The following is a 138431-nucleotide window of genomic DNA, read 5'->3' as shown; positions in this document are numbered from 1 at the left end:
TTTATGTGTTTTTGGTAAACCATTATGTATGACTGTAAATAAAGTCGATTGGTGTTTGTGTGTGTTCCTTGTGTATGTGTGTGTTGGGACCTCGTTTTTGAGTATGTTAATTAATTCCAAATGTTGATGTCTATGCCGGGGACCCAGTGTGAGTGCTGTGGTGTGAGTGTGACAGTGTGTGTGTGTGTGTTTTGGGGAACACCACTGTGTCTGCCTGTAAGAAAAGTCGATGGGTGTTTGTGTGTGTTTCTTGTGTATGTGTGCTTCGGGACCACGTATGTGAGTGTGTCAGGGCAGTTCCAAGTGTTGATGGCTCTGCTGCAGACACAGTGTGAGTGCTGTGTTGTGAGTGTGACAGTGTGTGTGTGTGTTTTGGGGAACACCACTGTGTCTGCCTGTTTGAAAAGTCGATGGATGTTTGTGAATCTTTCTTGTGTATGTGTGTGTCGGGCCCACATTTGTGTGTATATAAGGGTAGTTCCAAGTCATTCTGAGCGTTGTGTTGTGAGTGTGATTGTTTATGTGTGTGTTTATGTGTTTGTGGTTAACCATTGTGTATGACTGTAAATAAAGTTGATGGGTATTTTTGTGTGTTTCTTGTGTATGTGTGTGTTGGGACCTCGTTTTTGAGTATGTTAGGGAATTCCAAATCCTGATGTCTATGCGGTGGACCCAGTGTGAGTGCTGTGTTGTGAGTGTGATAGTGTGTCTGTGTGTTTGCGGGAAACCATTTTGTATGCCTGTAAGAAAAAGTCGATGGGTGTTTCTGTGTGTTTCTTGTGTATGTGTGTCTCGGGACAACGTTTTTGGGTATGTCAGGGCAGTTCCAAGTGGTGATGGCTCTGCAAGGAACAGTGTGAGTGCTGTGTTGTGAGTGTGACAGTGTGTGTGTGTGTGTTTGGGGGAACCCCACTGTGTCTGCCTGTAAGAAAATGTCGATGGGTGTTTGTGTGTGTTTCTCGTGTATGTGTGTGTCGGGACCACATTTGTGTGTACATAAGGGTAGTTCCAAGTCATTCTGAGAGTTGTGTTGTGAGTGTGGTAGTTTATGTGTGTGTTTATGTGTTTGTGGTAAACCATTATGTATGCCTGTAAATAAAGTCTAAGGGTGTTTTGGTGTGTTTCTTGTGTATGTGTGTGTTGGGACCTCGTTTTTGAATATGTTAGGGAATTCCAAATTTTGATGTCTATGCCGGGGACCCAGTGTGAGTGTGTGTTCACAGTGTGATAGTGTGTGTGTGTGTGTGTGTGTGTGTGCGTGTTTGCTGGAAACAATTTTGTATGCCTGTATGAAAAAGTCGATGGGTGTTTGTGTGTGTTTCTTGTGTATGTGTGTGTCAGGACAACATTTACTGGTATGTCAGGGCAGTTCCAAGTGTTGATGGCTCTGCAAGGAACAGTGTGAGTGCTGTGTTGTGAGTGTGACAGTGTGTGTGTGTGTGTTTTGGGGAACCCCACTGTGTCTGCCTATAAGAAAATGTCGATGGGTGTTTGAGTGTGTTTCTTGTGTATACGTGTGTTGGGACCACGTTTGTTTGTATGTTAGGGCAGATTCAAGTGCCCGTGTGAGTGCTGTTTTCTGAGTGTGATAGTGTTTGTGTGTCTGTGTGTGTTTGCGGGAAACCGTTGAGTACGCCTGTATGAAAAAGTCGATGGGTGTTCATGTGTGTTTCTTCTGTATGTGTGTTTCGGGACCACGTATGTGAGTGTGTCAGGGCAGTTCCAAGTATTGGTGGCTCTGTTGCAGACCCAGTGTGAGTGCTGTGTTGTGAGTGTGACAGTGTGTGTGTGTGTTTTGGGGAACAATACTGTGTCTGCCTCTAAGAAAAGTCGATGGATGTTTGTGTATGTTTCTTGTGTATGTGTGTGTCGGGACCACATTTGTGTGTATATAAGGGTAGTTTCAAGTCATTCTCAGAGTTGTGTTGTGAGTGTGATAGTTTATGTGTGTGTTTATGTGTTTGTGGTAAACCATTATGTATGACTGTAAATAAAGTCGAAGGGTGTTTTGGTGTGTTTCTTGTGTATGTGTGTGTTGGGACCTCGTTTTTGAGTATGTTAGGGAATTCCCAATGTTGATGTCTATGCCGGGGACCCAGTGTGAGTGCTGTGTTGTGAGTGTGACCATGTGTGTGTGTGTGTTGTTGGGAACCCCACTGTGTCTGCCTATAAGAAAATGTCGATGGGTGTTTGAGTGTGTTTCTTGTGTATACGTGTGTCAGGATCACGTTTGTTTGTATGTTAGGGCAGATTCAAGTGCCCGTGTGAGTGCTGTGTTCTGAGTGTGATAGTGTTTGTGTGTCTGTGTGTGTTTGCGGGAAACCGTTGAGTACGCCTGTATGAAAAAGTCGATGGGTGTTCATGTGTGTTTCTTCTGTATGTGTGTTTCGGGACCACGTATGTGAGTGTGTCAGGGCAGTTCGAAGTATTGGTGGCTCTGCTGCAGACCCAGTGTGAGTGCTGTTTTGTGTGTGTGACAGTGTGTGTGTGTGTTTTGGGGAACAATACTGTGTCTGCCTCTAAGAAAAGTCGATGGATGTTTGTGTATGTTTCTTGTGTATGTGTGTGTCGGGACCACATTTGTGTGTATATAAGGGTAGTTTCAATTCATTCTGAGAGTTGTGTTGTGAGTGTGATAGTTTATGTGTTTGTGGTAAACCATTATGTATGACTGTAAATAAAGTCGAAGGGTGTTTTGGTGTGTTTCTTGTGTATGTGTGTGTTGGGACCTCGTTTTTGAGTATGTTAGGGAATTCCCAATGTTGATGTCTATGCCGGGAACCCAGTGTGAGTGCTGTGTTGTGAGTGTGACAGTGTGTGTGTGTGTGTTGTTGGGAACACCACTGTGTCTGCCTGTAAGAAACGTCGATGGGTGTTTGTGTGTTTTTTTGTATGTGTGTGTCGGGAACACGTTTGTGTGTATATAAGGATAGTTCCAAGTCATTCTGAGATTTGTGTTGTGAGTGTGATAGTTTATGTGTGTGTTTCTGTGTTTGTGTTAAACCATTATGTATGCGTGTAAATAAAGTCGATGGGTGTTTTTGTGTGTTTCCTGTGTATGTGTGTGTTGGGACCTTGTTTTTGAGTATGTTAGGGAATTCCAAATGTTGATGTCTATGCCGGGGACCCAGTGTGAGTGCTGTGTTGTGAGTGTGATAGTGTGTGTGTGTGTGTGTGTGTGTGTGTGTGTTTGCGGGAAACCAATTTTTATGCCTGTAAGAAAAAAGTCGATGGGTGTTTGTGTGTGTTTCTTGTGTATGTGTGTGTCGGGACCTCGTTTTTGACTATGTTAGGGAATTCCAAATGTTGATGTCTGTGCCGGGGACCCAGTGTGAGTGCTGTGTTGTGAGTGTGACAGTGTGTGTGTGTGTGTTTTGGGGAACACCACTGTGTCTGCCTGTAAGAAAATGTCGATGGGTGTTTGTGTGTGTTTCTTGTGTATGTTCATGTCGGAACCACATTTGTGTGTATGTTAGGGCAGATTCAAGTGCCCGTGTGAGTGCTGTGTTCTGAGTGTCATAGTGTGTGTGTGTCTGTGTGTGTTTGCGGGAAACCATTGTGTACGCAAGTATGAAATAGTCGATGGGTGTTTATGTGTGTTTCTTGTGTATGTGTGTTTCGGGACCACGTATGTGAGTGTGTCAGGGCAGTTCCAAGTGTTGAAGGCTCTCCTGCAGACCCAGTGTGAGTACTGTGTTGTGAGTGTGACAGTGTGTGTGTGTGTGTTTTGGGGAACACCACTCTGTCTGCCTGTAAGAAAGGTCGATGTATGTTTGTGTGTGTTTCTTGTGTATGTGTGTGTCGGGACCATGTTTCTGTGTATATAAGGGTAGTTCCAAGTCATTCTAAGAGTTGTGTTGTGAGTGTGATAGTTTAAGTGTGTGTTTATGTGTTTTTGGTAAACCATTATGTATGACTGTAAATAAAGTCGATTGGTGTTTGTGTGTGTTCCTTGTGTATGTGTGTGTTGGGACCTCGTTTTTGAGTATGTTAATTAATTCCAAATGTTGATGTCTATGCCGGGGACCCAGTGTGAGTGCTGTGGTGTGAGTGTGACAGTGTGTGTGTGTGTGTTTTGGGGAACACCACTGTGTCTGCCTGTAAGAAAAGTCGATGGGTGTTTGTGTGTGTTTCTTGTGTATGTGTGTTTCGGGACCACGTATGTGAGTGTGTCAGGGCAGTTCCAAGTGTTGATGGCTCTGCTGCAGACACAGTGTGAGTGCTGTGTTGTGAGTGTGACAGTGTGTGTGTGTGTTTTGGGGAACACCACTGTGTCTGCCTGTTTGAAAAGTCGATGGATGTTTGTGAATCTTTCTTGTGTATGTGTGTGTCGGGCCCACATTTGTGTGTATATAAGGGTAGTTCCAAGTCATTCTGAGCGTTGTGTTGTGAGTGTGATTGTTTATGTGTGTGTTTATGTGTTTGTGGTTAACCATTGTGTATGACTGTAAATAAAGTTGATGGGTATTTTTGTGTGTTTCTTGTGTATGTGTGTGTTGGGACCTCGTTTTTGAGTATGTTAGGGAATTCCAAATCCTGATGTCTATGCGGTGGACCCAGTGTGAGTGCTGTGTTGTGAGTGTGATAGTGTGTCTGTGTGTTTGCGGGAAACCATTTTGTATGCCTGTAAGAAAAAGTCGATGGGTGTTTCTGTGTGTTTCTTGTGTATGTGTGTCTCGGGACAACGTTTTTGGGTATGTCAGGGCAGTTCCAAGTGGTGATGGCTCTGCAAGGAACAGTGTGAGTGCTGTGTTGTGAGTGTGACAGTGTGTGTGTGTGTGTTTGGGGGAACCCCACTGTGTCTGCCTGTAAGAAAATGTCGATGGGTGTTTGTGTGTGTTTCTCGTGTATGTGTGTGTCGGGACCACATTTGTGTGTACATAAGGGTAGTTCCAAGTCATTCTGAGAGTTGTGTTGTGAGTGTGGTAGTTTATGTGTGTGTTTATGTGTTTGTGGTAAACCATTATGTATGCCTGTAAATAAAGTCTAAGGGTGTTTTGGTGTGTTTCTTGTGTATGTGTGTGTTGGGACCTCGTTTTTGAATATGTTAGGGAATTCCAAATTTTGATGTCTATGCCGGGGACCCAGTGTGAGTGTGTGTTCACAGTGTGATAGTGTGTGTGTGTGTGTGTGTGTGTGTGCGTGTTTGCTGGAAACAATTTTGTATGCCTGTATGAAAAAGTCGATGGGTGTTTGTGTGTGTTTCTTGTGTATGTGTGTGTCAGGACAACATTTACTGGTATGTCAGGGCAGTTCCAAGTGTTGATGGCTCTGCAAGGAACAGTGTGAGTGCTGTGTTGTGAGTGTGACAGTGTGTGTGTGTGTGTTTTGGGGAACCCCACTGTGTCTGCCTATAAGAAAATGTCGATGGGTGTTTGAGTGTGTTTCTTGTGTATACGTGTGTTGGGACCACGTTTGTTTGTATGTTAGGGCAGATTCAAGTGCCCGTGTGAGTGCTGTTTTCTGAGTGTGATAGTGTATGTGTGTCTGTGTGTGTTTGCGGGAAACCGTTGAGTACGCCTGTATGAAAAAGTCGATGGGTGTTCATGTGTGTTTCTTCTGTATGTGTGTTTCGGGACCACGTATGTGAGTGTGTCAGGGCAGTTCCAAGTATTGGTGGCTCTGTTGCAGACCCAGTGTGAGTGCTGTGTTGTGAGTGTGACAGTGTGTGTGTGTGTTTTGGGGAACAATACTGTGTCTGCCTCTAAGAAAAGTCGATGGATGTTTGTGTATGTTTCTTGTGTATGTGTGTGTCGGGACCACATTTGTGTGTATATAAGGGTAGTTTCAATTCATTCTGAGAGTTGTGTTGTGAGTGTGATAGTTTATGTGTTTGTGGTAAACCATTATGTATGACTGTAAATAAAGTCGAAGGGTGTTTTGGTGTGTTTCTTGTGTATGTGTGTGTTGGGACCTCGTTTTTGAGTATGTTAGGGAATTCCCAATGTTGATGTCTATGCCGGGAACCCAGTGTGAGTGCTGTGTTGTGAGTGTGACAGTGTGTGTGTGTGTGTGTTGTTGGGAACACCACTGTGTCTGCCTGTAAGAAACGTCGATGGGTGTTTGTGTGTTTTTTTGTATGTGTGTGTCGGGAACACGTTTGTGTGTATATAAGGATAGTTCCAAGTCATTCTGAGATTTGTGTTGTGAGTGTGATAGTTTATGTGTGTGTTTCTGTGTTTGTGGTAAACCATTATGTATGCGTGTAAATAAAGTCGATGGGTGTTTTTGTGTGTTTCCTGTGTATGTGTGTGTTGGGACCTTGTTTTTGAGTATGTTAGGGAATTCCAAATGTTGATGTCTATGCCGGGGACCCAGTGTGAGTGCTGTGTTGTGAGTGTGATAGTGTGTGTGTGTGTGTGTGTGTGTGTTTGCGGGAAACCAATTTTTATGCCTGTAAGAAAAAAGTCGATGGGTGTTTGTGTGTGTTTCTTGTGTATGTGTGTGTCGGGACCTCGTTTTTGACTATGTTAGGGAATTCCAAATGTTGATGTCTGTGCCGGGGACCCAGTGTGAGTGCTGTGTTGTGAGTGTGACAGTGTGTGTGTGTGTGTTTTGGGGAACACCACTGTGTCTGCCTGTAAGAAAATGTCGATGGGTGTTTGTGTGTGTTTCTTGTGTATGTTCATGTCGGAACCACATTTGTGTGTATGTTAGGGCAGATTCAAGTGCCCGTGTGAGTGCTGTGTTCTGAGTGTCATAGTGTGTGTGTGTCTGTGTGTGTTTGCGGGAAACCATTGTGTACGCAAGTATGAAATAGTCGATGGGTGTTTATGTGTGTTTCTTGTGTATGTGTGTTTCGGGACCACGTATGTGAGTGTGTCAGGGCAGTTCCAAGTGTTGAAGGCTCTCCTGCAGACCCAGTGTGAGTACTGTGTTGTGAGTGTGACAGTGTGTGTGTGTGTGTTTTGGGGAACACCACTCTGTCTGCCTGTAAGAAAGGTCGATGTATGTTTGTGTGTGTTTCTTGTGTATGTGTGTGTCGGGACCATGTTTCTGTGTATATAAGGGTAGTTCCAAGTCATTCTAAGAGTTGTGTTGTGAGTGTGATAGTTTAAGTGTGTGTTTATGTGTTTTTGGTAAACCATTATGTATGACTGTAAATAAAGTCGATTGGTGTTTGTGTGTGTTCCTTGTGTATGTGTGTGTTGGGACCTCGTTTTTGAGTATGTTAATTAATTCCAAATGTTGATGTCTATGCCGGGGACCCAGTGTGAGTGCTGTGGTGTGAGTGTGACAGTGTGTGTGTGTGTGTTTTGGGGAACACCACTGTGTCTGCCTGTAAGAAAAGTCGATGGGTGTTTGTGTGTGTTTCTTGTGTATGTGTGTTTCGGGACCACGTATGTGAGTGTGTCAGGGCAGTTCCAAGTGTTGATGGCTCTGCTGCAGACACAGTGTGAGTGCTGTGTTGTGAGTGTGACAGTGTGTGTGTGTGTTTTGGGGAACACCACTGTGTCTGCCTGTTTGAAAAGTCGATGGATGTTTGTGAATCTTTCTTGTGTATGTGTGTGTCGGGCCCACATTTGTGTGTATATAAGGGTAGTTCCAAGTCATTCTGAGCGTTGTGTTGTGAGTGTGATTGTTTATGTGTGTGTTTATGTGTTTGTGGTTAACCATTGTGTATGACTGTAAATAAAGTTGATGGGTATTTTTGTGTGTTTCTTGTGTATGTGTGTGTTGGGACCTCGTTTTTGAGTATGTTAGGGAATTCCAAATCCTGATGTCTATGCGGTGGACCCAGTGTGAGTGCTGTGTTGTGAGTGTGATAGTGTGTCTGTGTGTTTGCGGGAAACCATTTTGTATGCCTGTAAGAAAAAGTCGATGGGTGTTTCTGTGTGTTTCTTGTGTATGTGTGTCTCGGGACAACGTTTTTGGGTATGTCAGGGCAGTTCCAAGTGGTGATGGCTCTGCAAGGAACAGTGTGAGTGCTGTGTTGTGAGTGTGACAGTGTGTGTGTGTGTGTTTGGGGGAACCCCACTGTGTCTGCCTGTAAGAAAATGTCGATGGGTGTTTGTGTGTGTTTCTCGTGTATGTGTGTGTCGGGACCACATTTGTGTGTACATAAGGGTAGTTCCAAGTCATTCTGAGAGTTGTGTTGTGAGTGTGGTAGTTTATGTGTGTGTTTATGTGTTTGTGGTAAACCATTATGTATGCCTGTAAATAAAGTCTAAGGGTGTTTTGGTGTGTTTCTTGTGTATGTGTGTGTTGGGACCTCGTTTTTGAATATGTTAGGGAATTCCAAATTTTGATGTCTATGCCGGGGACCCAGTGTGAGTGTGTGTTCACAGTGTGATAGTGTGTGTGTGTGTGTGTGTGTGTGCGTGTTTGCTGGAAACAATTTTGTATGCCTGTATGAAAAAGTCGATGGGTGTTTGTGTGTGTTTCTTGTGTATGTGTGTGTCAGGACAACATTTACTGGTATGTCAGGGCAGTTCCAAGTGTTGATGGCTCTGCAAGGAACAGTGTGAGTGCTGTGTTGTGAGTGTGACAGTGTGTGTGTGTGTGTTTTGGGGAACCCCACTGTGTCTGCCTATAAGAAAATGTCGATGGGTGTTTGAGTGTGTTTCTTGTGTATACGTGTGTTGGGACCACGTTTGTTTGTATGTTAGGGCAGATTCAAGTGCCCGTGTGAGTGCTGTTTTCTGAGTGTGATAGTGTTTGTGTGTCTGTGTGTGTTTGCGGGAAACCGTTGAGTACGCCTGTATGAAAAAGTCGATGGGTGTTCATGTGTGTTTCTTCTGTATGTGTGTTTCGGGACCACGTATGTGAGTGTGTCAGGGCAGTTCCAAGTATTGGTGGCTCTGTTGCAGACCCAGTGTGAGTGCTGTGTTGTGAGTGTGACAGTGTGTGTGTGTGTTTTGGGGAACAATACTGTGTCTGCCTCTAAGAAAAGTCGATGGATGTTTGTGTATGTTTCTTGTGTATGTGTGTGTCGGGACCACATTTGTGTGTATATAAGGGTAGTTTCAAGTCATTCTCAGAGTTGTGTTGTGAGTGTGATAGTTTATGTGTGTGTTTATGTGTTTGTGGTAAACCATTATGTATGACTGTAAATAAAGTCGAAGGGTGTTTTGGTGTGTTTCTTGTGTATGTGTGTGTTGGGACCTCGTTTTTGAGTATGTTAGGGAATTCCCAATGTTGATGTCTATGCCGGGGACCCAGTGTGAGTGCTGTGTTGTGAGTGTGACCATGTGTGTGTGTGTGTTGTTGGGAACCCCACTGTGTCTGCCTATAAGAAAATGTCGATGGGTGTTTGAGTGTGTTTCTTGTGTATACGTGTGTCAGGATCACGTTTGTTTGTATGTTAGGGCAGATTCAAGTGCCCGTGTGAGTGCTGTGTTCTGAGTGTGATAGTGTTTGTGTGTCTGTGTGTGTTTGCGGGAAACCGTTGAGTACGCCTGTATGAAAAAGTCGATGGGTGTTCATGTGTGTTTCTTCTGTATGTGTGTTTCGGGACCACGTATGTGAGTGTGTCAGGGCAGTTCGAAGTATTGGTGGCTCTGCTGCAGACCCAGTGTGAGTGCTGTTTTGTGTGTGTGACAGTGTGTGTGTGTGTTTTGGGGAACAATACTGTGTCTGCCTCTAAGAAAAGTCGATGGATGTTTGTGTATGTTTCTTGTGTATGTGTGTGTCGGGACCACATTTGTGTGTATATAAGGGTAGTTTCAATTCATTCTGAGAGTTGTGTTGTGAGTGTGATAGTTTATGTGTTTGTGGTAAACCATTATGTATGACTGTAAATAAAGTCGAAGGGTGTTTTGGTGTGTTTCTTGTGTATGTGTGTGTTGGGACCTCGTTTTTGAGTATGTTAGGGAATTCCCAATGTTGATGTCTATGCCGGGAACCCAGTGTGAGTGCTGTGTTGTGAGTGTGACAGTGTGTGTGTGTGTGTTGTTGGGAACACCACTGTGTCTGCCTGTAAGAAACGTCGATGGGTGTTTGTGTGTTTTTTTGTATGTGTGTGTCGGGAACACGTTTGTGTGTATATAAGGATAGTTCCAAGTCATTCTGAGATTTGTGTTGTGAGTGTGATAGTTTATGTGTGTGTTTCTGTGTTTGTGGTAAACCATTATGTATGCGTGTAAATAAAGTCGATGGGTGTTTTTGTGTGTTTCCTGTGTATGTGTGTGTTGGGACCTTGTTTTTGAGTATGTTAGGGAATTCCAAATGTTGATGTCTATGCCGGGGACCCAGTGTGAGTGCTGTGTTGTGAGTGTGATAGTGTGTGTGTGTGTGTGTGTGTGTGTTTGCGGGAAACCAATTTTTATGCCTGTAAGAAAAAAGTCGATGGGTGTTTGTGTGTGTTTCTTGTGTATGTGTGTGTCGGGACCTCGTTTTTGACTATGTTAGGGAATTCCAAATGTTGATGTCTGTGCCGGGGACCCAGTGTGAGTGCTGTGTTGTGAGTGTGACAGTGTGTGTGTGTGTGTTTTGGGGAACACCACTGTGTCTGCCTGTAAGAAAATGTCGATGGGTGTTTGTGTGTGTTTCTTGTGTATGTTCATGTCGGAACCACATTTGTGTGTATGTTAGGGCAGATTCAAGTGCCCGTGTGAGTGCTGTGTTCTGAGTGTCATAGTGTGTGTGTGTCTGTGTGTGTTTGCGGGAAACCATTGTGTACGCAAGTATGAAATAGTCGATGGGTGTTTATGTGTGTTTCTTGTGTATGTGTGTTTCGGGACCACGTATGTGAGTGTGTCAGGGCATTTCCAAGTGTTGAAGGCTCTCCTGCAGACCCAGTGTGAGTACTGTGTTGTGAGTGTGACAGTGTGTGTGTGTGTGTTTTGGGGAACACCACTCTGTCTGCCTGTAAGAAAGGTCGATGTATGTTTGTGTGTGTTTCTTGTGTATGTGTGTGTCGGGACCATGTTTCTGTGTATATAAGGGTAGTTCCAAGTCATTCTAAGAGTTGTGTTGTGAGTGTGATAGTTTAAGTGTGTGTTTATGTGTTTTTGGTAAACCATTATGTATGACTGTAAATAAAGTCGATTGGTGTTTGTGTGTGTTCCTTGTGTATGTGTGTGTTGGGACCTCGTTTTTGAGTATGTTAATTAATTCCAAATGTTGATGTCTATGCCGGGGACCCAGTGTGAGTGCTGTGGTGTGAGTGTGACAGTGTGTGTGTGTGTGTTTTGGGGAACACCACTGTGTCTGCCTGTAAGAAAAGTCGATGGGTGTTTGTGTGTGTTTCTTGTGTATGTGTGTTTCGGGACCACGTATGTGAGTGTGTCAGGGCAGTTCCAAGTGTTGATGGCTCTGCTGCAGACACAGTGTGAGTGCTGTGTTGTGAGTGTGACAGTGTGTGTGTGTGTTTTGGGGAACACCACTGTGTCTGCCTGTTTGAAAAGTCGATGGATGTTTGTGAATCTTTCTTGTGTATGTGTGTGTCGGGCCCACATTTGTGTGTATATAAGGGTAGTTCCAAGTCATTCTGAGCGTTGTGTTGTGAGTGTGATTGTTTATGTGTGTGTTTATGTGTTTGTGGTTAACCATTGTGTATGACTGTAAATAAAGTTGATGGGTATTTTTGTGTGTTTCTTGTGTATGTGTGTGTTGGGACCTCGTTTTTGAGTATGTTAGGGAATTCCAAATCCTGATGTCTATGCGGTGGACCCAGTGTGAGTGCTGTGTTGTGAGTGTGATAGTGTGTCTGTGTGTTTGCGGGAAACCATTTTGTATGCCTGTAAGAAAAAGTCGATGGGTGTTTCTGTGTGTTTCTTGTGTATGTGTGTCTCGGGACAACGTTTTTGGGTATGTCAGGGCAGTTCCAAGTGGTGATGGCTCTGCAAGGAACAGTGTGAGTGCTGTGTTGTGAGTGTGACAGTGTGTGTGTGTGTGTTTGGGGGAACCCCACTGTGTCTGCCTGTAAGAAAATGTCGATGGGTGTTTGTGTGTGTTTCTCGTGTATGTGTGTGTCGGGACCACATTTGTGTGTACATAAGGGTAGTTCCAAGTCATTCTGAGAGTTGTGTTGTGAGTGTGGTAGTTTATGTGTGTGTTTATGTGTTTGTGGTAAACCATTATGTATGCCTGTAAATAAAGTCTAAGGGTGTTTTGGTGTGTTTCTTGTGTATGTGTGTGTTGGGACCTCGTTTTTGAATATGTTAGGGAATTCCAAATTTTGATGTCTATGCCGGGGACCCAGTGTGAGTGTGTGTTCACAGTGTGATAGTGTGTGTGTGTGTGTGTGTGTGTGTGCGTGTTTGCTGGAAACAATTTTGTATGCCTGTATGAAAAAGTCGATGGGTGTTTGTGTGTGTTTCTTGTGTATGTGTGTGTCAGGACAACATTTACTGGTATGTCAGGGCAGTTCCAAGTGTTGATGGCTCTGCAAGGAACAGTGTGAGTGCTGTGTTGTGAGTGTGACAGTGTGTGTGTGTGTGTTTTGGGGAACCCCACTGTGTCTGCCTATAAGAAAATGTCGATGGGTGTTTGAGTGTGTTTCTTGTGTATACGTGTGTTGGGACCACGTTTGTTTGTATGTTAGGGCAGATTCAAGTGCCCGTGTGAGTGCTGTTTTCTGAGTGTGATAGTGTTTGTGTGTCTGTGTGTGTTTGCGGGAAACCGTTGAGTACGCCTGTATGAAAAAGTCGATGGGTGTTCATGTGTGTTTCTTCTGTATGTGTGTTTCGGGACCACGTATGTGAGTGTGTCAGGGCAGTTCCAAGTATTGGTGGCTCTGTTGCAGACCCAGTGTGAGTGCTGTGTTGTGAGTGTGACAGTGTGTGTGTGTGTTTTGGGGAACAATACTGTGTCTGCCTCTAAGAAAAGTCGATGGATGTTTGTGTATGTTTCTTGTGTATGTGTGTGTCGGGACCACATTTGTGTGTATATAAGGGTAGTTTCAAGTCATTCTCAGAGTTGTGTTGTGAGTGTGATAGTTTATGTGTGTGTTTATGTGTTTGTGGTAAACCATTATGTATGACTGTAAATAAAGTCGAAGGGTGTTTTGGTGTGTTTCTTGTGTATGTGTGTGTTGGGACCTCGTTTTTGAGTATGTTAGGGAATTCCCAATGTTGATGTCTATGCCGGGGACCCAGTGTGAGTGCTGTGTTGTGAGTGTGACCATGTGTGTGTGTGTGTTGTTGGGAACACCACTGTGTCTGCCTGTAAGAAAAGTCGATGGGTGTTTGTGTGTTTCTTTTGTATGTGTGTGTCGGGAACACGTTTGTGTGTATATAAGGATAGTTCCAAGTCATTCTGAGCGTTGTGTTGTGAGTGTGATAGTTTATGTGTGTGTTTATGTGTTTGTGGTAAACCATTATGTATGCGTGTAAATAAAGTCGATGGGTGTTTTTGTGTGTTTCCTGTGTATGTGTGTGTTGGGACCTTGTTTTTGAGTATGTTAGGGAATTCCAAATGTTGATGTCTATGCCGGGGACCCAGTGTGAGTGCTTTGTTGTGAGTGTGATAGTGTGTGTGTTTGTGTGTGTGTGTGTTTGCGGGAAACCAATTTTTATGCCTGTAAGAAAAAAGTCGATGGGTGTTTGTGTGTGTTTCTTGTGTATGTGTGTGTCGGGACCTCGTTTTTGACTATGTTAGGGAATTCCAAATGTTGATGTCTGTGCCGGGGACCCAGTGTGAGTGCTGTGTTGTGAGTGTGACAGTGTGTGTGTGTGTGTTTTGGGGAACACCACTGTGTCTGCCTGTAAGAAAATGTCGATGGGTGTTTGTGTGTGTTTCTTGTGTATGTTCATGTCGGAACCACATTTGTGTGTATGTTAGGGCAGATTCAAGTGCCCGTGTGAGTGCTGTGTTCTGAGTGTCATAGTGTGTGTGTGTCTGTGTGTGTTTGCGGGAAACCATTGTGTACGCAAGTATGAAAAAGTCGATGGGTGTTTATGTGTGTTTCTTGTGTATGTGTGTTTCGGGACCACGTATGTGAGTGTGTCAGGGCAGTTCCAAGTGTTGATGGCTCTCCTGCAGACCCAGTGTGAGTGCTGTGTTGTGAGTGTGACAGTGTGTGTGTGTGTGTGTGTTTTGGGGAACACCACTGTGTCTGCCTGTAAGAAAGGTCGATGGATGTTTGTGTGTGTTTCTTGTGTATGTGTGTGTGGGGACCATGTTTCTGTGTATATAAGGGTAGTTCCAAGTCATTCTAAGAGTTGTGTTGTGAGTGTGATAGTTTAAGTGTGTGTTTATGTGTTTGTGGTAAACCATTATGTATGACTGTAAATAAAGTCGATGGGTGTTTTTGTGTGTTCCTTGTGTATGTGTGTGTTGGGACCTCGTTTTTGAGTATGGTAATTAATTCCAAATGTTGATGTCTATGCCGGGGACCCAGTGTGAGTGCTGTGGTGTGAGTGTGACAGTGTGTGTGTGTGTGTTTTGGGGAACACCACTGTGTCTGCCTGTAAGAAAAGTCGATGGGTGTTTGTGTGTGTTTCTTGTGTATGTGTGTTTCGGGACCACGTATGTGAGTGTGTCAGGGCAGTTCCAAGTGTTGATGGCTCTGCTGCAGACACAGTGTGAGTGCTGTGTTGTGAGTGTGACAGTGTGTGTGTGTGTTTTGGGGAACACCACTGTGTCTGCCTGTTTGAAAAGTCGATGGATGTTTGTGAATGTTTCTTGTGTATGTGTGTGTCGGGCCCCATTTGTGTGTATATAAGGGTAGTTCCAAGTCATTCTGAGCGTTGTGTTGTGAGTGTGATAGTTTATGTGTGTGTTTATGTGTTTGTGGTTAACCATTGTGTATGACTGTAAATAAAGTTGATGGGTATTTTTGTGTGTTTCTTGTGTATGTGTGTGTTGGGACCTCGTTTATGAGTATGTTAGGGAATTCCAAATCCTGATGTCTATGCGGTGGACCCAGTGTGAGTGCTGTGTTGTGAGTGTGATAGTGTGTCTGTGTGTTTGCGCGAAACCATTTTGTATGCCTGTAAGAAAAAGTCGATGGGTGTTTCTGTGTGTTTCTTGTGTATGTGTGTCTCGGGACAACGTTTTTGGGTATGTCAGGGCAGTTCCAAGTGGTGATGGCTCTGCAAGGAACAGTGTGAGTGCTGTGTTGTGAGTGTGACAGTGTGTGTGTGTGTGTTTGGGGGAACCCCACCGTGTCTGCCTGTAAGGAAATGTCGATGGGTGTTTGTGTGTGTTTCTTGTGTATCTGTGTTTCGGGAGCACGTATGTGAGTGTGTCAGGGCTGTTCCAAGTGTTCATGGCTCTGCTGGAGATCCAGTGTGAGTGCTGTGTTGTGAGGGTGACATTGTGTGTGCGTGTGTATGTGTTGCGGGAAACCATTTGTATCCCTGTAAGAAAAAGTCGATGGGTGTTTGTGTGTGTTTCTTCTGTATGTGTGTTTCGGGACCACGTTTGTGAATATGTTAGGTCAGTTCCAAGTGTTGATGGCTCTGCTGGAGACCCAGTGTGAGTGCTGTGTTGTGAGTGTGACAGTGTGTGTGTGTGTGTCTGTGTGTGTTTCGAAACCCCACTGTGTATGCCTTTACGAAAAAGTCGATGGGTGTTTGGTTGTGTTTCTTGCGTATGTGTGTGTCGGGACCACGTTTTTGAGTATGTTAGGGCAGTTCGAAGTGTTGATGGTTATGCCGGAGACCCAATGTGAGTGCTGTGTTGTGAGTGTGACAGTTTGTGTGTGTGTGTCTGTGTGTGTGTTTCAGGGAAACCATTGTGTATGACTGTAAGAAAAAGTCGATGGGTGTTTGTGTGTTACTTGTATATGTGTGTGTCGGGCCACGTTTGAGAGTATGTTAGGGCAGTTTCAAGTGTTGAGGGTTCTGCGAGAGACCCAGTGTGAGTGCCGTGTTGTGAGTGTCATAGTGTGTGTGTGTGTCTGTGTGTGTGTGTTTTGGGAACACCACTGTGTCTGCCTGTAAGAAAAGTCGATGGGTGTTTGTGTGTGTTTCTGTGTATGTGTGTCTCGCGACCACGTTTGTGTGTATATAAGGGTAGTTCTAAGTCATTCTGAGAGTTGTGTTGTGAGTGTGATAGTTTATGTGTGTGTTTATGTGTTTGTGGTAAATCATTATGTATGCCTGTAAATAAAGACGATGGGTGTTTTTGTGTGTTTCTTGTGTATGTGTGTGTTGGGACCTCGTATTTGAGTATGTTAGGGAATTCCAAATGCTGATGTCTATGCCGGGGACCCATGTGAGTGCTGTGTTGTGAGTGCGATAGTGTATGTGTGTGTGTGTGTGTGTGTGTGTGTGTGTTTGAGGGAAACCATTTTGTATGCCTGTAAGAAAAATTCGATGGGTGTTTCTGTGTGTTTCTTGTGTATGTGTGTCTCAGGACAACGTTTTTGGGTATGTCAGGGCAGTTCCAAGTGGTGATGGCTCTGCAAGGAACAGTGTGAGTGCTGTGTTGTGAGTGTGACAGTGTGTGTGTGTGTGTTTGGGGGAACCCCACTGTGTCTGCCTGTAAGAAAATGTCAATGGGTGTTTGTGTGTGTTTCTTGTGTATGTGTGTTTGGGACCACGTATGTGAGTGTGTCAGGGCAGTTCCAAGTGTTCATGGCTCTGCTGGAGATCCAGTGTGAGTGCTGTGTTGTGAGGGTGACATTGTGTGTGTGTGTGCATGTGTGTGTGTATGTGTTGCGGGAAACTATTTGTATGTCTGTAAGAAAGTGTCGATGGGTGTTTGGTTGTGTTTCTTGTGTATGTGTGTGTCGGGACCACGTTTGTGTGTATATAAGGGTAGTTCCAAGTCATTCTGAGAGTTGTGTTGTGAGTGTGATAGTTTATGTGTGTGTTTATGTGTTTGTGGTAAACCATTATGCATGCCTGTACATAAAGCGGATGGGTGTTTTTGTGTGTTTCTTGTGTATGTGTGTGTTGGGACCTCGTTTTTGAGTATGTTAGGGAATTCCAAATGTTGATGTCTATGCCGGGGAACCAGTGTGAGTGCTGTGTTGTGAGTGTGATAGTGTGTGTGTGTGTGTGTCTTTGAAGGAAACCATTTTGTATGCCTGTAAGAAAAAGTCGATGGGTGTTTCTGTGTGTTTCTTCTGTATGTGTGTCTCGGGACAACGTTTTTGGGTATGTCAGGGCAATTCCAAGTGGTGATGGCTCCGCAAGGAACAGTGTGAGTGCTCTGTTGTGAGTGTGACAGTGTGTGTGTGTGTTTGGGGGAACCCCACTGTGTCTACCTGTAAGGAAAGGTCGATGGGTGTTTGTGTGTGTTTCTTGTGTATCTGTGTTTCGGGAGCACGTATGTGAGTGTGTCAGGGCTGTTCCAAGTGTTCATGGCTCTGCTGGAGATCCAGTGTGAGTGCTGTGTTGTGAGGGTGACATTGTGTGTGTGTGTATGTGTGTGTGTGTTGCGGGAAACCATTTGTATGCGTGTAAGAAAAAGTCGAGAGGTGTTTGTGTGTGTTTCTTCTGTATGTGTGTTTCGGGACCACGTTTGTGAATATGTTAGGTCAGTTCCAAGTGTTGATGGCTCTGCTGGAGACCCAGTGTAAGTGCTGTGTTGTGAGTGTGACAGTGTGTGTGTGTGTGTCTGTGTGTGTTTCGAAACCCCACTGTGTATGCCTTTACGAAAAAGTCGATGGGTGTTTGGTTGTGTTTCTTGCGTATGTGTGTGTCGGGACCACGTTTGTGTGTATATAAGGGTAGTTCCAAGTCATTCTGAGAGTTGTGTTGTGAGTGTGATAGTTTATGTGTGTGTTTATGTGTTTGTGGTAAATCATTATGTATGCCTGTAAATAAAGTCGATGGGTGTTTTTGTGTGTTTCTTGTGTATGTGTGTGTTGGGACCTCGTTTTTGAGTATGTTAGGGAATTCCAAATGCTGATGTCTATGCCGGGGACCCAGTGTGAGTGCTGTGTGTGAGTGTGATAGTGTGTGTGTGTGTGTGTGTGTGTTTGCGGGAAACCATTGTGTATGCCTGTAAGAAAAAGTCGATGGGTCTTTCTGTGTGTTTCTTGTGTATGTGTGTCTCGGGACAATGTATTTGGGTATGTCGGGCAGTTCCAAGTGGTGATGGCTCTGCAAGGAACAGTGTGGAGTGCTGTGTTGTGAGTGTGACAGTGTGTGTGTGTGTGTTTGGGGGAACCCCACCGTGTCTGCCTGTAAGGAAATGTCGATGGGTGTTTGTGTGTGTTTCTTGTGTATCTGTGTTTTGGGAGCACGTATGTGAGTGTGTCAGGGCTGTTCCAAGTGTTCATGGCTCTGCTGGAGATCCAGTGTGAGTGCTCTGTTGTGAGGGTGACATTGTGTGGGTGTGTGTGTGTGTGTGTTGCGGGAAACCATTTGTATGCCTGTAAGAAAAAGTCGATGGGTGTTTGTGTGTGTTTCTTCTGTATGTGTGTTTCGGGACCACGTTTGTGAATATGTTAGGTCAGTTCCAAGTGTTGATGGCTCTGCTGGAGACCCAGTGTGAGTGCTGTGTTGTGAGGGTGACATTGTGTGTGTGTGTGTCTGTGTGTGTTTCGAAACCCCACTGTGTATGCCTTTACGGAAAAGTCGATGGGTGTTTGGTTGTGTTTCTTGCGTATGTGTGTGTCAGGACCACGTTTTTGAGTATGTTAAGGCAGTTCGAACTGTTGATCGTTATGCCGGAGACCCAATGTGAGTGCTGTGTTGTGAGTGTGACAGTTTGTGTGTGTGTCTCTGTGTGTGTGTTTCAGGGAAACCATTGTGTATGACTGTAAGACAAAGTCGATGGGTGTTTCTGTGTGTTTCTTGTGTATGTGTGTCTCGGGACAATGTATTTGGGTATGTCAGGGCAGTTCCAAGTGGTGATGGCTCTGCAAGGAACAGTGTGAGTGCTGTGTTGTGAGTGTGACAGTGTGTGTGTGTGTTTGGGGGAACCCCATTGTGTCTACCTGTAAGGAAAGGTCGATGGGTGTTTGTGTGTGTTTCTTGTGTATCTGTGTTTCGGGAGCACGTCTGTGAGTGTGTCAGGGCTGTTCCAAGTGTTCATGACTCTGCTGGATATCCTGTGTGAGTGCTGTGTTGTGAGGGTGACAATGTGTGTGTGTGTGTGTGTGTGTTGCGGGAAACCATTTGTATGCGTGTAAGAAAAAGTCGAGGGGTGTTTGTGTGTGTTTCTTCTGTATGTGTGTTTCGGGACCACGTTTGTGAATATGTTAGGTCAGTTCCAAGTGTTGATGGCTCTGCTGGAGACCCAGTGTGAGTGCTGTGTTGTGAGTGTGACAGTGTGTGTGTGTGTGTGTGTTTGTGTGTGTTTCGAAACCCCACTGTGTATGCCTTTACGAAAAAGTCGATGGGTGTTTGGTTGTGTTTCTTGCGTATGTGTGTGTCGGGACCACGTTTTTCAGTATGTTAGGGCAGTTCGAAATGTTGATGGTTATGCCGGAGACACAATGTGAGTGCTGTGTTGTGAGTGTGACAGTTTGTGTGTGTGTGTCTGTGTTTGTGTTTCAGGGAAACCATTGTGTATGACTGTAAGACACAGTCGATGGGTGTTTGTGTGTTACTTGTATATGTGTGTGTCGGGCCACGTTTGAGTGTATGTTAGGGAAGTTTCAAGTGTTGAGGGTTCTGCGGGAGACCCAGTGTGAGTGCTGTGTTGTGAGTGTCATAGTGTGTGTGTGTGTCTGTGCGTGTGTGTTTTGGGAACACCACTGTGTCTGCCTCTAAGAAAAGTCAATGGGTGTTTGTGTGTGTTTCTGTGTATGTGTGTGTCGGGACCACGTTGGTGTGTATATAAGGGTAGTTCTAAGTCATTCTGAGAGTTGTGTTGTGAGTGTGATAGTTTATGTGTGTGTTTATGTGTTTGTGGTAAATCATTATGTATGCCTGTAAATAAAGTTGATGGGTGTTTTTGTGTGTTTCTTGTGTATGTGTGTGTTGGGACCTCGTTTTTGAGTATGTTAGGGAATTCCAAATGCTGATGTCTATGCCGGGGACCCAGTGTGAGTGCTGTGTTGTGAGTGTGATAGTGTATGTGTGTGTGTGTGTGTGTGTGTGTGTGTTTGAGGGAAACCATTTTGTATGCCTGTAAGAAAAAGTCGATGGGTGTTTCTGTGTGTTTCTTGTGTATGTGTGTCTCGGGACAACGTTTTTGGGTATGTCAGGGCAGTTCCAAGTGGTGATGGCTCTGCAAGGAACAGTGTGAGTGCTGTGTTGTGAGTGTGACAGTGTGTGTGTGTGTGTTTCGGGGAACCCCACTGTGTCTGCCTGTAAGAAAATGTCAATGGGTGTTTGTGTGTGTTTCTTGTGTATGTGTGTTTGGGACCACGTATGTGAGTGTGTCAGGGCAGTTCCAAGTGTTCATGGCTCTGCTGGAGATCCAGTGTGAGTGCTGTGTTGTGAGGGTGACATTGTGTGTGTGTGTGCATGTGTGTGTGTATGTGTTGCGGGAAACTATTTGTATGTGTGTAAGAAAGTATCGATGGGTGTTTGGTTGTGTTTCTTGTGTATGTGTGTGACGGGACCACGTTTGTGTGTATATAAGGGTAGTTCCAAGTCATTCTGAGAGTTGTGTTGTGAGTGTGATAGTTTATGTGTGTGTTTATGTGTTTGTGGTAAACCATTATGCATGCCTGTAAATAAAGTGGATGGGTGTTTTTGTGTGTTTCTTGTGTATGTGTGTGTTGGGACCTCGTTTTTGAGTATGTTAGGGAATTCCAAATGTTGATGTCTATGCCGGGGACCCAGTGTGAGTGCTGTGTTGTGAGTGTGATAGTGTGTGTGTGTGTGTGTGTCTTTGAAGGAAACCATTTTGTATGCCTGTAAGAAAAAGTCGATGGGTGTTTCTGTGTGTTTCTTGTGTATGTGTGTCTCGGGACAACGTATTTGGGTATGTCAGGGCAGTTCCAAGTGGTGATGGCTCTGCAAGGAACAGTGTGAGTGCTGTGTTGTGAGTGTGACAGTATGTGTGTGTGTGTTTGGGGGAACCCCACTGGGTCTGCCTGTAAGGAAATGTCGATGGGTGTTTGTGTGTGTTTCTTGTGTATCTGTGTTTCGGGAGCACGTATGTGAGTGTGTCAGGGCTGTTCCAAGTGTTCATGGCTCTGCTGGAGATCCAGTGTGAGTGCTGTGTTGTGAGGGTGACATTGTGTGTGTGTGTGTGTTTGTGTTGCGGGAAACCATTTGTATGCCTGTAAGAAAAAGTCGATGGGTGTTTGTGTGTGTTTCTTCCGTATGTGTGTTTCGGGACCACGTTTGTGAATATGTTAGGTCAGTTCCAAGTGTTGATGGCTCTGCTGGAGACCCAGTGTGAGTGCTGTGTTGTGAGTGTGACATTGTGTGTGTGTGTGTCTGTGTGTGTTTCGAAATCCCACTGTGTATGCCTTTACAGAAAAGTAGATGGGTGTTTGGTTGTGTTTCTTGCGTATGTGTGTGTCGGGACCACGTTTTTGAGTATGTTAAGGCAGTTCGAAGTGTTGATGGTTATGCCGGAGACCCAATGTGAGTGCAGTGTTGTGAGTGTGACAGTTTGTGTGTGTGTGTCTGTGTGTGTGTTTCAGGGAAACCATTGTGTATGACTGTAAGACAAAGTCGATGGGTGTTTGTGTGTTACTTGTATATGTGTGTGTCGGGCCACGTTTGAGTGTATGTTAGGGCAGTTTCAAGTGTTGAGGGTTCTGCGGGAGACCCAGTGTGAGTGCTGTGTTGTGTGTCATAGTGTGTGTGTGTGTGTGTCTGTGTGTGTGTGTTTTGGGAACACCACTGTGTCTGCCTGTAAGAAAAGTCGATGGGTGTTTGTGTGTGTTTCTGTGTATGTGTGTGTCGGGACCACGTTTGTGTGTATATAAGGGTAGTTCTAAGTCATTCTGAGAGTTGTGTTGTGAGTGTGATAGTTTATGTGTGTGTTTATGTGTTTGTGGTAAATCATTACGTATGCCTCTAAATAAAGTCGATGGGTGTATTTGTGTGTTTCTTGTGTATGTGTGTGTTGGGATCTCGTTTTTGAGTATGTTAGTGAATTCCAAATGCTGATGTCTATGCCGGGGACCCAGTGTGAGTGCTGTGTTGTGAGTGTGATAGTGTATGTGTGTGTGTGTGTGTGTGTGTTTGAGGGAAACCATTTTGTATGCCTGTAAGAAAAAGTCGATGGGTGTTTCTGTGTGTTTCTTGTGTATGCGTGTCTCGGGACAACGTTTTTGGGTATGTCAGGGCAGTTCCAAGTGGTGATGGCTCTGCAAGGAACAGTGTGAGTGCTGTGTTGTGAGTGTGACAGTGTGTGTGTGTGTGTGTTTGGGGGAACCCCACTGTGTCTGCCTGTAAGAAAATGTCAATGGGTGTTTCTGTGTGTTTCTGGTGTATGTGCGTTTTGGACCACGTATGTGAGTGTGTCAGGGTAGTTCCAAGTGTTCATGGCTCTGCTGGAGATCCAGTGTGAGTGCTGTGTTGTGAGGGTGACATTGTGTGTGTGTGTGCATGTGTGTGTGTATGTGTTGCGGGAAACTATTTGTATGTCTGTAAGAAAGTGTCGATGGGTGTTTGGTTGTGTTTCTTGTGTATGTGTGTGTCGGGACCACGTTTGTGTGTATATAAGGGTAGTTCCAAGTCATTCTGAGAGTTGTGTTGTGAGTGTGATAGTTTATGTGTGTGTTTATGTGTTTGTGGTAAACCATTATGCATGCCTGTAAATAAAGTGGATGGGTGTTTTTGTGTGTTTCTTGTGTATGTGTGTGTTGGGACCTCGTTTTTGAGTATGTTAGGGAATTCCAAATGCTGATGTCTATGCCGGGGACCCAGTGTGAGTGCTGTGTTGTGAGTGTGATAGTGTGTGTGTGTGTGTGTCTTTGAAGGAAACCATTTTGTATGCCTGTAAGAAAAAGTCGATGGGTGTTTCTGTGTGTTTCTTGTGTATGTGTGGCTCGGGACATCGTATTTGGGTATGTCAGGGCAGTTCCAAGTGGTGATGGCTCTGCAAGGAACAGTGTGAGTGCTGTGTTGTGAGTGTGACAGTGTGTGTGTGTGTGTTTGGGGGAACCCCACTGGGTCTGCCTGTAAGGAAATGTCGATGGGTGTTTGTGTGTGTTTCTTGTGTATCTGTGTTTCGGGAGCACGTATGTGAGTGTGTCACGGCAGTTCCAAGTGTTCATGGCTCTGCTGGAGATCCAGTGTGAGTGCTGTGTTGTGAGGGTGACATTGTGTGTGTGTGTGTGTGTGTGTGTGTGTTGCGGGAAACCATTTGTATGCCTGTAAGAAAAAGTCGATGGGTGTTTGTGTGTGTTTCTTCTGTATGTGTGTTTCGGGACCTCGTTTGTGAATATGTTAGGTCAGTTCCAAGTGTTGATGGCTCTGCTGGAGACCCAGTGTGAGTGCTGTGTTGTGAGTGTGACATTGTGTGTGTGTGTGTCTGTGTGTGTTTCGAAACCCCACTGTGTATGCCTTTACGGAAAAGTAGATGGGTGTTTGGTTGTGTTTCTTGCGTATGTGTGTGTCGGGACCACGTTTTTGAGTATGTTAAGGCAGTTCGAAGTGTTGATGGTTATGCCGGAGACCCAATGTGAGTGCTGTGTTGTGAGTGTGACAGTTTGTGTGTGTGTGTCTGTGTGTGTGTTTCAGGGAAACCATTGTGTATGACTGTAAGAAAAAGTCGATGGGTGTTTGTGTGTTACTTGTATATGTGTGTGTCGGGCCACGTTTGAGTGTATGTTAGGGCAGTTTCAAGTGTTGAGGTTTCTGCGGGAGACCCAGTGTGAGTGCTGTGTTGTGAGTGTCATAGTGTGTGTGTGTGTGTGTGTCTGTGTGTGTGTGTTTTGGGAACACCACTGTGTCTGCCTGTAAGAAAAGTCGATGGGTGTTTGTGTGTGTTTCTGTATATGTGTGTGTCGGGACCACGTTTGTGTGTATATAAGGGTAGTTCTAAGTCATTCTGAGAGTTGTGTTGTGAGTGTGATAGTTTATGTGTGTGTTTATGTGTTTGTGGTAAATCATTATGTATGCCTGTAAATAAAGTCTATGGGTGTTTTTGTGTGTTTCTTGTGTATCTGTGTGTTGGGACCTCGTTTTTGAGTATGTTAGGGAATTCCAAATGCTGATGTCTATGCCGGGGACCCAGTGTGAGTGCTGTATTGTGAGTGTGATAGTGTGTGTGTGTGTGTGTGTGTGTTTGCGGGAAACCATTGTGTATGCCTGTAAGAAAAAGTCGATGGGTGTTTCTGTGTGTTTCTTGTGTATGTGTGTCTCGGGACAATGTATTTGGGTATGTCAGGGCAGTTCCAAGTGGTGATGGCTCTGCAAGGAACAGTGTGAGTGCTGTGTTGTGAGTGTGACAGTGTGTGTGTGTGTTTGGGGGAACCCCACTGGGTCTACCTGTAAGGAAAGGTCGATGGGTGTTTGTGTGTGTTTCTTGTGTATCTGTGTTTCGGGAGCACGTATGTGAGTGTGTCAGGGCTGTTCCAAGTGTTCATGGCTCTGCTGGAGATCCAGTGTGAGTGCTGTGTTGTGAGGGTGACATTGTGTGTGTGTGTGTGTGTTGCGGGAAACCATTTGTATGCGTGTAAGAAAAAGTCGAGGGGTGTTTGTGTGTGTTTCTTCTGTATGTGTGTTTCGGGACCACGTTTGTGAATATGTTAGGTCAGTTCCAAGTGTTGATGGCTCTGCTGGAGACCCAGTGTGAGTGCTGTGTTGTGAGTGTGACAGTGTGTGTGTGTGTGTGTGTCTGTGTGTGTTTCGAAACCCCACTGTGTATGCCTTTACGAAAAAGTCGATGGGTCTTTGATTGTGTTTCTTGCGTATGTGTGTGTCGGGACCACGTTTTTGAGTATGTTAGGGCAGTTCGAAATGTTGATGGTTATGCCGGAGACCCAATGTGAGTGCTGTGTTGTGAGTGTGACAGTTTGTGTGTGTGTGTCTGTGTGTGTGTTTCAGGGAAACCATTGTGTATGACTGTAAGACACAGTCGATGGGTGTTTGTGTGTTACTTGTATATGTGTGTGTCGGGCCACGTTTGAGTGTATGTTAGGGCAGTTTCAAGTGTTGAGGGTTCTGCGGGAGACCCAGTGTGAGTGCTGTGTTGTGAGTGTCATAGTGTGTGTGTGTGTCTGTGTGTGTGTGTTTTGGGAACACCACTGTGTCTGCCTGTAAGAAAAGTTGATGGGTGTTTGTGTGTGTTTCTGTGTATGTGTGTGTCGGGACCACGTTTGTGTGTATATAAGGGTAGTTCTAAGTCATTCTGAGAGTTGTGTTGTGAGTGTGATAGTTTATGTGTGTGTTTATGTGTTTGTGGTAAATCATTATGTATGCCTGTAAATAAAGACGATGGGTGTTTTTGTGTGTTTCTTGTGTATGTGTGTGTTGGGACTTGACACCACCAGCCTTACCTTCTTCAAGTGGTTGTGCGACCCCAGCTGCCCAGGGTCGAACAAGATCGCCGAGGTGGGGCCGCTGAGGCCTGCTTTAGCCTTGGTGATGGCAATGGGGGCAGCCTGGGAATGGGGCCTGGGCCCCGTGCTCACCTGGGCGGTTTCCCCTACCAGATCATCATTGAGGACCTGTGGCCCAATCCCCTGCGGTACTACCTGCGGCAGGGAGGCAGCCGAAGGCAATGAGCAGAGAGGTGGACCTGTCGGTGAGTGGCCGGGTCACTGCTTCCTGAAATATGTGTGGGAAGTGCCAGGGCACTGTCGGGTTTGGGGACCAGTTTGGAAACTGAGGCTCAGAGGACCCTGAGAGCAGGGACCCTGGCGAGGGAACTCAGGGCACACACCCAGGGCAGGGTGTCCACTGGGGCAAGTTCATCCGGTGAGCCAGGTGTGAGCCAGAAAGTCTCAGGTCGTTCGGGGGAAGCAAGGCTCCTCCACCCCATTTCTCTGAACACTCACCCATGGCCGTCCGCCGGGTCCTCAGTTCTCCACCTAGCTTTTCAGGTGGGGACAGTCTGCCAAATTTTGGGAGTGGGGCTGCCTTGTCCCGAGACGCTCCGACGTCCCTCCGTGTTACGGACCACCCCGTGGCCTCCCACAGCCACACGGCCATTCTTGGCAATGGTACTAGGCCATCTGGAGGAGGGTGGTGAAGCCCTAGAGGAGGAGGAAGCGGGATCCCACAAGGACAGGGCCCTCGGTCACCGCCGCCTTAGCGATCCTCGGCATGAGGCAGTGTCACGAACACCTCCCTTGTGCGTCCGTGTGCCGTGTGTTTGTGCGTGTGTGTCGCGGGCACGGCAGCTGTGCGGACGTGGACACCGCAGAGCATCAGAGTTGGACCGACGAGAAGCAGTGGAGGAGGCGTCCAGCGTTGTGAGAGACGGGTGGACGAGTCTACGTGGTGCTCTGCCCGCACAGGACAGACGTGGGGGAACAGATCTTCAGGGCCAGCTCTAGAGAGTGTCCAGCACCCAGATCGCCAGGGATGGCGGGCGAGTCATAAACAAGTTAAGAAGCCCTATGTGTCTGTGCGTGGATGTGTATGGGGGACCCAGCACACGGCCAGTAGGAGATCAGCCCTGGCCTGTGGGATTCCGTGTGTGCGGGGGATGTAAGGCACGGGGGCAGGGCAGGGCAGGGCTTGTTTGTGGAGAGACCACCGCTCTTGCTCGGCAGGTCAGGGAGGAGGACGGGAAAGGGCACACCTCTCTACATGGGAGCCCTGTTCTTCAGGGCAGGGGAAGGGCCGTGCCGAGCGGGGCACTCGTGGCCCGGTGGCTCTGCTACCGCCCCGTTCACCCCGCTTGGAGAGCTTCTCCCTGTACCCTTGCTCCTGGAAGCGTGCCCCGCATTGCTGTGATGCCGTCCCGTGCATGCTTCCTCTAGTCAGGATCACCGCAAAACCACATGTCCCTGGAGGACCACGGAGGAGGCGTTTCCTCAGGGTCCCTCACGGTCCCTCCAGACCCACGTCCTGTCCCTCTGCACCACCCACCCACAGGCGACAGCTCCAAGAACGTGTGAGGGAAATCCGGTGTGAGTTGTGGGCACTGCGGCTGTGTGAGCGGGCTGTGTGTAACGGAGCATGTATGACCAGGTCTGCATGCAGGTGTGTGTGTGTTTGTGTTGTGTGTGTGTTCATGTGGGCGGGCACGTGCGGCCAGCCGACCATGCCTCTGAGCCGGACCACGTGTGCTTGTGTAGTGTGTGTGTTTGCATGTGCACTTGTGTGTGGGAGTGTGTGCTTGTGTGTGTGCAGGGACCACGTGAGCTAATCCGTATTGCGTGTGTGTGTCTGCATACGCCCGTATGTGTGTATGTGTGTGGCCAAGTGTGTGTGCCTGGGTGCCAGAGACTGTGTGTGCTTGCCTGTGTTGTGCATGAGTGTGTGTCTCTCCCGTGGGCACGTACGTGTGTGTTGTGGCACATTTACATGCAGGCGTACCGGACGGTGTCTGTTGGTGTGTGTTTCCTGAGTGTGTGTTTGCACAGGCACGGGTGTGTGTGTTGGCTCGGCCAGGTGCACAAGCCTCTGTTGGGGTACCAGTGTGTGTTGCGTGTGTGTGTTTCCACATGCACGTATTTGTGAGTTTCCATTTGGTTACCGAGATCCGCTCACCTGTATGGATAGTGCATGTGTGTATAGGGTCTGTGTGTCTTTGTAGGCGCACCTTGGCTGGTGATTTTCTGTGGGGCTACTCACCTATGGCTCTGTGCCAGAAACCATGAGTGCGCGTTGGCGTGTAAGTGTGCTTGATTCTGCATGGTTGTCAGCTGCTCGTCTGTGTGTTTGCGAGCCGACGGGGGAGTGTGTGGGCACGCGCGGGTGTGCGTGTATGCATACCCACCTGTGTGTGCCTCTGGTTGGGGACCGTGTGTGTAAGGTGTGTTTCTCATTTTACACAAGCACATGTGCATGTATAGGGGTGCTGGAGGGTGCATACCCCTGTGCCTGCCCACGTCTGTGCCAGTGTGTGTTTTGTCTCTGTGTGTTTTTGCATGCATGGATACATGTGTGTGTGTGTGTTTGTCTGTGTGTCTCTGTCAGCCTGATGGTGCAGGGATAATTGTGAATGCTTCTGTGCAGAAGACCATGTATGTTCGTTGTGTGTGTTCTCCTGCGTGCGTGTGTGTGTGTGTGTGTGTATGTTTGCGTGGCTCGAGGGTCAGCTGTGCATGGTTGTGAGGCCGAGAGCTTTGGTGAGAGCTTCCACGTGCTCTAAAACAAACATGCTTTCATGCGTGTTTCCAGGGCCACGGAGCATGCCTGTGTGCGGAGATCTTGTGGGGGGGTATCAGCACGTGCTTGCGGCACTGGGTTTGTGTGTGTGTGTGTGGGGGTGTGGGTGTGGGTGTGGGTGTGGGTGCGTGTTTGAGTGGCCAAGTGTCATTCATTGATTGTGGAGCATGTGTGTTTTTGTTTGTGTGTGTCCTCTGGTGTGTGTGTGTGTGTGTGTGTGTGTGTGTGTGCCATTGTCTATGCCTGTAAGTAAAGACCATGGGTGTTGGTGTGTTTGTTGTGTATGTGTGTGTTGTCGGGACGACGTTTGTGAGTTTGATAGGGCGGGTCCAAGTGTGGATGTCTCTGCTAGAGCCCTTGTGTGAGTGCTGTGTGTGTGTGTGTGTGTATGTCTGTTTGCGCAGCCAACAGTGCATGCCTGCGTGCAGGTCCACGTGTGTGCGTGTGGTGTGATTTGCGTGTGTGCATGTGCGTATGCGAGTGTGTGTGTGTGTGTCTATGCGACAATCTGCATGCCAGTGTGCCAGATAACGTGTCTGTGCGTGTTGTGTGTCCCGTGTGTTTGCATGGACATGTGTGTATGTGTGTGTGTGCTGTGTGTGTGTGTGCAGCCATCTCATGCCTGTGGGCCGGAGACCGTGTATAGGTGTGTGAGTTGCCGGTCTGCGTGGGTCCACATGGGCACCTCTGTGTGTGTGCGTGCAGCCATCTCCATGCCAGAGAGACGGAATCCGTGTCCATGTGGGTCTTGTGCATGCTTGCATGAGCACACGTGAGTGCTCGTGTCTCCCAGTTTGCAGCAAATGCATGAGAGGGGTGTGTGTGTGGCCACCTTGCATGCCTGTGTGTCAAGAGTGTGTGTCTGTGTGTGTTGCATGTTCAAGTGTCTGCATGAGCACACACGTGTCTCAGTGTGCTTGTAGGCCCTGTTCGATGAAGGAGAGGGAATGCGGGGTTTCTAGCTCTGCTGACTAAGGAGAAAGGGGCCACTGGCAGAGTGCAGCCACGTCCCTCCTGACACACAGCCGTCGTGGGCATTCCTTGGGTATTCAGGGGTGTGTCTGCCCCTGGATGCAACACGCAGAGGGGCCAAGGGAAGCAGGGAGGGGTGGGAGCTGGCGGGCGTGTGTCAGGCGACCTCCCATCTGTGCTGCTGGCACGGCTGGTCCCAGCTGTGGGAAACACTGTGAGGTTTCAGCATGTGCTACAGAGGGGCTAAGAACTTGTGCCCCGATTTGCGCTGTCGGCCAAGGGTCCCAAAGAGTAAGTAAGTACCCACGGCAGTACGTTACTGCAGAGGAAAGGGTCCTGAGGGGAGTATTCCTCCTGGCCGAAGGGCCGTCCTGGTGTCCGATGAGCTCCAGGTTGGGGCGGTCATCTCTGCCTCCTGCGGACCAGGTGGAGAAGAGGGAAGGGAGAGGAGGTGGACCCTCAAGGCCCGTGTTCCCTGCCTCACCGAGGGCCACCTAGCTTGCTGCCCCTGAGCCCACAGGGGCTTCCCAAATCAACACCTCTCACCACCCCTGAGCTCACCCCCACCACCAGCATGCCCCCAAGGACGCACTCCCCCAGGTGACTTTCCCCACTACCTCTGCCACAACTGGACCTTGCAGCGTGGTCCCAGCTCTGTCCTCCTGTTGCCCATCAATGGTCCCTGTGTGAGACTCCCAGCAGCCCCTGGGCTGTCATGCTGACAGCTCAGCCTGTTTGGACTCTTGGCCTCACGTCCTTGGGGAACTCTGTTCCTTCCTGCCTGTCGGAGCAGCTAGCGGTAGGTAGGGGAGGGTTTTGGCCTTCGGGCTCAGGAAACCCTGCTGAGCCCATGGTCCCTGCCCGGAACAGCACTAGGTGGCACCACTGTGCGGCAGTGTTGGGGATCTGAAGCCCGATGCACCCCTCAGGAACAGCTTAGGGTGTTGGAGAGCCGCAATGCCGTGGGCACAGGGAGCTTCCCTTGAGCCACTGGAAAGGCTCTTCCCTCAGACATGTCTTCCCAGCTCCTTGACTCTTAAGCTGCAGGGCAGCCTGGCAGCTCCCACAGTCCGGTCCCTAGGAATTCTTATGTCCGCAGGGTGGAGGTGAAGTCCCATGGACCCTTGTGGTCTCAGGGGATCGGCCAGCATGCCTCAGGCCCCAGAAGTCCCCAGAAAGGGCCAGCCCACCATGCCTGTTTTCCCTGGAAACTTCTGGGCTTCCTCTGGGCTTTCGGGAAGGACCTCCCTGCTCTAAAGGGGAGAGGAAAGGCTGGATGGTAGCTACGTGCCCTGTGCCACCAGAGCAAGGCGCCGTGCTGCCTCGGCCACGTGGAAGTCCTGCCTGCCGTGGAATGAGGTGGGGCGATTGGACGCATGCATCAGCTGCCAGGGAGTAAGTCTTACGTTGCCACGCCATCCCCAGGGCATGGCTCGTGCGGCACTTTGCCGGCTCCGAGGACTAAGTGGGTGTGTGGAGGAAGGCCCGACCTTTCAGTCATGCCTGGAGAGACTGGCTTGCATTGGCACCAAACCAACTGCCCCAAGCCTACTGTGCTGGCTTACAAGCACACTTTGTGTGTCCTCTCACCACGACTGCGAGCCCGCCGCGGGGCCGTGGTGGCCCGGCCTGATATTCCGCTCACGGTCTGACCCGGGTGGCCTGGACGGGCCAAGGCTAGGAAGGGTACGTTCTCTTCTGCAGGCCAGGTGAGCCGGGAACCCATTCCCACGGCATTCGCGGTGTTGGCAGAATGCAACGCAAGACGTTCTGTGTCTAGCAGGAAAGGCACGTGCATTCCTGCTACGTGTGTCCTGGGTGCCGTCCTCAGCTCCTTGCCGCCTGGCCTCCCTAACAGCAGACAGAGAGGTGGCTCCAGGCCAGCAGACGGCATCACCTGCCACCCTCTTAACAGGGTTCACCCAGACATCCTCTTCAGGGTCCCCTTTGCTCTATGCTCGTGGCTCCTCTAAGGGTCAGTTCGTCTGTCCTCCAGGGCAAACACACTGCGTGTCTGCTTGCGTGGTTGTTGGGTGAGTGTGCTGCTGTGGGTACCCCGCTTGGGACCTTTTCCAGGGTCACCTGACTGGGTGCCAGTCACAGAGGGGGACAGGGCTTTTATGTCCAGGGAAAAGAGCTGCTCAGAGAGGCGTCTGCATCTTCCATCCTGAAGTCCTTCTCCCCTAGAGACCGTGTGGCCAGCGAGGGGCCGGAGAAAGAGCACCTGAACCCAAAGACTTAGAGGAAGACGGAGAGGAGAGCAAGAAGAAAGCACAGGCACGCAGATGGAACCAGCACTCTTTGTCACTCTTCTCCTGAGTAGCAAAGGACATGGGCTGGGACAAACTGTGGCCACACTTTTCCCCCCAACCCCGGGCCGGCAGAGAGCATCGGGGCACCTGTGTCCTGGAATTGCCCTAGATTCTCCGGGGCATGGGCTGACGCTTTCCACACACACTGGTCCAGGGCTCCCGGGTGTGTATACAGCGTCCTGAGTCCTAGAGGAGTGTATTCGGGAAGGCGAGGGACAGCCTGGCACTGCTGGGTTCAAATACCAGGCGGAGGGCGCCCCGGGAGGAAGCGGCGGGAGGGGTGAAGGTGGAGGTGTGTCCTGGGAGCGCGGTAGGCGGGGCGCCCCGGCTGGCTCCCTGATTGGTGCCTGCAGGGCGAGGGGCGAGGCCCTGGCTGACCACGCCCACCGGCCGTTAACTGACTGGAAGAGGGGTTCTCCCTTGTCCTGGGCTAGCTCAGGACTCAGTCCCACCAAGGCCGCATACGTGATAGAGCGTCATCCTTGGGCGTCACAGCATGCCCTCTATGCCTTGTGCGCGTGTGTTCACCAGCCCGCAGCCTCTGGGAGGACGCCAGAGCTCCACCTGCCCCACCGTTTGCGGGAGTCGCGTGCTCTCACCTCCAGTTCCTTCCCTCCGCTGCTGGCTCTGCTCGCGCAGGACCAGGACCACATGGAGAGCGCGGCAGGCTCCGGGGAAGGCGGCGCTGCCCTGCCGTCCGGGAGCACCTTGGTCCTGGAAGGGGGCCGTGAGGCATCGGGGCCCCTCGCCCAGGCAGGTGACTGGGGAGAGGCGGGGCCGCTGCAGGCCCTAAGTGCCGGGGGGATGGGCACAGAGGCTGTGGTGGGTGCGGAGGCCCAGCAGGGCAGAGAGCAGGCCGGCCCAGGGGACGAGTTGCTGCTGGTGGTGGAGGATATCATGGCGGTGGAGGTCGTGGCGGTGGAAGACCAGGAGGCGGTGAAAGCACAGCAGGACGAGCAACTGTGTATTTGTGTGTCAGGACCACGTTTGTGTGTAAATAAGGGTAGTTCTAAGTCATTCTGAGAGTTGTGTTGTGAGTGTGATAGTTTATGTGTGTGTTTATGTGTTTGTGCTAAATCATTATGTATGCCTGTAAATAAAGTCGATGGGTGTTTTTGTGTGTTTCTTGTGTATGTGTGTGTTGGGACCTCGTTTTTGAGTATGTTAGGGAATTCCAAATGCTGATGTCTATGCCGGGGACCCAGTGTGAGTGCTGTGTTGTGAGTGTGATAGTGTGTGTGTGTGAGTGTGTTTGCGGGAAACCATTTTGTATGCCTGGAAGAAAAAGTCGATGGGTGTTTCTGTGTGTTTCTTGTGTATGTGTGTCTCGGGACAACGTTTTTGGGTATGTCAGGGCAGTTCCAAGTGGTGATGGCTCTGCAAGGAACAGTGTGAGTGCTGTGTTGTGAGTGTGACAGTGTGTGTGTGTGTGTTTGGGGGAACCCCACTGTGTCTGCCTGTAAGGAAATGTCGATGGGTGTTTGTGTGTGTTTCTTGTGTATCTGTGTTTCGGGAGCACGTATGTGAGTGTGTCAGGGCAGCTCCAAGTGTTCATGGCTCTGCTGGAGATCCAGTGTGAGTGCTGTGTTGTGAGGGTGACATTGTGTGTGTGTGTGTGTGTGTTGCGGGAAACCATTTGTATGCCTGTAAGAAAAAGTCGATGGGTGTTTGTGTGTGTTTCTTCTGTATGTGTGTTTCGGGACCACGTTTGTGAATATGTTAGGTCAGTTCCAAGTGTTGATGGCTCTGCTGGAGACCCAGTGTGAGTGCTGTGTTGTGAGTGTGACAGTGTGTGTGTGTGTGTCTGTGTGTGTTTCGAAACCCCACTGTGTATGCCTTTACGAAAGAGTCGATGGGTGTTTGGTTGTGTTTCTTGCGTATGTGTGTGTCGGGACCACGTTTTTGAGTATGTTAGGGCAGTTCGAAGCGTTGATGGTTATGCCGGAGACCCAATGTGAGTGCTGTGTTGTGAGTGTGACAGTTTGTGTGTGTGTGTCTGTGTGTGTGTTTCAGGGAAACCATTGTGTATGACTGTAAGAAAAAGTCGATGGGTGTTTGTGTGTTACTTGTATATGTGTGTGTCTGGCCACGTTTGAGAGTATGTTAGGGCAGTTTCAAGTGTTCAGGGTTCTGCGGGAGACCCAGTGTGAGTGCTGTGTTGTGAGTGTGATAGTGTGTGTGTGTGTGTGTGTGTGTGTGTGTGTGTGTGTGTTTGCGGGAAACCATTTTGTATGCCTGTAAGAAAAAGTCAATGGGTGTTTCTGTGTGTTTCTTGTGTATGTGTGTCTCGGGACAACGTATTTGGGTATGTCAGGGCAGTTCCAAGTGGTGATGGCTCTGCAAGGAACAGTGTGAGTGCTGTGTTGTGAGTGTGACAGTGTGTGTGTGTGTTTGGGGGAACCCCACTGTGTCTGCCTGTAAGGAAATGTCGATGGGTGTTTGTGTGTGTTTCTTGTGTATCTGTGTTTCGGGAGCACATATGTGAGTGTGTCAGGGCAGTTCCAAGTGTTCATGCCTCTGCTGGAGATCCAGTGTGAGTGCTGTGTTGTGAGGGTGACATTGTGTGTGTGTGTGTGTGTGTGTGTGTGTTGCGGGAAAACATTTGTATGCCTGTAAGAAAAAGTCGATGGGTGTTTGTGTGTGTTTCTTCTGTATGTGTGTTTCGGGACCACGTTTGTGAATATGTTAGGTCAGTTCCAAGTGTTGATAGCTCTCCTGGAGACCCAGTGTGAGTGCTGTGTTGTGAGTGTGACAGTGTGTGTGTGTGTGTGTCTGTGTGTTTTCGAAACCCCACTGTGTATGCCTTTACGAAAAAGTCGATGGGTGTTTGGTTGTGTTTCTTGCGTATGTGTGTGTCGGGACCTCGTTTTTGAGTATGTTAGGGCAGTTCGAAGTGTTGATGGTTATGCCGGTGACCCAATGTGACTGCTGTGTTGTGAGTGTGACAGTTTGTGTGTGTGTGTCTGTGTGTGTGTTTCAGGGAAACCATTGTGTATGACTGTAAGAAAAAGTCGATGGGTGTTTGTGTGTTACTTGTATATGTGTGTGTCTGGCCACGTTTGAGAGTATGTTAGGGCAGTTTCAAGTGTTGAGGGTTCTGCGGGAGACCCAGTGTGAGTGCTGTGTTGTGAGTGTCATAGTGTGTGTGTGTGTGTCTGTGTGTGTGTGTTTTGGGAACACCACTGTGTCTGCCTGTAAGAAAAGTCGACGGGTGTTTGTGTGTGTTTCTGTGTATGTGTGTGACGGGACCACGTTTGTGTGTATATAAGGGTAATTCTAAGTCATTCTGAGAGTTGTGTTGTGAGTGTGATTGTTTATGTGTGTGTTTATGTGTTTGTGGTAAACCATTATGCATGCCTGTAAATAAAGTCGATGGGTGTTTTTGTGTGTTTCTTGTGTATGTGCGTGTTGGGACCTCGTTTTTGAGTATGTTAGGGAATTCCAAATGCTGATGTCTATGCCGGGGACCCAGTGTGAGTGCTGTGTTGTGAGTGTGATAGTGTGTCTGTGTGTGTGTGTGTTTGAGGGTAACCATTTTGTATGCCTGTAAGAAAAAGTCGATGGGTGTTTCTGTGTGTTTCTTGTGTATGTGTGTCTCGGGACAACGTATTTGGGTATGTCAGGGCAGTTCCAAGTGGTGATGGCTCTGCAAGGAACAGTGTGAGTGCTGTGTTGTGAGTGTGACAGTGTGTGTGTGTGTGTTTGGGGGAACCCCACTGTGTCTGCCTGTAAGGAAATGTCGATGGGTGTTTGTGTGTGTTTCTTGTGTATCTGTGTTTCGGGAGCACGTATGTGAGTGTGTCAGGGCAGTTCCAAGTGTTCATGGCTCTGCTGGAGATCCAGTGTGAGTGCTGTGTTGTGAGGGTGACATTGTGTGTGTGTGTGTGTGTGTGTTGCGGGAAACCATTTGTATGCCTGTAAGAAAAAGTCGATGGGTGTTTGTGTGTGTTTCTTCTGTATGTGTGTTTCGGGACCACGTTTGTGAATATGTTAGGTCAGTTCCAAGTGTTCATGGCTCTGCTGGAGACCCAGTGTGAGTGCTGTGTTGTGAGTGTGACAGTGTGTGTGTGTGTGTCTGTGTGTGTGTTTCGAACCCCACTGTGTATGCCTTTACGAAAAAGTCGATGGGTGTTTGGTTGTGTTTCTTGCGTATGTGTGTGTCGGGACCACGTTTTTGAGTATGTTAGGGCAGTTCGAAGTGTTGATGGTTATGCGGGAGACCCAATGTGAGTGCTGTGTTGTGAGTGTGACAGTTTGTGTGTGTGTGTCTGTGTGTGTGTTTCAGGGAAACCATTGTGTATGACTGTAAGAAAAAGTCGATGGGTGTTTGTGTGTTACTTGTATATGTGTGTGTCGGGCCACGTTTGAGAGTATGTTAGGGCAGTTTCAAGTGTTGAGGGTTCTGCGGGAGACCCAGTGTGAGTGCTGTGTTGTGAGTGTGATAGTGTGTGTGTGTGTGTGTGTGTGTGTGTTTGCGGGAAACCATTTTGTATGCCTGTAAGAAAAAGTCGATGGGTGTTTCTGTGTGTTTCTTGTGTATGTGTGTCTCGGGACAACGTTTTTGGGTATGTCAGGGCAGTTCCAAGTGGTGATGGCTCTGCAAGGAACAGTGTGAGTGCTGTGTTGTGAGTGTGACAGTGTGTGTGTGTGTGTTTGGGGGAACCCCACTGTGTCTGCCTGTAAGGAAATGTCGATGGGTGTTTGTGTGTTTTTCTTGTGTATCTGTGTTTCGGGAGCACGTATGTGAGCGTGTCAGTGCAGTTCCAAGTGTTCATGGCTCTGCTGGAGATCCAGTGTGAGTGCTGTGTTGTGAGGGTGACATTGTGTGTGTGTGTGTGTGTGAGTGCGGGAAACCATTTGTATGCCTGTAAGAAAAAGTCGATGGGTGTTTGTGTGTGTTTCTTCTGTATGTGTGTTTCGGGACCACGTTTGTGAATATGTTAGGTCAGTTCCAAGTGTCGATGGCTCTGCTGGCGACCCAGTGTGAGTGCTGTGTTGTGAGTGTGACAGTGTGTGTGTGTGTGTCTGTGTGTGTTTCGAAACCCCACTGTGTATGCCTTTACGAAAAAGTCGATGGGTGTTTGGTTGTGTTTCTTGCGTATGTGTGTGTCGGGACCACGTTTTTGAGTATGTTAGGGCAGTTCGAAGTGTTGATGGTTATGCCGGAGACCCAATGTGAGTGCTGTGTTGTGAGTGTGACAGTTTGTGTGTGTGTGTCTGTGTGTGTGTTTCAGGGAAACCATTGTGTATGACTGTAAGAAAAAGTCGATGGGTGTTTGTGTGTTACTTGTATATGTGTGTGTCGGGCCACGTTTGAGAGTATGTTAGGGCAGTTTCAAGTGTTGAGGGTTCTGCGGGAGACCCAGTGTGAGTGCTGTGTTGTGAGTGTGATAGTGTATGTGTGTGTGTGTGTGTGTTTGCGGGAAACCATTTTGTATGCCTGTAAGAAAAAGTCGATGGGTGTTTCTGTGTGTTTCTTGTGTATGTGTGTCTCGGGACAACGTATTTGGGTATGTCAGGGCTGTTCCAAGTGGTGATGGCTCTGCAAGGAACAGTGTGAGTGCTGTGTTGTGAGTGTGACAGTGTGTGTGTGTGTGTTTGGGGGAACCCCACTGTGTCTGCCTGTAAGGAAATGTCGATGGGTGTTTGTGTGTGTTTCTTGTGTATCTGTGTTTCGGGAGCACGTATGTGAGTGTGTCAGGGCAGTTCCAAGTGTTCATGGCTCTGCTGGAGATCCAGTGTGAGTGCTGTGTTGTGAGGGTGACATTGTGTGTGTGTGTGTGTGTGTGTGTGTTGCGGGAAACCATTTGTATGCCTGTAAGAAAAAGTCGATGGGTGTTTGTGTGTGTTTCTTCTGTATGTGTGTTTCGGGACCACGTTTGTGAATATGTTAGGTCAGTTCCAAGTGTTGATGGCTCTGCTGGAGACGCAGTGTGAGTGCTGTGTTGTGAGTGTGACAGTGTGTGTGTGTGTGTCTGTGTGTGTGTTTCAGGGAAACCATTGTGTATGACTGTAAGAAAAAGTCGATGGGTGTTTGTGTGTTACTTGTATATGTGTGTGTCGGGCCACGTTTGAGAGTATGTTAGGGCAGTTTCAAGTGTTGAGGGTTCTGCGGGAGACCCAGTGTGAGTGCTGTGTTGTGAGTGTGATAGTGTGTGTGTGTGTGTGTGTGTGTGTTTGCGGGAAACCATTTTGTATGCCTGTAAGAAAAAGTCGATGGGTGTTTCTGTGTGTTTCTTGTGTATGTGTGTCTCGGGACAACGTTTTTGGGTATGTCAGGGCAGTTCCAAGTGGTGATGGCTCTGCAAGGAACAGTGTGAGTGCTGTGTTGTGAGTGTGACAGTGTGTGTGTGTGTGTTTGGGGGAACCCCACTGTGTCTGCCTCTAAGGAAATGTCGATGGGTGTTTGTGTGTGTTTCTTGTGTATCTGTGTTTCGGGAGCACGTATGTGAGCGTGTCAGTGCAGTTCCAAGTGTTCACGGCTCTGCTGGAGATCCAGTGTGAGTGCTGTGTTGTGAGGGTGACATTGTGTGTGTGTGTGTGTGTGTGTGTGTTTGCGGGAAACCATTTGTATGCCTGTAAGAAGAAGTCGATGGGTGTTTGTGTGTGTTTCTTCTGTATGTGTGTTTCGGGACCACGTTTGTGAATATGTTAGGTCAGTTCCAAGTGTCGATGGCTCTGCTGGCGACCCAGTGTGAGTGCTGTGTTGTGAGTGTGACAGTGTGTGTGTGTGTGTCTGTGTGTGTTTCGAAACCCCACTGTGTATGCCTTTACGAAAAAGTCGATGGGTGTTTGGTTGTGTTTCTTGCGTATGTGTGTGTCGGGACCACGTTTTTGAGTATGTTAGGGCAGTTCGAAGTGTTGATGGTTATGCCGGAGACCCAATGTGAGTGCTGTGTTGTGAGTGTGACAGTTTGTGTGTGTGTGTCTGTGTGTGTGTTTCAGGGAAACCATTGTGTATGACTGTAAGAAAAAGTCGATGGGTGTTTGTGTGTTACTTGTATATGTGTGTGTCTGGCCACGTTTGAGAGTATGTTAGGGCACTTTCAACTGTTGGGGGTTCTGCGGGAGACCCAGTGTGAGTGCTGTGTTGTGAGTGTCATAGTGTGTGTGTGTGTGTCTGTGTGTGTGTGTTTTGGGAACACCACTGTGTCTGCCTGTAAGAAAAGTCGATGGGTGTTTGTGTGTGTTTCTGTGTATGTGTGTGACGGGACCACGTTTGTGTGTATATAAGGGTAGTTCTAAGTCATTCTGAGAGTTGTGTTGTGAGTGTGATAGTTTATGTGTGTGTTTATGTGTTTGTGGTAAACCATTATGCATGCCTGTAAATAAAGTCGATGGGTGTTTTTGTGTGTTTCTTGTGTATGTGCGTGTTGGGACCTCGTTTTTGAGTATGTTAGGGAATTCCAAATGCTGATGTCTATGCCGGGGACCCAGTGTGAGTGCTGTGTTGTGAGTGTGATAGTGTGTGTGTGTGTGTGTGTGTGTGTGTTTGAGGGAAACCACTTTGTATGCCTGTAAGAAAAAGTCGATGGGTGTTTCTGTGTGTTTCTTGTGTATGTGTGTCTCGGGACAACGTTTTTGGGTATGTCAGGGCAGTTCCAAGTGGTGATGGCTCTGCAAGGAACAGTGTGAGTGCTGTGATGTGAGTGTGACAGTGTGTGTGTGTGTGTTTGGGGAAACCCCACTGTGTCTGCCTGTAAGGAAATGTCGATGGGTGTTTGTGTGTGTTTCTTGTGTATCTGTGTTTCGGGAGCACGTATGTGAGCGTGTCAGTGCAGTTCCAAGTGTTCATGGCTCTGCTGGAGATCCAGTGTGAGTGCTGTGTTGTGAGGGTGACATTGTGTGTGTGTGTGTGTGTGTGTTTGCGGGAAACCATTTATATGCCTGTAAGAAAAAGTCGATGGGTGTTTGTGTGTGTTTCTTCTGTATGTGTGTTTCGGGACCACGTTTGTGAATATGTTAGGTCAGTTCCAAGTGTCGATGGCTCTGCTGGCGACCCAGTGTGAGTGCTGTGTTGTGAGTGTGACAGTGTGTGTGTGTGTGTCTGTGTGTGTTTCGAAACCCCACTGTGTATGCCTTTACGAAAAAGTCGATGGGTGTTTGGTTGTGTTTCTTGCGTATGTGTGTGTCGGGACCACGTTTTTGAGTATGTTAGGGCAGTTCGAAGTGTTGATGGTTATGCCGGAGACCCAATGTGAGTGCTGTGTTGTGAGTGTGACAGTTTGTGTGTGTGTGTCTGTGTGTGTGTTTCAGGGAAACCATTGTGTATGACTGTAAGAAAAAGTCGATGGGTGTTTGTGTGTTACTTGTATATGTGTGTGTCTGGCCACGTTTGAGAGTATGTTAGGGCAGTTTCAAGTGTTGAGGGTTCTGCGGGAGACCCAGTGTGAGTGCTGTGTTGTGAGTGTGATAGTGTATGTGTGTGTGTGTGTGTGTGTTTGCGGGAAACCATTTTGTATGCCTGTAAGAAAAAGTCGATGGGTGTTTCTGTGTGTTTCTTGTGTATGTGTGTCTCGGGACAACGTATTTGGGTATGTCAGGGCAGTTCGAGGTGGTGATGGCTCTGTAAGGAACAGTGTGAGTGCTGTGTTGTGAGTGTGACAGTGTGTGTGTGTGTGTTTGGGGGAACCCCACTGTGTCTGCCTGTAAGGAAATGTCGATGGGTGTTTGTGTGTGTTTCTTGTGTATCTGTGTTTCGGGAGCACGTATGTGAGTGTGTCAGGGCAGTTCCAAGTGTTCATGGCTCTGCTGGAGATCCAGTGTGAGTGCTGTGTTGTGAGGGTGACATTGTGTGTGTGTGTGTGTGTGTGTGTGTTGCGGGAAACCATTTGTATGCCTGTAAGAAAAAGTCGATGGGTGTTTCTGTGTGTTTCTTCTGTATGTGTGTTTCGGGACCACGTTTGTGAATATGTTAGGTCAGTTCCAAGTGTCGATGGCTCTGCTGGCGACCCAGTGTGAGTGCTGTGTTGTGAGTGTGACAGTGTGTGTGTGTGTGTCTGTGTGTGTGTTTCGAACCCCACTGTGTATGCCTTTACGAAAAAGTCGATGGGTGTTTGGTTGTGTTTCTTGCGTATGTGTGTGTCGGGACCACGTTTTTGAGTATGTTAGGGCAGTTCGAAGTGTTGATGGTTATGCCGGAGACCCAATGTGAGTGCTGTGTTGTGAGTGTGACAGTTTGTGTGTGTGTGTCTGTGTGTGTGTTTCAGGGAAACCATTGTGTATGACTGTAAGAAAAAGTCGATGGGTGTTTGTGTGTTACTTGTATATGTGTGTGTCGGGCCACGTTTGAGAGTATGTTAGGGCAGTTTCAAGTGTTGAGGGTTCTGCGGGAGACCCAGTGTGAGTGCTGTGTTGTGAGTGTGATAGTGTGTGTGTGTGTGTGTGTTTGCGGGAAACCATTTTGTATGCCTGTAAGAAAAAGTCGATGGGTGTTTCTGTGTGTTTCTTGTGTATGTGTGTCTCGGGACAACGTTTTTGGGTATGTCAGGGCAGTTCCAAGTGGTGATGGCTCTGCAAGGAACAGTGTGAGTGCTGTGTTGTGAGTGTGACAGTGTGTGTGTGTGTGTTTGGGGGAACCCCACTGTGTCTGCCTGTAAGGAAATGTCGATGGGTGTTTGTGTGTGTTTCTTGTGTATGTGTGTTTCGGGAGCACGTATGTGAGCGTGTCAGTGCAGTTCCAAGTGTTCATGGCTCTGCTGGAGATCCAGTGTGAGTGCTGTGTTGTGAGGGTGACATTGTGTGTGTGTGTGTGTGTGTGTGTGTGTGTGTGTTTGCGGGAAACCATTTGTATGCCTGTAAGAAAAAGTCGATGGGTGTTTGTGTGTGTTTCTTCTGTATGTGTGTTTCGGGACCACGTTTGTGAATATGTTAGGTCAGTTCCAAGTGTCGATGGCTCTGCTGGCGACCCAGTGTGAGTGCTGTGTTGTGAGTGTGACAGTGTGTGTGTGTGTGTCTGTGTGTGTTTCGAAACCCCACTGTGTATGCCTTTACGAAAAAGTCGATGGGTGTTTGGTTGTGTTTCTTGCGTATGTGTGTGTCGGGACCACGTTTTTGAGTATGTTAGGGCAGTTCGAAGTGTTGATGGTTATGCCGGAGACCCAATGTGAGTGCTGTGTTGTGAGTGTGACAGTTTGTGTGTGTGTGTCTGTGTGTGTGTTTCAGGGAAACCATTGTGTATGACTGTAAGAAAAAGTCGATGGGTGTTTGTGTGTTACTTGTATATGTATGTGTCGGGCCACGTTTGAGAGTATGTTAGGGCAGTTTCAAGTGTTGAGGGTTCTGCGGGAGACCCAGTGTGAGTGCTGTGTTGTGAGTGTGATAGTGTGTGTGTGTGTGTGTGTTTGCGGGAAACCATTTTGTATGCCTGTAAGAAAAAGTCGATGGGTGTTTCTGTGTGTTTCTTGTGTATGTGTGTCTCGGGACAACGTTTTTGGGTATGTCAGGGCAGTTCCAAGTGGTGATGGCTCTGCAAGGAACAGTGTGAGTGCTGTGTTGTGAGTGTGACAGTGTGTGTGTGTGTGTTTGGGGGAACCCCACTGTGTCTGCCTGTAAGGAAATGTCGATGGGTGTTTGTGTGTGTTTCTTGTGTATCAATGTGTTTCGGGAGCACGTATGTGAGCGTGTCAGTGCAGTTCCAAGTGTTCATGGCTCTGCTGGAGATCCAGTGTGAGTGCTGTGTTGTGAGGGTGACATTGTGTGTGTGTGTGTGTGTGTGTGTGTGTTTGCGGGAAACCATTTGTATGCCTGTAAGAAAAAGTCGATGGGTGTTTGTGTGTGTTTCTTCTGTATGTGTGTTTCGGGACCACGTTTGTGAATATGTTAGGTCAGTTCCAAGTGTCGATGGCTCTGCTGGCGACCCAGTGTGAGTGCTGTGTTGTGAGTGTGACAGTGTGTGTGTGTGTGTCTGTGTGTGTTTCGAAACCCCACTGTGTATGCCTTTACGAAAAAGTCGATGGGTGTTTGGTTGTGTTTCTTGCGTATGTGTGTGTCGGGACCACGTTTTTGAGTATGTTAGGGCAGTTCGAAGTGTTGATGGTTATGCCGGAGACCCAATGTGAGTGCTGTGTTGTGAGTGTGACAGTGTGTGTGTGTGTGTCTGTGTGTGTGTTTCAGGGAAACCATTGTGTATGACTGTAAGAAAAAGTCGATGGGTGTTTGTGTGTTACTTGTATATGTGTGTGTCGGGCCACGTTTGAGAGTATGTTAGGGCAGTTTCAAGTGTTGAGGGTTCTGCGGGAGACCCAGTGTGAGTGCTGTGTTGTGAGTGTGATAGTGTGTGTGTGTGTGTGTGTGTGTGTGTGTTTGCGGGAAACCATTTTGTATGCCTGTAAGAAAAAGTCGATGGGTGTTTCTGTGTGTTTCTTGTGTATGTGTGTCTCGGGACAACGTTTTTGGGTATGTCAGGGCAGTTCCAAGTGGTGATGGCTCTGCAAGGAACAGTGTGAGTGCTGTGTTGTGAGTGTGACAGTGTGTGTGTGTGTGTTTGGGGGAACCCCACTGTGTCTGCCTGTAAGGAAATGTCGATGGGTGTTTGTGTGTGTTTCTTGTGTATCTGTGTTTCGGGAGCACGTATGTGAGCGTGTCAGTGCAGTTCCAAGTGTTCATGGCTCTGCTGGAGATCCAGTGTGAGTGCTGTGTTGTGAGGGTGACATTGTGTGTGTGTGTGTGTGTGTGTGTGTGTGTGTTTGCGGGAAACCATTTGTATGCCTGTAAGAAAAAGTCGATGGGTGTTTGTGTGTGTTTCTTCTGTATGTGTGTTTCGGGACCACGTTTGTGAATATGTTAGGTCAGTTCCAAGTGTCGATGGCTCTGCTGGCGACCCAGTGTGAGTGCTGTGTTGTGAGTGTGACAGTGTGTGTGTGTGTGTCTGTGTGTGTTTCGAAACCCCACTGTGTATGCCTTTACGAAAAAGTCGATGGGTGTTTGGTTGTGTTTCTTGCGTATGTGTGTGTCGGGACCACGTTTTTGAGTATGTTAGGGCAGTTCGAAGTGTTGATGGTTATGCCGGAGACCCAATGTGAGTGCTGTGTTGTGAGTGTGACAGTTTGTGTGTGTGTGTCTGTGTGTGTGTTTCAGGGAAACCATTGTGTATGACTGTAAGAAAAAGTCGATGGGTGTTTGTGTGTTACTTGTATATGTGTGTGTCGGGCCACGTTTGAGAGTATGTTAGGGCAGTTTCAAGTGTTGAGGGTTCTGCGGGAGACCCAGTGTGAGTGCTGTGTTGTGAGTGTGATAGTGTATGTGTGTGTGTGTGTGTGTGTGTTTGCGGGAAACCATTTTGTATGCCTGTAAGAAAAAGTCGATGGGTGTTTCTGTGTGTTTCTTGTGTATGTGTGTCTCCGGACAACGTATTTGGGTATGTCAGGGCAGTTCCAAGTGGTGATGGCTCTGCAAGGAACAGTGTGAGTGCTGTGTTGTGAGTGTGACAGTGTGTGTGTGTGTGTTTGGGGGAACCCCACTGTGTCTGCCTGTAAGGAAATGTCGATGGGTGTTTGTGTGTGTTTCTTGTGTATCTGTGTTTCGGGAGCACGTATGTGAGTGTGTCAGGGCAGTTCCAAGTGTTCATGGCTCTGCTGGAGATCCAGTGTGAGTGCTGTGTTGTGAGGGTGACATTGTGTGTGTGTGTGTGTGTGTGTTTGCGGGAAACCATTTGTATGCCTGTAAGAAAAAGTCGATGGGTGTTTGTGTGTGTTTCTTCCGTATGTGTGTTTCGGGACCACCTTTGTGAATATGTTAGGTCAGTTCCAAGTGTCGATGGCTCTGCTGGCGACCCAGTGTGAGTGCTGTGTTGTGAGTGTGACAGTGTGTGTGTGTGTGTCTGTGTGTGTTTCGAAACCCCACTGTGTATGCCTTTACGAAAAAGTCGATGGGTGTTTGGTTGTGTTTCTTGCGTATGTGTGTGTCGGGACCACGTTTTTGAGTATGTTAGGGCAGTTTGAAGTGTTGATGGTTATGCCGGAGACCCAATGTGAGTGCTGTGTTGTGAGTGTGACAGTTTGTGTGTGTGTGTCTGTGTGTGTGTTTCAGGGAAACCATTGTGTATGACTGTAAGAAAAAGTCGATGGGTGTTTGTGTGTTACTTGTATATGTGTGTGTCGGGCCACGTTTGAGAGTATGTTAGGGCAGTTTCAAGTGTTGAGGGTTCTGCGGGAGACCCAGTGTGAGTGCTGTGTTGTGAGTGTGATAGTGTATGTGTGTGTGTGTGTGTGTGTTTGCGGGAAACCATTTTGTATGCCTGTAAGAAAAAGTCGATGGGTGTTTCTGTGTGTTTCTTGTGTATGTGTGTCTCGGGACAACGTTTTTGGGTATGTCAGGGCAGTTCCAAGTGGTGATGGCTCTGCAAGGAACAGTGTGAGTGCTGTGTTGTGAGTGTGACAGTGTGTGTGTGTGTGTTTGGGGGAACCCCACTGTGTCTGCCTGTAAGGAAATGTCGATGGGTGTTTGTGTGTGTTTCTTGTGTATGTGTGTTTCGGGAGCACGTATGTGAGCGTGTCAGTGCAGTTCCAAGTGTTCATGGCTCTGCTGGAGATCCAGTGTGAGTGCTGTGTTGTGAGGGTGACATTGTGTGTGTGTGTGTGTGTGTGTGTGTTTGCGGGAAACCATTTGTATGCCTGTAAGAAAAAGTCGATGGGTGTTTGTGTGTGTTTCTTCCGTATGTGTGTTTCGGGACCACGTTTGTGAATATGTTAGGTCAGTTCCAAGTGTCGATGGCTCTGCTGGCGACCCAGTGTGAGTGCTGTGTTGTGAGTGTGACAGTGTGTGTGTGTGTGTCTGTGTGTGTTTCGAAACCCCACTGTGTATGCCTTTACGAAAAAGTCGATGGGTGTTTGGTTGTGTTTCTTGCGTATGTGTGTGTCGGGACCACGTTTTTGAGTATGTTAGGGCAGTTTGAAGTGTTGATGGTTATGCCGGAGACCCAATGTGAGTGCTGTGTTGTGAGTGTGACAGTTTGTGTGTGTGTGTCTGTGTGTGTGTTTCAGGGAAACCATTGTGTATGACTGTAAGAAAAAGTCGATGGGTGTTTGTGTGTTACTTGTATATGTGTGTGTCGGGCCACGTTTGAGAGTATGTTAGGGCAGTTTCAAGTGTTGAGGGTTCTGCGGGAGACCCAGTGTGAGTGCTGTGTTGTGAGTGTGATAGTGTATGTGTGTGTGTGTGTGTGTGTTTGCGGGAAACCATTTTGTATGCCTGTAAGAAAAAGTCGATGGGTGTTTCTGTGTGTTTCTTGTGTATGTGTGTCTCGGGACAACGTATTTGGGTATGTCAGGGCAGTTCCAAGTGGTGATGGCTCTGCAAGGAACAGTGTGAGTGCTGTGTTGTGAGTGTGACAGTGTGTGTGTGTGTGTTTGGGGGAACCCCACTGTGTCTGCCTGTAAGGAAATGTCGATGGGTGTTTGTGTGTGTTTCTTGTGTATCTGTGTTTCGGGAGCACGTATGTGAGTGTGTCAGGGCAGTTCCAAGTGTTCATGGCTCTGCTGGAGATCCAGTGTGAGTGCTGTGTTGTGAGGGTGACATTGTGTGTGTGTGTGTGTGTGTGTGTTGCGGGAAACCATTTGTATGCCTGTAAGAAAAAGTCGATGGGTGTTTGTGTGTGTTTCTTCTCTATGTGTGTTTCGGGACCACGTTTGTGAATATGTTAGGTCAGTTCCAAGTGTTGATGGCTCTGCTGGAGACCCAGTGTGAGTGCTGTGTTGTGAGTGTGACAGTGTGTGTGTGTGTCTGTGTGTGTGTTTCGAACCCCACTGTGTATGCCTTTACGAAAAAGTCGATGGGTGTTTGGTTGTGTTTCTTGCGTATGTGTGTGTCGGGACCACGTTTTTGAGTATGTTAGGGCAGTTCGAAGTGTTGATGGTTATGCCGGAGACCCAATGTGAGTGCTGTGTTGTGAGTGTGACAGTTTGTGTGTGTGTGTCTGTGTGTGTGTTTCAGGGAAACCATTGTGTATGACTATAAGAAAAAGTCGATGGGTGTTTGTGTGTTACTTGTATATGTGTGTGTCGGGCCACGTTTGAGAGTATGTTAGGGCAGTTTCAAGTGTTGAGGGTTCTGCGGGAGACCCAGTGTGAGTGCTGTGTTGTGAGTGTGATAGTGTGTGTGTGTGTGTGTGTGTGTGTGTGTGTGTTTGCGGGAAACCATTTTGTATGCCTGTAAGAAAAAGTCGATGGGTGTTTCTGTGTGTTTCTTGTGTATGTGTGTCTCGGGACAACGTTTTTGGGTATGTCAGGGCAGTTCCAAGTGGTGATGGCTCTGCAAGGAACAGTGTGAGTGCTGTGTTGTGAGTGTGACAGTGTGTGTGTGTGTGTGTTTGGGGGAACCCCACTGTGTCTGCCTGTAAGGAAATGTCGATGGGTGTTTGTGTGTGTTTCTTGTGTATCTGTGTTTCGGGAGCACGTATGTGAGCGTGTCAGTGCAGTTCCAAGTGTTCATGGCTCTGCTGGAGATCCAGTGTGAGTGCTGTGTTGTGAGGGTGACATTGTGTGTGTGTGTGTGTGTGTGTGTGTGTGTGTTTGCGGGAAACCATTTGTATGCCTGTAAGAAAAAGTCGATGGGTGTTTGTGTGTGTTTCTTCTGTATGTGTGTTTCGGGACCACGTTTGTGAATATGTTAGGTCAGTTCCAAGTGTCGATGGCTCTGCTGGCGACCCAGTGTGAGTGCTGTGTTGTGAGTGTGACAGTGTGTGTGTGTGTGTCTGTGTGTGTTTCGAAACCCCACTGTGTATGCCTTTACGAAAAAGTCGATGGGTGTTTGGTTGTGTTTCTTGCGTATGTGTGTGTCGGGACCACGTTTTTGAGTATGTTAGGGCAGTTCGAAGTGTTGATGGTTATGCCGGAGACCCAATGTGAGTGCTGTGTTGTGAGTGTGACAGTGTGTGTGTGTGTGTCTGTGTGTGTGTTTCAGGGAAACCATTGTGTATGACTGTAAGAAAAAGTCGATGGGTGTTTGTGTGTTACTTGTATATGTGTGTGTCGGGCCACGTTTGAGAGTATGTTAGGGCAGTTTCAAGTGTTGAGGGTTCTGCGGGAGACCCAGTGTGAGTGCTGTGTTGTGAGTGTGATAGTGTATGTGTGTGTGTGTGTGTGTGTGTTTGCGGGAAACCATTTTGTATGCCTGTAAGAAAAAGTCGATGGGTGTTTCTGTGTGTTTCTTGTGTATGTGTGTCTCCGGACAACGTATTTGGGTATGTCAGGGCAGTTCCAAGTGGTGATGGCTCTGCAAGGAACAGTGTGAGTGCTGTGTTGTGAGTGTGACAGTGTGTGTGTGTGTGTTTGGGGGAACCCCACTGTGTCTGCCTGTAAGGAAATGTCGATGGGTGTTTGTGTGTGTTTCTTGTGTATCTGTGTTTCGGGAGCACGTATGTGAGTGTGTCAGGGCAGTTCCAAGTGTTCATGGCTCTGCTGGAGATCCAGTGTGAGTGCTGTGTTGTGAGGGTGACATTGTGTGTGTGTGTGTGTGTGTGTTTGCGGGAAACCATTTGTATGCCTGTAAGAAAAAGTCGATGGGTGTTTGTGTGTGTTTCTTCTGTATGTGTGTTTCGGGACCACGTTTGTGAATATGTTAGGTCAGTTCCAAGTGTCGATGGCTCTGCTGGCGACCCAGTGTGAGTGCTGTGTTGTGAGTGTGACAGTGTGTGTGTGTGTGTCTGTGTGTGTTTCGAAACCCCACTGTGTATGCCTTTACGAAAAAGTCGATGGGTGTTTGGTTGTGTTTCTTGCGTATGTGTGTGTCGGGACCACGTTTTTGAGTATGTTAGGGCAGTTCGAAGTGTTGATGGTTATGCCGGAGACCCAATGTGAGTGCTGTGTTGTGAGTGTGACAGTTTGTGTGTGTGTGTCTGTGTGTGTGTTTCAGGGAAACCATTGTGTATGACTGTAAGAAAAAGTCGATGGGTGTTTGTGTGTTACTTGTATATGTGTGTGTCGGGCCACGTTTGAGAGTATGTTAGGGCAGTTTCAAGTGTTGAGGGTTCTGCGGGAGACCCAGTGTGAGTGCTGTGTTGTGAGTGTGATAGTGTGTGTGTGTGTGTGTGTGTGTGTGTTTGCGGGAAACCATTTTGTATGCCTGTAAGAAAAAGTCGATGGGTGTTTCTGTGTGTTTCTTGTGTATGTGTGTCTCGGGACAACGTTTTTGGGTATGTCAGGGCAGTTCCAAGTGGTGATGGCTCTGCAAGGAACAGTGTGAGTGCTGTGTTGTGAGTGTGACAGTGTGTGTGTGTGTGTTTGGGGGAACCCCACTGTGTCTGCCTGTAAGGAAATGTCGATGGGTGTTTGTGTGTGTTTCTTGTGTATCTGTGTTTCGGGAGCACGTATGTGAGCGTGTCAGTGCAGTTCCAAGTGTTCATGGCTCTGCTGGAGATCCAGTGTGAGTGCTGTGTTGTGAGGGTGACATTGTGTGTGTGTGTGTGTGTGTGTGTGTTTGCGGGAAACCATTTGTATGCCTGTAAGAAAAAGTCGATGGGTGTTTGTGTGTGTTTCTTCTGTATGTGTGTTTCGGGACCACGTTTGTGAATATGTTAGGTCAGTTCCAAGTGTCGATGGCTCTGCTGGCGACCCAGTGTGAGTGCTGTGTTGTGAGTGTGACAGTGTGTGTGTGTGTGTCTGTGTGTGTTTCGAAACCCCACTGTGTATGCCTTTACGAAAAAGTCGATGGGTGTTTGGTTGTGTTTCTTGCGTATGTGTGTGTCGGGACCACGTTTTTGAGTATGTTAGGGCAGTTCGAAGTGTTGATGGTTATGCCGGAGACCCAATGTGAGTGCTGTGTTGTGAGTGTGACAGTTTGTGTGTGTGTGTCTGTGTGTGTGTTTCAGGGAAACCATTGTGTATGACTGTAAGAAAAAGTCGATGGGTGTTTGTGTGTTACTTGTATATGTGTGTGTCGGGCCACGTTTGAGAGTATGTTAGGGCAGTTTCAAGTGTTGAGGGTTCTGCGGGAGACCCAGTGTGAGTGCTGTGTTGTGAGTGTGATAGTGTATGTGTGTGTGTGTGTGTGTGTTTGCGGGAAACCATTTTGTATGCCTGTAAGAAAAAGTCGATGGGTGTTTCTGTGTGTTTCTTGTGTATGTGTGTCTCGGGACAACGTTTTTGGGTATGTCAGGGCAGTTCCAAGTGGTGATGGCTCTGCAAGGAACAGTGTGAGTGCTGTGTTGTGAGTGTGACAGTGTGTGTGTGTGTGTTTGGGGGAACCCCACTGTGTCTGCCTGTAAGGAAATGTCGATGGGTGTTTGTGTGTGTTTCTTGTGTATCTGTGTTTCGGGAGCACGTATGTGAGTGTGTCAGGGCAGTTCCAAGTGTTCATGGCTCTGCTGGAGATCCAGTGTGAGTGCTGTGTTGTGAGGGTGACATTGTGTGTGTGTGTGTGTGTGTGTGTGTTGCGGGAAACCATTTGTATGCCTGTAAGAAAAAGTCGATGGGTGTTTGTGTGTGTTTCTTCTGTATGTGTGTTTCGGGACCACGTTTGTGAATATGTTAGGTCAGTTCCAAGTGTTGATGGCTCTGCTGGAGACCCAGTGTGAGTGCTGTGTTGTGAGTGTGACAGTGTGTGTGTGTGTGTCTGTGTGTGTGTTTCGAACCCCACTGTGTATGCCTTTACGAAAAAGTCGATGGGTGTTTGGTTGTGTTTCTTGCGTATGTGTGTGTCGGGACCACGTTTTTGAGTATGTTAGGGCAGTTCGAAGTGTTGATGGTTATGCCGGAGACCCAATGTGAGTGCTGTGTTGTGAGTGTGACAGTTTGTGTGTGTGTGTCTGTGTGTGTGTTTCAGGGAAACCATTGTGTATGACTGTAAGAAAAAGTCGATGGGTGTTTGTGTGTTACTTGTATATGTGTGTGTCGGGCCACGTTTGAGAGTATGTTAGGGCAGTTTCAAGTGTTGAGGGTTCTGCGGGAGACCCAGTGTGAGCGCTGTGTTGTGAGTGTGATAGTGTGTGTGTGTGTGTGTGTGTGTGTTTGCGGGAAACCATTTTGTATGCCTGTAAGAAAAAGTCGATGGGTGTTTCTGTGTGTTTCTTGTGTATGTGTATCTCGGGACAACGTTTTTGGGTATGTCAGGGCAGTTCCAAGTGGTGATGGCTCTGCAAGGAAGAGTGTGAGTGCTGTGTTGTGAGTGTGACAGTGTGTGTGTGTGTGTTTGGGGGAACCCCACTGTGTCTGCCTGTAAGGAAATGTCGATGGGTGTTTGTGTGTGTTTCTTGTGTATCTGTGTTTCGGGAGCACGTATGTGAGCGTGTCAGTGCAGTTCCAAGTGTTCATGGCTCTGCTGGAGATCCAGTGTGAGTGCTGTGTTGTGAGGGTGACATTGTGTGTGTGTGTGTGTGTGTGTGTGTGTTTGCGGGAAACCATTTGTATGCCTGTAAGAAAAAGTCGATGGGTGTTTGTGTGTGTTTCTTCCGTATGTGTGTTTCGGGACCACGTTTGTGAATATGTTAGGTCAGTTCCAAGTGTCGATGGCTCTGCTGGCGACCCAGTGTGAGTGCTGTGTTGTGAGTGTGACAGTGTGTGTGTGTGTGTCTGTGTGTGTTTCGAAACCCCACTGTGTATGCCTTTACGAAAAAGTCGATGGGTGTTTGGTTGTGTTTCTTGCGTATGTGTGTGTCGGGACCACGTTTTTGAGTATGTTAGGGCAGTTCGAAGTGTTGATGGTTATGCCAGAGACCCAATGTGAGTGCTGTGTTGTGAGTGTGACAGTTTGTGTGTGTGTGTCTGTGTGTGTGTTTCAGGGAAACCATTGTGTATGACTGTAAGAAAAAGTCGATGGGTGTTTGTGTGTTACTTGTATATGTGTGTGTCGGGCCACGTTTGAGAGTATGTTAGGGCAGTTTCAAGTGTTGAGGGTTCTGCGGGAGACCCAGTGTGAGTGCTGTGTTGTGAGTGTGATAGTGTATGTGTGTGTGTGTGTGTGTGTTTGCGGGAAACCATTTTGTATGCCTGTAAGAAAAAGTCGATGGGTGTTTCTGTGTGTTTCTTGTGTATGTGTGTCTCGGGACAACGTATTTGGGTATGTCAGGGCTGTTCCAAGTGGTGATGGCTCTGCAAAGAACAGTGTGAGTGCTGTGTTGTGAGTGTGACAGTGTGTGTGTGTGTGTTTGGGGGAACCCCACTGTGTCTGCCTGTAAGGAAATGTCGATGGGTGTTTGTGTGTGTTTCTTGTGTATCTGTGTTTCGGGAGCACGTATGTGAGTATGTCAGGGCAGTTCCAAGTGTTCATGGCTCTGCTGGAGATCCAGTGTGAGTGCTGTGTTGTGAGGGTGACATTGTGTGTGTGTGTGTGTGTGTGTGTGTGTGTTGCGGGAAACCATTTGTATGCCTGTAAGAAAAAGTCGATGGGTGTTTGTGTGTGTTTCTTCTGTATGTGTGTTTCGGGACCACGTTTGTGAATATGTTAGGTCAGTTCCAAGTGTTGATGGCTCTGCTGGAGACCCAGTGTGAGTGCTGTGTTGTGAGTGTGACAGTGTGTGTGTGTGTGTCTGTGTGTGAGTTTCGAACCCCACTGTGTATGCCTTTACGAAAAAGTCGATGGGTGTTTGGTTGTGTTTCTTGCGTATGTGTGTGTCGGGACCACGTTTTTGAGTATGTTAGGGCAGTTCGAAGTGTTGATGGTTATGCCGGAGACCCAATGTGAGTGCTGTGTTGTGAGTGTGAAGTTTGTGTGTGTGTGTCTGTGTGTGTGTTTCAGGGAAACCATTGTGTATGACTGTAAGAAAAAGTCGATGGGTGTTTGTGTGTTACTTGTATATGTGTGTGTCGGGCCACGTTTGAGAGTATGTTAGGGCAGTTTCAAGTGTTGAGGGTTCTGCGGGAGACCCAGTGTGAGCGCTGTGTTGTGAGTGTGATAGTGTGTGTGTGTGTGTGTGTGTGTGTTTGCGGGAAACCATTTTGTATGCCTGTAAGAAAAAGTCGATGGGTGTTTCTGTGTGTTTCTTGTGTATGTGTGTCTCGGGACAACGTTTTTGGGTATGTCAGGGCAGTTCCAAGTGGTGATGGCTCTGCAAGGAACAGTGTGAGTGCTGTGTTGTGAGTGTGACAGTGTGTGTGTGTTTGGGGGAACCCCACTGTGTCTGCCTGTAAGGAAATGTCGATGGGTGTTTGTGTGTGTTTCTTGTGTATCTGTGTTTCGGGAGCACGTATGTGAGCGTGTCAGTGCAGTTCCAAGTGTTCATGGCTCTGCTGGAGATCCAGTGTGAGTGCTGTGTTGTGAGGGTGACATTGTGTGTGTGTGTGTGTGTGTGTGTGTGTGTGTTTGCGGGAAACCATTTGTATGCCTGTAAGAAAAAGTCGATGGGTGTTTGTGTGTGTTTCTTCTGTATGTGTGTTTCGGGACCACGTTTGTGAATATGTTAGGTCAGTTCCAAGTGTCGATGGCTCTGCTGGCGACCCAGTGTGAGTGCTGTGTTGTGAGTGTGACAGTGTGTGTGTGTGTGTCTGTGTGTGTTTCGAAACCCCACTGTGTATGCCTTTACGAAAAAGTCGATGGGTGTTTGGTTGTGTTTCTTGCGTATGTGTGTGTCGGGACCACGTTTTTGAGTATGTTAGGGCAGTTCGAAGTGTTGATGGTTATGCCGGAGACCCAATGTGAGTGCTGTGTTGTGAGTGTGACAGTGTGTGTGTGTGTGTCTGTGTGTGTGTTTCAGGGAAACCATTGTGTATGACTGTAAGAAAAAGTCGATGGGTGTTTGTGTGTTACTTGTATATGTGTGTGTCGGGCCACGTTTGAGAGTATGTTAGGGCAGTTTCAAGTGTTGAGGGTTCTGCGGGAGACCCAGTGTGAGTGCTGTGTTGTGAGTGTGATAGTGTATGTGTGTGTGTGTGTGTGTGTGTTTGCGGGAAACCATTTTGTATGCCTGTAAGAAAAAGTCGATGGGTGTTTCTGTGTGTTTCTTGTGTATGTGTGTCTCCGGACAACGTATTTGGGTATGTCAGGGCAGTTCCAAGTGGTGATGGCTCTGCAAGGAACAGTGTGAGTGCTGTGTTGTGAGTGTGACAGTGTGTGTGTGTGTGTTTGGGGGAACCCCACTGTGTCTGCCTGTAAGGAAATGTCGATGGGTGTTTGTGTGTGTTTCTTGTGTATCTGTGTTTCGGGAGCACGTATGTGAGTGTGTCAGGGCAGTTCCAAGTGTTCATGGCTCTGCTGGAGATCCAGTGTGAGTGCTGTGTTGTGAGGGTGACATTGTGTGTGTGTGTGTGTGTGTGTTTGCGGGAAACCATTTGTATGCCTGTAAGAAAAAGTCGATGGGTGTTTGTGTGTGTTTCTTCTGTATGTGTGTTTCGGGACCACGTTTGTGAATATGTTAGGTCAGTTCCAAGTGTCGATGGCTCTGCTGGCGACCCAGTGTGAGTGCTGTGTTGTGAGTGTGACAGTGTGTGTGTGTGTGTCTGTGTGTGTTTCGAAACCCCACTGTGTATGCCTTTACGAAAAAGTCGATGGGTGTTTGGTTGTGTTTCTTGCGTATGTGTGTGTCGGGACCACGTTTTTGAGTATGTTAGGGCAGTTCGAAGTGTTGATGGTTATGCCGGAGACCCAATGTGAGTGCTGTGTTGTGAGTGTGACAGTTTGTGTGTGTGTGTCTGTGTGTGTGTTTCAGGGAAACCATTGTGTATGACTGTAAGAAAAAGTCGATGGGTGTTTGTGTGTTACTTGTATATGTGTGTGTCGGGCCACGTTTGAGAGTATGTTAGGGCAGTTTCAAGTGTTGAGGGTTCTGCGGGAGACCCAGTGTGAGTGCTGTGTTGTGAGTGTGATAGTGTGTGTGTGTGTGTGTGTGTGTGTGTTTGCGGGAAACCATTTTGTATGCCTGTAAGAAAAAGTCGATGGGTGTTTCTGTGTGTTTCTTGTGTATGTGTGTCTCGGGACAACGTTTTTGGGTATGTCAGGGCAGTTCCAAGTGGTGATGGCTCTGCAAGGAACAGTGTGAGTGCTGTGTTGTGAGTGTGACAGTGTGTGTGTGTGTGTTTGGGGGAACCCCACTGTGTCTGCCTGTAAGGAAATGTCGATGGGTGTTTGTGTGTGTTTCTTGTGTATCTGTGTTTCGGGAGCACGTATGTGAGCGTGTCAGTGCAGTTCCAAGTGTTCATGGCTCTGCTGGAGATCCAGTGTGAGTGCTGTGTTGTGAGGGTGACATTGTGTGTGTGTGTGTGTGTGTGTGTGTTTGCGGGAAACCATTTGTATGCCTGTAAGAAAAAGTCGATGGGTGTTTGTGTGTGTTTCTTCTGTATGTGTGTTTCGGGACCACGTTTGTGAATATGTTAGGTCAGTTCCAAGTGTCGATGGCTCTGCTGGCGACCCAGTGTGAGTGCTGTGTTGTGAGTGTGACAGTGTGTGTGTGTGTGTCTGTGTGTGTTTCGAAACCCCACTGTGTATGCCTTTACGAAAAAGTCGATGGGTGTTTGGTTGTGTTTCTTGCGTATGTGTGTGTCGGGACCACGTTTTTGAGTATGTTAGGGCAGTTCGAAGTGTTGATGGTTATGCCGGAGACCCAATGTGAGTGCTGTGTTGTGAGTGTGACAGTTTGTGTGTGTGTGTCTGTGTGTGTGTTTCAGGGAAACCATTGTGTATGACTGTAAGAAAAAGTCGATGGGTGTTTGTGTGTTACTTGTATATGTGTGTGTCGGGCCACGTTTGAGAGTATGTTAGGGCAGTTTCAAGTGTTGAGGGTTCTGCGGGAGACCCAGTGTGAGTGCTGTGTTGTGAGTGTGATAGTGTATGTGTGTGTGTGTGTGTGTGTTTGCGGGAAACCATTTTGTATGCCTGTAAGAAAAAGTCGATGGGTGTTTCTGTGTGTTTCTTGTGTATGTGTGTCTCGGGACAACGTTTTTGGGTATGTCAGGGCAGTTCCAAGTGGTGATGGCTCTGCAAGGAACAGTGTGAGTGCTGTGTTGTGAGTGTGACAGTGTGTGTGTGTGTGTTTGGGGGAACCCCACTGTGTCTGCCTGTAAGGAAATGTCGATGGGTGTTTGTGTGTGTTTCTTGTGTATCTGTGTTTCGGGAGCACGTATGTGAGTGTGTCAGGGCAGTTCCAAGTGTTCATGGCTCTGCTGGAGATCCAGTGTGAGTGCTGTGTTGTGAGGGTGACATTGTGTGTGTGTGTGTGTGTGTGTGTGTTGCGGGAAACCATTTGTATGCCTGTAAGAAAAAGTCGATGGGTGTTTGTGTGTGTTTCTTCTGTATGTGTGTTTCGGGACCACGTTTGTGAATATGTTAGGTCAGTTCCAAGTGTTGATGGCTCTGCTGGAGACCCAGTGTGAGTGCTGTGTTGTGAGTGTGACAGTGTGTGTGTGTGTGTCTGTGTGTGTGTTTCGAACCCCACTGTGTATGCCTTTACGAAAAAGTCGATGGGTGTTTGGTTGTGTTTCTTGCGTATGTGTGTGTCGGGACCACGTTTTTGAGTATGTTAGGGCAGTTCGAAGTGTTGATGGTTATGCCGGAGACCCAATGTGAGTGCTGTGTTGTGAGTGTGACAGTTTGTGTGTGTGTGTCTGTGTGTGTGTTTCAGGGAAACCATTGTGTATGACTGTAAGAAAAAGTCGATGGGTGTTTGTGTGTTACTTGTATATGTGTGTGTCGGGCCACGTTTGAGAGTATGTTAGGGCAGTTTCAAGTGTTGAGGGTTCTGCGGGAGACCCAGTGTGAGCGCTGTGTTGTGAGTGTGATAGTGTGTGTGTGTGTGTGTGTGTGTGTTTGCGGGAAACCATTTTGTATGCCTGTAAGAAAAAGTCGATGGGTGTTTCTGTGTGTTTCTTGTGTATGTGTATCTCGGGACAACGTTTTTGGGTATGTCAGGGCAGTTCCAAGTGGTGATGGCTCTGCAAGGAAGAGTGTGAGTGCTGTGTTGTGAGTGTGACAGTGTGTGTGTGTGTGTTTGGGGGAACCCCACTGTGTCTGCCTGTAAGGAAATGTCGATGGGTGTTTGTGTGTGTTTCTTGTGTATCTGTGTTTCGGGAGCACGTATGTGAGCGTGTCAGTGCAGTTCCAAGTGTTCATGGCTCTGCTGGAGATCCAGTGTGAGTGCTGTGTTGTGAGGGTGACATTGTGTGTGTGTGTGTGTGTGTGTGTGTGTTTGCGGGAAACCATTTGTATGCCTGTAAGAAAAAGTCGATGGGTGTTTGTGTGTGTTTCTTCCGTATGTGTGTTTCGGGACCACGTTTGTGAATATGTTAGGTCAGTTCCAAGTGTCGATGGCTCTGCTGGCGACCCAGTGTGAGTGCTGTGTTGTGAGTGTGACAGTGTGTGTGTGTGTGTCTGTGTGTGTTTCGAAACCCCACTGTGTATGCCTTTACGAAAAAGTCGATGGGTGTTTGGTTGTGTTTCTTGCGTATGTGTGTGTCGGGACCACGTTTTTGAGTATGTTAGGGCAGTTCGAAGTGTTGATGGTTATGCCAGAGACCCAATGTGAGTGCTGTGTTGTGAGTGTGACAGTTTGTGTGTGTGTGTCTGTGTGTGTGTTTCAGGGAAACCATTGTGTATGACTGTAAGAAAAAGTCGATGGGTGTTTGTGTGTTACTTGTATATGTGTGTGTCGGGCCACGTTTGAGAGTATGTTAGGGCAGTTTCAAGTGTTGAGGGTTCTGCGGGAGACCCAGTGTGAGTGCTGTGTTGTGAGTGTGATAGTGTATGTGTGTGTGTGTGTGTGTGTTTGCGGGAAACCATTTTGTATGCCTGTAAGAAAAAGTCGATGGGTGTTTCTGTGTGTTTCTTGTGTATGTGTGTCTCGGGACAACGTATTTGGGTATGTCAGGGCTGTTCCAAGTGGTGATGGCTCTGCAAAGAACAGTGTGAGTGCTGTGTTGTGAGTGTGACAGTGTGTGTGTGTGTGTTTGGGGGAACCCCACTGTGTCTGCCTGTAAGGAAATGTCGATGGGTGTTTGTGTGTGTTTCTTGTGTATCTGTGTTTCGGGAGCACGTATGTGAGTATGTCAGGGCAGTTCCAAGTGTTCATGGCTCTGCTGGAGATCCAGTGTGAGTGCTGTGTTGTGAGGGTGACATTGTGTGTGTGTGTGTGTGTGTGTGTGTGTGTTGCGGGAAACCATTTGTATGCCTGTAAGAAAAAGTCGATGGGTGTTTGTGTGTGTTTCTTCTGTATGTGTGTTTCGGGACCACGTTTGTGAATATGTTAGGTCAGTTCCAAGTGTTGATGGCTCTGCTGGAGACCCAGTGTGAGTGCTGTGTTGTGAGTGTGACAGTGTGTGTGTGTGTGTCTGTGTGTGAGTTTCGAACCCCACTGTGTATGCCTTTACGAAAAAGTCGATGGGTGTTTGGTTGTGTTTCTTGCGTATGTGTGTGTCGGGACCACGTTTTTGAGTATGTTAGGGCAGTTCGAAGTGTTGATGGTTATGCCGGAGACCCAATGTGAGTGCTGTGTTGTGAGTGTGAAGTTTGTGTGTGTGTGTCTGTGTGTGTGTTTCAGGGAAACCATTGTGTATGACTGTAAGAAAAAGTCGATGGGTGTTTGTGTGTTACTTGTATATGTGTGTGTCGGGCCACGTTTGAGAGTATGTTAGGGCAGTTTCAAGTGTTGAGGGTTCTGCGGGAGACCCAGTGTGAGCGCTGTGTTGTGAGTGTGATAGTGTGTGTGTGTGTGTGTGTGTGTGTTTGCGGGAAACCATTTTGTATGCCTGTAAGAAAAAGTCGATGGGTGTTTCTGTGTGTTTCTTGTGTATGTGTGTCTCGGGACAACGTTTTTGGGTATGTCAGGGCAGTTCCAAGTGGTGATGGCTCTGCAAGGAACAGTGTGAGTGCTGTGTTGTGAGTGTGACAGTGTGTGTGTGTTTGGGGGAACCCCACTGTGTCTGCCTGTAAGGAAATGTCGATGGGTGTTTGTGTGTGTTTCTTGTGTATCTGTGTTTCGGGAGCACGTATGTGAGCGTGTCAGTGCAGTTCCAAGTGTTCATGGCTCTGCTGGAGATCCAGTGTGAGTGCTGTGTTGTGAGGGTGACATTGTGTGTGTGTGTGTGTGTGTGTGTGTGTTTGCGGGAAACCATTTGTATGCCTGTAAGAAAAAGTCGATGGGTGTTTGTGTGTGTTTCTTCCGTATGTGTGTTTCGGGACCACGTTTGTGAATATGTTAGGTCAGTTCCAAGTGTCGATGGCTCTGCTGGCGACCCAGTGTGAGTGCTGTGTTGTGAGTGTGACTGTGTGTGTGTGTGTGTCTGTGTGTGTTTCGAAACCCCACTGTGTATGCCTTTACGAAAAAGTCGATGGGTGTTTGGTTGTGTTTCTTGCGTATGTGTGTGTCGGGACCACGTTTTTGAGTATGTTAGGGCAGTTCGAAGTGTTGATGGTTATGCCGGAGACCCAATGTGAGTGCTGTGTTGTGAGTGTGACAGTTTGTGTGTGTGTGTCTGTGTGTGTGTTTCAGGGAAACCATTGTGTATGACTGTAAGAAAAAGTCGATGGGTGTTTGTGTGTTACTTGTATATGTGTGTGTCGGGCCACGTTTGAGAGTATGTTAGGGCAGTTTCAAGTGTTGAGGGTTCTGCGGGAGACCCAGTGTGAGTGCTGTGTTGTGAGTGTGATAGTGTATGTGTGTGTGTGTGTGTGTGTGTTTGCGGGAAACCATTTTGTATGCCTGTAAGAAAAAGTCGATGGGTGTTTCTGTGTGTTTCTTGTGTATGTGTGTCTCGGGACAACGTTTTTGGGTATGTCAGGGCAGTTCCAAGTGGTGATGGCTCTGCAAGGAACAGTGTGAGTGCTGTGTTGTGAGTGTGACAGTGTGTGTGTGTGTGTTTGGGGGAACCCCACTGTGTCTGCCTGTAAGGAAATGTCGATGGGTGTTTGTGTGTGTTTCTTCTGTATCTGTGTTTCGGGAGCACGTATGTGAGTGTGTCAGGGCAGTTCCAAGTGTTCATGGCTCTGCTGGAGATCCAGTGTGAGTGCTGTGTTGTGAGGGTGACATTGTGTGTGTGTGTGTGTGTGTGTGTGTTGCGGGAAACCATTTGTATGCCTGTAAGAAAAAGTCGATGGGTGTTTGTGTGTGTTTCTTCTGTATGTGTGTTTCGGGACCACGTTTGTGAATATGTTAGGTCAGTTCCAAGTGTTGATGGCTCTGCTGGAGACCCAGTGTGAGTGCTGTGTTGTGAGTGTGACAGTGTGTGTGTGTGTGTCTGTGTGTGTGTTTCGAACCCCACTGTGTATGCCTTTACGAAAAAGTCGATGGGTGTTTGGTTGTGTTTCTTGCGTATGTGTGTGTCGGGACCACGTTTTTGAGTATGTTAGGGCAGTTCGAAGTGTTGATGGTTATGCCGGAGACCCAATGTGAGTGCTGTGTTGTGAGTGTGACAGTTTGTGTGTGTGTGTCTGTGTGTGTGTTTCAGGGAAACCATTGTGTATGACTGTAAGAAAAAGTCGATGGGTGTTTGTGTGTTACTTGTATATGTGTGTGTCGGGCCACGTTTGAGAGTATGTTAGGGCAGTTTCAAGTGTTGAGGGTTCTGCGGGAGACCCAGTGTGAGTGCTGTGTTGTGAGTGTGATAGTGTATGTGTGTGTGTGTGTGTGTGTTTGCGGGAAACCATTTTGTATGCCTGTAAGAAAAAGTCGATGGGTGTTTCTGTGTGTTTCTTGTGTATGTGTGTCTCGGGACAACGTATTTGGGTATGTCAGGGCTGTTCCAAGTGGTGATGGCTCTGCAAAGAACAGTGTGAGTGCTGTGTTGTGAGTGTGACAGTGTGTGTGTGTGTGTTTGGGGGAACCCCACTGTGTCTGCCTGTAAGGAAATGTCGATGGGTGTTTGTGTGTGTTTCTTGTGTATCTGTGTTTCGGGAGCACGTATGTGAGTATGTCAGGGCAGTTCCAAGTGTTCATGGCTCTGCTGGAGATCCAGTGTGAGTGCTGTGTTGTGAGGGTGACATTGTGTGTGTGTGTGTGTGTGTGTGTGTGTGTGTGTGTGTTGCGGGAAACCATTTGTATGCCTGTAAGAAAAAGTCGATGGGTGTTTGTGTGTGTTTCTTCTGTATGTGTGTTTCGGGACCACGTTTGTGAATATGTTAGGTCAGTTCCAAGTGTTGATGGCTCTGCTGGAGACCCAGTGTGAGTGCTGTGTTGTGAGTGTGACAGTGTGTGTGTGTGTGTCTGTGTGTGAGTTTCGAACCCCACTGTGTATGCCTTTACGAAAAAGTCGATGGGTGTTTGGTTGTGTTTCTTGCGTATGTGTGTGTCGGGACCACGTTTTTGAGTATGTTAGGGCAGTTCGAAGTGTTGATGGTTATGCCGGAGACCCAATGTGAGTGCTGTGTTGTGAGTGTGACAGTTTGTGTGTGTGTGTCTGTGTGTGTGTTTCAGGGAAACCATTGTGTATGACTGTAAGAAAAAGTCGATGGGTGTTTGTGTGTTACTTGTATATGTGTGTGTCGGGCCACGTTTGAGAGTATGTTAGGGCAGTTTCAAGTGTTGAGGGTTCTGCGGGAGACCCAGTGTGAGCGCTGTGTTGTGAGTGTGATAGTGTGTGTGTGTGTGTGTGTGTTTGCGGGAAACCATTTTGTATGCCTGTAAGAAAAAGTCGATGGGTGTTTCTGTGTGTTTCTTGTGTATGTGTGTCTCGGGACAACGTTTTTGGGTATGTCAGGGCAGTTCCAAGTGGTGATGGCTCTGCAAGGAACAGTGTGAGTGCTGTGTTGTGAGTGTGACAGTGTGTGTGTGTTTGGGGGAACCCCACTGTGTCTGCCTGTAAGGAAATGTCGATGGGTGTTTGTGTGTGTTTCTTGTGTATCTGTGTTTCGGGAGCACGTATGTGAGCGTGTCAGTGCAGTTCCAAGTGTTCATGGCTCTGCTGGAGATCCAGTGTGAGTGCTGTGTTGTGAGGGTGACATTGTGTGTGTGTGTGTGTGTGTGTGTGTGTGTGTTTGCGGGAAACCATTTGTATGCCTGTAAGAAAAAGTCGATGGGTGTTTGTGTGTGTTTCTTCCGTATGTGTGTTTCGGGACCACGTTTGTAAATATGTTAGGTCAGTTCCAAGTGTCGATGGCTCTGCTGGCGACCCAGTGTGAGTGCTGTGTTGTGAGTGTGACTGTGTGTGTGTGTGTGTCTGTGTGTGTTTCGAAACCCCACTGTGTATGCCTTTACGAAAAAGTCGATGGGTGTTTGGTTGTGTTTCTTGCGTATGTGTGTGTCGGGACCACGTTTTTGAGTATGTTAGGGCAGTTCGAAGTGTTGATGGTTATGCCGGAGACCCAATGTGAGTGCTGTGTTGTGAGTGTGACAGTTTGTGTGTGTGTGTCTGTGTGTGTGTTTCAGGGAAACCATTGTGTATGACTGTAAGAAAAAGTCGATGGGTGTTTGTGTGTTACTTGTATATGTGTGTGTCGGGCCACGTTTGAGAGTATGTTAGGGCAGTTTCAAGTGTTGAGGGTTCTGCGGGAGACCCAGTGTGAGTGCTGTGTTGTGAGTGTGCTAGTGTATGTGTGTGTGTGTGTGTGTGTGTGTGTTTGCGGGAAACCATTTTGTATGCCTGTAAGAAAAAGTCGATGGGTGTTTCTGTGTGTTTCTTGTGTATGTGTGTCTCGGGACAACGTATTTGGGTATGTCAGGGCAGTTCCAAGTGGTGATGGCTCTGCAAGGAATAGTGTGAGTGCTGTGTTGTGAGTGTGACAGTGTGTGTGTGTGTGTTTGGGGGAACCCCACTGTGTCTGCCTGTAAGGAAAGGTCGATGGGTGTTTGTGTGTGTTTCTTGTGTATCTGTGTTTCGGGAGCACGTATGTGAGTGTGTCAGGGCAGTTCCAAGTGTTCATGGCTCTGCTGGAGATCCAGTGTGAGTGCTGTGTTGTGAGGGTGACATTGTGTGTGTGTGTGTGTGTGTGTGTTGCGGGAAACCATTTGTATGCCTGTAAGAAAAAGTCGATGGGTGTTTGTGTGTGTTTCTTCTGTATGTGTGTTTCGGGACCACGTTTGTGAATATGTTAGGTCAGTTCCAAGTGTTGATGGCTCTGCTGGAGACCCAGTGTGAGTGCTGTGTTGTGAGTGTGACAGTGTGTGTGTGTGTGTCTGTGTGTGAGTTTCGAACCCCACTGTGTATGCCTTTACGAAAAAGTCGATGGGTGTTTGGTTGTGTTTCTTGCGTATGTGTGTGTCGGGACCACGTTTTTGAGTATGTTAGGGCAGTTCGAAGTGTTGATGGTTATGCCGGAGACCCAATGTGAGTGCTGTGTTGTGAGTGTGACAGTTTGTGTGTGTGTGTCTGTGTGTGTGTTTCAGGGAAACCATTGTGTATGACTGTAAGAAAAAGTCGATGGGTGTTTGTGTGTTACTTGTATATGTGTGTGTCGGGCCACGTTTGAGAGTATGTTAGGGCAGTTTCAAGTGTTGAGGGTTCTGCGGGAGACCCAGTGTGAGTGCTGTGTTGTGAGTGTGATAGTGTATGTGTGTGTGTGTGTGTGTGTTTGCGGGAAACCATTTTGTATGCCTGTAAGAAAAAGTCGATGGGTGTTTCTGTGTGTTTCTTGTGTATGTGTGTCTCGGGACAACGTATTTGGGTATGTCAGGGCTGTTCCAAGTGGTGATGGCTCTGCAAAGAACAGTGTGAGTGCTGTGTTGTGAGTGTGACAGTGTGTGTGTGTGTGTTTGGGGGAACCCCACTGTGTCTGCCTGTAAGGAAATGTCGATGGGTGTTTGTGTGTGTTTCTTGTGTATCTGTGTTTCGGGAGCACGTATGTGAGTATGTCAGGGCAGTTCCAAGTGTTCATGGCTCTGCTGGAGATCCAGTGTGAGTGCTGTGTTGTGAGGGTGACATTGTGTGTGTGTGTGTGTGTGTGTGTGTGTTGCGGGAAACCATTTGTATGCCTGTAAGAAAAAGTCGATGGGTGTTTGTGTGTGTTTCTTCTGTATGTGTGTTTCGGGACCACGTTTGTGAATATGTTAGGTCAGTTCCAAGTGTTGATGGCTCTGCTGGAGACCCAGTGTGAGTGCTGTGTTGTGAGTGTGACAGTGTGTGTGTGTGTGTCTGTGTGTGAGTTTTGAACCCCACTGTGTATGCCTTTACGAAAAAGTCGATGGGTGTTTGGTTGTGTTTCTTGCGTATGTGTGTGTCGGGACCACGTTTTTGAGTATGTTAGGGCAGTTCGAAGTGTTGATGGTTATGCCGGAGACCCAATGTGAGTGCTGTGTTGTGAGTGTGACAGTTTGTGTGTGTGTGTCTGTGTGTGTGTTTCAGGGAAACCATTGTGTATGACTGTAAGAAAAAGTCGATGGGTGTTTGTGTGTTACTTGTATATGTGTGTGTCGGGCCACGTTTGAGAGTATGTTAGGGCAGTTTCAAGTGTTGAGGGTTCTGCGGGAGACCCAGTGTGAGCGCTGTGTTGTGAGTGTGATAGTGTGTGTGTGTGTGTGTGTGTGTTTGCGGGAAACCATTTTGTATGCCTGTAAGAAAAAGTCGATGGGTGTTTCTGTGTGTTTCTTGTGTATGTGTGTCTCGGGACAACGTTTTTGGGTATGTCAGGGCAGTTCCAAGTGGTGATGGCTCTGCAAGGAACAGTGTGAGTGCTGTGTTGTGAGTGTGACAGTGTGTGTGTGTTTGGGGGAACCCCACTGTGTCTGCCTGTAAGGAAATGTCGATGGGTGTTTGTGTGTGTTTCTTGTGTATCTGTGTTTCGGGAGCACGTATGTGAGCGTGTCAGTGCAGTTCCAAGTGTTCATGGCTCTGCTGGAGATCCAGTGTGAGTGCTGTGTTGTGAGGGTGACATTGTGTGTGTGTGTGTGTGTGTGTGTGTGTGTTTGCGGGAAACCATTTGTATGCCTGTAAGAAAAAGTCGATGGGTGTTTGTGTGTGTTTCTTCCGTATGTGTGTTTCGGGACCACGTTTGTGAATATGTTAGGTCAGTTCCAAGTGTCGATGGCTCTGCTGGCGACCCAGTGTGAGTGCTGTGTTGTGAGTGTGACTGTGTGTGTGTGTGTGTCTGTGTGTGTTTCGAAACCCCACTGTGTATGCCTTTACGAAAAAGTCGATGGGTGTTTGGTTGTGTTTCTTGCGTATGTGTGTGTCGGGACCACGTTTTTGAGTATGTTAGGGCAGTTCGAAGTGTTGATGGTTATGCCGGAGACCCAATGTGAGTGCTGTGTTGTGAGTGTGACAGTTTGTGTGTGTGTGTCTGTGTGTGTGTTTCAGGGAAACCATTGTGTATGACTGTAAGAAAAAGTCGATGGGTGTTTGTGTGTTACTTGTATATGTGTGTGTCGGGCCACGTTTGAGAGTATGTTAGGGCAGTTTCAAGTGTTGAGGGTTCTGCGGGAGACCCAGTGTGAGTGCTGTGTTGTGAGTGTGCTAGTGTATGTGTGTGTGTGTGTGTGTGTGTTTGCGGGAAACCATTTTGTATGCCTGTAAGAAAAAGTCGATGGGTGTTTCTGTGTGTTTCTTGTGTATGTGTGTCTCGGGACAACGTATTTGGGTATGTCAGGGCAGTTCCAAGTGGTGATGGCTCTGCAAGGAATAGTGTGAGTGCTGTGTTGTGAGTGTGACAGTGTGTGTGTGTGTGTTTGGGGGAACCCCACTGTGTCTGCCTGTAAGGAAAGGTCGATGGGTGTTTGTGTGTGTTTCTTGTGTATCTGTGTTTCGGGAGCACGTATGTGAGTGTGTCAGGGCAGTTCCAAGTGTTCATGGCTCTGCTGGAGATCCAGTGTGAGTGCTGTGTTGTGAGGGTGACATTGTGTGTGTGTGTGTGTGTGTGTTGCGGGAAACCATTTGTATGCCTGTAAGAAAAAGTCGATGGGTGTTTGTGTGTGTTTCTTCTGTATGTGTGTTTCGGGACCACGTTTGTGAATATGTTAGGTCAGTTCCAAGTGTTGATGGCTCTGCTGGAGACCCAGTGTGAGTGCTGTGTTGTGAGTGTGACAGTGTGTGTGTGTGTGTCTGTGTGTGTTTCGAACCCCACTGTGTATGCCTTTACGAAAAAGTCGATGGGTGTTTGGTTGTGTTTCTTGCGTATGTGTGTGTCGGGACCACGTTTTTGAGTATGTTAGGGCAGTTCGAAGTGTTGATGGTTATGCCGGAGACCCAATGTGAGTGCTGTGTTGTGAGTGTGACAGTTTGTGTGTGTGTGTCTGTGTGTGTGTTTCAGGGAAACCATTGTGTATGACTGTAAGAAAAAGTCGATGGGTGTTTGTGTGTTACTTGTATATGTGTGTGTCGGGCCACGTTTGAGAGTATGTTAGGGCAGTTTCAAGTGTTGAGGGTTCTGCGGGAGACCCAGTGTGAGTGCTGTGTTGTGAGTGTGATAGTGTATGTGTGTGTGTGTGTGTGTGTGTTTGCGGGAAACCATTTTGTATGCCTGTAAGAAAAAGTCGATGGGTGTTTCTGTGTGTTTCTTGTGTATGTGTGTCCCGGGACAACGTATTTGGGTATGTCAGGGCTGTTCCAAGTGGTGATGGCTCTGCAAAGAACAGTGTGAGTGCTGTGTTGTGAGTGTGACAGTGTGTGTGTGTGCGTTTGGGGGAACCCCACTGTGTCTGCCTGTAAGGAAATGTCGATGGGTGTTTGTGTGTGTTTCTTGTGTATCTGTGTTTCGGGAGCACGTATGTGAGTATGTCAGGGCAGTTCCAAGTGTTCATGGCTCTGCTGGAGATCCAGTGTGAGTGCTGTGTTGTGAGGGTGACATTGTGTGTGTGTGTGTGTGTGTGTGTGTGTGTTGCGGGAAACCATTTGTATGCCTGTAAGAAAAAGTCGATGGGTGTTTGTGTGTGTTTCTTCTGTATGTGTGTTTCGGGACCACGTTTGTGAATATGTTAGGTCAGTTCCAAGTGTTGATGGCTCTGCTGGAGACCCAGTGTGAGTGCTGTGTTGTGAGTGTGACAGTGTGTGTGTGTGTGTCTGTGTGTGAGTTTTGAACCCCACTGTGTATGCCTTTACGAAAAAGTCGATGGGTGTTTGGTTGTGTTTCTTGCGTATGTGTGTGTCGGGACCACGTTTTTGAGTATGTTAGGGCAGTTCGAAGTGTTGATGGTTATGCCGGAGACCCAATGTGAGTGCTGTGTTGTGAGTGTGACAGTTTGTGTGTGTGTGTCTGTGTGTGTGTTTCAGGGAAACCATTGTGTATGACTGTAAGAAAAAGTCGATGGGTGTTTGTGTGTTACTTGTATATGTGTGTGTCGGGCCACGTTTGAGAGTATGTTAGGGCAGTTTCAAGTGTTGAGGGTTCTGCGGGAGACCCAGTGTGAGCGCTGTGTTGTGAGTGTGATAGTGTGTGTGTGTGTGTGTGTGTTTGCGGGAAACCATTTTGTATGCCTGTAAGAAAAAGTCGATGGGTGTTTCTGTGTGTTTCTTGTGTATGTGTGTCTCGGGACAACGTTTTTGGGTATGTCAGGGCAGTTCCAAGTGGTGATGGCTCTGCAAGGAACAGTGTGAGTGCTGTGTTGTGAGTGTGACAGTGTGTGTGTGTTTGGGGGAACCCCACTGTGTCTGCCTGTAAGGAAATGTCGATGGGTGTTTGTGTGTGTTTCTTGTGTATCTGTGTTTCGGGAGCACGTATGTGAGCGTGTCAGTGCAGTTCCAAGTGTTCATGGCTCAGCTGGAGATCCAGTGTGAGTGCTGTGTTGTGAGGGTGACATTGTGTGTGTGTGTGTGTGTGTGTGTGTGTTTGCGGGAAACCATTTGTATGCCTGTAAGAAAAAGTCGATGGGTGTTTGTGTGTGTTTCTTCCGTATGTGTGTTTCGGGACCACGTTTGTGAATATGTTAGGTCAGTTCCAAGTGTCGATGGCTCTGCTGGCGACCCAGTGTGAGTGCTGTGTTGTGAGTGTGACTGTGTGTGTGTGTGTGTCTGTGTGTGTTTCGAAACCCCACTGTGTATGCCTTTACGAAAAAGTCGATGGGTGTTTGGTTGTGTTTCTTGCGTATGTGTGTGTCGGGACCACGTTTTTGAGTATGTTAGGGCAGTTCGAAGTGTTGATGGTTATGCCGGAGACCCAATGTGAGTGCTGTGTTGTGAGTGTGACAGTTTGTGTGTGTGTGTCTGTGTGTGTGTTTCAGGGAAACCATTGTGTATGACTGTAAGAAAAAGTCGATGGGTGTTTGTGTGTTACTTGTATATGTGTGTGTCGGGCCACGTTTGAGAGTATGTTAGGGCAGTTTCAAGTGTTGAGGGTTCTGCGGGAGACCCAGTGTGAGTGCTGTGTTGTGAGTGTGCTAGTGTATGTGTGTGTGTGTGTGTGTGTTTGCGGGAAACCATTTTGTATGCCTGTAAGAAAAAGTCGATGGGTGTTTCTGTGTGTTTCTTGTGTATGTGTGTCTCGGGACAACGTTTTTGGGTATGTCAGGGCAGTTCCAAGTGGTGATGGCTCTGCAAGGAACAGTGTGAGTGCTGTGTTGTGAGTGTGACAGTGTGTGTGTGTGTGTTTGGGGGAACCCCACTGTGTCTGCCTGTAAGGAAATGTCGATGGGTGTTTGTGTGTGTTTCTTCTGTATCTGTGTTTCGGGAGCACGTATGTGAGTGTGTCAGGGCAGTTCCAAGTGTTCATGGCTCTGCTGGAGATCCAGTGTGAGTGCTGTGTTGTGAGGGTGACATTGTGTGTGTGTGTGTGTGTGTGTGTTGCGGGAAACCATTTGTATGCCTGTAAGAATAAGTCGATGGGTGTTTGTGTGTGTTTCTTCTGTATGTGTGTTTCGGGACCACGTTTGTGAATATGTTAGGTCAGTTCCAAGTGTTGATGGCTCTGCTGGAGACCCAGTGTGAGTGCTGTGTTGTGAGTGTGACAGTGTGTGTGTGTGTGTCTGTGTGTGTGTTTCGAACCCCACTGTGTATGCCTTTACGAAAAAGTCGATGGGTGTTTGGTTGTGTTTCTTGCGTATGTGTGTGTCGGGACCACGTTTTTGAGTATGTTAGGGCAGTTCGAAGTGTTGATGGTTATGCCGGAGACCCAATGTGAGTGCTGTGTTGTGAGTGTGACAGTTTGTGTGTGTGTGTCTGTGTGTGTGTTTCAGGGAAACCATTGTGTATGACTGTAAGAAAAAGTCGATGGGTGTTTGTGTGTTACTTGTATATGTGTGTGTCGGGCCACGTTTGAGAGTATGTTAGGGCAGTTTCAAGTGTTGAGGGTTCTGCGGGAGACCCAGTGTGAGTGCTGTGTTGTGAGTGTGATAGTGTATGTGTGTGTGTGTGTGTGTGTTTGCGGGAAACCATTTTGTATGCCTGTAAGAAAAAGTCGATGGGTGTTTCTGTGTGTTTCTTGTGTATGTGTGTCTCGGGACAACGTATTTGGGTATGTCAGGGCTGTTCCAAGTGGTGATGGCTCTGCAAAGAACAGTGTGAGTGCTGTGTTGTGAGTGTGACAGTGTGTGTGTGTGCGTTTGGGGGAACCCCACTGTGTCTGCCTGTAAGGAAATGTCGATGGGTGTTTGTGTGTGTTTCTTGTGTATCTGTGTTTCGGGAGCACGTATGTGAGTGTGTCAGGGCAGTTCCAAGTGTTCATGGCTCTGCTGGAGATCCAGTGTGAGTGCTGTGTTGTGAGGGTGACATTGTGTGTGTGTGTGTGTGTGTGTGTGTTTGTGTGTGTGTTGCGGGAAACCATTTGTATGCCTGTAAGAAAAAGTCGATGGGTGTTTGTGTGTGTTTCTTCTGTATGTGTGTTTCGGGACCACGTTTGTGAATATGTTAGGTCAGTTCCAAGTGTTGATGGCTCTGCTGGAGACCCAGTGTGAGTGATGTGTTGTGAGTGTGACAGTGTGTGTGTGTGTGTCTGTGTGTGAGTTTCGAACCCCACTGTGTATGCCTTTACGAAAAAGTCGATGGGTGTTTGGTTGTGTTTCTTGCGTATGTGTGTGTCGGGACCACGTTTTTGAGTATGTTAGGGCAGTTCGAAGTGTTGATGGTTATGCCGGAGACCCAATGTGAGTGCTGTGTTGTGAGTGTGACAGTTTGTGTGTGTGTGTCTGTGTGTGTGTTTCAGGGAAACCATTGTGTATGACTGTAAGAAAAAGTCGATGGGTGTTTGTGTGTTACTTGTATATTTGTGTGTCGGGCCACGTTTGAGAGTATGTTAGGGCAGTTTCAAGTGTTGAGGGTTCTGCGGGAGACCCAGTGTGAGTGCTGTGTTGTGAGTGTGATAGTGTATGTGTGTGTGTGTGTGTGTTTGCGGGAAACCATTTTGTATGCCTGTAAGAAAAAGTCGATGGGTGTTTCTGTGTGTTTCTTGTGTATGTGTGTCTCGGGACAACGTTTTTGGGTATGTCAGGGCAGTTCCAAGTGGTGATGGCTCTGCAAGGAACAGTGTGAGTGCTGTGTTGTGAGTGTGACAGTGTGTGTGTGTGTGTTTGGGGGAACCCCACTGTGTCTGCCTGTAAGGAAATGTCGATGGGTGTTTGTGTGTGTTTCTTCTGTATCTGTGTTTCGGGAGCACGTATGTGAGTGTGTCAGGGCAGTTCCAAGTGTTCATGGCTCTGCTGGAGATCCAGTGTGAGTGCTGTGTTGTGAGGGTGACATTGTGTGTGTGTGTGTGTGTGTGTGTGTTGCGGGAAACCATTTGTATGCCTGTAAGAAAAAGTCGATGGGTGTTTGTGTGTGTTTCTTCTGTATGTGTGTTTCGGGACCACGTTTGTGAATATGTTAGGTCAGTTCCAAGTGTTGATGGCTCTGCTGGAGACCCAGTGTGAGTGCTGTGTTGTGAGTGTGACAGTGTGTGTGTGTGTGTCTGTGTGTGTGTTTCGAACCCCACTGTGTATGCCTTTACGAAAAAGTCGATGGGTGTTTGGTTGTGTTTCTTGCGTATGTGTGTGTCGGGACCACGTTTTTGAGTATGTTAGGGCAGTTCGAAGTGTTGATGGTTATGCCGGAGACCCAATGTGAGTGCTGTGTTGTGAGTGTGACAGTTTGTGTGTGTGTGTCTGTGTGTGTGTTTCAGGGAAACCATTGTGTATGACTGTAAGAAAAAGTCGATGGGTGTTTGTGTGTTACTTGTATATGTGTGTGTCGGGCCACGTTTGAGAGTATGTTAGGGCAGTTTCAAGTGTTGAGGGTTCTGCGGGAGACCCAGTGTGAGTGCTGTGTTGTGAGTGTGATAGTGTATGTGTGTGTGTGTGTGTGTGTTTGCGGGAAACCATTTTGTATGCCTGTAAGAAAAAGTCGATGGGTGTTTCTGTGTGTTTCTTGTGTATGTGTGTCTCGGGACAACGTATTTGGGTATGTCAGGGCTGTTCCAAGTGGTGATGGCTCTGCAAAGAACAGTGTGAGTGCTGTGTTGTGAGTGTGACAGTGTGTGTGTGTGTGTTTGGGGGAACCCCACTGTGTCTGCCTGTAAGGAAATGTCGATGGGTGTTTGTGTGTGTTTCTTGTGTATCTGTGTTTCGGGAGCACGTATGTGAGTATGTCAGGGCAGTTCCAAGTGTTCATGGCTCTGCTGGAGATCCAGTGTGAGTGCTGTGTTGTGAGGGTGACATTGTGTGTGTGTGTGTGTGTGTGTGTGTTGCGGGAAACCATTTGTATGCCTGTAAGAAAAAGTCGATGGGTGTTTGTGTGTGTTTCTTCTGTATGTGTGTTTCGGGACCACGTTTGTGAATATGTTAGGTCAGTTCCAAGTGTTGATGGCTCTGCTGGAGACCCAGTGTGAGTGCTGTGTTGTGAGTGTGACAGTGTGTGTGTGTGTGTCTGTGTGTGAGTTTCGAACCCCACTGTGTATGCCTTTACGAAAAAGTCGATGGGTGTTTGGTTGTGTTTCTTGCGTATGTGTGTGTCGGGACCACGTTTTTGAGTATGTTAGGGCAGTTCGAAGTGTTGATGGTTATGCCGGAGACCCAATGTGAGTGCTGTGTTGTGAGTGTGACAGTTTGTGTGTGTGTGTCTGTGTGTGTGTTTCAGGGAAACCATTGTGTATGACTGTAAGAAAAAGTCGATGGGTGTTTGTGTGTTACTTGTATATGTGTGTGTCGGGCCACGTTTGAGAGTATGTTAGGGCAGTTTCAAGTGTTGAGGGTTCTGTGGGAGACCCAGTGTGAGCGCTGTGTTGTGAGTGTGATAGTGTGTGTGTGTGTGTGTGTGTGTTTGCGGGAAACCATTTTGTATGCCTGTAAGAAAAAGTCGATGGGTGTTTCTGTGTGTTTCTTGTGTATGTGTGTCTCGGGACAACGTTTTTGGGTATGTCAGGGCAGTTCCAAGTGGTGATGGCTCTGCAAGGAACAGTGTGAGTGCTGTGTTGTGAGTGTGACAGTGTGTGTGTGTGTGTTTGGGGGAACCCCACTGTGTCTGCCTGTAAGGAAATGTCGATGGGTGTTTGTGTGTGTTTCTTGTGTATCTGTGTTTCGGGAGCACGTATGTGAGTATGTCAGGGCAGTTCCAAGTGTTCATGGCTCTGCTGGAGATCCAGTGTGAGTGCTGTGTTGTGAGGGTGACATTGTGTGTGTGTGTGTGTGTGTGTGTGTTGCGGGAAACCATTTGTATGCCTGTAAGAAAAAGTCGATGGGTGTTTGTGTGTGTTTCTTCTGTATGTGTGTTTCGGGACCACGTTTGTGAATATGTTAGGTCAGTTCCAAGTGTTGATGGCTCTGCTGGAGACCCAGTGTGAGTGCTGTGTTGTGAGTGTGACAGTGTGTGTGTGTGTGTCTGTGTGTGAGTTTCGAACCCCACTGTGTATGCCTTTACGAAAAAGTCGATGGGTGTTTGGTTGTGTTTCTTGCGTATGTGTGTGTCGGGACCACGTTTTTGAGTATGTTAGGGCAGTTCGAAGTGTTGATGGTTATGCGGGAGACCCAATGTGAGTGCTGTGTTGTGAGTGTGACAGTTTGTGTGTGTGTGTCTGTGTGTGTGTTTCAGGGAAACCATTGTGTATGACTGTAAGAAAAAGTCGATGGGTGTTTGTGTGTTACTTGTATATGTGTGTGTCGGGCCACGTTTGAGAGTATGTTAGGGCAGTTTCAAGTGTTGAGGGTTCTGCGGGAGACCCAGTGTGAGCGCTGTGTTGTGAGTGTGATAGTGTGTGTGTGTGTGTGTGTGTGTTTGCGGGAAACCATTTTGTATGCCTGTAAGAAAAAGTCGATGGGTGTTTCTGTGTGTTTCTTGTGTATGTGTGTCTCGGGACAACGTTTTTGGGTATGTCAGGGCAGTTCCAAGTGGTGATGGCTCTGCAAGGAACAGTGTGAGTGCTGTGTTGTGAGTGTGACAGTGTGTGTGTGTTTGGGGGAACCCCACTGTGTCTGCCTGTAAGGAAATGTCGATGGGTGTTTGTGTGTGTTTCTTGTGTATCTGTGTTTCGGGAGCACGTATGTGAGCGTGTCAGTGCAGTTCCAAGTGTTCATGGCTCTGCTGGAGATCCAGTGTGAGTGCTGTGTTGTGAGGGTGACATTGTGTGTGTGTGTGTGTGTGTGTGTGTGTGTGTTTGCGGGAAACCATTTGTATGCCTGTAAGAAAAAGTCGATGTGTGTTTGTGTGTGTTTCTTCCGTATGTGTGTTTCGGGACCACGTTTGTGAATATGTTAGGTCAGTTCCAAGTGTCGATGGCTCTGCTGGCGACCCAGTGTGAGTGCTGTGTTGTGAGTGTGACTGTGTGTGTGTGTGTGTCTGTGTGTGTTTCGAAACCCCACTGTGTATGCCTTTACGAAAAAGTCGATGGGTGTTTGGTTGTGTTTCTTGCGTATGTGTGTGTCGGGACCACGTTTTTGAGTATGTTAGGGCAGTTCGAAGTGTTGATGGTTATGCGGGAGACCCAATGTGAGTGCTGTGTTGTGAGTGTGACAGTTTGTGTGTGTGTGTCTGTGTGTGTGTTTCAGGGAAACCATTGTGTATGACTGTAAGAAAAAGTCGATGGGTGTTTGTGTGTTACTTGTATATGTGTGTGTCGGGCCACGTTTGAGAGTATGTTAGGGCAGTTTCAAGTGTTGAGGGTTCTGCGGGAGACCCAGTGTGAGTGCTGTGTTGTGAGTGTGCTAGTGTATGTGTGTGTGTGTGTGTGTGTGTTTGCGGGAAACCATTTTGTATGCCTGTAAGAAAAAGTCGATGGGTGTTTCTGTGTGTTTCTTGTGTATGTGTGTCTCGGGACAACGTTTTTGGGTATGTCAGGGCAGTTCCAAGTGGTGATGGCTCTGCAAGGAACAGTGTGAGTGCTGTGTTGTGAGTGTGACAGTGTGTGTGTGTGTGTTTGGGGGAACCCCACTGTGTCTGCCTGTAAGGAAATGTCGATGGGTGTTTGTGTGTGTTTCTTCTGTATCTGTGTTTCGGGAGCACGTATGTGAGTGTGTCAGGGCAGTTCCAAGTGTTCATGGCTCTGCTGGAGATCCAGTGTGAGTGCTGTATTGTGAGGGTGACATTGTGTGTGTGTGTGTGTGTGTGTGTTGCGGGAAACCATTTGTATGCCTGTAAGAAAAAGTCGATGGGTGTTTGTGTGTGTTTCTTCTGTATGTGTGTTTCGGGACCACGTTTGTGAATATGTTAGGTCAGTTCCAAGTGTTGATGGCTCTGCTGGAGACCCAGTGTGAGTGCTGTGTTGTGAGTGTGACAGTGTGTGTGTGTGTGTCTGTGTGTGTGTTTCGAACCCCACTGTGTATGCCTTTACGAAAAAGTCGATGGGTGTTTGGTTGTGTTTCTTGCGTATGTGTGTGTCGGGACCACGTTTTTGAGTATGTTAGGGCAGTTCGAAGTGTTGATGGTTATGCCGGAGACCCAATGTGAGTGCTGTGTTGTGAGTGTGACAGTTTGTGTGTGTGTGTCTGTGTGTGTGTTTCAGGGAAACCATTGTGTATGACTGTAAGAAAAAGTCGATGGGTGTTTGTGTGTTACTTGTATATGTGTGTGTCGGGCCACGTTTGAGAGTATGTTAGGGCAGTTTCAAGTGTTGAGGGTTCTGCGGGAGACCCAGTGTGAGTGCTGTGTTGTGAGTGTGATAGTGTATGTGTGTGTGTGTGTGTGTGTTTGCGGGAAACCATTTTGTATGCCTGTAAGAAAAAGTCGATGGGTGTTTCTGTGTGTTTCTTGTGTATGTGTGTCTCGGGACAACGTATTTGGGTATGTCAGGGCTGTTCCAAGTGGTGATGGCTCTGCAAAGAACAGTGTGAGTGCTGTGTTGTGAGTGTGACAGTGTGTGTGTGTGTGTTTGGGGGAACCCCACTGTGTCTGCCTGTAAGGAAATGTCGATGGGTGTTTGTGTGTGTTTCTTGTGTATCTGTGTTTCGGGAGCACGTATGTGAGTATGTCAGGGCAGTTCCAAGTGTTCATGGCTCTGCTGGAGATCCAGTGTGAGTGCTGTGTTGTGAGGGTGACATTGTGTGTGTGTGTGTGTGTGTGTGTGTGTGTGTGTGTGTGTTGCGGGAAACCATTTGTATGCCTGTAAGAAAAAGTCGATGGGTGTTTGTGTGTGTTTCTTCTGTATGTGTGTTTCGGGACCACGTTTGTGAATATGTTAGGTCAGTTCCAAGTGTTGATGGCTCTGCTGGAGACCCAGTGTGAGTGCTGTGTTGTGAGTGTGACAGTGTGTGTGTGTGTGTCTGTGTGTGAGTTTTGAACCCCACTGTGTATGCCTTTACGAAAAAGTCGATGGGTGTTTGGTTGTGTTTCTTGCATATGTGTGTGTCGGGACCACGTTTCTGAGTATGTTAGGGCAGTTCGAAGTGTTGATGGTTATGCCGGAGACCCAATGTGAGTGCTGTGTTGTGAGTGTGACAGTTTGTGTGTGTGTGTCTGTGTGTGTGTTTCAGGGAAACCATTGTGTATGACTGTAAGAAAAAGTCGATGGGTGTTTGTGTGTTACTTGTATATGTGTGTGCCGGGCCACGTTTGAGAGTATGTTAGGGCAGTTTCAAGTGTTGAGGGTTCTGCGGGAGACCCAGTGTGAGCGCTGTGTTGTGAGTGTGATAGTGTGTGTGTGTGTGTGTGTTTGCGGGAAACCATTTTGTATGCCTGTAAGAAAAAGTCGATGGGTGTTTCTGTGTGTTTCTTGTGTATGTGTGTCTCGGGACAACGTTTTTGGGTATGTCAGGGCAGTTCCAAGTGGTGATGGCTCTGCAAGGAACAGTGTGAGTGCTGTGTTGTGAGTGTGACAGTGTGTGTGTGTTTGGGGGAACCCCACTGTGTCTGCCTGTAAGGAAATGTCGATGGGTGTTTGTGTGTGTTTCTTGTGTATCTGTGTTTCGGGAGCACGTATGTGAGCGTGTCAGGGCAGTTCCAAGTGTTCATGGCTCTGCTGGAGATCCAGTGTGAGTGCTGTGTTGTGAGGGTGACATTGTGTGTGTGTGTGTGTGTGTGTGTGTGTTTGCGGGAAACCATTTGTATGCCTGTAAGAATAAGTCGATGGGTGTTTGTGTGTGTTTCTTCCGTATGTGTGTTTCGGGACCACGTTTGTGAATATGTTAGGTCAGTTCCAAGTGTCGATGGCTCTGCTGGCGACCCAGTGTGAGTGCTGTGTTGTGAGTGTGACAGTGTGTGTGTGTGTGTCTGTGTGTGTTTCGAAACCCCACTGTGTATGCCTTTACGAAAAAGTCGATGGGTGTTTGGTTGTGTTTCTTGCGTATGTGTGTGTCGGGACCACGTTTTTGAGTATGTTAGGGCAGTTCGAAGTGTTGATGGTTATGCCGGAGACCCAATGTGAGTGCTGTGTTGTGAGTGTGACAGTTTGTGTGTGTGTGTCTGTGTGTGTGTTTCAGGGAAACCATTGTGTATGACTGTAAGAAAAAGTCGATGGGTGTTTGTGTGTTACTTGTATATGTGTGTGTCGGGCCACGTTTGAGAGTATGTTAGGGCAGTTTCAAGTGTTGAGGGTTCTGCGGGAGACCCAGTGTGAGTGCTGTGTTGTGAGTGTGATAGTGTATGTGTGTGTGTGTGTGTGTGTGTGTGTTTGCGGGAAACCATTTTGTATGCCTGTAAGAAAAAGTCGATGGGTGTTTCTGTGTGTTTCTTGTGTATGTGTGTCTCGGGACAACGTTTTTGGGTATGTCAGGGCAGTTCCAAGTGGTGATGGCTCTGCAAGGAACAGTGTGAGTGCTGTGTTGTGAGTGTGACAGTGTGTGTGTGTGTGTTTGGGGGAACCCCACTGTGTCTGCCTGTAAGGAAATGTCGATGGGTGTTTGTGTGTGTTTCTTCTGTATCTGTGTTTCGGGAGCACGTATGTGAGTGTGTCAGGGCAGTTCCAAGTGTTCATGGCTCTGCTGGAGATCCAGTGTGAGTGCTGTGTTGTGAGGGTGACATTGTGTGTGTGTGTGTGTGTGTGTGTGTTGCGGGAAACCATTTGTATGCCTGTAAGAAAAAGTCGATGGGTGTTTGTGTGTGTTTCTTCTGTATGTGTGTTTCGGGACCACGTTTGTGAATATGTTAGGTCAGTTCCAAGTGTTGATGGCTCTGCTGGAGACCCAGTGTGAGTGCTGTGTTGTGAGTGTGACAGTGTGTGTGTGTGTGTCTGTGTGTGTGTTTCGAACCCCACTGTGTATGCCTTTACGTAAAAGTCGATGGGTGTTTGGTTGTGTTTCTTGCGTATGTGTGTGTCGGGACCACGTTTTTGAGTATGTTAGGGCAGTTCGAAGTGTTGATGGTTATGCCGGAGACCCAATGTGAGTGCTGTGTTGTGAGTGTGACAGTGTGTGTGTGTGTGTCTGTGTGTGTGTTTCAGGGAAACCATTGTGTATGACTGTAAGAAAAAGTCGATGGGTGTTTGTGTGTTACTTGTATATGTGTGTGTCGGGCCACGTTTGAGAGTATGTTAGGGCAGTTTCAAGTGTTGAGGGTTCTGCGGGAGACCCAGTGTGAGTGCTGTGTTGTGAGTGTGATAGTGTATGTGTGTGTGTGTGTGTGTGTGTTTGCGGGAAACCATTTTGTATGCCTGTAAGAAAAAGTCGATGGGTGTTTCTGTGTGTTTCTTGTGTATGTGTGTCTCGGGACAACGTTTTTGGGTATGTCAGGGCAGTTCCAAGTGGTGATGGCTCTGCAAGGAAGAGTGTGAGTGCTGTGTTGTGAGTGTGACAGTGTGTGTGTGTGTGTTTGGGGGAACCCCACTGTGTCTGCCTGTAAGGAAATGTCGATGGGTGTTTGTGTGTGTTTCTTGTGTATCTGTGTTTCGGGAGCACGTATGTGAGTGTGTCAGGGCAGTTCCAAGTGTTCATGGCTCTGCTGGAGATCCAGTGTGAGTGCTGTGTTGTGAGGGTGACATTGTGTGTGTGTGTGTGTGTGTGTGTGTTGCGGGAAACCATTTGTATGCCTGTAAGAAAAAGTCGATGGGTGTTTGTGTGTGTTTCTTCTGTATGTGTGTTTCGGGACCACGTTTGTGAATATGTTAGGTCAGTTCCAAGTGTTGATGGCTCTGCTGGAGACCCAGTGTGAGTGCTGTGTTGTGAGTGTGACAGTGTGTGTGTGTGTGTCTGTGTGTGTGTTTCGAACCCCACTGTGTATGCCTTTACGAAAAAGTCGATGGGTGTTTGGTTGTGTTTCTTGCGTATGTGTGTGTCGGGACCACGTTTTTGAGTATGTTAGGGCAGTTCGAAGTGTTGATGGTTATGCGGGAGACCCAATGTGAGTGCTGTGTTGTGAGTGTGACAGTTTGTGTGTGTGTGTCTGTGTGTGTGTTTCATGGAAACCATTGTGTATGACTGTAAGAAAAAGTCGATGGGTGTTTGTGTGTTACTTGTATATGTGTGTGTCGGGCCACGTTTGAGAGTATGTTAGGGCAGTTTCAAGTGTTGAGGGTTCTGCGGGAGACCCAGTGTGAGTGCTGTGTTGTGAGTGTGATAGTGTGTGTGTGTGTGTGTGTGTGTTTGCGGGAAACCATTTTGTATGCCTGTAAGAAAAAGTCGATGGGTGTTTCTGTGTGTTTCTTGTGTATGTGTGTCTCGGGACAACGTTTTTGGGTATGTCAGGGCAGTTCCAAGTGGTGATGGCTCTGCAAGGAACAGTGTGAGTGCTGTGTTGTGAGTGTGACAGTGTGTGTGTGTGTGTTTGGGGGAACCCCACTGTGTCTGCCTGTAAGGAAATGTCGATGGGTGTTTGTGTGTGTTTCTTCTGTATCTGTGTTTCGGCAGCACGTATGTGAGTGTGTCAGGGCAGTTCCAAGTGTTCATGGCTCTGCTGGAGATCCAGTGTGAGTGCTGTGTTGTGAGGGTGACATTGTGTGTGTGTGTGTGTGTGTGTTGCGGGAAACCATTTGTATGCCTGTAAGAAAAAGTCGATGGGTGTTTGTGTGTGTTTCTTCTGTATGTGTGTTTCGGGACCACATTTGTGAATATGTTAGGTCAGTTCCAAGTGTTGATGGCTCTGCTGGAGACCCAGTGTGAGTGCTGTGTTGTGAGTGTGACAGTGTGTGTGTGTGTGTCTGTGTGTGTGTTTCGAACCCCACTGTGTATGCCTTTACGAAAAAGTCGATGGGTGTTTGGTTGTGTTTCTTGCGTATGTGTGTGTCGGGACCACGTTTTTGAGTATGTTAGGGCAGTTCGAAGTGTTGATGGTTATGCCGGAGACCCAATGTGAGTGCTGTGTTGTGAGTGTGACAGTTTGTGTGTGTGTGTCTGTGTGTGTGTTTCAGGGAAACCATTGTGTATGACTGTAAGAAAAAGTCGATGGGTGTTTGTGTGTTACTTGTATATGTGTGTGTCGGGCCACGTTTGAGAGTATGTTAGGGCAGTTTCAAGTGTTGAGGGTTCTGCGGGAGACCCAGTGTGAGCGCTGTGTTGTGAGTGTGATAGTGTGTGTGTGTGTGTGTGTGTGTTTGCGGGAAACCATTTTGTATGCCTGTAAGAAAAAGTCGATGGGTGTTTCTGTGTGTTTCTTGTGTATGTGTGTCTCGGGACAACGTTTTTGGGTATGTCAGGGCAGTTCCAAGTGGTGATGGCTCTGCAAGGAACAGTGTGAGTGCTGTGTTGTGAGTGTGACAGTGTGTGTGTGTTTGGGGGAACCCCACTGTGTCTGCCTGTAAGGAAATGTCGATGGGTGTTTGTGTGTGTTTCTTGTGTATCTGTGTTTCGGGAGCACGTATGTGAGCGTGTCAGTGCAGTTCCAAGTGTTCATGGCTCTGCTGGAGATCCAGTGTGAGTGCTGTGTTGTGAGGGTGACATTGTGTGTGTGTGTGTGTGTGTGTGTGTGTGTGTTTGCGGGAAACCATTTGTATGCCTGTAAGAAAAAGTCGATGGGTGTTTGTGTGTGTTTCTTCCGTATGTGTGTTTCGGGACCACGTTTGTGAATATGTTAGGTCAGTTCCAAGTGTCGATGGCTCTGCTGGCGACCCAGTGTGAGTGCTGTGTTGTGAGTGTGACAGTGTGTGTGTGTGTGTCTGTGTGTGTTTCGAAACCCCACTGTGTATGCCTTTACGAAAAAGTCGATGGGTGTTTGGTTGTGTTTCTTGCGTATGTGTGTGTCGGGACCACGTTTTTGAGTATGTTAGGGCAGTTCGAAGTGTTGATGGTTATGCCGGAGACCCAATGTGAGTGCTGTGTTGTGAGTGTGACAGTTTGTGTGTGTGTGTCTGTGTGTGTGTTTCAGGGAAACCATTGTGTATGACTGTAAGAAAAAGTCGATGGGTGTTTGTGTGTTACTTGTATATGTGTGTGTCGGGCCACGTTTGAGAGTATGTTAGGGCAGTTTCAAGTGTTGAGGGTTCTGCGGGAGACCCAGTGTGAGTGCTGTGTTGTGAGTGTGATAGTGTATGTGTGTGTGTGTGTGTGTGTGTTTGCGGGAAACCATTTTGTATGCCTGTAAGAAAAAGTCGATGGGTGTTTCTGTGTGTTTCTTGTGTATGTGTGTCTCGGGACAACGTATTTGGGTATGTGAGGGCAGTTCCAAGTGGTGATGGCTCTGCAAGGAAGAGTGTGAGTGCTGTGTTGTGAGTGTGACAGTGTGTGTGTGTGTGTTTGGGGGAACCCCACTGTGTCTGCCTGTAAGGAAATGTCGATGGGTGTTTGTGTGTGTTTCTTGTGTATCTGTGTTTCGGGAGCACGTATGTGAGTGTGTCAGGGCAGTTCCAAGTGTTCATGGCTCTGCTGGAGATCCAGTGTGAGTGCTGTGTTGTGAGGGTGACATTGTGTGTGTGTGTGTGTGTGTGTGTGTTGCGGGAAACCATTTGTATGCCTGTAAGAAAAAGTCGATGGGTGTTTGTGTGTGTTTCTTCTGTATGTGTGTTTCGGGACCACGTTTGTGAATATGTTAGGTCAGTTCCAAGTGTTGATGGCTCTGCTGGAGTCCCAGTGTGAGTGCTGTGTTGTGAGTGTGACAGTGTGTGTGTGTGTGTCTGTGTGTGTGTTTCGAACCCCACTGTGTATGCCTTTACGAAAAAGTCGATGGGTGTTTGGTTGTGTTTCTTGCGTATGTGTGTGTCGGGACCACGTTTTTGAGTATGTTAGGGCAGTTCGAAGTGTTGATGGTTATGCGGGAGACCCAATGTGAGTGCTGTGTTGTGAGTGTGACAGTTTGTGTGTGTGTGTCTGTGTGTGTGTTTCATGGAAACCATTGTGTATGACTGTAAGAAAAAGTCGATGGGTGTTTGTGTGTTACTTGTATATGTGTGTGTCGGGCCACGTTTGAGAGTATGTTAGGGCAGTTTCAAGTGTTGAGGGTTCTGCGGGAGACCCAGTGTGAGTGCTGTGTTGTGAGTGTGATAGTGTGTGTGTGTGTGTGTGTGTTTGCGGGAAACCATTTTGTATGCCTGTAAGAAAAAGTCGATGGGTGTTTCTGTGTGTTTCTTGTGTATGTGTGTCTCGGGACAACGTTTTTGGGTATGTCAGGGCAGTTCCAAGTGGTGATGGCTCTGCAAGGAACAGTGTGAGTGCTGTGTTGTGAGTGTGACAGTGTGTGTGTGTGTGTTTGGGGGAACCCCACTGTGTCTGCCTGTAAGGAAATGTCGATGGGTGTTTGTGTGTGTTTCTTGTGTATCTGTGTTTCGGGAGCACGTATGTGAGCGTGTCAGTGCAGTTCCAAGTGTTCATGGCTCTGCTGGAGATCCAGTGTGAGTGCTGTGTTGTGAGGGTGACATTGTGTGTGTGTGTGTGTGTGTGTTTGCGGGAAACCATTTGTATGCCTGTAAGAAAAAGTCGATGGGTGTTTGTGTGTGTTTCTTCTGTATGTGTGTTTCGGGACCACGTTTGTGAATATGTTAGGTCAGTTCCAAGTGTCGATGGCTCTGCTGGCGACCCAGTGTGAGTGCTGTGTTGTGAGTGTGACAGTGTGTGTGTGTGTGTCTGTGTGTGTTTCGAAACCCCACTGTGTATGCCTTTACGAAAAAGTCGATGGGTGTTTGGTTGTGTTTCTTGCGTATGTGTGTGTCGGGACCACGTTTTTGAGTATGTTAGGGCAGTTCGAAGTGTTGATGGTTATGCCGGAGACCCAATGTGAGTGCTGTGTTGTGAGTGTGACAGTTTGTGTGTGTGTGTCTGTGTGTGTGTTTCAGGGAAACCATTGTGTATGACTGTAAGAAAAAGTCGATGGGTGTTTGTGTGTTACTTGTATATGTGTGTGTCGGGCCACGTTTGAGAGTATGTTAGGGCAGTTTCAAGTGTTGAGGGTTCTGCGGGAGACCCAGTGTGAGTGCTGTGTTGTGAGTGTGATAGTGTATGTGTGTGTGTGTGTGTGTTTGCGGGAAACCATTTTGTATGCCTGTAAGAAAAAGTCGATGGGTGTTTCTGTGTGTTTCTTGTGTATGTGTGTCTCGGGACAACGTATTTGGGTATGTCAGGGCTGTTCCAAGTGGTCATGGCTCTGCAAAGAACAGTGTGAGTGCTGTGCTGTGAGTGTGACAGTGTGTGTGTGTGTGTTTGGGGGAACCCCACTGTGTCTGCCTGTAAGGAAATGTCGATGGGTGTTTGTGTGTGTTTCTTGTGTATCTGTGTTTCGGGAGCACGTATGTGAGTATGTCAGGGCAGTTCCAATGTTCATGGCTCTGCTGGAGATCCAGTGTGAGTGCTGTGTTGTGAGGGTGACATTGTGTGTGTGTGTGTGTGTGTGTGTGTGTTGCGGGAAACCATTTGTATGCCTGTAAGAAGAAGTCGATGGGTGTTTGTGTGTGTTTCTTCTGTATGTGTGTTTCGGGACCACGTTTGTGAATATGTTAGGTCAGTTCCAAGTGTTGATGGCTCTGCTGGAGACCCAGTGTGAGTGCTGTGTTGTGAGTGTGACAGTGTGTGTGTGTGTGTCTGTGTGTGAGTTTCGAACCCCACTGTGTATGCCTTTACGAAAAAGTCGATGGGTGTTTGGTTGTGTTTCTTGCGTATGTGTGTGTCGGGACCACGTTTTTGAGTATGTTAGGGCAGTTCGAAGTGTTGATGGTTATGCGGGAGACCCAATGTGAGTGCTGTGTTGTGAGTGTGACAGTTTGTGTGTGTGTGTCTGTGTGTGTGTTTCAGGGAAACCATTGTGTATGACTGTAAGAAAAAGTCGATGGGTGTTTGTGTGTTACTTGTATATGTGTGTGTCGGGCCACGTTTGAGAGTATGTTAGGGCAGTTTCAAGTGTTGAGGGTTCTGCGGGAGACCCAGTGTGAGCGCTGTGTTGTGAGTGTGATAGTGTGTGTGTGTGTGTGTGTGTTTGCGGGAAACCATTTTGTATGCCTGTAAGAAAAAGTCGATGGGTGTTTCTGTGTGTTTCTTGTGTATGTGTGTCTCGGGACAACGTTTTTGGGTATGTCAGGGCCGTTCCAAGTGGTGATGGCTCTGCAAGGAACAGTGTGAGTGCTGTGTTGTGAGTGTGACAGTGTGTGTGTGTGTGTTTGGGGGAACCCCACTGTGTCTGCCTGTAAGGAAATGTCGATGGGTGTTTGTGTGTGTTTCTTGTGTATCTGTGTTTCGGGAGCACGTATGTGAGCGTGTCAGTGCAGTTCCAAGTGTTCATGGCTCTGCTGGAGATCCAGTGTGAGTGCTGTGTTGTGAGGGTGACATTGTGTGTGTGTGTGTGTGTGTGTGTGTTTGCGGGAAACCATTTGTATGCCTGTAAGAAAAAGTCGATGGGTGTTTGTGTGTGTTTCTTCCGTATGTGTGTTTCGGGACCACGTTTGTGAATATGTTAGGTCAGTTCCAAGTGTCGATGGCTCTGCTGGCGACCCAGTGTGAGTGCTGTGTTGTGAGTGTGACAGTGTGTGTGTGTGTGTCTGTGTGTGTTTCGAAACCCCACTGTGTATGCCTTTACGAAAAAGTCGATGGGTGTTTGGTTGTGTTTCTTGCGTATGTGTGTGTCGGGACCACGTTTTTGAGTATGTTAGGGCAGTTCGAAGTGTTGATGGTTATGCCGGAGACCCAATGTGAGTGCTGTGTTGTGAGTGTGACAGTTTGTGTGTGTGTGTCTGTGTGTGTGTTTCAGGGAAACCATTGTGTATGACTGTAAGAAAAAGTCGATGGGTGTTTGTGTGTTACTTGTATATGTGTGTGTCGGGCCACGTTTGAGAGTATGTTAGGGCAGTTTCAAGTGTTGAGGGTTCTGCGGGAGACCCAGTGTGAGTGCTGTGTTGTGAGTGTGATAGTGTATGTGTGTGTGTGTGTGTGTGTTTGCGGGAAACCATTTTGTATGCCTGTAAGAAAAAGTCGATGGGTGTTTCTGTGTGTTTCTTGTGTATGTGTGTCTCGGGACAACGTTTTTGGGTATGTCAGGGCAGTTCCAAGTGGTGATGGCTCTGCAAGGAAGAGTGTGAGTGCTGTGTTGTGAGTGTGACAGTGTGTGTGTGTGTGTTTGGGGGAACCCCACTGTGTCTGCCTGTAAGGAAATGTCGATGGGTGTTTGTGTGTGTTTCTTGTGTATCTGTGTTTCGGGAGCACGTATGTGAGTGTGTCAGGGCAGTTCAAAGTGTTCATGGCTCTGCTGGAGATCCAGTGTGAGTGCTGTGTTGTGAGGGTGACATTGTGTGTGTGTGTGTGTGTGTGTGTGTTGCGGGAAACCATTTGTATGCCTGTAAGAAAAAGTCGATGGGTGTTTGTGTGTGTTTCTTCTGTATGTGTGTTTCGGGACCACGTTTGTGAATATGTTAGGTCAGTTCCAAGTGTTGATGGCTCTGCTGGAGACCCAGTGTGAGTGCTGTGTTGTGAGTGTGACAGTGTGTGTGTGTGTGTCTGTGTGTGTGTTTCGAACCCCACTGTGTATGCCTTTACGAAAAAGTCGATGGGTGTTTGGTTGTGTTTCTTGCGTATGTGTGTGTCGGGACCACGTTTTTGAGTATGTTAGGGCAGTTCGAAGTGTTGATGGTTATGCGGGAGACCCAATGTGAGTGCTGTGTTGTGAGTGTGACAGTTTGTGTGTGTGTGTCTGTGTGTGTGTTTCAGGGAAACCATTGTGTATGACTGTAAGAAAAAGTCGATGGGTGTTTGTGTGTTACTTGTATATGTGTGTGTCGGGCCACGTTTGAGAGTATGTTAGGGCAGTTTCAAGTGTTGAGGGTTCTGCGGGAGACCCAGTGTGAGTGCTGTGTTGTGAGTGTGATAGTGTGTGTGTGTGTGTGTGTGTGTTTGCGGGAAACCATTTTGTATGCCTGTAAGAAAAAGTCGATGGGTGTTTCTGTGTGTTTCTTGTGTATGTGTGTCTCGGGACAACGTTTTTGGGTATGTCAGGGCAGTTCCAAGTGGTGATGGCTCTGCAAGGAACAGTGTGAGTGCTGTGTTGTGAGTGTGACAGTGTGTGTGTGTGTGTTTGGGGGAACCCCACTGTGTCTGCCTGTAAGGAAATGTCGATGGGTGTTTGTGTGTGTTTCTTGTGTATCTGTGTTTCGGGAGCACGTATGTGAGCGTGTCAGTGCAGTTCCAAGTGTTCATGGCTCTGCTGGAGATCCAGTGTGAGTGCTGTGTTGTGAGGGTGACATTGTGTGTGTGTGTGTGTGTGTGTTTGCGGGAAACCATTTGTATGCCTGTAAGAAAAAGTCGATGGGTGTTTGTGTGTGTTTCTTCTGTATGTGTGTTTCGGGACCACGTTTGTGAATATGTTAGGTCAGTTCCAAGTGTCGATGGCTCTGCTGGCGACCCAGTGTGAGTGCTGTGTTGTGAGTGTGACAGTGTGTGTGTGTGTGTCTGTGTGTGTTTCGAAACCCCACTGTGTATGCCTTTACGAAAAAGTCGATGGGTGTTTGGTTGTGTTTCTTGCGTATGTGTGTGTCGGGACCACGTTTTTGAGTATGTTAGGGCAGTTCGAAGTGTTGATGGTTATGCCGGAGACCCAATGTGAGTGCTGTGTTGTGAGTGTGACAGTTTGTGTGTGTGTGTCTGTGTGTGTGTTTCAGGGAAACCATTGTGTATGACTGTAAGAAAAAGTCGATGGGTGTTTGTGTGTTACTTGTATATGTGTGTGTCGGGCCACGTTTGAGAGTATGTTAGGGCAGTTTCAAGTGTTGAGGGTTCTGCGGGAGACCCAGTGTGAGCGCTGTGTTGTGAGTGTGATAGTGTGTGTGTGTGTGTGTGTGTTTGCGGGAAACCATTTTGTATGCCTGTAAGAAAAAGTCGATGGGTGTTTCTGTGTGTTTCTTGTGTATGTGTGTCTCGGGACAACGTTTTTGGGTATGTCAGGGCCGTTCCAAGTGGTGATGGCTCTGCAAGGAACAGTGTGAGTGCTGTGTTGTGAGTGTGACAGTGTGTGTGTGTGTGTTTGGGGGAACCCCACTGTGTCTGCCTGTAAGGAAATGTCGATGGGTGTTTGTGTGTGTTTCTTGTGTATCTGTGTTTCGGGAGCACGTATGTGAGTATGTCAGGGCAGTTCCAATGTTCATGGCTCTGCTGGAGATCCAGTGTGAGTGCTGTGTTGTGAGGGTGACATTGTGTGTGTGTGTGTGTGTGTGTGTGTGTGTGTGTTGCGGGAAACCATTTGTATGCCTGTAAGAAGAAGTCGATGGGTGTTTGTGTGTGTTTCTTCTGTATGTGTGTTTCGGGACCACGTTTGTGAATATGTTAGGTCAGTTCCAAGTGTTGATGGCTCTGCTGGAGACCCAGTGTGAGTGCTGTGTTGTGAGTGTGACAGTGTGTGTGTGTGTGTCTGTGTGTGAGTTTCGAACCCCACTGTGTATGCCTTTACGAAAAAGTCGATGGGTGTTTGGTTGTGTTTCTTGCGTATGTGTGTGTCGGGACCACGTTTTTGAGTATGTTAGGGCAGTTCGAAGTGTTGATGGTTATGCGGGAGACCCAATGTGAGTGCTGTGTTGTGAGTGTGACAGTTTGTGTGTGTGTGTCTGTGTGTGTGTTTCAGGGAAACCATTGTGTATGACTGTAAGAAAAAGTCGATGGGTGTTTGTGTGTTACTTGTATATGTGTGTGTCGGGCCACGTTTGAGAGTATGTTAGGGCAGTTTCAAGTGTTGAGGGTTCTGCGGGAGACCCAGTGTGAGCGCTGTGTTGTGAGTGTGATAGTGTGTGTGTGTGTGTGTGTGTTTGCGGGAAACCATTTTGTATGCCTGTAAGAAAAAGTCGATGGGTGTTTCTGTGTGTTTCTTGTGTATGTGTGTCTCGGGACAACGTTTTTGGGTATGTCAGGGCCGTTCCAAGTGGTGATGGCTCTGCAAGGAACAGTGTGAGTGCTGTGTTGTGAGTGTGACAGTGTGTGTGTGTGTGTTTGGGGGAACCCCACTGTGTCTGCCTGTAAGGAAATGTCGATGGGTGTTTGTGTGTGTTTCTTGTGTATCTGTGTTTCGGGAGCACGTATGTGAGCGTGTCAGTGCAGTTCCAAGTGTTCATGGCTCTGCTGGAGATCCAGTGTGAGTGCTGTGTTGTGAGGGTGACATTGTGTGTGTGTGTGTGTGTGTGTGTGTTTGCGGGAAACCATTTGTATGCCTGTAAGAAAAAGTCGATGGGTGTTTGTGTGTGTTTCTTCCGTATGTGTGTTTCGGGACCACGTTTGTGAATATGTTAGGTCAGTTCCAAGTGTCGATGGCTCTGCTGGCGACCCAGTGTGAGTGCTGTGTTGTGAGTGTGACAGTGTGTGTGTGTGTGTCTGTGTGTGTTTCGAAACCCCACTGTGTATGCCTTTACGAAAAAGTCGATGGGTGTTTGGTTGTGTTTCTTGCGTATGTGTGTGTCGGGACCACGTTTTTGAGTATGTTAGGGCAGTTCGAAGTGTTGATGGTTATGCCGGAGACCCAATGTGAGTGCTGTGTTGTGAGTGTGACAGTTTGTGTGTGTGTGTCTGTGTGTGTGTTTCAGGGAAACCATTGTGTATGACTGTAAGAAAAAGTCGATGGGTGTTTGTGTGTTACTTGTATATGTGTGTGTCGGGCCACGTTTGAGAGTATGTTAGGGCAGTTTCAAGTGTTGAGGGTTCTGCGGGAGACCCAGTGTGAGTGCTGTGTTGTGAGTGTGATAGTGAATGTGTGTGTGTGTGTGTGTGTTTGCGGGAAACCATTTTGTATGCCTGTAAGAAAAAGTCGATGGGTGTTTCTGTGTGTTTCTTGTGTATGTGTGTCTCGGGACAACGTTTTTGGGTATGTCAGGGCAGTTCCAAGTGGTGATGGCTCTGCAAGGAAGAGTGTGAGTGCTGTGTTGTGAGTGTGACAGTGTGTGTGTGTGTGTTTGGGGGAACCCCACTGTGTCTGCCTGTAAGGAAATGTCGATGGGTGTTTGTGTGTGTTTCTTGTGTATCTGTGTTTCGGGAGCACGTATGTGAGTGTGTCAGGGCAGTTCAAAGTGTTCATGGCTCTGCTGGAGATCCAGTGTGAGTGCTGTGTTGTGAGGGTGACATTGTGTGTGTGTGTGTGTGTGTGTGTGTTGCGGGAAACCATTTGTATGCCTGTAAGAAAAAGTCGATGGGTGTTTGTGTGTGTTTCTTCTGTATGTGTGTTTCGGGACCACGTTTGTGAATATGTTAGGTCAGTTCCAAGTGTTGATGGCTCTGCTGGAGACCCAGTGTGAGTGCTGTGTTGTGAGTGTGACAGTGTGTGTGTGTGTGTCTGTGTGTGTGTTTCGAACCCCACTGTGTATGCCTTTACGAAAAAGTCGATGGGTGTTTGGTTGTGTTTCTTGCGTATGTGTGTGTCGGGACCACGTTTTTGAGTATGTTAGGGCAGTTCGAAGTGTTGATGGTTATGCGGGAGACCCAATGTGAGTGCTGTGTTGTGAGTGTGACAGTTTGTGTGTGTGTGTCTGTGTGTGTGTTTCATGGAAACCATTGTGTATGACTGTAAGAAAAAGTCGATGGGTGTTTGTGTGTTACTTGTATATGTGTGTGTCGGGCCACGTTTGAGAGTATGTTAGGGCAGTTTCAAGTGTTGAGGGTTCTGCGGGAGACCCAGTGTGAGTGCTGTGTTGTGAGTGTGATAGTGTGTGTGTGTGTGTGTGTGTGTTTGCGGGAAACCATTTTGTATGCCTGTAAGAAAAAGTCGATGGGTGTTTCTGTGTGTTTCTTGTGTATGTGTGTCTCGGGACAACGTTTTTGGGTATGTCAGGGCAGTTCCAAGTGGTGATGGCTCTGCAAGGAACAGTGTGAGTGCTGTGTTGTGAGTGTGACAGTGTGTGTGTGTGTGTTTGGGGGAACCCCACTGTGTCTGCCTGTAAGGAAATGTCGATGGGTGTTTGTGTGTGTTTCTTGTGTATCTGTGTTTCGGGAGCACGTATGTGAGCGTGTCAGTGCAGTTCCAAGTGTTCATGGCTCTGCTGGAGATCCAGTGTGAGTGCTGTGTTGTGAGGGTGACATTGTGTGTGTGTGTGTGTGTGTGTTTGCGGGAAACCATTTGTATGCCTGTAAGAAAAAGTCGATGGGTGTTTGTGTGTGTTTCTTCTGTATGTGTGTTTCGGGACCACGTTTGTGAATATGTTAGGTCAGTTCCAAGTGTCGATGGCTCTGCTGGCGACCCAGTGTGAGTGCTGTGTTGTGAGTGTGACAGTGTGTGTGTGTGTGTCTGTGTGTGTTTCGAAACCCCACTGTGTATGCCTTTACGAAAAAGTCGATGGGTGTTTGGTTGTGTTTCTTGCGTATGTGTGTGTCGGGACCACGTTTTTGAGTATGTTAGGGCAGTTCGAAGTGTTGATGGTTATGCCGGAGACCCAATGTGAGTGCTGTGTTGTGAGTGTGACAGTTTGTGTGTGTGTGTCTGTGTGTGTGTTTCAGGGAAACCATTGTGTATGACTGTAAGAAAAAGTCGATGGGTGTTTGTGTGTTACTTGTATATGTGTGTGTCGGGCCACGTTTGAGAGTATGTTAGGGCAGTTTCAAGTGTTGAGGGTTCTGCGGGAGACCCAGTGTGAGTGCTGTGTTGTGAGTGTGATAGTGTGTGTGTGTGTGTGTGTGTGTTTGCGGGAAACCATTTTGTATGCCTGTAAGAAAAAGTCGATGGGTGTTTCTGTGTGTTTCTTGTGTATGTGTGTCTCGGGACAACGTTTTTGGGTATGTCAGGGCAGTTCCAAGTGGTGATGGCTCTGCAAGGAACAGTGTGAGTGCTGTGTTGTGAGTGTGACAGTGTGTGTGTGTTTGGGGGAACCCCACTGTGTCTGCCTGTAAGGAAATGTCGATGGGTGTTTGTGTGTGTTTCTTGTGTATCTGTGTTTCGGGAGCACGTATGTGAGCGTGTCAGTGCAGTTCCAAGTGTTCATGGCTCTGCTGGAGATCCAGTGTGAGTGCTGTGTTGTGAGGGTGACATTGTGTGTGTGTGTGTGTGTGTGTGTGTGTGTGTGTTTGCGGGAAACCATTTGTATGCCTGTAAGAAAAAGTCGATGGGTGTTTGTGTGTGTTTCTTCCGTATGTGTGTTTCGGGACCACGTTTGTGAATATGTTAGGTCAGTTCCAAGTGTCGATGGCTCTGCTGGCGACCCAGTGTGAGTGCTGTGTTGTGAGTGTGACAGTGTGTGTGTGTGTGTCTGTGTGTGTTTCGAAACCCCACTGTGTATGCCTTTACGAAAAAGTCGATGGGTGTTTGGTTGTGTTTCTTGCGTATGTGTGTGTCGGGACCACGTTTTTGAGTATGTTAGGGCAGTTCGAAGTGTTGATGGTTATGCCGGAGACCCAATGTGAGTGCTGTGTTGTGAGTGTGACAGTTTGTGTGTGTGTGTCTGTGTGTGTGTTTCAGGGAAACCATTGTGTATGACTGTAAGAAAAAGTCGATGGGTGTTTGTGTGTTACTTGTATATGTGTGTGTCGGGCCACGTTTGAGAGTATGTTAGGGCAGTTTCAAGTGTTGAGGGTTCTGCGGGAGACCCAGTGTGAGTGCTGTGTTGTGAGTGTGATAGTGTATGTGTGTGTGTGTGTGTGTGTGTTTGCGGGAAACCATTTTGTATGCCTGTAAGAAAAAGTCGATGGGTGTTTCTGTGTGTTTCTTGTGTATGTGTGTCTCGGGACAACGTATTTGGGTATGTGAGGGCAGTTCCAAGTGGTGATGGCTCTGCAAGGAAGAGTGTGAGTGCTGTGTTGTGAGTGTGACAGTGTGTGTGTGTGTGTTTGGGGGAACCCCACTGTGTCTGCCTGTAAGGAAATGTCGATGGGTGTTTGTGTGTGTTTCTTGTGTATCTGTGTTTCGGGAGCACGTATGTGAGTGTGTCAGGGCAGTTCCAAGTGTTCATGGCTCTGCTGGAGATCCAGTGTGAGTGCTGTGTTGTGAGGGTGACATTGTGTGTGTGTGTGTGTGTGTGTGTTGCGGGAAACCATTTGTATGCCTGTAAGAAAAAGTCGATGGGTGTTTGTGTGTGTTTCTTCTGTATGTGTGTTTCGGGACCACGTTTGTGAATATGTTAGGTCAGTTCCAAGTGTTGATGGCTCTGCTGGAGTCCCAGTGTGAGTGCTGTGTTGTGAGTGTGACAGTGTGTGTGTGTGTGTCTGTGTGTGTGTTTCGAACCCCACTGTGTATGCCTTTACGAAAAAGTCGATGGGTGTTTGGTTGTGTTTCTTGCGTATGTGTGTGTCGGGACCACGTTTTTGAGTATGTTAGGGCAGTTCGAAGTGTTGATGGTTATGCGGGAGACCCAATGTGAGTGCTGTGTTGTGAGTGTGACAGTTTGTGTGTGTGTGTCTGTGTGTGTGTTTCATGGAAACCATTGTGTATGACTGTAAGAAAAAGTCGATGGGTGTTTGTGTGTTACTTGTATATGTGTGTGTCGGGCCACGTTTGAGAGTATGTTAGGGCAGTTTCAAGTGTTGAGGGTTCTGCGGGAGACCCAGTGTGAGTGCTGTGTTGTGAGTGTGATAGTGTGTGTGTGTGTGTGTGTGTGTTTGCGGGAAACCATTTTGTATGCCTGTAAGAAAAAGTCGATGGGTGTTTCTGTGTGTTTCTTGTGTATGTGTGTCTCGGGACAACGTTTTTGGGTATGTCAGGGCAGTTCCAAGTGGTGATGGCTCTGCAAGGAACAGTGTGAGTGCTGTGTTGTGAGTGTGACAGTGTGTGTGTGTGTGTTTGGGGGAACCCCACTGTGTCTGCCTGTAAGGAAATGTCGATGGGTGTTTGTGTGTGTTTCTTGTGTATCTGTGTTTCGGGAGCACGTATGTGAGCGTGTCAGTGCAGTTCCAAGTGTTCATGGCTCTGCTGGAGATCCAGTGTGAGTGCTGTGTTGTGAGGGTGACATTGTGTGTGTGTGTGTGTGTGTGTTTGCGGGAAACCATTTGTATGCCTGTAAGAAAAAGTCGATGGGTGTTTGTGTGTGTTTCTTCTGTATGTGTGTTTCGGGACCACGTTTGTGAATATGTTAGGTCAGTTCCAAGTGTCGATGGCTCTGCTGGCGACCCAGTGTGAGTGCTGTGTTGTGAGTGTGACAGTGTGTGTGTGTGTGTCTGTGTGTGTTTCGAAACCCCACTGTGTATGCCTTTACGAAAAAGTCGATGGGTGTTTGGTTGTGTTTCTTGCGTATGTGTGTGTCGGGACCACGTTTTTGAGTATGTTAGGGCAGTTCGAAGTGTTGATGGTTATGCCGGAGACCCAATGTGAGTGCTGTGTTGTGAGTGTGACAGTTTGTGTGTGTGTGTCTGTGTGTGTGTTTCAGGGAAACCATTGTGTATGACTGTAAGAAAAAGTCGATGGGTGTTTGTGTGTTACTTGTATATGTGTGTGTCGGGCCACGTTTGAGAGTATGTTAGGGCAGTTTCAAGTGTTGAGGGTTCTGCGGGAGACCCAGTGTGAGTGCTGTGTTGTGAGTGTGATAGTGTATGTGTGTGTGTGTGTGTGTTTGCGGGAAACCATTTTGTATGCCTGTAAGAAAAAGTCGATGGGTGTTTCTGTGTGTTTCTTGTGTATGTGTGTCTCGGGACAACGTATTTGGGTATGTCAGGGCTGTTCCAAGTGGTCATGGCTCTGCAAAGAACAGTGTGAGTGCTGTGCTGTGAGTGTGACAGTGTGTGTGTGTGTGTTTGGGGGAACCCCACTGTGTCTGCCTGTAAGGAAATGTCGATGGGTGTTTGTGTGTGTTTCTTGTGTATCTGTGTTTCGGGAGCACGTATGTGAGTATGTCAGGGCAGTTCCAATGTTCATGGCTCTGCTGGAGATCCAGTGTGAGTGCTGTGTTGTGAGGGTGACATTGTGTGTGTGTGTGTGTGTGTGTGTGTGTGTTGCGGGAAACCATTTGTATGCCTGTAAGAAGAAGTCGATGGGTGTTTGTGTGTGTTTCTTCTGTATGTGTGTTTCGGGACCACGTTTGTGAATATGTTAGGTCAGTTCCAAGTGTTGATGGCTCTGCTGGAGACCCAGTGTGAGTGCTGTGTTGTGAGTGTGACAGTGTGTGTGTGTGTGTCTGTGTGTGAGTTTCGAACCCCACTGTGTATGCCTTTACGAAAAAGTCGATGGGTGTTTGGTTGTGTTTCTTGCGTATGTGTGTGTCGGGACCACGTTTTTGAGTATGTTAGGGCAGTTCGAAGTGTTGATGGTTATGCGGGAGACCCAATGTGAGTGCTGTGTTGTGAGTGTGACAGTTTGTGTGTGTGTGTCTGTGTGTGTGTTTCAGGGAAACCATTGTGTATGACTGTAAGAAAAAGTCGATGGGTGTTTGTGTGTTACTTGTATATGTGTGTGTCGGGCCACGTTTGAGAGTATGTTAGGGCAGTTTCAAGTGTTGAGGGTTCTGCGGGAGACCCAGTGTGAGCGCTGTGTTGTGAGTGTGATAGTGTGTGTGTGTGTTTGCGGGAAACCATTTTGTATGCCTGTAAGAAAAAGTCGATGGGTGTTTCTGTGTGTTTCTTGTGTATGTGTGTCTCGGGACAACGTTTTTGGGTATGTCAGGGCCGTTCCAAGTGGTGATGGCTCTGCAAGGAACAGTGTGAGTGCTGTGTTGTGAGTGTGACAGTGTGTGTGTGTGTGTTTGGGGGAACCCCACTGTGTCTGCCTGTAAGGAAATGTCGATGGGTGTTTGTGTGTGTTTCTTGTGTATCTGTGTTTCGGGAGCACGTATGTGAGCGTGTCAGTGCAGTTCCAAGTGTTCATGGCTCTGCTGGAGATCCAGTGTGAGTGCTGTGTTGTGAGGGTGACATTGTGTGTGTGTGTGTGTGTGTGTGTGTGTTTGCGGGAAACCATTTGTATGCCTGTAAGAAAAAGTCGATGGGTGTTTGTGTGTGTTTCTTCCGTATGTGTGTTTCGGGACCACGTTTGTGAATATGTTAGGTCAGTTCCAAGTGTCGATGGCTCTGCTGGCGACCCAGTGTGAGTGCTGTGTTGTGAGTGTGACAGTGTGTGTGTGTGTGTCTGTGTGTGTTTCGAAACCCCACTGTGTATGCCTTTACGAAAAAGTCGATGGGTGTTTGGTTGTGTTTCTTGCGTATGTGTGTGTCGGGACCACGTTTTTGAGTATGTTAGGGCAGTTCGAAGTGTTGATGGTTATGCCGGAGACCCAATGTGAGTGCTGTGTTGTGAGTGTGACAGTTTGTGTGTGTGTGTCTGTGTGTGTGTTTCAGGGAAACCATTGTGTATGACTGTAAGAAAAAGTCGATGGGTGTTTGTGTGTTACTTGTATATGTGTGTGTCGGGCCACGTTTGAGAGTATGTTAGGGCAGTTTCAAGTGTTGAGGGTTCTGCGGGAGACCCAGTGTGAGTGCTGTGTTGTGAGTGTGATAGTGTATGTGTGTGTGTGTGTGTGTGTTTGCGGGAAACCATTTTGTATGCCTGTAAGAAAAAGTCGATGGGTGTTTCTGTGTGTTTCTTGTGTATGTGTGTCTCGGGACAACGTTTTTGGGTATGTCAGGGCAGTTCCAAGTGGTGATGGCTCTGCAAGGAAGAGTGTGAGTGCTGTGTTGTGAGTGTGACAGTGTGTGTGTGTGTGTTTGGGGGAACCCCACTGTGTCTGCCTGTAAGGAAATGTCGATGGGTGTTTGTGTGTGTTTCTTGTGTATCTGTGTTTCGGGAGCACGTATGTGAGTGTGTCAGGGCAGTTCAAAGTGTTCATGGCTCTGCTGGAGATCCAGTGTGAGTGCTGTGTTGTGAGGGTGACATTGTGTGTGTGTGTGTGTGTGTGTGTGTGTTGCGGGAAACCATTTGTATGCCTGTAAGAAAAAGTCGATGGGTGTTTGTGTGTGTTTCTTCTGTATGTGTGTTTCGGGACCACGTTTGTGAATATGTTAGGTCAGTTCCAAGTGTTGATGGCTCTGCTGGAGACCCAGTGTGAGTGCTGTGTTGTGAGTGTGACAGTGTGTGTGTGTGTGTCTGTGTGTGTGTTTCGAACCCCACTGTGTATGCCTTTACGAAAAAGTCGATGGGTGTTTGGTTGTGTTTCTTGCGTATGTGTGTGTCGGGACCACGTTTTTGAGTATGTTAGGGCAGTTCGAAGTGTTGATGGTTATGCGGGAGACCCAATGTGAGTGCTGTGTTGTGAGTGTGACAGTTTGTGTGTGTGTGTCTGTGTGTGTGTTTCAGGGAAACCATTGTGTATGACTGTAAGAAAAAGTCGATGGGTGTTTGTGTGTTACTTGTATATGTGTGTGTCGGGCCACGTTTGAGAGTATGTTAGGGCAGTTTCAAGTGTTGAGGGTTCTGCGGGAGACCCAGTGTGAGCGCTGTGTTGTGAGTGTGATAGTGTGTGTGTGTGTGTGTGTGTTTGCGGGAAACCATTTTGTATGCCTGTAAGAAAAAGTCGATGGGTGTTTCTGTGTGTTTCTTGTGTATGTGTGTCTCGGGACAACGTTTTTGGGTATGTCAGGGCCGTTCCAAGTGGTGATGGCTCTGCAAGGAACAGTGTGAGTGCTGTGTTATGAGTGTGACAGTGTGTGTGTGTGTGTTTGGGGGAACCCCACTGTGTCTGCCTGTAAGGAAATGTCGATGGGTGTTTGTGTGTGTTTCTTGTGTATCTGTGTTTCGGGAGCACGTATGTGAGCGTGTCAGTGCAGTTCCAAGTGTTCATGGCTCTGCTGGAGATCCAGTGTGAGTGCTGTGTTGTGAGGGTGACATTGTGTGTGTGTGTGTGTGTGTGTGTGTGTTTGCGGGAAACCATTTGTATGCCTGTAAGAAAAAGTCGATGGGTGTTTGTGTGTGTTTCTTCCGTATGTGTGTTTCGGGACCACGTTTGTGAATATGTTAGGTCAGTTCCAAGTGTCGATGGCTCTGCTGGCGACCCAGTGTGAGTGCTGTGTTGTGAGTGTGACAGTGTGTGTGTGTGTGTCTGTGTGTGTTTCGAAACCCCACTGTGTATGCCTTTACGAAAAAGTCGATGGGTGTTTGGTTGTGTTTCTTGCGTATGTGTGTGTCGGGACCACGTTTTTGAGTATGTTAGGGCAGTTCGAAGTGTTGATGGTTATGCCGGAGACCCAATGTGAGTGCTGTGTTGTGAGTGTGACAGTTTGTGTGTGTGTGTCTGTGTGTGTGTTTCAGGGAAACCATTGTGTATGACTGTAAGAAAAAGTCGATGGGTGTTTGTGTGTTACTTGTATATGTGTGTGTCGGGCCACGTTTGAGAGTATGTTAGGGCAGTTTCAAGTGTTGAGGGTTCTGCGGGAGACCCAGTGTGAGTGCTGTGTTGTGAGTGTGATAGTGTATGTGTGTGTGTGTGTGTGTGTTTGCGGGAAACCATTTTGTATGCCTGTAAGAAAAAGTCGATGGGTGTTTCTGTGTGTTTCTTGTGTATGTGTGTCTCGGGACAACGTTTTTGGGTATGTCAGGGCAGTTCCAAGTGGTGATGGCTCTGCAAGGAAGAGTGTGAGTGCTGTGTTGTGAGTGTGACAGTGTGTGTGTGTGTGTTTGGGGGAACCCCACTGTGTCTGCCTGTAAGGAAATGTCGATGGGTGTTTGTGTGTGTTTCTTGTGTATCTGTGTTTCGGGAGCACGTATGTGAGTGTGTCAGGGCAGTTCAAAGTGTTCATGGCTCTGCTGGAGATCCAGTGTGAGTGCTGTGTTGTGAGGGTGACATTGTGTGTGTGTGTGTGTGTGTGTGTGTGTTGCGGGAAACCATTTGTATGCCTGTAAGAAAAAGTCGATGGGTGTTTGTGTGTGTTTCTTCTGTATGTGTGTTTCGGGACCACGTTTGTGAATATGTTAGGTCAGTTCCAAGTGTTGATGGCTCTGCTGGAGACCCAGTGTGAGTGCTGTGTTGTGAGTGTGACAGTGTGTGTGTGTGTGTCTGTGTGTGTGTTTCGAACCCCACTGTGTATGCCTTTACGAAAAAGTCGATGGGTGTTTGGTTGTGTTTCTTGCGTATGTGTGTGTCGGGACCACGTTTTTGAGTATGTTAGGGCAGTTCGAAGTGTTGATGGTTATGCGGGAGACCCAATGTGAGTGCTGTGTTGTGAGTGTGACAGTTTGTGTGTGTGTGTCTGTGTGTGTGTTTCATGGAAACCATTGTGTATGACTGTAAGAAAAAGTCGATGGGTGTTTGTGTGTTACTTGTATATGTGTGTGTCGGGCCACGTTTGAGAGTATGTTAGGGCAGTTTCAAGTGTTGAGGGTTCTGCGGGAGACCCAGTGTGAGTGCTGTGTTGTGAGTGTGATAGTGTGTGTGTGTGTGTGTGTGTGTTTGCGGGAAACCATTTTGTATGCCTGTAAGAAAAAGTCGATGGGTGTTTCTGTGTGTTTCTTGTGTATGTGTGTCTCGGGACAACGTTTTTGGGTATGTCAGGGCAGTTCCAAGTGGTGATGGCTCTGCAAGGAACAGTGTGAGTGCTGTGTTGTGAGTGTGACAGTGTGTGTGTGTGTGTTTGGGGGAACCCCACTGTGTCTGCCTGTAAGGAAATGTCGATGGGTGTTTGTGTGTGTTTCTTGTGTATCTGTGTTTCGGGAGCACGTATGTGAGCGTGTCAGTGCAGTTCCAAGTGTTCATGGCTCTGCTGGAGATCCAGTGTGAGTGCTGTGTTGTGAGGGTGACATTGTGTGTGTGTGTGTGTGTGTGTTTGCGGGAAACCATTTGTATGCCTGTAAGAAAAAGTCGATGGGTGTTTGTGTGTGTTTCTTCTGTATGTGTGTTTCGGGACCACGTTTGTGAATATGTTAGGTCAGTTCCAAGTGTTGATGGCTCTGCTGGCGACCCAGTGTGAGTGCTGTGTTGTGAGTGTGACAGTGTGTGTGTGTGTGTCTGTGTGTGTTTCGAAACCCCACTGTGTATGCCTTTACGAAAAAGTCGATGGGTGTTTGGTTGTGTTTCTTGCGTATGTGTGTGTCGGGACCACGTTTTTGAGTATGTTAGGGCAGTTCGAAGTGTTGATGGTTATGCCGGAGACCCAATGTGAGTGCTGTGTTGTGAGTGTGACAGTTTGTGTGTGTGTGTCTGTGTGTGTGTTTCAGGGAAACCATTGTGTATGACTGTAAGAAAAAGTCGATGGGTGTTTGTGTGTTACTTGTATATGTGTGTGTCGGGCCACGTTTGAGAGTATGTTAGGGCAGTTTCAAGTGTTGAGGGTTCTGCGGGAGACCCAGTGTGAGCGCTGTGTTGTGAGTGTGATAGTGTGTGTGTGTGTGTGTGTGTTTGCGGGAAACCATTTTGTATGCCTGTAAGAAAAAGTCGATGGGTGTTTCTGTGTGTTTCTTGTGTATGTGTGTCTCGGGACAACGTTTTTGGGTATGTCAGGGCCGTTCCAAGTGGTGATGGCTCTGCAAGGAACAGTGTGAGTGCTGTGTTGTGAGTGTGACAGTGTGTGTGTGTGTGTTTGGGGGAACCCCACTGTGTCTGCCTGTAAGGAAATGTCGATGGGTGTTTGTGTGTGTTTCTTGTGTATCTGTGTTTCGGGAGCACGTATGTGAGTATGTCAGGGCAGTTCCAATGTTCATGGCTCTGCTGGAGATCCAGTGTGAGTGCTGTGTTGTGAGGGTGACATTGTGTGTGTGTGTGTGTGTGTGTGTGTGTGTGTGTTGCGGGAAACCATTTGTATGCCTGTAAGAAGAAGTCGATGGGTGTTTGTGTGTGTTTCTTCTGTATGTGTGTTTCGGGACCACGTTTGTGAATATGTTAGGTCAGTTCCAAGTGTTGATGGCTCTGCTGGAGACCCAGTGTGAGTGCTGTGTTGTGAGTGTGACAGTGTGTGTGTGTGTGTCTGTGTGTGAGTTTCGAACCCCACTGTGTATGCCTTTACGAAAAAGTCGATGGGTGTTTGGTTGTGTTTCTTGCGTATGTGTGTGTCGGGACCACGTTTTTGAGTATGTTAGGGCAGTTCGAAGTGTTGATGGTTATGCGGGAGACCCAATGTGAGTGCTGTGTTGTGAGTGTGACAGTTTGTGTGTGTGTGTCTGTGTGTGTGTTTCAGGGAAACCATTGTGTATGACTGTAAGAAAAAGTCGATGGGTGTTTGTGTGTTACTTGTATATGTGTGTGTCGGGCCACGTTTGAGAGTATGTTAGGGCAGTTTCAAGTGTTGAGGGTTCTGCGGGAGACCCAGTGTGAGCGCTGTGTTGTGAGTGTGATAGTGTGTGTGTGTGTGTGTGTTTGCGGGAAACCATTTTGTATGCCTGTAAGAAAAGGTCGATGGGTGTTTCTGTGTGTTTCTTGTGTATGTGTGTCTCGGGACAACGTTTTTGGGTATGTCAGGGCCGTTCCAAGTGGTGATGGCTCTGCAAGGAACAGTGTGAGTGCTGTGTTGTGAGTGTGACAGTGTGTGTGTGTGTGTTTGGGGGAACCCCACTGTGTCTGCCTGTAAGGAAATGTCGATGGGTGTTTGTGTGTGTTTCTTGTGTATCTGTGTTTCGGGAGCACGTATGTGAGCGTGTCAGTGCAGTTCCAAGTGTTCATGGCTCTGCTGGAGATCCAGTGTGAGTGCTGTGTTGTGAGGGTGACATTGTGTGTGTGTGTGTGTGTGTGTGTGTGTTTGCGGGAAACCATTTGTATGCCTGTAAGAAAAAGTCGATGGGTGTTTGTGTGTGTTTCTTCCGTATGTGTGTTTCGGGACCACGTTTGTGAATATGTTAGGTCAGTTCCAAGTGTCGATGGCTCTGCTGGCGACCCAGTGTGAGTGCTGTGTTGTGAGTGTGACAGTGTGTGTGTGTGTGTCTGTGTGTGTTTCGAAACCCCACTGTGTATGCCTTTACGAAAAAGTCGATGGGTGTTTGGTTGTGTTTCTTGCGTATGTGTGTGTCGGGACCACGTTTTTGAGTATGTTAGGGCAGTTCGAAGTGTTGATGGTTATGCCGGAGACCCAATGTGAGTGCTGTGTTGTGAGTGTGACAGTTTGTGTGTGTGTGTCTGTGTGTGTGTTTCAGGGAAACCATTGTGTATGACTGTAAGAAAAAGTCGATGGGTGTTTGTGTGTTACTTGTATATGTGTGTGTCGGGCCACGTTTGAGAGTATGTTAGGGCAGTTTCAAGTGTTGAGGGTTCTGCGGGAGACCCAGTGTGAGTGCTGTGTTGTGAGTGTGATAGTGTATGTGTGTGTGTGTGTGTGTGTTTGCGGGAAACCATTTTGTATGCCTGTAAGAAAAAGTCGATGGGTGTTTCTGTGTGTTTCTTGTGTATGTGTGTCTCGGGACAACGTTTTTGGGTATGTCAGGGCAGTTCCAAGTGGTGATGGCTCTGCAAGGAAGAGTGTGAGTGCTGTGTTGTGAGTGTGACAGTGTGTGTGTGTGTGTTTGGGGGAACCCCACTGTGTCTGCCTGTAAGGAAATGTCGATGGGTGTTTGTGTGTGTTTCTTGTGTATCTGTGTTTCGGGAGCACGTATGTGAGTGTGTCAGGGCAGTTCAAAGTGTTCATGGCTCTGCTGGAGATCCAGTGTGAGTGCTGTGTTGTGAGGGTGACATTGTGTGTGTGTGTGTGTGTGTGTGTGTTGCGGGAAACCATTTGTATGCCTGTAAGAAAAAGTCGATGGGTGTTTGTGTGTGTTTCTTCTGTATGTGTGTTTCGGGACCACGTTTGTGAATATGTTAGGTCAGTTCCAAGTGTTGATGGCTCTGCTGGAGACCCAGTGTGAGTGCTGTGTTGTGAGTGTGACAGTGTGTGTGTGTGTGTCTGTGTGTGTGTTTCGAACCCCACTGTGTATGCCTTTACGAAAAAGTCGATGGGTGTTTGGTTGTGTTTCTTGCGTATGTGTGTGTCGGGACCACGTTTTTGAGTATGTTAGGGCAGTTCGAAGTGTTGATGGTTATGCGGGAGACCCAATGTGAGTGCTGTGTTGTGAGTGTGACAGTTTGTGTGTGTGTGTCTGTGTGTGTGTTTCAGGGAAACCATTGTGTATGACTGTAAGAAAAAGTCGATGGGTGTTTGTGTGTTACTTGTATATGTGTGTGTCGGGCCACGTTTGAGAGTATGTTAGGGCAGTTTCAAGTGTTGAGGGTTCTGCGGGAGACCCAGTGTGAGTGCTGTGTTGTGAGTGTGATAGTGTGTGTGTGTGTGTGTGTGTGTTTGCGGGAAACCATTTTGTATGCCTGTAAGAAAAAGTCGATGGGTGTTTCTGTGTGTTTCTTGTGTATGTGTGTCTCGGGACAACGTTTTTGGGTATGTCAGGGCAGTTCCAAGTGGTGATGGCTCTGCAAGGAACAGTGTGAGTGCTGTGTTGTGAGTGTGACAGTGTGTGTGTGTGTGTTTGGGGGAACCCCACTGTGTCTGCCTGTAAGGAAATGTCGATGGGTGTTTGTGTGTGTTTCTTGTGTATCTGTGTTTCGGGAGCACGTATGTGAGCGTGTCAGTGCAGTTCCAAGTGTTCATGGCTCTGCTGGAGATCCAGTGTGAGTGCTGTGTTGTGAGGGTGACATTGTGTGTGTGTGTGTGTGTGTGTTTGCGGGAAACCATTTGTATGCCTGTAAGAAAAAGTCGATGGGTGTTTGTGTGTGTTTCTTCTGTATGTGTGTTTCGGGACCACGTTTGTGAATATGTTAGGTCAGTTCCAAGTGTCGATGGCTCTGCTGGCGACCCAGTGTGAGTGCTGTGTTGTGAGTGTGACAGTGTGTGTGTGTGTGTCTGTGTGTGTTTCGAAACCCCACTGTGTATGCCTTTACGAAAAAGTCGATGGGTGTTTGGTTGTGTTTCTTGCGTATGTGTGTGTCGGGACCACGTTTTTGAGTATGTTAGGGCAGTTCGAAGTGTTGATGGTTATGCCGGAGACCCAATGTGAGTGCTGTGTTGTGAGTGTGACAGTTTGTGTGTGTGTGTCTGTGTGTGTGTTTCAGGGAAACCATTGTGTATGACTGTAAGAAAAAGTCGATGGGTGTTTGTGTGTTACTTGTATATGTGTGTGTCGGGCCACGTTTGAGAGTATGTTAGGGCAGTTTCAAGTGTTGAGGGTTCTGCGGGAGACCCAGTGTGAGTGCTGTGTTGTGAGTGTGATAGTGTATGTGTGTGTGTGTGTGTGTTTGCGGGAAACCATTTTGTATGCCTGTAAGAAAAAGTCGATGGGTGTTTCTGTGTGTTTCTTGTGTATGTGTGTCTCGGGACAACGTATTTGGGTATGTCAGGGCTGTTCCAAGTGGTCATGGCTCTGCAAAGAACAGTGTGAGTGCTGTGCTGTGAGTGTGACAGTGTGTGTGTGTGTGTTTGGGGGAACCCCACTGTGTCTGCCTGTAAGGAAATGTCGATGGGTGTTTGTGTGTGTTTCTTGTGTATCTGTGTTTCGGGAGCACGTATGTGAGTATGTCAGGGCAGTTCCAATGTTCATGGCTCTGCTGGAGATCCAGTGTGAGTGCTGTGTTGTGAGGGTGACATTGTGTGTGTGTGTGTGTGTGTGTGTGTGTGTGTTGCGGGAAACCATTTGTATGCCTGTAAGAAGAAGTCGATGGGTGTTTGTGTGTGTTTCTTCTGTATGTGTGTTTCGGGACCACGTTTGTGAATATGTTAGGTCAGTTCCAAGTGTTGATGGCTCTGCTGGAGACCCAGTGTGAGTGCTGTGTTGTGAGTGTGACAGTGTGTGTGTGTGTGTCTGTGTGTGAGTTTCGAACCCCACTGTGTATGCCTTTACGAAAAAGTCGATGGGTGTTTGGTTGTGTTTCTTGCGTATGTGTGTGTCGGGACCACGTTTTTGAGTATGTTAGGGCAGTTCGAAGTGTTGATGGTTATGCGGGAGACCCAATGTGAGTGCTGTGTTGTGAGTGTGACAGTTTGTGTGTGTGTGTCTGTGTGTGTGTTTCAGGGAAACCATTGTGTATGACTGTAAGAAAAAGTCGATGGGTGTTTGTGTGTTACTTGTATATGTGTGTGTCGGGCCACGTTTGAGAGTATGTTAGGGCAGTTTCAAGTGTTGAGGGTTCTGCGGGAGACCCAGTGTGAGCGCTGTGTTGTGAGTGTGATAGTGTGTGTGTGTGTGTGTGTGTTTGCGGGAAACCATTTTGTATGCCTGTAAGAAAAAGTCGATGGGTGTTTCTGTGTGTTTCTTGTGTATGTGTGTCTCGGGACAACGTTTTTGGGTATGTCAGGGCCGTTCCAAGTGGTGATGGCTCTGCAAGGAACAGTGTGAGTGCTGTGTTGTGAGTGTGACAGTGTGTGTGTGTGTGTTTGGGGGAACCCCACTGTGTCTGCCTGTAAGGAAATGTCGATGGGTGTTTGTGTGTGTTTCTTGTGTATCTGTGTTTCGGGAGCACGTATGTGAGCGTGTCAGTGCAGTTCCAAGTGTTCATGGCTCTGCTGGAGATCCAGTGTGAGTGCTGTGTTGTGAGGGTGACATTGTGTGTGTGTGTGTGTGTGTGTGTGTTTGCGGGAAACCATTTGTATGCCTGTAAGAAAAAGTCGATGGGTGTTTGTGTGTGTTTCTTCTGTATGTGTGTTTCGGGACCACGTTTGTGAATATGTTAGGTCAGTTCCAAGTGTTGATGGCTCTGCTGGAGACCCAGTGTGAGTGCTGTGTTGTGAGTGTGACAGTGTGTGTGTGTGTGTCTGTGTGTGTGTTTCGAACCCCACTGTGTATGCCTTTACGAAAAAGTCGATGGGTGTTTGGTTGTGTTTCTTGCGTATGTGTGTGTCGGGACCACGTTTTTGAGTATGTTAGGGCAGTTCGAAGTGTTGATGGTTATGCGGGAGACCCAATGTGAGTGCTGTGTTGTGAGTGTGACAGTTTGTGTGTGTGTGTCTGTGTGTGTGTTTCAGGGAAACCATTGTGTATGACTGTAAGAAAAAGTCGATGGGTGTTTGTGTGTTACTTGTATATGTGTGTGTCGGGCCACGTTTGAGAGTATGTTAGGGCAGTTTCAAGTGTTGAGGGTTCTGCGGGAGACCCAGTGTGAGTGCTGTGTTGTGAGTGTGATAGTGTGTGTGTGTGTGTGTGTGTGTTTGCGGGAAACCATTTTGTATGCCTGTAAGAAAAAGTCGATGGGTGTTTCTGTGTGTTTCTTGTGTATGTGTGTCTCGGGACAACGTTTTTGGGTATGTCAGGGCAGTTCCAAGTGGTGATGGCTCTGCAAGGAACAGTGTGAGTGCTGTGTTGTGAGTGTGACAGTGTGTGTGTGTGTGTTTGGGGGAACCCCACTGTGTCTGCCTGTAAGGAAATGTCGATGGGTGTTTGTGTGTGTTTCTTGTGTATCTGTGTTTCGGGAGCACGTATGTGAGCGTGTCAGTGCAGTTCCAAGTGTTCATGGCTCTGCTGGAGATCCAGTGTGAGTGCTGTGTTGTGAGGGTGACATTGTGTGTGTGTGTGTGTGTTTGCGGGAAACCATTTGTATGCCTGTAAGAAAAAGTCGATGGGTGTTTGTGTGTGTTTCTTCTGTATGTGTGTTTCGGGACCACGTTTGTGAATATGTTAGGTCAGTTCCAAGTGTCGATGGCTCTGCTGGCGACCCAGTGTGAGTGCTGTGTTGTGAGTGTGACAGTGTGTGTGTGTGTGTCTGTGTGTGTTTCGAAACCCCACTGTGTATGCCTTTACGAAAAAGTCGATGGGTGTTTGGTTGTGTTTCTTGCGTATGTGTGTGTCGGGACCACGTTTTTGAGTATGTTAGGGCAGTTCGAAGTGTTGATGGTTATGCCGGAGACCCAATGTGAGTGCTGTGTTGTGAGTGTGACAGTTTGTGTGTGTGTGTCTGTGTGTGTGTTTCAGGGAAACCATTGTGTATGACTGTAAGAAAAAGTCGATGGGTGTTTGTGTGTTACTTGTATATGTGTGTGTCGGGCCACGTTTGAGAGTATGTTAGGGCAGTTTCAAGTGTTGAGGGTTCTGCGGGAGACCCAGTGTGAGTGCTGTGTTGTGAGTGTGATAGTGTATGTGTGTGTGTGTGTGTGTTTGCGGGAAACCATTTTGTATGCCTGTAAGAAAAAGTCGATGGGTGTTTCTGTGTGTTTCTTGTGTATGTGTGTCTCGGGACAACGTATTTGGGTATGTCAGGGCTGTTCCAAGTGGTCATGGCTCTGCAAAGAACAGTGTGAGTGCTGTGCTGTGAGTGTGACAGTGTGTGTGTGTGTGTTTGGGGGAACCCCACTGTGTCTGCCTGTAAGGAAATGTCGATGGGTGTTTGTGTGTGTTTCTTGTGTATCTGTGTTTCGGGAGCACGTATGTGAGTATGTCAGGGCAGTTCCAATGTTCATGGCTCTGCTGGAGATCCAGTGTGAGTGCTGTGTTGTGAGGGTGACATTGTGTGTGTGTGTGTGTGTGTGTGTGTGTGTGTGTTGCGGGAAACCATTTGTATGCCTGTAAGAAGAAGTCGATGGGTGTTTGTGTGTGTTTCTTCTGTATGTGTGTTTCGGGACCACGTTTGTGAATATGTTAGGTCAGTTCCAAGTGTTGATGGCTCTGCTGGAGACCCAGTGTGAGTGCTGTGTTGTGAGTGTGACAGTGTGTGTGTGTGTGTCTGTGTGTGAGTTTCGAACCCCACTGTGTATGCCTTTACGAAAAAGTCGATGGGTGTTTGGTTGTGTTTCTTGCGTATGTGTGTGTCGGGACCACGTTTTTGAGTATGTTAGGGCAGTTCGAAGTGTTGATGGTTATGCGGGAGACCCAATGTGAGTGCTGTGTTGTGAGTGTGACAGTTTGTGTGTGTGTGTCTGTGTGTGTGTTTCAGGGAAACCATTGTGTATGACTGTAAGAAAAAGTCGATGGGTGTTTGTGTGTTACTTGTATATGTGTGTGTCGGGCCACGTTTGAGAGTATGTTAGGGCAGTTTCAAGTGTTGAGGGTTCTGCGGGAGACCCAGTGTGAGCGCTGTGTTGTGAGTGTGATAGTGTGTGTGTGTGTGTGTGTGTTTGCGGGAAACCATTTTGTATGCCTGTAAGAAAAAGTCGATGGGTGTTTCTGTGTGTTTCTTGTGTATGTGTGTCTCGGGACAACGTTTTTGGGTATGTCAGGGCCGTTCCAAGTGGTGATGGCTCTGCAAGGAACAGTGTGAGTGCTGTGTTGTGAGTGTGACAGTGTGTGTGTGTGTGTTTGGGGGAACCCCACTGTGTCTGCCTGTAAGGAAATGTCGATGGGTGTTTGTGTGTGTTTCTTGTGTATCTGTGTTTCGGGAGCACGTATGTGAGCGTGTCAGTGCAGTTCCAAGTGTTCATGGCTCTGCTGGAGATCCAGTGTGAGTGCTGTGTTGTGAGGGTGACATTGTGTGTGTGTGTGTGTGTGTGTGTGTTTGCGGGAAACCATTTGTATGCCTGTAAGAAAAAGTCGATGGGTGTTTGTGTGTGTTTCTTCCGTATGTGTGTTTCGGGACCACGTTTGTGAATATGTTAGGTCAGTTCCAAGTGTCGATGGCTCTGCTGGCGACCCAGTGTGAGTGCTGTGTTGTGAGTGTGACAGTGTGTGTGTGTGTCTGTGTGTGTTTCGAAACCCCACTGTGTATGCCTTTACGAAAAAGTCGATGGGTGTTTGGTTGTGTTTCTTGCCTATGTGTGTGTCGGGACCACGTTTTTGAGTATGTTAGGGCAGTTCGAAGTGTTGATGGTTATGCCGGAGACCCAATGTGAGTGCTGTGTTGTGAGTGTGACAGTTTGTGTGTGTGTGTCTGTGTGTGTGTTTCAGGGAAACCATTGTGTATGACTGTAAGAAAAAGTCGATGGGTGTTTGTGTGTTACTTGTATATGTGTGTGTCGGGCCACGTTTGAGAGTATGTTAGGGCAGTTTCAAGTGTTGAGGGTTCTGCGGGAGACCCAGTGTGAGTGCTGTGTTGTGAGTGTGATAGTGTATGTGTGTGTGTGTGTGTGTGTGTTTGCGGGAAACCATTTTGTATGCCTGTAAGAAAAAGTCGATGGGTGTTTCTGTGTGTTTCTTGTGTATGTGTGTCTCGGGACAACGTTTTTGGGTATGTCAGGGCAGTTCCAAGTGGTGATGGCTCTGCAAGGAAGAGTGTGAGTGCTGTGTTGTGAGTGTGACAGTGTGTGTGTGTGTGTTTGGGGGAACCCCACTGTGTCTGCCTGTAAGGAAATGTCGATGGGTGTTTGTGTGTGTTTCTTGTGTATCTGTGTTTCGGGAGCACGTATGTGAGTGTGTCAGGGCAGTTCAAAGTGTTCATGGCTCTGCTGGAGATCCAGTGTGAGTGCTGTGTTGTGAGGGTGACATTGTGTGTGTGTGTGTGTGTGTGTGTGTGTTGCGGGAAACCATTTGTATGCCTGTAAGAAAAAGTCGATGGGTGTTTGTGTGTGTTTCTTCTGTATGTGTGTTTCGGGACCACGTTTGTGAATATGTTAGGTCAGTTCCAAGTGTTGATGGCTCTGCTGGAGACCCAGTGTGAGTGCTGTGTTGTGAGTGTGACAGTGTGTGTGTGTGTGTCTGTGTGTGTGTTTCGAACCCCACTGTGTATGCCTTTACGAAAAAGTCGATGGGTGTTTGGTTGTGTTTCTTGCGTATGTGTGTGTCGGGACCACGTTTTTGAGTATGTTAGGGCAGTTCGAAGTGTTGATGGTTATGCGGGAGACCCAATGTGAGTGCTGTGTTGTGAGTGTGACAGTTTGTGTGTGTGTGTCTGTGTGTGTGTTTCATGGAAACCATTGTGTATGACTGTAAGAAAAAGTCGATGGGTGTTTGTGTGTTACTTGTATATGTGTGTGTCGGGCCACGTTTGAGAGTATGTTAGGGCAGTTTCAAGTGTTGAGGGTTCTGCGGGAGACCCAGTGTGAGTGCTGTGTTGTGAGTGTGATAGTGTGTGTGTGTGTGTGTGTGTGTTTGCGGGAAACCATTTTGTATGCCTGTAAGAAAAAGTCGATGGGTGTTTCTGTGTGTTTCTTGTGTATGTGTGTCTCGGGACAACGTTTTTGGGTATGTCAGGGCAGTTCTAAGTGGTGATGGCTCTGCAAGGAACAGTGTGAGTGCTGTGTTGTGAGTGTGACAGTGTGTGTGTGTGTGTTTGGGGGAACCCCACTGTGTCTGCCTGTAAGGAAATGTCGATGGGTGTTTGTGTGTGTTTCTTGTGTATCTGTGTTTCGGGAGCACGTATGTGAGCGTGTCAGTGCAGTTCCAAGTGTTCATGGCTCTGCTGGAGATCCAGTGTGAGTGCTGTGTTGTGAGGGTGACATTGTGTGTGTGTGTGTGTGTGTGTTTGCGGGAAACCATTTGTATGCCTGTAAGAAAAAGTCGATGGGTGTTTGTGTGTGTTTCTTCCGTATGTGTGTTTCGGGACCACGTTTGTGAATATGTTAGGTCAGTTCCAAGTGTCGATGGCTCTGCTGGCGACCCAGTGTGAGTGCTGTGTTGTGAGTGTGACAGTGTGTGTGTGTGTGTCTGTGTGTGTTTCGAAACCCCACTGTGTATGCCTTTACGAAAAAGTCGATGGGTGTTTGGTTGTGTTTCTTGCGTATGTGTGTGTCGGGACCACGTTTTTGAGTATGTTAGGGCAGTTCGAAGTGTTGATGGTTATGCCGGAGACCCAATGTGAGTGCTGTGTTGTGAGTGTGACAGTTTGTGTGTGTGTGTCTGTGTGTGTGTTTCAGGGAAACCATTGTGTATGACTGTAAGAAAAAGTCGATGGGTGTTTGTGTGTTACTTGTATATGTGTGTGTCGGGCCACGTTTGAGAGTATGTTAGGGCAGTTTCAAGTGTTGAGGGTTCTGCGGGAGACCCAGTGTGAGTGCTGTGTTGTGAGTGTGATAGTGTATGTGTGTGTGTGTGTGTGTTTGCGGGAAACCATTTTGTATGCCTGTAAGAAAAAGTCGATGGGTGTTTCTGTGTGTTTCTTGTGTATGTGTGTCTCGGGACAACGTATTTGGGTATGTCAGGGCTGTTCCAAGTGGTCATGGCTCTGCAAAGAACAGTGTGAGTGCTGTGCTGTGAGTGTGACAGTGTGTGTGTGTGTGTTTGGGGGAACCCCACTGTGTCTGCCTGTAAGGAAATGTCGATGGGTGTTTGTGTGTGTTTCTTGTGTATCTGTGTTTCGGGAGCACGTATGTGAGTATGTCAGGGCAGTTCCAATGTTCATGGCTCTGCTGGAGATCCAGTGTGAGTGCTGTGTTGTGAGGGTGACATTGTGTGTGTGTGTGTGTGTGTGTGTGTGTGTGTTGCGGGAAACCATTTGTATGCCTGTAAGAAGAAGTCGATGGGTGTTTGTGTGTGTTTCTTCTGTATGTGTGTTTCGGGACCACGTTTGTGAATATGTTAGGTCAGTTCCAAGTGTTGATGGCTCTGCTGGAGACCCAGTGTGAGTGCTGTGTTGTGAGTGTGACAGTGTGTGTGTGTGTGTCTGTGTGTGAGTTTCGAACCCCACTGTGTATGCCTTTACGAAAAAGTCGATGGGTGTTTGGTTGTGTTTCTTGCGTATGTGTGTGTCGGGACCACGTTTTTGAGTATGTTAGGGCAGTTCGAAGTGTTGATGGTTATGCCGGAGACCCAATGTGAGTGCTGTGTTGTGAGTGTGACAGTTTGTGTGTGTGTGTCTGTGTGTGTGTTTCAGGGAAACCATTGTGTATGACTGTAAGAAAAAGTCGATGGGTGTTTGTGTGTTACTTGTATATGTGTGTGTCGGGCCACATTTGAGAGTATGTTAGGGCAGTTTCAAGTGTTGAGGGTTCTGCGGGAGACCCAGTGTGAGTGCTGTGTTGTGAGTGTGATAGTGTATGTGTGTGTGTGTGTGTGTGTTTGCGGGAAACCATTTTGTATGCCTGTAAGAAAAAGTCGATGGGTGTTTCTGTGTGTTTCTTGTGTATGTGTGTCTCGGGACAACGTTTTTGGGTATGTCAGGGCAGTTCCAAGTGGTGATGGCTCTGCAAGGAAGAGTGTGAGTGCTGTGTTGTGAGTGTGACAGTGTGTGTGTGTGTGTTTGGGGGAACCCCACTGTGTCTGCCTGTAAGGAAATGTCGATGGGTGTTTGTGTGTGTTTCTTGTGTATCTGTGTTTCGGGAGCACGTATGTGAGTGTGTCAGGGCAGTTCAAAGTGTTCATGGCTCTGCTGGAGATCCAGTGTGAGTGCTGTGTTGTGAGGGTGACATTGTGTGTGTGTGTGTGTGTGTGTGTGTTGCGGGAAACCATTTGTATGCCTGTAAGAAAAAGTCGATGGGTGTTTGTGTGTGTTTCTTCTGTATGTGTGTTTCGGGACCACGTTTGTGAATATGTTAGGTCAGTTCCAAGTGTTGATGGCTCTGCTGGAGACCCAGTGTGAGTGCTGTGTTGTGAGTGTGACAGTGTGTGTGTGTGTGTCTGTGTGTGTGTTTCGAACCCCACTGTGTATGCCTTTACGAAAAAGTCGATGGGTGTTTGGTTGTGTTTCTTGCGTATGTGTGTGTCGGGACCACGTTTTTGAGTATGTTAGGGCAGTTCGAAGTGTTGATGGTTATGCGGGAGACCCAATGTGAGTGCTGTGTTGTGAGTGTGACAGTTTGTGTGTGTGTGTCTGTGTGTGTGTTTCAGGGAAACCATTGTGTATGACTGTAAGAAAAAGTCGATGGGTGTTTGTGTGTTACTTGTATATGTGTGTGTCGGGCCACGTTTGAGAGTATGTTAGGGCAGTTTCAAGTGTTGAGGGTTCTGCGGGAGACCCAGTGTGAGCGCTGTGTTGTGAGTGTGATAGTGTGTGTGTGTGTGTGTGTGTTTGCGGGAAACCATTTTGTATGCCTGTAAGAAAAAGTCGATGGGTGTTTCTGTGTGTTTCTTGTGTATGTGTGTCTCGGGACAACGTTTTTGGGTATGTCAGGGCCGTTCCAAGTGGTGATGGCTCTGCAAGGAACAGTGTGAGTGCTGTGTTGTGAGTGTGACAGTGTGTGTGTGTGTGTTGGGGGAACCCCACTGTGTCTGCCTGTAAGGAAATGTCGATGGGTGTTTGTGTGTGTTTCTTGTGTATCTGTGTTTCGGGAGCACGTATGTGAGCGTGTCAGTGCAGTTCCAAGTGTTCATGGCTCTGCTGGAGATCCAGTGTGAGTGCTGTGTTGTGAGGGTGACATTGTGTGTGTGTGTGTGTGTGTGTGTGTTTGCGGGAAACCATTTGTATGCCTGTAAGAAAAAGTCGATGGGTGTTTGTGTGTGTTTCTTCCGTATGTGTGTTTCGGGACCACGTTTGTGAATATGTTAGGTCAGTTCCAAGTGTCGATGGCTCTGCTGGCGACCCAGTGTGAGTGCTGTGTTGTGAGTGTGACAGTGTGTGTGTGTGTGTCTGTGTGTGTTTCGAAACCCCACTGTGTATGCCTTTACGAAAAAGTCGATGGGTGTTTGGTTGTGTTTCTTGCGTATGTGTGTGTCGGGACCACGTTTTTGAGTATGTTAGGGCAGTTCGAAGTGTTGATGGTTATGCCGGAGACCCAATGTGAGTGCTGTGTTGTGAGTGTGACAGTTTGTGTGTGTGTGTCTGTGTGTGTGTTTCAGGGAAACCATTGTGTATGACTGTAAGAAAAAGTCGATGGGTGTTTGTGTGTTACTTGTATATGTGTGTGTCGGGCCACGTTTGAGAGTATGTTAGGGCAGTTTCAAGTGTTGAGGGTTCTGCGGGAGACCCAGTGTGAGTGCTGTGTTGTGAGTGTGATAGTGTATGTGTGTGTGTGTGTGTGTGTTTGCGGGAAACCATTTTGTATGCCTGTAAGAAAAAGTCGATGGGTGTTTCTGTGTGTTTCTTGTGTATGTGTGTCTCGGGACAACGTTTTTGGGTATGTCAGGGCAGTTCCAAGTGGTGATGGCTCTGCAAGGAAGAGTGTGAGTGCTGTGTTGTGAGTGTGACAGTGTGTGTGTGTGTGTTTGGGGGAACCCCACTGTGTCTGCCTGTAAGGAAATGTCGATGGGTGTTTGTGTGTGTTTCTTGTGTATCTGTGTTTCGGGAGCACGTATGTGAGTGTGTCAGGGCAGTTCAAAGTGTTCATGGCTCTGCTGGAGATCCAGTGTGAGTGCTGTGTTGTGAGGGTGACATTGTGTGTGTGTGTGTGTGTGTGTGTGTGTTGCGGGAAACCATTTGTATGCCTGTAAGAAAAAGTCGATGGGTGTTTGTGTGTGTTTCTTCTGTATGTGTGTTTCGGGACCACGTTTGTGAATATGTTAGGTCAGTTCCAAGTGTTGATGGCTCTGCTGGAGACCCAGTGTGAGTGCTGTGTTGTGAGTGTGACAGTGTGTGTGTGTGTGTCTGTGTGTGTGTTTCGAACCCCACTGTGTATGCCTTTACGAAAAAGTCGATGGGTGTTTGGTTGTGTTTCTTGCGTATGTGTGTGTCGGGACCACGTTTTTGAGTATGTTAGGGCAGTTCGAAGTGTTGATGGTTATGCGGGAGACCCAATGTGAGTGCTGTGTTGTGAGTGTGACAGTTTGTGTGTGTGTGTCTGTGTGTGTGTTTCATGGAAACCATTGTGTATGACTGTAAGAAAAAGTCGATGGGTGTTTGTGTGTTACTTGTATATGTGTGTGTCGGGCCACGTTTGAGAGTATGTTAGGGCAGTTTCAAGTGTTGAGGGTTCTGCGGGAGACCCAGTGTGAGTGCTGTGTTGTGAGTGTGATAGTGTGTGTGTGTGTGTGTGTGTGTTTGCGGGAAACCATTTTGTATGCCTGTAAGAAAAAGTCGATGGGTGTTTCTGTGTGTTTCTTGTGTATGTGTGTCTCGGGACAACGTTTTTGGGTATGTCAGGGCAGTTCCAAGTGGTGATGGCTCTGCAAGGAACAGTGTGAGTGCTGTGTTGTGAGTGTGACAGTGTGTGTGTGTGTGTTTGGGGGAACCCCACTGTGTCTGCCTGTAAGGAAATGTCGATGGGTGTTTGTGTGTGTTTCTTGTGTATCTGTGTTTCGGGAGCACGTATGTGAGCGTGTCAGTGCAGTTCCAAGTGTTCATGGCTCTGCTGGAGATCCAGTGTGAGTGCTGTGTTGTGAGGGTGACATTGTGTGTGTGTGTGTGTGTGTGTGTTTGCGGGAAACCATTTGTATGCCTGTAAGAAAAAGTCGATGGGTGTTTGTGTGTGTTTCTTCTGTATGTGTGTTTCGGGACCACGTTTGTGAATATGTTAGGTCAGTTCCAAGTGTCGATGGCTCTGCTGGCGACCCAGTGTGAGTGCTGTGTTGTGAGTGTGACAGTGTGTGTGTGTGTGTCTGTGTGTGTTTCGAAACCCCACTGTGTATGCCTTTACGAAAAAGTCGATGGGTGTTTGGTTGTGTTTCTTGCGTATGTGTGTGTCGGGACCACGTTTTTGAGTATGTTAGGGCAGTTCGAAGTGTTGATGGTTATGCCGGAGACCCAATGTGAGTGCTGTGTTGTGAGTGTGACAGTTTGTGTGTGTGTGTCTGTGTGTGTGTTTCAGGGAAACCATTGTGTATGACTGTAAGAAAAAGTCGATGGGTGTTTGTGTGTTACTTGTATATGTGTGTGTCGGGCCACGTTTGAGAGTATGTTAGGGCAGTTTCAAGTGTTGAGGGTTCTGCGGGAGACCCAGTGTGAGTGCTGTGTTGTGAGTGTGATAGTGTATGTGTGTGTGTGTGTGTGTGTTTGCGGGAAACCATTTTGTATGCCTGTAAGAAAAAGTCGATGGGTGTTTCTGTGTGTTTCTTGTGTATGTGTGTCTCGGGACAACGTATTTGGGTATGTCAGGGCTGTTCCAAGTGGTCATGGCTCTGCAAAGAACAGTGTGAGTGCTGTGCTGTGAGTGTGACAGTGTGTGTGTGTGTGTTTGGGGGAACCCCACTGTGTCTGCCTGTAAGGAAATGTCGATGGGTGTTTGTGTGTGTTTCTTGTGTATCTGTGTTTCGGGAGCACGTATGTGAGTATGTCAGGGCAGTTCCAATGTTCATGGCTCTGCTGGAGAACCAGTGTGAGTGCTGTGTTGTGAGGGTGACATTGTGTGTGTGTGTGTGTGTGTGTGTGTGTGTTGCGGGAAACCATTTGTATGCCTGTAAGAAAAAGTCGATGGGTGTTTGTGTGTGTTTCTTCTGTATGTGTGTTTCGGGACCACGTTTGTGAATATGTTAGGTCAGTTCCAAGTGTTGATGGCTCTGCTGGAGACCCAGTGTGAGTGCTGTGTTGTGAGTGTGACAGTGTGTGTGTGTGTGTCTGTGTGTGAGTTTCGAACCCCACTGTGTATGCCTTTACGAAAAAGTCGATGGGTGTTTGGTTGTGTTTCTTGCGTATGTGTGTGTCGGGACCACGTTTTTGAGTATGTTAGGGCAGTTCGAAGTGTTGATGGTTATGCGGGAGACCCAATGTGAGTGCTGTGTTGTGAGTGTGACAGTTTGTGTGTGTGTGTCTGTGTGTGTGTTTCAGGGAAACCATTGTGTATGACTGTAAGAAAAAGTCGATGGGTGTTTGTGTGTTACTTGTATATGTGTGTGTCGGGCCACGTTTGAGAGTATGTTAGGGCAGTTTCAAGTGTTGAGGGTTCTGCGGGAGACCCAGTGTGAGCGCTGTGTTGTGAGTGTGATAGTGTGTGTGTGTGTGTGTGTGTTTGCGGGAAACCATTTTGTATGCCTGTAAGAAAAAGTCGATGGGTGTTTCTGTGTGTTTCTTGTGTATGTGTGTCTCGGGACAACGTTTTTGGGTATGTCAGGGCCGTTCCAAGTGGTGATGGCTCTGCAAGGAACAGTGTGAGTGCTGTGTTGTGAGTGTGACAGTGTGTGTGTGTGTGTTTGGGGGAACCCCACTGTGTCTGCCTGTAAGGAAATGTCGATGGGTGTTTGTGTGTGTTTCTTGTGTATCTGTGTTTCGGGAGCACGTATGTGAGCGTGTCAGTGCAGTTCCAAGTGTTCATGGCTCTGCTGGAGATCCAGTGTGAGTGCTGTGTTGTGAGGGTGACATTGTGTGTGTGTGTGTGTGTGTGTGTGTTTGCGGGAAACCATTTGTATGCCTGTAAGAAAAAGTCGATGGGTGTTTGTGTGTGTTTCTTCCGTATGTGTGTTTCGGGACCACGTTTGTGAATATGTTAGGTCAGTTCCAAGTGTCGATGGCTCTGCTGGCGACCCAGTGTGAGTGCTGTGTTGTGAGTGTGACAGTGTGTGTGTGTGTGTCTGTGTGTGTTTCGAAACCCCACTGTGTATGCCTTTACGAAAAAGTCGATGGGTGTTTGGTTGTGTTTCTTGCGTATGTGTGTGTCGGGACCACGTTTTTGAGTATGTTAGGGCAGTTCGAAGTGTTGATGGTTATGCCGGAGACCCAATGTGAGTGCTGTGTTGTGAGTGTGACAGTTTGTGTGTGTGTGTCTGTGTGTGTGTTTCAGGGAAACCATTGTGTATGACTGTAAGAAAAAGTCGATGGGTGTTTGTGTGTTACTTGTATATGTGTGTGTCGGGCCACGTTTGAGAGTATGTTAGGGCAGTTTCAAGTGTTGAGGGTTCTGCGGGAGACCCAGTGTGAGTGCTGTGTTGTGAGTGTGATAGTGTATGTGTGTGTGTGTGTGTGTGTTTGCGGGAAACCATTTTGTATGCCTGTAAGAAAAAGTCGATGGGTGTTTCTGTGTGTTTCTTGTGTATGTGTGTCTCGGGACAACGTTTTTGGGTATGTCAGGGCAGTTCCAAGTGGTGATGGCTCTGCAAGGAAGAGTGTGAGTGCTGTGTTGTGAGTGTGACAGTGTGTGTGTGTGTGTTTGGGGGAACCCCACTGTGTCTGCCTGTAAGGAAATGTCGATGGGTGTTTGTGTGTGTTTCTTGTGTATCTGTGTTTCGGGAGCACGTATGTGAGTGTGTCAGGGCAGTTCAAAGTGTTCATGGCTCTGCTGGAGATCCAGTGTGAGTGCTGTGTTGTGAGGGTGACATTGTGTGTGTGTGTGTGTGTGTGTGTGTGTTGCGGGAAACCATTTGTATGCCTGTAAGAAAAAGTCGATGGGTGTTTGTGTGTGTTTCTTCTGTATGTGTGTTTCGGGACCACGTTTGTGAATATGTTAGGTCAGTTCCAAGTGTTGATGGCTCTGCTGGAGACCCAGTGTGAGTGCTGTGTTGTGAGTGTGACAGTGTGTGTGTGTGTGTCTGTGTGTGTGTTTCGAACCCCACTGTGTATGCCTTTACGAAAAAGTCGATGGGTGTTTGGTTGTGTTTCTTGCGTATGTGTGTGTCGGGACCACGTTTTTGAGTATGTTAGGGCAGTTCGAAGTGTTGATGGTTATGCGGGAGACCCAATGTGAGTGCTGTGTTGTGAGTGTGACAGTTTGTGTGTGTGTGTCTGTGTGTGTGTTTCATGGAAACCATTGTGTATGACTGTAAGAAAAAGTCGATGGGTGTTTGTGTGTTACTTGTATATGTGTGTGTCGGGCCACGTTTGAGAGTATGTTAGGGCAGTTTCAAGTGTTGAGGGTTCTGCGGGAGACCCAGTGTGAGTGCTGTGTTGTGAGTGTGATAGTGTGTGTGTGTGTGTGTGTGTGTTTGCGGGAAACCATTTTGTATGCCTGTAAGAAAAAGTCGATGGGTGTTTCTGTGTGTTTCTTGTGTATGTGTGTCTCGGGACAACGTTTTTGGGTATGTCAGGGCAGTTCCAAGTGGTGATGGCTCTGCAAGGAACAGTGTGAGTGCTGTGTTGTGAGTGTGACAGTGTGTGTGTGTGTGTTTGGGGGAACCCCACTGTGTCTGCCTGTAAGGAAATGTCGATGGGTGTTTGTGTGTGTTTCTTGTGTATCTGTGTTTCGGGAGCACGTATGTGAGCGTGTCAGTGCAGTTCCAAGTGTTCATGGCTCTGCTGGAGATCCAGTGTGAGTGCTGTGTTGTGAGGGTGACATTGTGTGTGTGTGTGTGTGTGTGTGTTTGCGGGAAACCATTTGTATGCCTGTAAGAAAAAGTCGATGGGTGTTTGTGTGTGTTTCTTCTGTATGTGTGTTTCGGGACCACGTTTGTGAATATGTTAGGTCAGTTCCAAGTGTCGATGGCTCTGCTGGCGACCCAGTGTGAGTGCTGTGTTGTGAGTGTGACAGTGTGTGTGTGTGTGTCTGTGTGTGTTTCGAAACCCCACTGTGTATGCCTTTACGAAAAAGTCGATGGGTGTTTGGTTGTGTTTCTTGCGTATGTGTGTGTCGGGACCACGTTTTTGAGTATGTTAGGGCAGTTCGAAGTGTTGATGGTTATGCCGGAGACCCAATGTGAGTGCTGTGTTGTGAGTGTGACAGTTTGTGTGTGTGTGTCTGTGTGTGTGTTTCAGGGAAACCATTGTGTATGACTGTAAGAAAAAGTCGATGGGTGTTTGTGTGTTACTTGTATATGTGTGTGTCGGGCCACGTTTGAGAGTATGTTAGGGCAGTTTCAAGTGTTGAGGGTTCTGCGGGAGACCCAGTGTGAGTGCTGTGTTGTGAGTGTGATAGTGTATGTGTGTGTGTGTGTGTGTGTTTGCGGGAAACCATTTTGTATGCCTGTAAGAAAAAGTCGATGGGTGTTTCTGTGTGTTTCTTGTGTATGTGTGTCTCGGGACAACGTATTTGGGTATGTCAGGGCTGTTCCAAGTGGTCATGGCTCTGCAAAGAACAGTGTGAGTGCTGTGCTGTGAGTGTGACAGTGTGTGTGTGTGTGTTTGGGGGAACCCCACTGTGTCTGCCTGTAAGGAAATGTCGATGGGTGTTTGTGTGTGTTTCTTGTGTATCTGTGTTTCGGGAGCACGTATGTGAGTATGTCAGGGCAGTTCCAATGTTCATGGCTCTGCTGGAGAACCAGTGTGAGTGCTGTGTTGTGAGGGTGACATTGTGTGTGTGTGTGTGTGTGTGTGTGTGTGTTGCGGGAAACCATTTGTATGCCTGTAAGAAAAAGTCGATGGGTGTTTGTGTGTGTTTCTTCTGTATGTGTGTTTCGGGACCACGTTTGTGAATATGTTAGGTCAGTTCCAAGTGTTGATGGCTCTGCTGGAGACCCAGTGTGAGTGCTGTGTTGTGAGTGTGACAGTGTGTGTGTGTGTGTCTGTGTGTGAGTTTCGAACCCCACTGTGTATGCCTTTACGAAAAAGTCGATGGGTGTTTGGTTGTGTTTCTTGCGTATGTGTGTGTCGGGACCACGTTTTTGAGTATGTTAGGGCAGTTCGAAGTGTTGATGGTTATGCGGGAGACCCAATGTGAGTGCTGTGTTGTGAGTGTGACAGTTTGTGTGTGTGTGTCTGTGTGTGTGTTTCAGGGAAACCATTGTGTATGACTGTAAGAAAAAGTCGATGGGTGTTTGTGTGTTACTTGTATATGTGTGTGTCGGGCCACGTTTGAGAGTATGTTAGGGCAGTTTCAAGTGTTGAGGGTTCTGCGGGAGACCCAGTGTGAGCGCTGTGTTGTGAGTGTGATAGTGTGTGTGTGTGTGTGTGTGTTTGCGGGAAACCATTTTGTATGCCTGTAAGAAAAAGTCGATGGGTGTTTCTGTGTGTTTCTTGTGTATGTGTGTCTCGGGACAACGTTTTTGGGTATGTCAGGGCCGTTCCAAGTGGTGATGGCTCTGCAAGGAACAGTGTGAGTGCTGTGTTGTGAGTGTGACAGTGTGTGTGTGTGTGTTTGGGGGAACCCCACTGTGTCTGCCTGTAAGGAAATGTCGATGGGTGTTTGTGTGTGTTTCTTGTGTATCTGTGTTTCGGGAGCACGTATGTGAGCGTGTCAGTGCAGTTCCAAGTGTTCATGGCTCTGCTGGAGATCCAGTGTGAGTGCTGTGTTGTGAGGGTGACATTGTGTGTGTGTGTGTGTGTGTGTGTGTTTGCGGGAAACCATTTGTATGCCTGTAAGAAAAAGTCGATGGGTGTTTGTGTGTGTTTCTTCCGTATGTGTGTTTCGGGACCACGTTTGTGAATATGTTAGGTCAGTTCCAAGTGTCGATGGCTCTGCTGGCGACCCAGTGTGAGTGCTGTGTTGTGAGTGTGACAGTGTGTGTGTGTGTGTCTGTGTGTGTTTCGAAACCCCACTGTGTATGCCTTTACGAAAAAGTCGATGGGTGTTTGGTTGTGTTTCTTGCGTATGTGTGTGTCGGGACCACGTTTTTGAGTATGTTAGGGCAGTTCGAAGTGTTGATGGTTATGCCGGAGACCCAATGTGAGTGCTGTGTTGTGAGTGTGACAGTTTGTGTGTGTGTGTCTGTGTGTGTGTTTCAGGGAAACCATTGTGTATGACTGTAAGAAAAAGTCGATGGGTGTTTGTGTGTTACTTGTATATGTGTGTGTCGGGCCACGTTTGAGAGTATGTTAGGGCAGTTTCAAGTGTTGAGGGTTCTGCGGGAGACCCAGTGTGAGTGCTGTGTTGTGAGTGTGATAGTGTATGTGTGTGTGTGTGTGTGTGTTTGCGGGAAACCATTTTGTATGCCTGTAAGAAAAAGTCGATGGGTGTTTCTGTGTGTTTCTTGTGTATGTGTGTCTCGGGACAACGTTTTTGGGTATGTCAGGGCAGTTCCAAGTGGTGATGGCTCTGCAAGGAAGAGTGTGAGTGCTGTGTTGTGAGTGTGACAGTGTGTGTGTGTGTGTTTGGGGGAACCCCACTGTGTCTGCCTGTAAGGAAATGTCGATGGGTGTTTGTGTGTGTTTCTTGTGTATCTGTGTTTCGGGAGCACGTATGTGAGTGTGTCAGGGCAGTTCAAAGTGTTCATGGCTCTGCTGGAGATCCAGTGTGAGTGCTGTGTTGTGAGGGTGACATTGTGTGTGTGTGTGTGTGTGTGTGTGTGTTGCGGGAAACCATTTGTATGCCTGTAAGAAAAAGTCGATGGGTGTTTGTGTGTGTTTCTTCTGTATGTGTGTTTCGGGACCACGTTTGTGAATATGTTAGGTCAGTTCCAAGTGTTGATGGCTCTGCTGGAGACCCAGTGTGAGTGCTGTGTTGTGAGTGTGACAGTGTGTGTGTGTGTGTCTGTGTGTGTGTTTCGAACCCCACTGTGTATGCCTTTACGAAAAAGTCGATGGGTGTTTGGTTGTGTTTCTTGCGTATGTGTGTGTCGGGACCACGTTTTTGAGTATGTTAGGGCAGTTCGAAGTGTTGATGGTTATGCGGGAGACCCAATGTGAGTGCTGTGTTGTGAGTGTGACAGTTTGTGTGTGTGTGTCTGTGTGTGTGTTTCATGGAAACCATTGTGTATGACTGTAAGAAAAAGTCGATGGGTGTTTGTGTGTTACTTGTATATGTGTGTGTCGGGCCACGTTTGAGAGTATGTTAGGGCAGTTTCAAGTGTTGAGGGTTCTGCGGGAGACCCAGTGTGAGTGCTGTGTTGTGAGTGTGATAGTGTGTGTGTGTGTGTGTGTGTGTTTGCGGGAAACCATTTTGTATGCCTGTAAGAAAAAGTCGATGGGTGTTTCTGTGTGTTTCTTGTGTATGTGTGTCTCGGGACAACGTTTTTGGGTATGTCAGGGCAGTTCCAAGTGGTGATGGCTCTGCAAGGAACAGTGTGAGTGCTGTGTTGTGAGTGTGACAGTGTGTGTGTGTGTGTTTGGGGGAACCCCACTGTGTCTGCCTGTAAGGAAATGTCGATGGGTGTTTGTGTGTGTTTCTTGTGTATCTGTGTTTCGGGAGCACGTATGTGAGCGTGTCAGTGCAGTTCCAAGTGTTCATGGCTCTGCTGGAGATCCAGTGTGAGTGCTGTGTTGTGAGGGTGACATTGTGTGTGTGTGTGTGTGTGTGTGTTTGCGGGAAACCATTTGTATGCCTGTAAGAAAAAGTCGATGGGTGTTTGTGTGTGTTTCTTCTGTATGTGTGTTTCGGGACCACGTTTGTGAATATGTTAGGTCAGTTCCAAGTGTCGATGGCTCTGCTGGCGACCCAGTGTGAGTGCTGTGTTGTGAGTGTGACAGTGTGTGTGTGTGTGTCTGTGTGTGTTTCGAAACCCCACTGTGTATGCCTTTACGAAAAAGTCGATGGGTGTTTGGTTGTGTTTCTTGCGTATGTGTGTGTCGGGACCACGTTTTTGAGTATGTTAGGGCAGTTCGAAGTGTTGATGGTTATGCCGGAGACCCAATGTGAGTGCTGTGTTGTGAGTGTGACAGTTTGTGTGTGTGTGTCTGTGTGTGTGTTTCAGGGAAACCATTGTGTATGACTGTAAGAAAAAGTCGATGGGTGTTTGTGTGTTACTTGTATATGTGTGTGTCGGGCCACGTTTGAGAGTATGTTAGGGCAGTTTCAAGTGTTGAGGGTTCTGCGGGAGACCCAGTGTGAGTGCTGTGTTGTGAGTGTGATAGTGTATGTGTGTGTGTGTGTGTGTGTTTGCGGGAAACCATTTTGTATGCCTGTAAGAAAAAGTCGATGGGTGTTTCTGTGTGTTTCTTGTGTATGTGTGTCTCGGGACAACGTATTTGGGTATGTCAGGGCTGTTCCAAGTGGTCATGGCTCTGCAAAGAACAGTGTGAGTGCTGTGCTGTGAGTGTGACAGTGTGTGTGTGTGTGTTTGGGGGAACCCCACTGTGTCTGCCTGTAAGGAAATGTCGATGGGTGTTTGTGTGTGTTTCTTGTGTATCTGTGTTTCGGGAGCACGTATGTGAGTATGTCAGGGCAGTTCCAATGTTCATGGCTCTGCTGGAGAACCAGTGTGAGTGCTGTGTTGTGAGGGTGACATTGTGTGTGTGTGTGTGTGTGTGTGTGTGTGTTGCGGGAAACCATTTGTATGCCTGTAAGAAAAAGTCGATGGGTGTTTGTGTGTGTTTCTTCTGTATGTGTGTTTCGGGACCACGTTTGTGAATATGTTAGGTCAGTTCCAAGTGTTGATGGCTCTGCTGGAGACCCAGTGTGAGTGCTGTGTTGTGAGTGTGACAGTGTGTGTGTGTGTGTCTGTGTGTGAGTTTCGAACCCCACTGTGTATGCCTTTACGAAAAAGTCGATGGGTGTTTGGTTGTGTTTCTTGCGTATGTGTGTGTCGGGACCACGTTTTTGAGTATGTTAGGGCAGTTCGAAGTGTTGATGGTTATGCGGGAGACCCAATGTGAGTGCTGTGTTGTGAGTGTGACAGTTTGTGTGTGTGTGTCTGTGTGTGTGTTTCAGGGAAACCATTGTGTATGACTGTAAGAAAAAGTCGATGGGTGTTTGTGTGTTACTTGTATATGTGTGTGTCGGGCCACGTTTGAGAGTATGTTAGGGCAGTTTCAAGTGTTGAGGGTTCTGCGGGAGACCCAGTGTGAGCGCTGTGTTGTGAGTGTGATAGTGTGTGTGTGTGTGTGTGTGTTTGCGGGAAACCATTTTGTATGCCTGTAAGAAAAAGTCGATGGGTGTTTCTGTGTGTTTCTTGTGTATGTGTGTCTCGGGACAACGTTTTTGGGTATGTCAGGGCCGTTCCAAGTGGTGATGGCTCTGCAAGGAACAGTGTGAGTGCTGTGTTGTGAGTGTGACAGTGTGTGTGTGTGTGTTTGGGGGAACCCCACTGTGTCTGCCTGTAAGGAAATGTCGATGGGTGTTTGTGTGTGTTTCTTGTGTATCTGTGTTTCGGGAGCACGTATGTGAGCGTGTCAGTGCAGTTCCAAGTGTTCATGGCTCTGCTGGAGATCCAGTGTGAGTGCTGTGTTGTGAGGGTGACATTGTGTGTGTGTGTGTGTGTGTGTGTGTTTGCGGGAAACCATTTGTATGCCTGTAAGAAAAAGTCGATGGGTGTTTGTGTGTGTTTCTTCCGTATGTGTGTTTCGGGACCACGTTTGTGAATATGTTAGGTCAGTTCCAAGTGTCGATGGCTCTGCTGGCGACCCAGTGTGAGTGCTGTGTTGTGAGTGTGACAGTGTGTGTGTGTGTGTCTGTGTGTGTTTCGAAACCCCACTGTGTATGCCTTTACGAAAAAGTCGATGGGTGTTTGGTTGTGTTTCTTGCGTATGTGTGTGTCGGGACCACGTTTTTGAGTATGTTAGGGCAGTTCGAAGTGTTGATGGTTATGCCGGAGACCCAATGTGAGTGCTGTGTTGTGAGTGTGACAGTTTGTGTGTGTGTGTCTGTGTGTGTGTTTCAGGGAAACCATTGTGTATGACTGTAAGAAAAAGTCGATGGGTGTTTGTGTGTTACTTGTATATGTGTGTGTCGGGCCACGTTTGAGAGTATGTTAGGGCAGTTTCAAGTGTTGAGGGTTCTGCGGGAGACCCAGTGTGAGTGCTGTGTTGTGAGTGTGATAGTGTATGTGTGTGTGTGTGTGTGTGTTTGCGGGAAACCATTTTGTATGCCTGTAAGAAAAAGTCGATGGGTGTTTCTGTGTGTTTCTTGTGTATGTGTGTCTCGGGACAACGTTTTTGGGTATGTCAGGGCAGTTCCAAGTGGTGATGGCTCTGCAAGGAAGAGTGTGAGTGCTGTGTTGTGAGTGTGACAGTGTGTGTGTGTGTGTTTGGGGGAACCCCACTGTGTCTGCCTGTAAGGAAATGTCGATGGGTGTTTGTGTGTGTTTCTTGTGTATCTGTGTTTCGGGAGCACGTATGTGAGTGTGTCAGGGCAGTTCAAAGTGTTCATGGCTCTGCTGGAGATCCAGTGTGAGTGCTGTGTTGTGAGGGTGACATTGTGTGTGTGTGTGTGTGTGTGTGTGTGTTGCGGGAAACCATTTGTATGCCTGTAAGAAAAAGTCGATGGGTGTTTGTGTGTGTTTCTTCTGTATGTGTGTTTCGGGACCACGTTTGTGAATATGTTAGGTCAGTTCCAAGTGTTGATGGCTCTGCTGGAGACCCAGTGTGAGTGCTGTGTTGTGAGTGTGACAGTGTGTGTGTGTGTGTCTGTGTGTGTGTTTCGAACCCCACTGTGTATGCCTTTACGAAAAAGTCGATGGGTGTTTGGTTGTGTTTCTTGCGTATGTGTGTGTCGGGACCACGTTTTTGAGTATGTTAGGGCAGTTCGAAGTGTTGATGGTTATGCGGGAGACCCAATGTGAGTGCTGTGTTGTGAGTGTGACAGTTTGTGTGTGTGTGTCTGTGTGTGTGTTTCATGGAAACCATTGTGTATGACTGTAAGAAAAAGTCGATGGGTGTTTGTGTGTTACTTGTATATGTGTGTGTCGGGCCACGTTTGAGAGTATGTTAGGGCAGTTTCAAGTGTTGAGGGTTCTGCGGGAGACCCAGTGTGAGTGCTGTGTTGTGAGTGTGATAGTGTGTGTGTGTGTGTGTGTGTGTTTGCGGGAAACCATTTTGTATGCCTGTAAGAAAAAGTCGATGGGTGTTTCTGTGTGTTTCTTGTGTATGTGTGTCTCGGGACAACGTTTTTGGGTATGTCAGGGCAGTTCCAAGTGGTGATGGCTCTGCAAGGAACAGTGTGAGTGCTGTGTTGTGAGTGTGACAGTGTGTGTGTGTGTGTTTGGGGGAACCCCACTGTGTCTGCCTGTAAGGAAATGTCGATGGGTGTTTGTGTGTGTTTCTTGTGTATCTGTGTTTCGGGAGCACGTATGTGAGCGTGTCAGTGCAGTTCCAAGTGTTCATGGCTCTGCTGGAGATCCAGTGTGAGTGCTGTGTTGTGAGGGTGACATTGTGTGTGTGTGTGTGTGTGTGTGTGTTGCGGGAAACCATTTGTATGCCTGTAAGAAAAAGTCGATGGGTGTTTGTGTGTGTTTCTTCTGTAAGTGTGTTTCGGGACCACGTTTGTGAATATGTTAGGTCAGTTCCAAGTGTTGATGGCTCTGCTGGAGACCCAGTGTGAGTGCTGTGTTGTGAGTGTGACAGTGTGTGTGTGTGTGTCTGTGTGTGAGTTTCGAACCCCACTGTGTATGCCTTTACGAAAAAGTCGATGGGTGTTTGGTTGTGTTTCTTGCGTATGTGTGTGTCGGGACCACGTTTTTGAGTATGTTAGGGCAGTTCGAAGTGTTGATGGTTATGCCGGAGACCCAATGTGAGTGCTGTGTTGTGAGTGTGACAGTTTGTGTGTGTGTGTCTGTGTGTGTGTTTCAGGGAAACCATTGTGTATGACTGTAAGAAAAAGTCGATGGGTGTTTGTGTGTTACTTGTATATGTGTGTGTCGGGCCACGTTTGAGAGTATGTTAGGGCAGTTTCAAGTGTTGAGGGTTCTGTGGGAGACCCAGTGTGAGCGCTGTGTTGTGAGTGTGATAGTGTGTGTGTGTGTGTGTGTGTGTTTGCGGGAAACCATTTTGTATGCCTGTAAGAAAAAGTCGATGGGTGTTTCTGTGTGTTTCTTGTGTATGTGTGTCTCGGGACAACGTTTTTGGGTATGTCAGGGCAGTTCCAAGTGGTGATGGCTCTGCAAGGAACAGTGTGAGTGCTGTGTTGTGAGTGTGACAGTGTGTGTGTGTGTGTTTGGGGGAACCCCACTGTGTCTGCCTGTAAGGAAATGTCGATGGGTGTTTGTGTGTGTTTCTTGTGTATCTGTGTTTCGGGAGCACGTATGTGAGCGTGTCAGTGCAGTTCCAAGTGTTCATGGCTCTGCTGGAGATCCAGTGTGAGTGCTGTGTTGTGAGGGTGACATTGTGTGTGTGTGTGTGTGTGTGTGTGTTTGCGGGAAACCATTTGTATGCCTGTAAGAAAAAGTCGATGGGTGTTTGTGTGTGTTTCTTCTGTATGTGTGTTTCGGGACCACGTTTGTGAATATGTTAGGTCAGTTCCAAGTGTCGATGGCTCTGCTGGCGACCCAGTGTGAGTGCTGTGTTGTGAATGTGACAGTGTGTGTGTGTGTGTCTGTGTGTGTTTCGAAACCCCACTGTGTATGCCTTTACGAAAAAGTCGATGGGTGTTTGGTTGTGTTTCTTGCGTATGTGTGTGTCGGGACCACGTTTTTGAGTATGTTAGGGCAGTTCGAAGTGTTGATGGTTATGCCGGAGACCCAATGTGAGTGCTGTGTTGTGAGTGTGACAGTTTGTGTGTGTGTGTCTGTGTGTGTGTTTCAGGGAAACCATTGTGTATGACTGTAAGAAAAAGTCGATGGGTGTTTGTGTGTTACTTGTATATGTGTGTGTCGGGCCACGTTTGAGAGTATGTTAGGGCAGTTTCAAGTGTTGAGGGTTCTGCGGGAGACCCAGTGTGAGTGCTGTGTTGTGAGTGTGATAGTGTATGTGTGTGTGTGTGTGTGTGTTTGCGGGAAACCATTTTGTATGCCTGTAAGAAAAAGTCGATGGGTGTTTCTGTGTGTTTCTTGTGTATGTGTGTCTCGGGACAACGTATTTGGGTATGTCAGGGCTGTTCCAAGTGGTGATGGCTCTGCAAAGAACAGTGTGAGTGCTGTGTTGTGAGTGTGACAGTGTGTGTGTGTGTGTTTGGGGGAACCCCACTGTGTCTGCCTGTAAGGAAATGTCGATGGGTGTTTGTGTGTGTTTCTTGTGTATCTGTGTTTCGGGAGCACGTATGTGAGTATGTCAGGGCAGTTCCAAGTGTTCATGGCTCTGCTGGAGATCCAGTGTGAGTGCTGTGTTGTGAGGGTGACATTGTGTGTGTGTGTGTGTGTGTGTGTGTTGCGGGAAACCATTTGTATGCCTGTAAGAAAAAGTCGATGGGTGTTTGTGTGTGTTTCTTCTGTATGTGTGTTTCGGGAGCACGTTTGTGAATATGTTAGGTCAGTTCCAAGTGTTGATGGCTCTGCTGGAGACCCAGTGTGAGTGCTGTGTTGTGAGTGTGACAGTGTGTGTGTGTGTGTCTGTGTGTGAGTTTCGAACCCCACTGTGTATGCCTTTACGAAAAAGTCGATGGGTGTTTGGTTGTGTTTCTTGCGTATGTGTGTGTCGGGACCACGTTTTTGAGTATGTTAGGGCAGTTCGAAGTGTTGATGGTTATGCCGGAGACCCAATGTGAGTGCTGTGTTGTGAGTGTGACAGTTTGTGTGTGTGTGTCTGTGTGTGTGTTTCAGGGAAACCATTGTGTATGACTGTAAGAAAAAGTCGATGGGTGTTTGTGTGTTACTTGTATATCTGTGTGTCGGGCCACGTTTGAGAGTATGTTAGGGCAGTTTCAAGTGTTGAGGGTTCTGTGGGAGACCCAGTGTGAGCGCTGTGTTGTGAGTGTGATAGTGTGTGTGTGTGTGTGTGTGTGTTTGCGGGAAACCTTTTTGTATGCCTGTAAGAAAAAGTCGATGGGTGTTTCTGTGTGTTTCTTGTGTATGTGTGTCTCGGGACAACGTTTTTGGGTATGTCAGGGCAGTTCCAAGTGGTGATGGCTCTGCAAGGAACAGTGTGAGTGCTGTGTTGTGAGTGTGACAGTGTGTGTGTGTGTGTTTGGGGGAACCCCACTGTGTCTGCCTGTAAGGAAATGTCGATGGGTGTTTGTGTGTGTTTCTTGTGTATCTGTGTTTCGGGAGCACGTATGTGAGCGTGTCAGTGCAGTTCCAAGTGTTCATGGCTCTGCTGGAGATCCAGTGTGAGTGCTGTGTTGTGAGGGTGACATTGTGTGTGTGTGTGTGTGTGTGTTTGCGGGAAACCATTTGTATGCCTGTAAGAAAAAGTCGATGGGTGTTTGTGTGTGTTTCTTCTGTATGTGTGTTTCGGGACCACGTTTGTGAATATGTTAGGTCAGTTCCAAGTGTCGATGGCTCTGCTGGCGACCCAGTGTGAGTGCTGTGTTGTGAATGTGACAGTGTGTGTGTGTGTGTCTGTGTGTGTTTCGAAACCCCACTGTGTATGCCTTTACGAAAAAGTCGATGGGTGTTTGGTTGTGTTTCTTGCGTATGTGTGTGTCGGGACCACGTTTTTGAGTATGTTAGGGCAGTTCGAAGTGTTGATGGTTATGCCGGAGACCCAATGTGAGTGCTGTGTTGTGAGTGTGACAGTTTGTGTGTGTGTGTCTGTGTGTGTGTTTCAGGGAAACCATTGTGTATGACTGTAAGAAAAAGTCGATGGGTGTTTGTGTGTTACTTGTATATGTGTGTGTCGGGCCACGTTTGAGAGTATGTTAGGGCAGTTTCAAGTGTTGAGGGTTCTGCGGGAGACCCAGTGTGAGTGCTGTGTTGTGAGTGTGATAGTGTATGTGTGTGTGTGTGTGTGTGTTTGCGGGAAACCATTTTGTATGCCTGTAAGAAAAAGTCGATGGGTGTTTCTGTGTGTTTCTTGTGTATGTGTGTCTCGGGACAACGTATTTGGGTATGTCAGGGCTGTTCCAAGTGGTGATGGCTCTGCAAAGAACAGTGTGAGTGCTGTGTTGTGAGTGTGACAGTGTGTGTGTGTGTGTTTGGGGGAACCCCACTGTGTCTGCCTGTAAGGAAATGTCGATGGGTGTTTGTGTGTGTTTCTTGTGTATCTGTGTTTCGGGAGCACGTATGTGAGTATGTCAGGGCAGTTCCAAGTGTTCATGGCTCTGCTGGAGATCCAGTGTGAGTGCTGTGTTGTGAGGGTGACATTGTGTGTGTGTGTGTGTGTGTGTGTGTGTGTGTGTTGCGGGAAACCATTTGTATGCCTGTAAGAAAAAGTCGATGGGTGTTTGTGTGTGTTTCTTCTGTATGTGTGTTTCGGGACCACGTTTGTGAATATGTTAGGTCAGTTCCAAGTGTTGATGGCTCTGCTGGAGACCCAGTGTGAGTGCTGTGTTGTGAGTGTGACAGTGTGTGTGTGTGTGTCTGTGTGTGAGTTTTGAACCCCACTGTGTATGCCTTTACGAAAAAGTCGATGGGTGTTTGGTTGTGTTTCTTGCATATGTGTGTGTCGGGACCACGTTTCTGAGTATGTTAGGGCAGTTCGAAGTGTTGATGGTTATGCCGGAGACCCAATGTGAGTGCTGTGTTGTGAGTGTGACAGTTTGTGTGTGTGTGTCTGTGTGTGTGTTTCAGGGAAACCATTGTGTATGACTGTAAGAAAAAGTCGATGGGTGTTTGTGTGTTACTTGTATATGTGTGTGTCGGGCCACGTTTGAGAGTATGTTAGGGCAGTTTCAAGTGTTGAGGGTTCTGCGGGAGACCCAGTGTGAGCGCTGTGTTGTGAGTGTGATAGTGTGTGTGTGTGTGTGTGTGTTTGCGGGAAACCATTTTGTATGCCTGTAAGAAAAAGTCGATGGGTGTTTCTGTGTGTTTCTTGTGTATGTGTGTCTCGGGACAACGTTTTTGGGTATGTCAGGGCCGTTCCAAGTGGTGATGGCTCTGCAAGGAACAGTGTGAGTGCTGTGTTGTGAGTGTGACAGTGTGTGTGTGTGTGTTTGGGGGAACCCCACTGTGTCTGCCTGTAAGGAAATGTCGATGGGTGTTTGTGTGTGTTTCTTGTGTATCTGTGTTTCGGGAGCACGTATGTGAGCGTGTCAGTGCAGTTCCAAGTGTTCATGGCTCTGCTGGAGATCCAGTGTGAGTGCTGTGTTGTGAGGGTGACATTGTGTGTGTGTGTGTGTGTGTGTGTGTTTGCGGGAAACCATTTGTATGCCTGTAAGAAAAAGTCGATGGGTGTTTGTGTGTGTTTCTTCCGTATGTGTGTTTCGGGACCACGTTTGTGAATATGTTAGGTCAGTTCCAAGTGTCGATGGCTCTGCTGGCGACCCAGTGTGAGTGCTGTGTTGTGAGTGTGACAGTGTGTGTGTGTGTGTCTGTGTGTGTTTCGAAACCCCACTGTGTATGCCTTTACGAAAAAGTCGATGGGTGTTTGGTTGTGTTTCTTGCGTATGTGTGTGTCGGGACCACGTTTTTGAGTATGTTAGGGCAGTTCGAAGTGTTGATGGTTATGCCGGAGACCCAATGTGAGTGCTGTGTTGTGAGTGTGACAGTTTGTGTGTGTGTGTCTGTGTGTGTGTTTCAGGGAAACCATTGTGTATGACTGTAAGAAAAAGTCGATGGGTGTTTGTGTGTTACTTGTATATGTGTGTGTCGGGCCACGTTTGAGAGTATGTTAGGGCAGTTTCAAGTGTTGAGGGTTCTGCGGGAGACCCAGTGTGAGTGCTGTGTTGTGAGTGTGATAGTGTATGTGTGTGTGTGTGTGTGTGTTTGCGGGAAACCATTTTGTATGCCTGTAAGAAAAAGTCGATGGGTGTTTCTGTGTGTTTCTTGTGTATGTGTGTCTCGGGACAACGTTTTTGGGTATGTCAGGGCAGTTCCAAGTGGTGATGGCTCTGCAAGGAAGAGTGTGAGTGCTGTGTTGTGAGTGTGACAGTGTGTGTGTGTGTGTTTGGGGGAACCCCACTGTGTCTGCCTGTAAGGAAATGTCGATGGGTGTTTGTGTGTGTTTCTTGTGTATCTGTGTTTCGGGAGCACGTATGTGAGTGTGTCAGGGCAGTTCAAAGTGTTCATGGCTCTGCTGGAGATCCAGTGTGAGTGCTGTGTTGTGAGGGTGACATTGTGTGTGTGTGTGTGTGTGTGTGTGTGTTGCGGGAAACCATTTGTATGCCTGTAAGAAAAAGTCGATGGGTGTTTGTGTGTGTTTCTTCTGTATGTGTGTTTCGGGACCACGTTTGTGAATATGTTAGGTCAGTTCCAAGTGTTGATGGCTCTGCTGGAGACCCAGTGTGAGTGCTGTGTTGTGAGTGTGACAGTGTGTGTGTGTGTGTCTGTGTGTGTGTTTCGAACCCCACTGTGTATGCCTTTACGAAAAAGTCGATGGGTGTTTGGTTGTGTTTCTTGCGTATGTGTGTGTCGGGACCACGTTTTTGAGTATGTTAGGGCAGTTCGAAGTGTTGATGGTTATGCGGGAGACCCAATGTGAGTGCTGTGTTGTGAGTGTGACAGTTTGTGTGTGTGTGTCTGTGTGTGTGTTTCATGGAAACCATTGTGTATGACTGTAAGAAAAAGTCGATGGGTGTTTGTGTGTTACTTGTATATGTGTGTGTCGGGCCACGTTTGAGAGTATGTTAGGGCAGTTTCAAGTGTTGAGGGTTCTGCGGGAGACCCAGTGTGAGTGCTGTGTTGTGAGTGTGATAGTGTGTGTGTGTGTGTGTGTGTGTTTGCGGGAAACCATTTTGTATGCCTGTAAGAAAAAGTCGATGGGTGTTTCTGTGTGTTTCTTGTGTATGTGTGTCTCGGGACAACGTTTTTGGGTATGTCAGGGCAGTTCCAAGTGGTGATGGCTCTGCAAGGAACAGTGTGAGTGCTGTGTTGTGAGTGTGACAGTGTGTGTGTGTGTGTTTGGGGGAACCCCACTGTGTCTGCCTGTAAGGAAATGTCGATGGGTGTTTGTGTGTGTTTCTTGTGTATCTGTGTTTCGGGAGCACGTATGTGAGCGTGTCAGTGCAGTTCCAAGTGTTCATGGCTCTGCTGGAGATCCAGTGTGAGTGCTGTGTTGTGAGGGTGACATTGTGTGTGTGTGTGTGTGTGTGTGTTTGCGGGAAACCATTTGTATGCCTGTAAGAAAAAGTCGATGGGTGTTTGTGTGTGTTTCTTCTGTATGTGTGTTTCGGGACCACGTTTGTGAATATGTTAGGTCAGTTCCAAGTGTCGATGGCTCTGCTGGCGACCCAGTGTGAGTGCTGTGTTGTGAGTGTGACAGTGTGTGTGTGTGTGTCTGTGTGTGTTTCGAAACCCCACTGTGTATGCCTTTACGAAAAAGTCGATGGGTGTTTGGTTGTGTTTCTTGCGTATGTGTGTGTCGGGACCACGTTTTTGAGTATGTTAGGGCAGTTCGAAGTGTTGATGGTTATGCCGGAGACCCAATGTGAGTGCTGTGTTGTGAGTGTGACAGTTTGTGTGTGTGTGTCTGTGTGTGTGTTTCAGGGAAACCATTGTGTATGACTGTAAGAAAAAGTCGATGGGTGTTTGTGTGTTACTTGTATATGTGTGTGTCGGGCCACGTTTGAGAGTATGTTAGGGCAGTTTCAAGTGTTGAGGGTTCTGCGGGAGACCCAGTGTGAGTGCTGTGTTGTGAGTGTGATAGTGTATGTGTGTGTGTGTGTGTGTGTTTGCGGGAAACCATTTTGTATGCCTGTAAGAAAAAGTCGATGGGTGTTTCTGTGTGTTTCTTGTGTATGTGTGTCTCGGGACAACGTATTTGGGTATGTCAGGGCTGTTCCAAGTGGTCATGGCTCTGCAAAGAACAGTGTGAGTGCTGTGCTGTGAGTGTGACAGTGTGTGTGTGTGTGTTTGGGGGAACCCCACTGTGTCTGCCTGTAAGGAAATGTCGATGGGTGTTTGTGTGTGTTTCTTGTGTATCTGTGTTTCGGGAGCACGTATGTGAGTATGTCAGGGCAGTTCCAATGTTCATGGCTCTGCTGGAGAACCAGTGTGAGTGCTGTGTTGTGAGGGTGACATTGTGTGTGTGTGTGTGTGTGTGTGTGTGTGTTGCGGGAAACCATTTGTATGCCTGTAAGAAAAAGTCGATGGGTGTTTGTGTGTGTTTCTTCTGTATGTGTGTTTCGGGACCACGTTTGTGAATATGTTAGGTCAGTTCCAAGTGTTGATGGCTCTGCTGGAGACCCAGTGTGAGTGCTGTGTTGTGAGTGTGACAGTGTGTGTGTGTGTGTCTGTGTGTGAGTTTCGAACCCCACTGTGTATGCCTTTACGAAAAAGTCGATGGGTGTTTGGTTGTGTTTCTTGCGTATGTGTGTGTCGGGACCACGTTTTTGAGTATGTTAGGGCAGTTCGAAGTGTTGATGGTTATGCGGGAGACCCAATGTGAGTGCTGTGTTGTGAGTGTGACAGTTTGTGTGTGTGTGTCTGTGTGTGTGTTTCAGGGAAACCATTGTGTATGACTGTAAGAAAAAGTCGATGGGTGTTTGTGTGTTACTTGTATATGTGTGTGTCGGGCCACGTTTGAGAGTATGTTAGGGCAGTTTCAAGTGTTGAGGGTTCTGCGGGAGACCCAGTGTGAGCGCTGTGTTGTGAGTGTGATAGTGTGTGTGTGTGTGTGTGTGTTTGCGGGAAACCATTTTGTATGCCTGTAAGAAAAAGTCGATGGGTGTTTCTGTGTGTTTCTTGTGTATGTGTGTCTCGGGACAACGTTTTTGGGTATGTCAGGGCCGTTCCAAGTGGTGATGGCTCTGCAAGGAACAGTGTGAGTGCTGTGTTGTGAGTGTGACAGTGTGTGTGTGTGTGTTTGGGGGAACCCCACTGTGTCTGCCTGTAAGGAAATGTCGATGGGTGTTTGTGTGTGTTTCTTGTGTATCTGTGTTTCGGGAGCACGTATGTGAGCGTGTCAGTGCAGTTCCAAGTGTTCATGGCTCTGCTGGAGATCCAGTGTGAGTGCTGTGTTGTGAGGGTGACATTGTGTGTGTGTGTGTGTGTGTGTGTGTTTGCGGGAAACCATTTGTATGCCTGTAAGAAAAAGTCGATGGGTGTTTGTGTGTGTTTCTTCCGTATGTGTGTTTCGGGACCACGTTTGTGAATATGTTAGGTCAGTTCCAAGTGTCGATGGCTCTGCTGGCGACCCAGTGTGAGTGCTGTGTTGTGAGTGTGACAGTGTGTGTGTGTGTGTCTGTGTGTGTTTCGAAACCCCACTGTGTATGCCTTTACGAAAAAGTCGATGGGTGTTTGGTTGTGTTTCTTGCGTATGTGTGTGTCGGGACCACGTTTTTGAGTATGTTAGGGCAGTTCGAAGTGTTGATGGTTATGCCGGAGACCCAATGTGAGTGCTGTGTTGTGAGTGTGACAGTTTGTGTGTGTGTGTCTGTGTGTGTGTTTCAGGGAAACCATTGTGTATGACTGTAAGAAAAAGTCGATGGGTGTTTGTGTGTTACTTGTATATGTGTGTGTCGGGCCACGTTTGAGAGTATGTTAGGGCAGTTTCAAGTGTTGAGGGTTCTGCGGGAGACCCAGTGTGAGTGCTGTGTTGTGAGTGTGATAGTGTATGTGTGTGTGTGTGTGTGTGTTTGCGGGAAACCATTTTGTATGCCTGTAAGAAAAAGTCGATGGGTGTTTCTGTGTGTTTCTTGTGTATGTGTGTCTCGGGACAACGTTTTTGGGTATGTCAGGGCAGTTCCAAGTGGTGATGGCTCTGCAAGGAAGAGTGTGAGTGCTGTGTTGTGAGTGTGACAGTGTGTGTGTGTGTGTTTGGGGGAACCCCACTGTGTCTGCCTGTAAGGAAATGTCGATGGGTGTTTGTGTGTGTTTCTTGTGTATCTGTGTTTCGGGAGCACGTATGTGAGTGTGTCAGGGCAGTTCAAAGTGTTCATGGCTCTGCTGGAGATCCAGTGTGAGTGCTGTGTTGTGAGGGTGACATTGTGTGTGTGTGTGTGTGTGTGTGTGTGTTGCGGGAAACCATTTGTATGCCTGTAAGAAAAAGTCGATGGGTGTTTGTGTGTGTTTCTTCTGTATGTGTGTTTCGGGACCACGTTTGTGAATATGTTAGGTCAGTTCCAAGTGTTGATGGCTCTGCTGGAGACCCAGTGTGAGTGCTGTGTTGTGAGTGTGACAGTGTGTGTGTGTGTGTCTGTGTGTGTGTTTCGAACCCCACTGTGTATGCCTTTACGAAAAAGTCGATGGGTGTTTGGTTGTGTTTCTTGCGTATGTGTGTGTCGGGACCACGTTTTTGAGTATGTTAGGGCAGTTCGAAGTGTTGATGGTTATGCGGGAGACCCAATGTGAGTGCTGTGTTGTGAGTGTGACAGTTTGTGTGTGTGTGTCTGTGTGTGTGTTTCATGGAAACCATTGTGTATGACTGTAAGAAAAAGTCGATGGGTGTTTGTGTGTTACTTGTATATGTGTGTGTCGGGCCACGTTTGAGAGTATGTTAGGGCAGTTTCAAGTGTTGAGGGTTCTGCGGGAGACCCAGTGTGAGTGCTGTGTTGTGAGTGTGATAGTGTGTGTGTGTGTGTGTGTGTGTTTGCGGGAAACCATTTTGTATGCCTGTAAGAAAAAGTCGATGGGTGTTTCTGTGTGTTTCTTGTGTATGTGTGTCTCGGGACAACGTTTTTGGGTATGTCAGGGCAGTTCCAAGTGGTGATGGCTCTGCAAGGAACAGTGTGAGTGCTGTGTTGTGAGTGTGACAGTGTGTGTGTGTGTGTTTGGGGGAACCCCACTGTGTCTGCCTGTAAGGAAATGTCGATGGGTGTTTGTGTGTGTTTCTTGTGTATCTGTGTTTCGGGAGCACGTATGTGAGCGTGTCAGTGCAGTTCCAAGTGTTCATGGCTCTGCTGGAGATCCAGTGTGAGTGCTGTGTTGTGAGGGTGACATTGTGTGTGTGTGTGTGTGTGTGTGTGTTGCGGGAAACCATTTGTATGCCTGTAAGAAAAAGTCGATGGGTGTTTGTGTGTGTTTCTTCTGTAAGTGTGTTTCGGGACCACGTTTGTGAATATGTTAGGTCAGTTCCAAGTGTTGATGGCTCTGCTGGAGACCCAGTGTGAGTGCTGTGTTGTGAGTGTGACAGTGTGTGTGTGTGTGTCTGTGTGTGAGTTTCGAACCCCACTGTGTATGCCTTTACGAAAAAGTCGATGGGTGTTTGGTTGTGTTTCTTGCGTATGTGTGTGTCGGGACCACGTTTTTGAGTATGTTAGGGCAGTTCGAAGTGTTGATGGTTATGCCGGAGACCCAATGTGAGTGCTGTGTTGTGAGTGTGACAGTTTGTGTGTGTGTGTCTGTGTGTGTGTTTCAGGGAAACCATTGTGTATGACTGTAAGAAAAAGTCGATGGGTGTTTGTGTGTTACTTGTATATGTGTGTGTCGGGCCACGTTTGAGAGTATGTTAGGGCAGTTTCAAGTGTTGAGGGTTCTGTGGGAGACCCAGTGTGAGCGCTGTGTTGTGAGTGTGATAGTGTGTGTGTGTGTGTGTGTGTGTTTGCGGGAAACCATTTTGTATGCCTGTAAGAAAAAGTCGATGGGTGTTTCTGTGTGTTTCTTGTGTATGTGTGTCTCGGGACAACGTTTTTGGGTATGTCAGGGCAGTTCCAAGTGGTGATGGCTCTGCAAGGAACAGTGTGAGTGCTGTGTTGTGAGTGTGACAGTGTGTGTGTGTGTGTTTGGGGGAACCCCACTGTGTCTGCCTGTAAGGAAATGTCGATGGGTGTTTGTGTGTGTTTCTTGTGTATCTGTGTTTCGGGAGCACGTATGTGAGCGTGTCAGTGCAGTTCCAAGTGTTCATGGCTCTGCTGGAGATCCAGTGTGAGTGCTGTGTTGTGAGGGTGACATTGTGTGTGTGTGTGTGTGTGTGTGTGTTTGCGGGAAACCATTTGTATGCCTGTAAGAAAAAGTCGATGGGTGTTTGTGTGTGTTTCTTCTGTATGTGTGTTTCGGGACCACGTTTGTGAATATGTTAGGTCAGTTCCAAGTGTCGATGGCTCTGCTGGCGACCCAGTGTGAGTGCTGTGTTGTGAATGTGACAGTGTGTGTGTGTGTGTCTGTGTGTGTTTCGAAACCCCACTGTGTATGCCTTTACGAAAAAGTCGATGGGTGTTTGGTTGTGTTTCTTGCGTATGTGTGTGTCGGGACCACGTTTTTGAGTATGTTAGGGCAGTTCGAAGTGTTGATGGTTATGCCGGAGACCCAATGTGAGTGCTGTGTTGTGAGTGTGACAGTTTGTGTGTGTGTGTCTGTGTGTGTGTTTCAGGGAAACCATTGTGTATGACTGTAAGAAAAAGTCGATGGGTGTTTGTGTGTTACTTGTATATGTGTGTGTCGGGCCACGTTTGAGAGTATGTTAGGGCAGTTTCAAGTGTTGAGGGTTCTGCGGGAGACCCAGTGTGAGTGCTGTGTTGTGAGTGTGATAGTGTATGTGTGTGTGTGTGTGTGTGTTTGCGGGAAACCATTTTGTATGCCTGTAAGAAAAAGTCGATGGGTGTTTCTGTGTGTTTCTTGTGTATGTGTGTCTCGGGACAACGTATTTGGGTATGTCAGGGCTGTTCCAAGTGGTGATGGCTCTGCAAAGAACAGTGTGAGTGCTGTGTTGTGAGTGTGACAGTGTGTGTGTGTGTGTTTGGGGGAACCCCACTGTGTCTGCCTGTAAGGAAATGTCGATGGGTGTTTGTGTGTGTTTCTTGTGTATCTGTGTTTCGGGAGCACGTATGTGAGTATGTCAGGGCAGTTCCAAGTGTTCATGGCTCTGCTGGAGATCCAGTGTGAGTGCTGTGTTGTGAGGGTGACATTGTGTGTGTGTGTGTGTGTGTGTGTGTTGCGGGAAACCATTTGTATGCCTGTAAGAAAAAGTCGATGGGTGTTTGTGTGTGTTTCTTCTGTATGTGTGTTTCGGGAGCACGTTTGTGAATATGTTAGGTCAGTTCCAAGTGTTGATGGCTCTGCTGGAGACCCAGTGTGAGTGCTGTGTTGTGAGTGTGACAGTGTGTGTGTGTGTGTCTGTGTGTGAGTTTCGAACCCCACTGTGTATGCCTTTACGAAAAAGTCGATGGGTGTTTGGTTGTGTTTCTTGCGTATGTGTGTGTCGGGACCACGTTTTTGAGTATGTTAGGGCAGTTCGAAGTGTTGATGGTTATGCCGGAGACCCAATGTGAGTGCTGTGTTGTGAGTGTGACAGTTTGTGTGTGTGTGTCTGTGTGTGTGTTTCAGGGAAACCATTGTGTATGACTGTAAGAAAAAGTCGATGGGTGTTTGTGTGTTACTTGTATATCTGTGTGTCGGGCCACGTTTGAGAGTATGTTAGGGCAGTTTCAAGTGTTGAGGGTTCTGTGGGAGACCCAGTGTGAGCGCTGTGTTGTGAGTGTGATAGTGTGTGTGTGTGTGTGTGTGTGTTTGCGGGAAACCTTTTTGTATGCCTGTAAGAAAAAGTCGATGGGTGTTTCTGTGTGTTTCTTGTGTATGTGTGTCTCGGGACAACGTTTTTGGGTATGTCAGGGCAGTTCCAAGTGGTGATGGCTCTGCAAGGAACAGTGTGAGTGCTGTGTTGTGAGTGTGACAGTGTGTGTGTGTGTGTTTGGGGGAACCCCACTGTGTCTGCCTGTAAGGAAATGTCGATGGGTGTTTGTGTGTGTTTCTTGTGTATCTGTGTTTCGGGAGCACGTATGTGAGCGTGTCAGTGCAGTTCCAAGTGTTCATGGCTCTGCTGGAGATCCAGTGTGAGTGCTGTGTTGTGAGGGTGACATTGTGTGTGTGTGTGTGTGTGTGTTTGCGGGAAACCATTTGTATGCCTGTAAGAAAAAGTCGATGGGTGTTTGTGTGTGTTTCTTCTGTATGTGTGTTTCGGGACCACGTTTGTGAATATGTTAGGTCAGTTCCAAGTGTCGATGGCTCTGCTGGCGACCCAGTGTGAGTGCTGTGTTGTGAATGTGACAGTGTGTGTGTGTGTGTCTGTGTGTGTTTCGAAACCCCACTGTGTATGCCTTTACGAAAAAGTCGATGGGTGTTTGGTTGTGTTTCTTGCGTATGTGTGTGTCGGGACCACGTTTTTGAGTATGTTAGGGCAGTTCGAAGTGTTGATGGTTATGCCGGAGACCCAATGTGAGTGCTGTGTTGTGAGTGTGACAGTTTGTGTGTGTGTGTCTGTGTGTGTGTTTCAGGGAAACCATTGTGTATGACTGTAAGAAAAAGTCGATGGGTGTTTGTGTGTTACTTGTATATGTGTGTGTCGGGCCACGTTTGAGAGTATGTTAGGGCAGTTTCAAGTGTTGAGGGTTCTGCGGGAGACCCAGTGTGAGTGCTGTGTTGTGAGTGTGATAGTGTATGTGTGTGTGTGTGTGTGTGTTTGCGGGAAACCATTTTGTATGCCTGTAAGAAAAAGTCGATGGGTGTTTCTGTGTGTTTCTTGTGTATGTGTGTCTCGGGACAACGTATTTGGGTATGTCAGGGCTGTTCCAAGTGGTGATGGCTCTGCAAAGAACAGTGTGAGTGCTGTGTTGTGAGTGTGACAGTGTGTGTGTGTGTGTTTGGGGGAACCCCACTGTGTCTGCCTGTAAGGAAATGTCGATGGGTGTTTGTGTGTGTTTCTTGTGTATCTGTGTTTCGGGAGCACGTATGTGAGTATGTCAGGGCAGTTCCAAGTGTTCATGGCTCTGCTGGAGATCCAGTGTGAGTGCTGTGTTGTGAGGGTGACATTGTGTGTGTGTGTGTGTGTGTGTGTGTGTGTGTGTTGCGGGAAACCATTTGTATGCCTGTAAGAAAAAGTCGATGGGTGTTTGTGTGTGTTTCTTCTGTATGTGTGTTTCGGGACCACGTTTGTGAATATGTTAGGTCAGTTCCAAGTGTTGATGGCTCTGCTGGAGACCCAGTGTGAGTGCTGTGTTGTGAGTGTGACAGTGTGTGTGTGTGTGTCTGTGTGTGAGTTTTGAACCCCACTG

The sequence above is a fragment of the Ursus arctos genome, chromosome Y (genome assembly GCF_023065955.2).
Source record: "Ursus arctos isolate Adak ecotype North America chromosome Y, UrsArc2.0, whole genome shotgun sequence".
In the NCBI taxonomy this organism is placed as follows: Eukaryota; Metazoa; Chordata; class Mammalia; order Carnivora; family Ursidae; genus Ursus; species Ursus arctos.
Note: the sequence above shows the minus strand (reverse complement) of the source record.